We start from the raw sequence: 127,500 nt of genomic DNA, 5'->3' as shown, positions 1-127,500 counted from the left end.
CTGTCTCTAGAGATGTGTGGAGGGAGAGCTGATTAGATTTCTCTGGTATATTTATTAAACACAAATAACATATCTGTAACTTTCAATGTACAATTAGATAGGCCTCACTTGCCTCTGCTATTCAAAGAAAAACTATGTCACCAGATGGCATCAGAGGAGATTCCTGGAAGGCATGAAGCCTTAACTCTTGAACCCTGCGTATTCTCCCATCACAGAAAAGAATTTCAGAACAAGATGCAAATTAAAGTAGGAGACAGACATAATTTATTAATGAAACAAAGCAAAGAAATCTGGGTGTCAGTGGCTCACACTTGTAATCCTAGCTACTCAGCAGGCTGAAATCTGAGGATTGCAGTTCGAAGCCAGCTCAGGTAGGAAAGTCCATGAGACTCTTATCACCAATTAACCATCAAAAAGCCAGAAGTGGAGCTGTGATTCAAGTAGGGTGTAAGCACAAAAGTTCGGGGATGGTGCCTAGGCTCTGAGGGCTTGCCTAGCATGCATGAAGCTCTGGGTTCAATTCCTCTATACCATATAAACAGAAAAAGCCAGAAGTGGTGCTGTGGCTCAAATGGTAGAGTGCTAGCCTTGAGCAAAAGAAGCTCAGGGACAGAGCCCAGGCCTTGGGTTCAAGCCCAAGGACTGGCAAAAAAAAAAGTCTTGGAATGTGGCTTAGTGGTAAAGTGCTTGCCTAGCATGCAGCTCAGGGACAGAGCCCAGGCCTTGGGTTCAAGCCCAAGGACTGGCAAAAAAAAAGTCTTGGAATGTGGCTTAGTGGTAAAGTGCTTGCCTAGCATGCATGAAACCCTGGGTTCAATTCCTCAGTACCATATAAACAGAAAAAGCCAGAAGTGGCACTGTATCTCAAGTGGTAGAGTGTTAGCTTTAAGTAAAAATTTCAGGGACAGTGCCAAGGACCTGAGTTCAAGTGATAGGACTGCCAAAAAAAAAAAGTGTTCTTTCTTAAGACAAATATTTCGCTTTTGCAAGCATTTGTGCTATTAAAAGAGTGATTTACCAAGTACGTTTCCCAAGATAATTGCCTTTCTTAAGATTTGCTTACTTCCGTGGGCCACAATAGTTACCTGAGGTTGGGAGTGAGATTTCACTGTATGATTCAGTTCAGTGAGGTCATGTGGGACTGAAGAGAAAGGCCTGTATGAAAAAGTTTCTTCACCCACTAGGCAATTTGCACATAGTCAGTTTAGAACATGCCATGATGGAGAATACTTCCTTCCCACCATTGCAGGCTTCAGGATGGAGTTCAGTAGGCAAGAGGTGGCACTGGTGTAAGAGAGAGATACCTGCTACCACCTCAAACCCACTTCATCCTCAGCTCCACTTCTGGGTTTTGGATGATTAGTCAAACATAAGAGTTTCATGGACATAGGGGCCTGGGCTGGCTTCATCAAGTAAAACAAAACAAAACAAAGAGACAGTGCTTAGGCCCTGAGGTCAGGCCTTAGTACCAGCACACACACACACACACACACACACACACACACACACACACACACGAGGGGGACAGAGAAAGAGAGATGTGGCTATATAATTTGTCACTTGTAGCTATAAAATTCCATGACAAAGAAAATCTGAGGGGCTGGGAAGGTGGCTCAGTGGTAGAGCGCTTGCCTTGCATGCATGAGGACCTTGGTTCGATTCTTCAGCACCACATAAGCAGAAAAAGCCGGAAGTGGCTCTGTGGCTCCGGTGGTAGAACGCTAGCCTTGAGTTGAAGAGCTGAGGGACAGCGCCCAGGCCCAGAGTTCAGACCCTACAACCAGGGGGAAAAAAAAAAAGAAGCAAAAGAAAAAAGCCAGAAGTGACGCTGTGGCTCAAGTGGTAGAGCACTAGCCTTGAGCTGAAGAGCTGAGGAACAGTACCCAGGCCCAGAGTTCAGGACCCACCTCCCCCCCCCAAAAAAAAAGAAAATCTGAGCAAAGCCATGCATGTCTATAATCCCAGCACTTGGGAAGCTGAAGCAGGATGAGCCTAAATTCAAGGCCAGTCTGGGCTACAGTGTGAGTGAGACTATCTTAACAGCAACAAAACCGAACAAACAAACCTCTCTTTCCCCAAAGAAACCGGCAATGTGTTCTAGAAGAGCTATGAGGACGATGTATCAAGGTGATTCCAGTATATTCCCCAAAGGAATCACCGGAATATAACTAACATGGTCTTACTATTATAACTGTTTAAAAGCCAGGTGGAGTCAGGAAAAAGGGAGACCATAGAATTTGACTTGGGTAGTGTTTCTACAGCTTAGCCAGGAGAAACACTGGATTGTGGCCATTCATTCTTTAGTCACAGCAGTGGTCTTGGTCAAGGTTCCTGGCTCTTCGTGACGTCATAAGAGCGCTCTCAACACTTGGTGGGTCTCTTGCACTTGTTTCTTTTGCTCATGTGACCTTACTTTGACCTTCCACTCCTCTCACATGTGAAGTGGAAGGTACTATACTTAAAAATGTTCTGGTTACTAGAAAAATACAGCACCTATCGCATAAATACATTTGCTGTTAGCATCCTGATTCACAGCTCAGTCTCTTCAGAATTTGCTTAATGTGAAATCAAATTCATGATCATGAAGCTAGAAAGCTTGGCTAAATCGAATTCTACAAGAGTAACCTATCATATCAGGGTAGCGTACCTCTGGATGATCTTGTAGAATCTGCAAGAGATCTTTGTGTTTTCATGGGGGTTTCTTTTGCGTGTTTTTTTAAAGTGAGGCTCAGGAGTCTGTCACAGTTTTTGCCAAATAGAGGATCCACAGAGAAAATGTACCCCCTCCCCAAGTATGTTTTTTCCCCCTGAGAATCTCTCTGTGTTCCTTTTTCCACTTTTTCCAAGTACTTTTTTGTGGGTGGGGGAAGGGGAGGAATGGTCATTGGGCTTGTACTCAGGGCCTGCGAGCTATTCCTGAGTTTTTTCACTTAAGACTAGCAATCTAGAGCTTGAATCACAGCTCCATCCCAGATTTTGTGGTGGTTAATTGGAGATAAGAGTCTCACAGACTATCTGCCTGGGCTGGCTTTGAACTGCAATCCTCAGATCTCAGCCTCCTGAGTAGCTAGGAATACTGATGTGAGCTGCCAGCGCCCTGCTTTTCCCAAGTACTTTTTAAGTCAGGTCAACAGACAAAGCCAAGAGGCTGAGCCTTCAATCAACAATTACCAACCTTGCTGCCTTTGAGCAAAAAAGCTAATCAGAAGGCTCTGAATTCAAGCCCCAATACTGGCATAAAACAAGCAAACAACAACGACAACAAAACCCAGTCAGCAACCTATGTGATCATTCATTCCCTATATCTCTGTAAATGTCATCCTATTTTAAGATCTTTAGTGATAGTCTCATAGACGGTTTCCAAAGAACATTTTTGTACCTTCAAATTCTTCAGCTTCAAAGCCTTATTACCATCCTCCTGAGATATTCAAACTAGACAATGCTGGGATCTCAGGATAGATGACCTGAATTTAAAGAGTATGACTTGTACTTATCATGAGCCACGTTGTAAATACAAGCGTGGCAATGTACCGCTATACACGGTAACCCATACAGCATGTGTTAATTGTAGGCCAGTCTTTTGATGAAATCCAAAATAGAACCGTCTCATAGCTTGGAGGACTTATTGAGCTATGTGTATACATCTGCATTCTCATGGGAACCCTGTTTCCAGAAGCACAGGGGAGACAATTATCCTCACAGATTGTTTACTTATGGTCAAGGATACTCCACCAGTTTAGGCTCTTTCTCAAACTGTCATCAAACTTCTTCCTGGAGCAGATCCTGTCTGACAGTTTTATTTTTTAAATAAATGTTCTGAAACAGAACATTTTCACTTTAATTATTATTATTATTTTTTTTTTGGCCAGTCCTGGGACTTGAACTCAGGGTCTGGACACTCTCCCTGAGCTTCTTTTTGCTTAAGGCTAGCGCTCTACCACTTGAACCACAGCGCCACTTCTGGCTTTTTCTGGTATGTGGTACTGAGGAATTGAACCCAGGGCTTGATGCATGCTAGGCAAATACTTTACCACTAAGCCACATTCCCAGACCCACTTTAATTATTTAATGCTTGAATAGCACTCAATTATAAGAGATTTTGCAATGCTTTACACTAAAAATGATTTCCCTTTAAACAGATTAGGAAGCAGAATCTGAGTTGGCAGAAGTTTATCTCACTATACTAATGGAGAGTACAACCTGAATAACAGATTCCAAATTCCACCAGTAGCTGATAGCACAAGGAATAAAAGCCACATAACCTGAATTTATTAACTTCAGGTAACAATAATTTAAAAGACAGCTAAGGTGTCATATTACAGACATTAACAATTTGACATTTTTGTGTGTGTGCCAGTCCTGGGGCTTGACCTCAGAGATGTTCTTGTTTGGATTTTCTACTCAAGGTTGGTGCTCTTTCCATGTAAGCTACACCTTATTTCAGCTTTTTGGTGATTGAGGATAAGAGTCTCACAGACTTTCTTGCCTGGGTTGGCTTCAAACTGTGATTCTTAGATCTCACTCCTAGGTAGCTAAGATTTCAGGCATGAGACACTAGTGCCTAGAAAAACGGCTTCAATAAATTATGAGGAAAACTGACAAGTAGTCACACAGCCAAGATACAATATAATCAGCAATCAAATGGGGCCAAGGGCCAGTATAAATCATGCATCTTCTTCTATGTAACACACTCACTTTCCCTTCCCAACAAAAGCAGATTAGTCCAAGTTAGTTCTATTAGGTGTGTTTATTCGTTCATATTTTGAATGCTTTTAAATGTAATAAGTAAAATTGAAAGGTTTTTTGGGGGGGAGAGGGGGAAGTCCAGTTGTGGGGTCTGAACTCTGGGCCTGGGCGCTGTCCCTCAGCTCTTCCGCTCAAGGCTAGCACTCTACCACTTGAGCCACAGTGCCACTTCCGGTTTTTTTTCTGCTTATGTGGTGCTGAGGAATTGAACCCAGGGCATCATGCATGCAAGGCAAGCACTCTACCATTGAGCCACCTTCCCAGCCCTAAAGTTGAAAGGTTTTGTGAATCATAGGAACCTAGGAATCCTGCTAAGAAATAAAGACCTTCAACTCCACTATTTGTTTCAAACTTAGCTCAGGAAAACTCTGGGTTGATAGGCAGAGCCTTTTTTCCTTCATGACTGCAGGTAGGTGATACTAGGAGAGGATAATACAGTAATGGTTAGAGCATTAGAAATATTTGGAGCATGTTCTAACAGTCATCATAGTAGCTGGAGAGATTTTAGTTTAAGAGGCCAGAGTACATTGAAGCTATTAATCAGCAACTTGTTTTCTGTTTAATTGTTGCCATCAGCTGATTGCTTTCTGCTCATAGTGCAGAAATGACCTTTAGCACAATATATTACAGGATGGTGACTGTAATTCACTTGTTAAAGGAAACTGTCAGGATTAGAACAGTCTCTCTTTTTTTTTTTTTTTTTAAACAGGCTTTTGCAGAATAAAAGACTCTAAAAATAAATGTGGGACACATTTGACTGGTCTCTTTTAACTATCAATCACTTTTTTTTGGGGGGGGGTCCAGTTGTGGGGCCTGAACTCTGGGCCTGGGCGCTGTCCCTCAGCTCTTCAGCTCAAGGCTAGCGCTCTACCACTTGAGCCACAGTGCTACTTCGGCTTTTTTCTTTTTGTTTATGTGGTGCTGAGGAATCGAACCCAGGGCCTCATGCATGCAAGGCAAGCACTCTACCACTGAGCCACCTTCCCAGCCCCTCAACCACTTATTTTTCTTCATTTTATTTCTTTATCTTTCATCCATTAATTAATTCATTTATTTAGAAATAGAGTTTTGCCATGTATCCCAGGCATACTTAATCATGTTGCCTCCACCTCCTGAGGGTTGGAATTACAGAGCTACACTACCATGCCTGGCCTTTTGCTCTGTTTTTGTTACAGATTGCGATACCTCTAGAAAACTTTTAAAACGCCAGTTTCCAGTTATTACTACTTGTGGAAATCAAGCTGTGTCCTGCTCCAAGTTGATCCATTGTCTGTAAAACAGTAGCTTCCCAGCTGTGTTTTTCTGAGTGACTCCATTTTAGAAAACAGTAATTTGTTCCATTTTGAGTGCAAGTGCTGAGACAGAATGACTCTGCATTTGTGTAGGTGAACAACCATCCATTGTCCTGCACAAACTCTGATATGTAGATAGATACATAACTTATTTAGCAAAAGTTAAAAAAAAGTACCGCCTGTGAAATCATCCAATTAAATCAGGAAGACATAGACACATGGGCACATTAAAACTATCCCTATGGGCTGGGATGTAGTACAGTGGCAAAGTGCTTGCCTAGTAAGTACAACGTCGTGGACTTGATCCTCAGTACCAAAAAAGAAAAGACAAAAAAAATCCAAATCCATGGGCTGGGACCATGCCTTAGTGGTAGAGTATTTAGCATTCATGAAGCCATGGGTTTGATTCCTCAGTACCACAAAAACAGAAAAAGCAGGAAGTGGCACTGTGGCTCAAGTGGTAGACTCCTAGCTCTGAGCAAAAGAAGCTCAGGGACAGGGCCTAGGTCCTGAGTTCAAGCCCCAGGACTGACAAAAAAAAAATCCTTATCAGAAAAACCAGGCCTGTAAGTTTATCAAATACCAGACCAATGAAGGATGTAATCTTCTCATCTGAATCATATGAAAAGAGAAGTACCTAACACTGAGAAACCCCGTGTTTATTATCAGGACAGATAGTTTATAAATCATGGACCTGATGGACTCTAAACTCTTGGCTCAGGGCTTCAACTCTGTGTGATTCACCTGCTTGACATGGTGGACTTGAACTGTTCTTTGGTCTTACTGGCACCTTAAACCCTGTGCTTTGACCTAATGGTGCACTTTGGCAGACCCTGGGCAAGTTTGTAACTAGGTTCATTATATTAGTATCTCATCTAACCAACCCCCTGTCCTCACTTTCAATAAGGTCCCTTTAAAGCCTATGGGTACTTTAATCCTTGGTTAGACATTCTGCAATCTGTATCTAATTATCTGATGTGCTATTCATGATTTGAGTGTGAATACTAATTATTAAGATTAGAATGGGCTGGGTACCAGAGGCTATTTAAGAGTCTAAGATCTGGAGAATCATGGCTTGAGACCAGCCTGAACAGAGAATTCTGTCTCCAGGTAATCAATAAAAAGTTTGTCTGGACTCAAGGACAGGTGGCTCAAGCCTATAATCCCAGCTACTCAGGAGACTGAAATATGAGGATCGTGGTTCAAAGCAAGCTAGACAGGAAAGTCCAAAAGACTTTAAACTCCAATTAACCATGGTTCAAGTGGTAGAATTCCAGCCTTGAGCAAAACAAGCTAAAGGAGAGTACCCAGGCCCTGAGTTCAAGCCCCAGTACTGGCACACCAAAAAATTGGGCTAGAAGCATGGCTTTAGGACCTGAGTTCAATCAATGTTGATAAAATTATGTGGCTTATGAATTTATTGTTATATTAATATATATAGTCAAATTCTATCATCTATGGAAACACACACATGTCTGGCTATCTTACAGACATAGCTTGCTTATATCAACTAGCAAAATACATTATTTGCAGCTGCATTCATTATCTATCTATCTAGCCAGTGCCTACGTTTGAACACAGGGCCTTGCATTCTCACTTGGCTTGCTTCCTCATGGCTGGTGCTCCACTACCTAAACCATGCCTCAAGCCTGACTTTTTTCTTATTAATTGGAGAGTCTCTTGAATTTTTTGGCCTATAATTCTCTTTGAATTGCCCTTCAGATTTCAGCCTCCCAAGTAGCTAGGATTATAGGCACAAATCACAGGTGCTTGGAAGTTGCTTAGAAGTTTTTCCTACCATATCTTCCAGTTTGTCACTGTAAATTTCTTCCCACAGACTTATAAATGATTCGGACAGTTTCTTTGTCATTTTCTAAGACTGATAATATTTTGTAGTCTAAGACCTAGTTTCTAAATTTGGTCTTCATTAGGACTTCATTGGAATATCTATAACTGTCCATATTACTGACAATGTTTTGGTCAGTGCCACTGAGAGTAATCTTTAAGCAGATACAGCCTTTCCCCACAAACTTCTCTTCTCTAGATCTTCACCAGAATTGGCCTTACTGATAACTTTTTCCTTTTTCCTTTCTTTCTTTTTTTCTTTCTTTCTTTCTTCTTCCTTTCTTTCTTTCTTCCTTCTTCCTTCCTTCCTTTCTTGCTTGCTTTCTTTCTTGCTTGCTTGCTTGCTTGCTTTTGCCAGTCCTGAGGTTTGAACTCAAGGCCTGGGTGCTATCCCTGAGCCTCTTTTGGGTTCAAGACTAGTGCTGTACTTCTGGAGCCACAGAGACACTTCTTGCTTTTTCTGAGTGGTTTATTGGGGATAAGAGTTTCAGTGGGGCTGGGAAGGTGTCCCAGTGGTAGAGCACTTTCCTTGCATGCATGAGGCCCTGGGTTCGCTTCCTCAGCACCATATAAGCAAAAAGAAAAAAGCCGGAAGTGGCACTGTGGCTCAAGTGGTAGAGCGCTAGCCTTGAGCTGAAGAGCTGAGGGACAGCACCCAGGCCCAGAGTTCAGACCCCACGACCGGACCCCCCCCCAAAAAAAAAAAGAGTTTCAGGAATGATAATCCTCAGGTCTCAGCATCCTGAATAGCTAGGATTTCAGCCAAGAGCCATCAACACCTGGCTGCTTAACTCTTTTAACAATTAGAAACCTGGAAGGTGACCTGCTCAGTGGTTGGACCCATGATGTGTTGATAGGTTGTGTCTTTTTAACTATTGGGATTTGAAATTTACCTGAAGTTTGGAATATCTGTAGTTTCCATTGAGGTCTGTCCTGCCTTCCTTTTCCTTGCCTATCTGGGACAAGGGGAAGGTGGAATGTTTGGAATGTTTCTAGAGAACAGTCAGTATGTTTCCATCTACTTAGAGCAATCTTTTGAGGAGTCCATTGCCCTGACTGCCTATGCCTGAATATCTGACTAACCTACCTATTCATTACTGCTCTCTGTTCATGGCAATTTAATGTTTTCTATTCTGTCGCTCCAAATTATTCAAATTTCTATCCATTACTCAATTTCAAAGCCTCTTTAGCAGTTGTTAGATAGTCCATACAGTAATAACCTCATTTCTGGCACCAATTTTCTATCTTATACTGATATAATGAGTAGACAGCCTTGATAAGTTATAACAAATAGAAATTTATATGGCTTGCATTTCTGGGAGCTGGGAAGTCCAAGACTAAGGGACCTAACCTGTGTATCTAACATGGTCAACGGAGGGAGAGAAGGAGGCCAAAGTCATACTATTCATCAGGAGCCCATCTCACAATGAGGTATTGGTTTATTTATGAGGGCAGAGAAATCATAACCTCATTACCTCCTAGAGAGCACACTTCACATTGGAGATGAAGTTTCCAAAACATGAACTTGGAGAAATGCATGCAAACCAAAGCATTCCCAAAGAGAAAGGCAAATTAACAAAAGAAAAACAAGCAATTGTATTATGCTACACAGTGTACAATGTGTGGGAGAAAACTCAATGAACAATAGCTTAAAATAGTGGCTTAGAGCTCTGGCTTAAAGAGCAAGTTCCACGAAGGAAGAAAAATCAATAAAGTTTTAAAGAAGCACCATGACACTGGAAAGCTTCTGGTGTACAGGAAACAGAAGGAGGATGAATATATGAGATGTATGGAGGTCAGTTATAGATTTCTTTGGTGCCATATTTGAGCTGGTAAGGGTTATTTTTTTTTTTTTTTGATATAGGGAAGTCTTCTTTCTCAAAGGATTTTTTTTTTCCTGCATAAAGCTTTCTTTTCATTTGGTCCAAGGCTGGGCAGGGCTCCAGGGTGGTTAGTTAGGAGGTTACCCCTTGGCTGGAGGGAGAGGCTGGGGAGGAAACCCTCAGGTCAAGTGATACAGAGATGGTCCTCAGAGCTGCTGGACTCTGGAGTCTAGTCATGCTTGAGGGTGAGACATCTGAAGAGAGACTAGCCCAGCCCGGCCTGAGGGGCCGCAGGTGGTGGTCAAGTGGTCGCCCATCTTCTTGATGAGTTTAAGCTCTTCCTCCAGGAAGCCACAGGGATGGGGTCTGTGGGAGCAGAACCCAAGGCATGAACACCCAAAGTGACTTGGCTCAGGTTCTTCTCCTGGGCCAGGGCGGTTTCCATGGTCTCCATGCTGGAAGCAAGAGAAGGATGAGAAGGTAAGGGTGAGAGGTTGTGAGAGAAGAGGAGACTCAAGGTAGTGATGGTGGAAAGGAGTCAGCATCCCTGCCCCCCTTCCCCACCAGTCTGTTCCATCCAAACACTGGTGAAGCAAGACAAGACCTGCAAGACATTGCACTGCTTTCAAAGGAATGTTACTAGCTTGCTAGAAGAAAGAAGGGAGTATGTGTGAGACAACCCTTCCTGCAACTCCCATTTCTCCAGTGCTTTCAGTGTCAATAAGTATGTCAAATTAGTATTTTCTTCAGGTGACAAGTTCTGATTTACTTGAATAGGTTTATAACTGAGGTACTGGTTTTAAAGTAGCTAAAACTTCCTAAGGAAGAATTTTAACCAACATTTTTTTTTTCTAGTTCTGGGGCTTGAGGGCCTGGGCATTATCCCTGAGCTCTTTTGCTCCAGCTTACCATTAACCACTTTGAGCTACAACACCACTTCTTGTTTCCTGGTGGTTAATTGGAGATGAGTGTCATTGACTTTCCTACCCTAATAGCTTCCAACTGCGATCCTCATATCTCAGCCTCCTGAGTATCTAGGATTACAGGTGTGAGCCACCAGAGCCAGGCCCAACATTTTTACTATCATTCAATTTTATTTTGTCAGCATCTCTTCTTTCAATAAATGCCCACACTTATGGTGAATATTTTGGTCTTAATATTACCCTGAGAATAGAGCTCTTTGCCACAAAACTCCTTACATAATCTTTTTTTTAAAACATAAAGGAGGAGGGGCTGCATATATAGCTCAGTGATAGAGTGCATGTTTAGGAACTGTGAGGAACAGAGTCCAACCCCCAATACAACAAAACCAATGAAACAGAAAGAAAGGGAGAAAGAGACAAAGAAAAGGAACTGTTTTCCTCCTGGAATTCAGTTCTTAGCAGTACTGAAAATCTAAGGCTTTGAAGTGGTGAGATATTGAGATTCCCAACATAACAGTTCTGTTTTACTGAGCTAGCTAGCTCAGTATTCAGATTCAAATGCTTACTGAAAGAGGCTGGACAAGTAATAAAAACAAGAAAGTAGAATGGGGCTAAGGAAAGTTTTGGTGTCCATGTCCTTCTTGGTCTAAGGCTCTTCTACTAGAGAAAGTACATCAATGCCAGAGTGGTGATGCTACTACACCTTGTTACACCTCATGCAGCTTGGTCCCATATATTTATCAGTTGTCCAAATCATTGTATTTGCATGCCCTGAATTCTGTGAGAATCTGCCTGTCAAAAGGAAACAGTGCTGCGAAAGCAAGGTAAAGTTGCTTGACCTTGATTGAAGTGATAATGTGAGAATTTGAAGTTTGTTGAAAGGTGGCATGTCTTTAGGAGGAATTGAGTGGAATTACACAGAACAAACAAGCAAAACAACAACAAAAACTCTGAATCAAGCATCTTTAGTACAGTACTGAACTCTATGTACCCTGAACACTTATATTTTTTCTTTATTAATGGTCTCCTTGGAACTATATACCAAGATATACATACCAAGGATATCAAGATGCTACTTTATATTTTCTTTCTTTTTTCTTTTTTTGCTGGTCTGGAGCTTGAATTCAGGGCCTGGACTCTGTCCCTGAACCTCTCTGTGCTCAAGGCTAGTGCCCTACCATTTGAGCCACAGGGCTATTTCTGGCTTTTTCTGTTTATGTGGTTCTAAGGCTAGGCAAGCACTACCACTAAGCTACATTCCTAGCCTGTATATTTTCTTTCAAGGGTCAATATATGCAGTTTATGATCTTCTGAGGACTTCAAAGCCAGCCCAGGCAGTAAAGTCTGTGAGACTCTTATCTCCAAGACACTACAAACCCCCTCTTCCCCCAAACACAAGAACAATGCCCAGGTCCTGAGCTCAAGCCTCAGGATTGGCCCAAACAACAACAACAACAAAAAGTTTCTGGTTTGACCTGGTGGCTTGATTCTTGTTGATTATTCTGATAAGACAATCTCACTAAGTAAAGAAAGAGAAAGAGGAAATGCTTTGAGATAAGGAAGGATTTTTGAAATAAAAGGCTTTGTACTGGTTGTTCCAAAATGGGAGAGGAATTAAGACATACCTCAAGTAGCTGAGTAAGTTTAAGATTGTGTGTTGTTAATTTTATTTCGAAGTGTGTGTGTGTGTGTGTGTGTGTGTGTGTGTGTGTGTGTGTGTGTGTGGTGTGTGTGCTGGTCCTGGGACTTGAAGTCAGAGCCTGGTCTCTGTCCCTGAATTTCTTTTTGCTCAAGGCTAGTGCTCTACCACTTGAGCCACAGCTTCACTTCCCATGTTTTTGTTAGCTTTGTGGACAGAAAACACTGACAGAATTTCCTGACAGGTCTGGCTTCCAGATAATAATTAGATCTCAGCTTCCTGAGTAGCTAGGATTATAGGCATGAGCCACCAGTGCCAGACTTTCAAAGTCTTTTTTTTTTTTTTTTTTTTTTGCCAATCCTGGGGCTTGAACTCAGGGCCTGGACACTGTCCCTGAGCTTCTTTTGCTCAAGGCTGGCACTTTACCACTTGAACCACAGCACCACTTCGGGCTTTTTCTGTTTATGTGGTACTAAGGAATTGAACCCAGGGCTTCTTCCATGCTAGGCAAGCACTCTACCACTTAGCCACATTTCCAGCTACTTTCAAAGATTGTTTTTTTAATAGTCAGTTTATAGCTAAGTAAGTAAAATTGTATATAGGATGCATCCTACCCTCTTCAAACTAGCCAATAGCAGATTGTGAATCTAGGTTTGGCTAATTGGAGCAGCGGGGGTGGGGCCTGCTGCACTAGGGATAAAAAGGGAGCAGTTTGCCTGCTCTGTGTACTTGCTTGTCAGATTTTTGGCTGATAGTGCACCTTTGCTAGTTTTTCTTCCTACGTGACATTCCACATCCTGAGCCATATGTAACAATGGGACCTTGAGTTCAAGGCCAGCCCTGGAATGCATAGCAATGCACCGTCTCAGTAGACCAGACAGAAGAACAACAAACATTTTTTTGTTCTTATTGTTGTCTTGTAGGGCTTGAACTCTGGGTCTGGGCGCTGTCCCTCAGCTATTCAGCTAGCACTCAGCACCCAGCATTACAAGGTTCAAAAAATATTTTAAAAAGTTTTGTTGGAAGCCAGGTGCCGGTGGCTCACGCCTGTAATCCTAGCTACTCAGGAGGCTGAGATCTAAGGATCACTGTTCAAAGCTAGATAGATCAGGAAAGTCCGTGAGACTCTTTTTTTTTTTTTTTTTTGCTTATGTGGTGCTGAGGAATCGAACCCAGGGCCTCAGGTATGCAGGGCAAGCGCTCTACCACTGAGCCACCTTCCCAGCCCAGTCTGTGAGACTCTTATCTCCAATAAACCACTAGAAAACCCGAAGTGGTGCTATGACTCAAGTGGTAGAATGCTCTCCTTGAGCTGAAGAGCTGAGGGACAGCACTCAGGCCCAGAGTTCAAGCCCCAAGACCGACAAAAAAAAAAAAAAAAAAAACCCTAAAAACCAAAAAACGTTTGGTTGGAAGTTAATGTGGAGTCTAAAATATGGAACCCTAACATTATTACATTAAGTGTAGGGGATTAATCACAGCCTTGTGCATACTAAATATGCTCTACCACCCAGCTCCAGCTGTAATTGTTTTAAATTGTATTTACTAAAAAGATAGTAGATAGTTGAACAAGACACTAAAAGAGGCTTTTCTCTGAAGTTTATCTCCCTAAAAACTTGACCTAGAGGAAGAACACAACTGCCTCTGTCCCCTCCAAGTATTTTCATCCATCAAAGAAGATAACTCATCGGGGAGAAGACATGTAACGCCAGACACCACACACTCAACCCAGAGGAACTTTGTCCTAGGCCAATATTTGTTATTGGAAGTCAGTAAATGAAATCCTCCCCTATGCCTTTTTTTTTTTTTTTTGGTGAGGTGGGAGCATCTGAGATTTTGATCTAAGGGAAAAGTCTGTATTGCTTTGCTCATTCGAGTGCATTAAGATCAGACTGTAGGTTGGGTAAATGGGGAGGGAAAATAAAGTTGTAATATGTATATATGAAATTACAACAGAAGTCCATTGAAGCCTGAGAGAAAAGAAAATGATAGAAGGGGTGAGGTTGATGGGGGCACATTTTATGCATGTATGGAAATGTCACAATGAATGTGTTTGTACAACTTACACACACACACACACACACACACACATGTTGGGAGCCGACAGTAAAGTTTAAAGGTCATCTTGACCCCGGTGCCCACTTGAAGGTGGTCAGTAGCAGTTTCATCAGGCTGCGAGTTCTCTCTGCCGGCCCTTTTAAGTTATTGTTAGATCTTCCAGGTTTCTCATCCCCCCCCCCTACTTCTAGATCCAGAGAGGGTGGAGGAGGTGGCAGTGAAGGGTAGAAAGGGGGGTCAATTTAAAGTGTAAGTAAAAACGAAGGCGCTAGAGAGAAACAGATATTGAAGGGGGTTAGCCAGTCTCCTCTGGGCTCTGGAATCAGGATGAATCTGAGAGGAGAAACATTCCAAGAATTCCAGAATACATACACACAAGCATTGAGACAAAACACATTTACAGCATGCGCGTTGTAGACTGTCAGACAGAAAGTGCCAGACTACAGACGGGCCTAAATGTCTGCACTAGTGGATAGTTTACCCTGATGGGGACCCAGGGGACATCTCCCATGGGCACCGTTGGATTGAGGCTCCAGTCTCTTTGGGGGCTGCAGTCTTGAGCTGCAGACCTCCCAACCCCATCCTTTGTCTTATGTCTTTATTTTTCCACATCCTTGCCCCCTAATTCAGGATTCCCTTTCGTTGCCAGCAGGCTCTGTATATATATGTCAATAAAATGATTTTTTTAATCTGTGTTGGGGGGCTGGGAAGGTAGCTCAGTGGTAGAGTGCTTGCCTTGCATGCATGAGGCCTTGGGTTTGATTCCTCAGCACCACATAAGCAGAAAAAGCCGGAGGTGGCACTGTGGCTCAAGTGGTAGAGCACTAGCCTTGAGTTGAAGAGCTGAGGAACAGCACCCAGGCTCACAGTTCAAGCCCCATGATGGGTAAAAAAATAATATCAGTGTTGGGGTCTGGGAAGGTAGCTCAGTGGTAGAGCACTTGCCTTGCATGTGTGAGGCCCTGGGTTCGATTCCTCAGTACCACATAAACAAAAAGAAAAAAGCCGGAAGTGGCACTGTGGCTCAAGTGGTAGAGCGCTAGCCTTGAGCTGAAGAGCTGAGGGACAGCACCCAGGCTCAGAGTTCAGGCCCCACGACTGTACCCCCCCAAAAAAAATCAGTGTTGGAAGTGAAGGTATGGCTCAAGTGGTAGAGCACCAGCCTTGAGCAAAAAGCCAAGTAACAGCACAAGGCCCTCAAACCCTGGACACACACACACACACACACACACACACACACACACACACACACACACACACACGAGTGCCCAAGGGAACACAATTACTTTCCATCCTAATCTTGAATTTCATTGTCTGTCACAGAAAAGAAGAGTCAGGAATAAAACCACACTGGAAAGACTTTGCCTACAGGGCATTTTCTCCTCTTGACTCAATAAAATTCTAAGGGGAATCTTTTTCAGGATCTTTACTTCATTACTTCCCCCTTCCTTCCTCTGTCCCTACAAAAAAGAGGATGTCTAAAGTATGGAATAATGCTGAGCTAGTGGTAATCACATTTCTAGGACCCCTCTCCCTTCATACCTTCATAAATGTGTATACCTTTCTCTAATCATCATCAGTGTGCGTGTGTGTGTGTGTGTGTGTGTGTGTGTGTGTGTGTGTGTGTGTGTGCAAGTGCATGCGCATGCAGGTATTGGGGTTTGAACTTAAGGACCTGGGTACTGTCCTTTAGTTTTTTTGCTCAACATTTTTTTGCTACCACTTGAGCCACAGTTTCACTTCGGGCTGTTTGGTGGTTAATTAAAGAGAAGAGTCTTTATGGACTTTCCAGTTGGGGCTGGCTTTGAACCTCAGTCCACAGATCTCACCCTCCTGAGTAATTAGGATAATAAGTATGAGCCACCAGCGCCCAGGAATCTTTGTAGGGTGGAGAAATAATGCCTTCACCGTTACAATAGTTTGCAGGTCTTTTCACTCTCTGTAAAAATCATATTCTCTTCCCCTGTAATTGCCTGCCTCCCCACCCCCTTTTGCCTTTGGAGGAAGATATGTAGATGATGCTCTGTGTGCCCTTTTCCCATTAAGATTTTGTCAGTTCATTTCTGATTCAATACCACCCTAACTGAGAGAAGTGAAAGGGCTCTCTTGATCCTCCTAAAGGGCTTTCAGAGACCTAAAGCCCACATCTGAAATATAATTTGCAACTTTTTCTGAATCACTACTGGCTTTGAAGTGAAATTCTGTGCAGTAAGGTAGAATATGGGTATGGAGGAACAGATCAATGATTTAGTTCAGTACTGGGACTTTCACTCACAGCCTCATGCTCTCATTGAGCTTTTTTGCTTATGGCTGATGCCCTACCACATGTTTAGTCTTGGCTTTTTGTTAGTTAATTGGAATTAAGAGTCATAGCTTTGTCTGCCTGGATGGCTTTGAACTGAGATCCTCAGATCTCAGCCTCCTAAGTAGCTAGGATGAAAGGTTTGAGCCACCAGTGCCTGGCTTCTTTTTTTCTCTTATTTTCCATAAGATGAGCAGCTGCCTCTGCCTTGTGCTTCCATGGTAATGTGAATCTTCACTACAGGCCTAAAAACAATGGGCCAACACCATGGACTAAAACCTCTGAAGCTATGCACCCGAATAAGCCTTCCTCCTGTTGATTGTCTCACAATGATTTGTCACAGTGACAGAAAGTGGACTATCACACCAACTCCTTAAATCATTATCTGTCACTTAGCTCCAGTTATGACATCTTATTTGTCATAAACATCTATTCCTGAAACTATCTGGCCATTGTTCAAAGCTGTTTAGTCTGAACTCTTTTCACACTGGCACTGGTCACAGCTATTATAGGAGCTTGAAGAAGATGGAAATAATATAATGAGGTCTCAGGTAAGGACCAGCTCTTGTGGATCAATTCTTTTGGCTTTGGGTTCTCAGAAACATAGATGGGTTCCTAGTACCTTTGCTACTGGTTAAAACAGACTCAGTGTGATCTATAGAACAACATCAGCATCACCAGGGCTCTTGTTAGCATCTCAAGCTCACCCCATCCCTTCTGACTTAGAATCTGCATTACAACAAATACTGAGGGAGTCTTACATATTGAACGTTTTAGACACTGTAGCCCCTCTCTTTCATTCTTTTTCCACTTCCTTTGGTCTAAGGTGTTGACAGTGTGTCTAAATCTATACCTCGTTGGTTAAAGGCAATGACAAATTTCACAGCGGTTTTGTCAAAGAACTTGGTATTTTAGGACTAGAAGATATTAGAAATTGAAATACAAAGCCACGTGCTGGTGGCTCACGCCTATAATAATAGCTATGCTGGAGGCTGAGATCTGAGGATCACAGTTTGAAGCCAGCATAGCCAGGAAAGGCCATTAGATTCTTATCTCTAATTAACTGCTGAAAAACCAGAAATGGAGCTGTGGCTCAAAGTGGTGGAGCACAAATCTTGAGCAAAAGAGCTCAGGGACAGCACCCAGGCTCTGAGTTCAAGCCACAGGACTGACAAAAAAAAAAAAAAAAAAAAAGAATGAAAGAAAGAAATTGAAACACAAGCATCAGGGGAGCTTATGCTACAGTAATTGGTGAAAAAAAAAAACAGGATCTTACACAAATTCCCAGGTAAGTTCTCATCCACACACACCTCAGTTGGACATTCCTTAGTAAGCATTTACTATCAGCTAACTTTTAAGCACATAAGGTCCATTCCCAATAAGTGTTATTACCCCACTTTTACAGAATTGGGTGGCATAATGGGCTGAATTTCACCCATCCAAAAGAGAAGCCCAAACCCTAGCTTCTATAACTTGTGAATTATTTGGGAAAAAAAATGAGCCTTTACTGATTAATTGTAATTAAGTGAAGATCTTGAGATGACGATATCCTTTAGTAGGTTGGGCCTTAAAACTAAAAACTGGAAAAAGGCAAAAACAAAACAAAACAAAAAGCAAAAAACAAAGAAAAACTTAGAGCATTTGGAGGAAATCTGGCCTTGCAGATAGACAGCTTGTATGTGCCCCTATACACGGATTCTAAGGCTTAAACTCAGGGCCTAGGCCCGGTTGCTGAGCTTTTTCGTTTTTTTTGCTCAAGACTAGTAGTGCTCTACCACTTGACTTCCAGAAATTTTGGTTTGATTAATTGGATAAGAGTTTCATAGACTTTCCAGGGCTTGGCTTTGAACTGAGATCCTCAGATCTCAGCTTCTAGAGTAGCTAGGATTACAGGCGTGAGCCGTAAGCACCCAGCACGAATAGATACCCAGGAATAAACACTACTAGTTGTTTATGCTTCACATTAAAGGTAAAAGGAGCCTAGGGGCAGGACAAGTCTGTAATATCTTCCTTATTATTACCTGTGCTTCAGATTTTGGCCCACTGATGTTTTAGATTAGAAGGACTTTAGTGTGAGCAGCTAACTTCCCAACTCTGCCTACAGCTTTGTTGTTTGTACAGCTGCTTCAAAACAGAACTTGGGACCTCTGCTGTTGGCTCATGCCTATAATCCTTGCTATTCGAAGGCTGAGATATGAGGTTGGTGGTTCAAAGCCTGCCCAAGATACTCTTACCTCTAATTAAGCACCAGAAAATGTGAAGTGGAGCTGTGGTTCAAAGTGATAGAGCACTAGGCTTGAGCAGAATAGCTCAGGGACAGTGCCCAAGCCTTGAGTTCAAGCCCCATGATCGACAAGAAACACAAAAAACTCAAAACAATACAAACCAAATTGACACCAAAGCCAGTTCCTGGACTTTAGTTATGAGCAATGAAAATTACTGGAGAGTGTGTGCATTCAGTGTCAGAGTGTGGTTAAGCAGAAAACCAAAGTCACTTGTCTGGTGTCCTTTGCTGGGTGGACTTTAGTACATTCAGTGTTCCTTAGTCATTTTGGCTTGAGAGAATAAAGAAAGGTAAGCATTTCACACGAGTGTTACATGAGTCAATATAATCTATGAGGCTTTGCATTCAGTATGTACTATACATTTTCAGCAGGAACATTGGTAGCTTTCAGCAATTTTTTTTTTATTTCAATGGATACATAGACCTTTCAGTTGGAGAAAACAGACTCCAGAAACGTTTTCATTCATAACTTGCTTACTTCCCCCTCTTAGGGGAGGAGCTTGTGACAGGTACCAGGCAGGAAGTGCAGATTGCAAGCTCTCACATTCTTTGCATAGGAGCTTCTCTTTTCCCTGTCACCTTCCCTACCCCCTACTTCCTCCACACCCTTGGCAAGGGAGAGTTTTCGCTGCAACACCTGCTGTGAACACTTTCAGCTTGACACCTATTACCTGTAAATGCTTCTAATCCAACTAAGCGATGGCTGATTCAGTGTGATCTGGACACAGGAAAGCCAGATTTCCTAATTTACTAGGGTTCTCAATATTTCTGCAGGGCAGTGGAGTAAATACGAGTTCAGAGTTTCGCCCTTCACTGTTCCAGCTGCACCTTAGCAGCACAGATGTGGAACCCTGGGAGGCTCAGGTCAGAGGCTGGCTCCTGGCTGCCATTCCCTGCAGCTTTGAGCTTTGATGGGATCTTAGGGAAGATTTCTCCTTCTCCCTCCTCCTCTCCTATCTCTCCCTTCATCTTCCTTCTTTTAAATTTTGAGAGAAGATTTCCTCTGGTAGCTCAAACTGACCTGGAACTCTCTGTGTAGCCCTGGCTGACCTCGAACTTGCCAATCCAGCTGACTCAGACTTCAGAGTGCTGGGATTACAGGCAAGAGCCACTACTGGCTTCTGCCTTTCTTCTGTGCCCGAAGGCTCGGTGTCAGGGCAGATTAGGCCATTCGGAGCCAGAGCCTTCCACTCCTGATAAGCAAGCTTTATCCTGGCAGCTTAGCTGCGGGCTAGAAAAGCTGGATCTGGTGTGGGAGGGCCAGAAGAGGCGTGTGGCTGCAGCACAATGCTGGGCATTTTCCGCTCCTGGAAAGCCCTTCCCGGGAGGTCGATTTTATACGCGCCCAGCCAGACCCTCCCACGCCAGACCTTCGCCGGCGTCCGAGACGCGCGGTTGTACTCTCTGCGAGGCGCAGGAACCGCTCAGGATCTACAGATTGGAACTCTGGCTGAAACGCTAGGCGGGAGCGCGGCGGGAGGTGGGGGGGGGCGCGGGGTCACTGCAGCGCCCGGGGGACTGGAACCTCCCGGGCTGGGTGGCCGAGGAGGTGGGGCCAAGGCAGCGCACAGAAAAAGGACGCCGGGAACCCAGGAACTACCAGTCACCAGCCTAGCCTCGGGCCCCAGAGCTCACTGGCCGGGATCGCGCTGCAGGAAGGCTTCGGTGAGTCACTGTGGGTTGTCGCAATCGGCGCTCAGAGGAAACCAGGCACGGGGCGGGGCGCGTTCCTGGCTGCGCCCCGGCGCTCTGAGCGCACAGTCCGTGACCCTGCGCTCGCCCCCACTTCTGTCCTCACGCCCGCAGTCTGCGATCGCTCCAGTGGCTTCGGCTCTTCGCCTGGGCCTCTAGTGGAGGCCAACAGGAGCCCAAGGAGGAAGGAAGGATATTGCCATCATTCTGAAAGTTTCCCCCTCTCTTCCTCTCTTCTTTGCTCCGCAGAGGTGAGAGCCGGGAGGGGGCGACGTTGGTGGCACCGGAGTCGCGACTGGACTGCCTGCCTGCCTGCCTGGGGACCGGGACTGCGGTCGCCCACAGCTCTCCTCCGCGGACCTCTCGTCCCCAGTGGGTGCGCGGAGCCATGGAGGGCGCGGACCTGGCGGGGAAGATCTTGTCCACCTGGCTGACGCTGGTGCTCAGCCTCATCCTGTTGCCTTCGGCCTTCGGAGTATCTCTGGGCATCTCTGAACTTTACATGAAGATCCTGGTGAAAACTTTAGAGGTGAGGGACAGAAGGATGAGGCGCCCCCCCTCCCTGCTCTGGAGGGTGGATTTGGGGAGGGGGAGATCGCGGGACATAGTGGACCCGAGATGTATATAGAGTTCGGTTTCTGCGAAGACATCTCTGCTTCTCCCACCTAGATGGAGTGATCTAGGTTGAGACCACTGGATCACCTTAGTGAAATCACTCGGCTCTGGTTCTGTCATCACTGATTTTACTTGTGTATCAGTGGATTTGCATCCATACTTATGAGGCTCAGCCAACTTCATTCTCCCGAGTTTTTACAGCCCTAGGTTTTCATAGGTCCTTTTGTGTACTAAGGCATCCTGTTCAGCCAGGCACAGATTCTAGTTTATGCCCAAGATAAGAAATCAATTGCTCGGTGGCTGAAAAAGAATTGGGATGTTATTTTATTAGAGTCATGGAAATATTATCTAACCAATGAATGGCATTCGAAATGCCATGGCAAAGGTTATTCTTTGACCTCAGCTCTGTTTAGGTTTTGTTGCTAGATTCTGCAAAGGTATTAGGTGTAAGTGAGTGTAGTTGGGAGTAACTGCATCATTCTCTTAGACTAAACTACCGAAGGCATTGGCAGGTAGAGAGGAAAAATAAGGAAACTAAGATTCAGACTTCAGTAGTTTGAATTGAGGATGGGAAAACAGAAGTTTAACTCAGGAAAGGCTCTGAAGACTGAAAGGTTTGCTTTAGTTTGATACCAGAATCCCAGTTGTTTTTCAATATATGACCTTAAGTAAGGTCATCTACTTCTTAACTTCATTTAACTCATCTAAAAAATAATAGCTATTTCCATACTGTTCTCCCCCTCCACTTCCTCCCCCAGTGCTGAGCTTGAAATTACGGTCTTGTTCATGGATGATACTCTACCTCTTGAGCCACACTTCCAGTCTCATACAGTTGTTATAATAAATAAAAACATGTCAAGCTTTTAGAAAGGAACTGTGTATGTTAGGTGCTACATATGTTTGTTACTATGATTACTACTATTTTTCTAAAACATTTTAGCATCTTCTACTATAGGTTGTCATTTTTCTGCTTTTACTTTCTGGCTGTCAATAGAACTTTGCTTTCTCTTCCCTTCTTTCCCAGTAATGGGGTAGCTCACAGATAGACATCTTTAACCCATGGGCTGGCTGCTGGTTTCTACCTGTGATGTCTTATGTTATCCTAGATCCTTGTTGAGCCTTTTTATGGTTATTCCTTTGCCAAGTCCTTGAATATATCCTTTTAAAAAATATATCCTATTTGATTCTTTATTTTCAACTCTCATGCTTTCATTTTATTTTTCATTTTTTACTGGTCTTGGGGCTTGAACTCTGGGCCTGGGCACTGTCACTGAGCCTCTTTTGTGCAAATTGAGTGCTCTACCCCTTGAGCCACAGTGCCACTTCTGGCTTTTTTGAGTAGTTTATTGGAGATAAGAGTCTCATGGACTTTTCTGATCAGGCTGGCTTTGAACCATGATCCTCAGATCTCAGCCTTACTGAGTAGCTAGGATTATAGTCATGAGCTACCAGCACCTGGCTCTCTCATGCTTTTAAAGTTCTGCTGTTTCTCCTTGGTAGATGACCTTAGTGTTGGGCCTTTCTTATAGTTTTTATATTCTGATTGTGGTCACACTGTACAGTGAGTTTTTAGCAGCTTCTTACTCTTAGAGCCATAGCAGTTGATCCTCTTCTGGGCTCCCTCCTTGTTTGAATTCTATAGTGACTGAACTATTTTCCCAAACAACAATGGCTTTTGGAGAATTGACTGAAGGTAAATCAAAATACCCTGACTTACACGGGTGCTCATACCTGTCTAGCATTAGTATTTCAAGTGTTCAGAAGAGGTGTCAAGGTAAAGATACTAGCTAATTGTTCCTAATCTACCAAATTATCATCATTGATAGGGTTATCTCCAATCTAAGGCCAGACCTTTAGTTTGTCTGGGCTCCAATTTCTTTTCTTTTTTTTCGGTCATGGGGCTTGAACTCTGAGTCTGAGTGCTGTCCCTCAGCTCTTCAGCTCAAGGCTAGTGCTCTACCACTTGAGCCACAACATCACTTCCAGTTTTCTGGAGGTTTATTGGAGGTAAGAGTCTCATGGCCTTTCCTGTCTGGGCTGGCTTTGAACTGCAATCTTCAGATCTCAGCCTCTTGAGTAGCTTGGATTACAGGCATGAGCCACCTGTGCCCGGCTTTCTGGGCTCCAATTTTTTTTTTTTTTGGGTCCGGTCGTGGGGCCTGAACGCTGGGCCTGGGCGCTGTCCCTCAGCTCTTCAGCTCAAGGCTGGTGCTCTACCATTTGAGCCACAGCGCCGCTTCTGGCTTTTTTCTTTTTGCTTATGTGGTGCTGAGGAATCGAACCCAGGGCCTCAGGCATGCAAGGCAAGCGCTCTACCACTGAGCCACCTTCCCAGCTCCAGGGCTCCAATTTTTTTGAAAAGACTTTCCAAAATGAACTTAAAAATCAAGACACAGTTTTCTGCCTTTTTTTTTTTTTTTTTTTTTTTTTTTTGTGGGTCGTGGGGCTTGAACTCTGGGCCTGGGCGCTGTCCCTGCACTCTTCAGCTCAAGGCAAGTGCTCTACCACTTGAGCCACAGCACCACTTCCTTCAAGACAGTTTTCTTAAGTTTACTAATTTTATAATTAGTGCGGGAGGTAACACCTTTGGCTTGAAAACCAGTTTAGGTTGTAATGTAATGTAGAATAACTCAAGTTATTCTGTCAGAGAGATGCTTGGCATGTATAGAATTCGAGTAGGGTTTCATTTTGTGAGTCAGCTGATCAGTTGATCATGACCATTTGGAGCTCCTGTGTTTGAGAGTAGGAGAAATCATAGGGATCTCCAGATTTTTCCATCTTTTGACAGTAACCATATTATAAAGACATTCTATTCATCTGGCATGTGTACAGTGGATTGCTTTCCCAACTATAGGGATAATTCTAAAAAGTGTGCCAGTTGTTTAGTTTTAGAACATCTTCTATTCTGGAAAAATGCTGTGTCATTTGCTAGCTTCTGTTTAATACCCAGCCCTTTTATTACTCATTGTTCCTTAGTAAGTTCTCAACTGATTTAGCTTTTTTTTCCCCCCTTTTAGTCCAGTCCTAAGAATATCCTTTGGGTTTCTTGAGATACGGGTATTTCTCAGGTTTCTTTGGTTATAATTTGTGCCATTTAAAGTGATCATTTGTTGTGGGCACTGGTGGCTCACACCAATGGTCCTACCTACCCAGGAAGCTGAGATTTGAGGATCACTGCTGGAAGCCAGTCCAGTCAGTAAAGTCGAAGAGACCTTATCTCCAATCAGCAAAAAGCCAGAAGTGGAGGTGTGGTTCAAGTGCTAGAGTGGTGGCTGTGAGTGAAAATCCAAATGAGAGCATGGGTCCCTGAGTTGAAGCCCCAGTACCGGCACAAACATACAAAAAGGTCATTTGCTTTGTCTATAATGTATTTACTTTTTACAGATTTTATGATCCATAAGTGACCTTTTTTTTGACTACAAACTCAAATTCTAGTTGTTGTATGTGTATGTAGTTACCTTCTGAATAGCTAGCTGACTGGAAATTGTTACTTGTCAAGTGACTCACTATATAAGCTTTTCCTGGGCCTTACTTTATCACTTCATGTGTTAATTACTGATTAGTATCCACTAAATACCTTCTGTATTTCCAGATGTATATGCAAATCCCTACGTATGGCAAGCTACAGCTTGAGCTGTAGGAGCTATGAGGAAAAGACTTTAGTCATTTTATAAACAGTGAATTTTGAAGGGGCATATGTAATATGTTAGACAATACACATATCAGTGTGATAACAATAGTGGAGAAATTGTTTTAGGTATCCAGACTAGGAAAAAAAGAAAGGGGGTGGGAATAAACAGAAAAAGCCAGAAGTGGTGCTGTGACTCAAGTGGTAGAGTGGTAGTAGCTTTGAGCAAAAGAAGCTCAGGGACAATGCCCAGGCCCTGAGTTCAAGCCCCAGGACAGAACAAAAAAAAAAAAAAAAAAAAAAAGAAAGGAAAGAAGAAAGGAACAAGGAAGGAAGGAAAAGAAAGAAAAGAAAAAGCTGGGCACCAGTGGCTCATGCCTGTAATCCTAGCTATTCAGGAGGCTGAGGATCTTGGTTCAAAGCCAGCCCAGGCAGGAAATGAGATTCTTATCTCCAATAAACAATAGAAAACCGGAAGTGGCGTTGTGGCTCAAACAGTAGAGCGAGAGCCTTGAGTCTTGAGCTGAAGAGCGCAGGGACAGCATCCAAGCCCAGAGTTCAAGCCCCACAACCCGGGAAAAAGAAAAGAAAAGAAATGAGAAAAGAAAAGAAAAAGGGAAGGAAAGAAAAATTTCTGGCTGGGCAGAGCTTGAGGGAAAACCACTCTGATGGTAGGATGTTTGTGTCCGAATCTCTGGGAGGGGAGGGTGTGTGTGAGGTTTTTATGTTTAGCCAACAGAAACATTGGATTAAACATTGAAAGGTACAGCTCGAGCCTGGAAGTTAACTGTGGGGATTAATATTTAGGGTGAGAGTAAGGAAGGACTGGTACTCATAACCTAGGGCTCATGAATAGAAACAGATATGACAGACAGGAAGAAAGTAATGATATATAATGTAAATTAATTTAATATAAGCAGATGAATGGGTAAAGAAGATGTGACACACACATAACACACACACACACACACACACACACACACACATACACACCATGGTATAGTATATAACCATAAAGAAAAATGACGTCATTTGCAGGAAAATGGATGCATCATATTAGAGGACATCATAATGAGTGAGACAAGCTATGCTAAAAAAGCCTAGAATATTGTATGTTTTCACTCATGTGGAAGCTAGACCTAAAAGACATACATATTCATGAATTTGAGGATATATACATATCCATATACATAATTATTTGCATGTTAAACAGAACATAAATCAAACTAAAGGACTACTTACAAGAGGAAGAGGAGGGAGAAAAGAAAGAGGAAAATGAATAATACATTGTAAATCTATAAAACTTGTTGGTCAGATGGGGGCGGGTGAGAGAGATAAACTGTATGTGGGAACTACCTGTAGGGGATTGGGTTGTGGTAGAGGTTTAAGAAGGTTAAAAAAGGGCTGGGAAGGTGGCTCAGTGGTAGAGCGCTTGCCTTGCATGCCTGAGGCCCTGGGTTCGATTCCTCAGCACCACATAAGCAAAAAGAAAAAAGTCGGAAGTGGTGCTGTGGCTCAAGTGGTAGAGTGCTAGCCTTGAGCTGAAGAGCTGAGGGACAGTGCCCAGGCCCAGAGTTCATGCCCCATGACTGGACCCCCCCCCCAAAAAAAAAGAAGGTTAAAAAAAAGAAACTGATTAAAACAATAAAGCCTCGTGCCTGTGGCTGATCCTGTACATCTAGTTATTTAGGAGGTGGAGGTCTAAAGACCTTGGTTCAGAGCCAGCCAAGGCAGGAATGTCTCTGAAACTTGTATCCTCAATTCACTAGCAAAAAGCTGGAAGGAGACTTGTGGTTCAAGTGGTAGAGAGTCAGTGTTGAGCAAAAAAAGACAAGCACATGTATGAGGGCCTTAGGGTGGGAATGTGACTTAGTGGTAGAGTGCCTTGCCTATCATGTATAAAGCCCTGGGTTCAATTCCTCAGTACCACATAAACAGAAAAAGCCAGAAGTAGTGCACTGTGGCTCAAGTGGTAGAGTGCTTGAACAAAAGAAGCTCAAGGGATAGTGCCTAGGCCCTGAATTCAAGCCCTAGGACTGGCAAAAAAAGAAAAGAAAAGAAAAAAAATATTATGAGGGCCTTGAGTTCAAACTCTAGTACTGGCACGCACACACACAATCAGAAGTCATTGCCTAGGTGAGTGTCACATGTTTGCAAGCTTTCTGCCTATTCTTTTTTCTTTTTCTTTTCTTTTTTTTCTGCTCCTGGGGCTTGAACTCTGGGCCTGGGCTCTGTACCTGAGCTTTCATGCTTTAGGCTAACACTATACTACTTGAGCCACAGCTCCACTTCTGGCTTTTGGGCGCTTAATTGGAGATAAGAGACTCATAGACTTTCCTGCCCTGGCTGGCTTTGAACTGTGGTCCTCAGATCTCAGCTTCTTGAGTAGCTAGGATTACAGGCATGAGCTACCAGTACCCAGAGTCTCAACTACTCTTTAAAATCAGACTTGAAGCTACTTCCTATTAGTGAATTTTGAACAGCTGCTTTTTTTCCACTAAGAGTTTGGAAATCAAGTGTTCTGAAAGCCTGACTGACTTTCCTTGGGGCATAGAGAATGCGGTGGAAAGTAGGGTTATTAGAAGATGCTTCTGAGTTTAGGACCCTCGTGTCTGCAGAGCTGCCTACTGGCGCTGAGGCAGATGTGTTCCAAGTTAGTGAAGAAGACACTCAAAATCTCTGCTGGATACATTGTATCTGTATGTGGACTTAACCCTATTGTGGGAAATAACTATCCATCAGGAGGGACCCTCAGAGTTTGGGAAGGAACTGGTCATTTCTGGTACCTAGATCAGGTGTGTAGGGTGTGGGGAGGGAGGAGCAAGCCATCATTCTATTTGTGTCCTGCTGTGTGGTGAGTACCTCATGGGCTGGGTCCTTCCATCTTTCCAGTACCCCTGGCATCGTTCCTGCTTTAGCATGGTGACATAGATGCCCCGGGAGGTTCAGTCTCTTGACTGAGATGGCTACAGCCAGGAAATGTAGGATTGAAGTTCTGAGGTACAGCCAGCCAGCTGCAAAGTCCAGGCTTGTTTCCCACCTTCTTTTGTGAGGCAAACCTATAAAGAATGGTTGTCTGTTACAAGTTCCCTTTGGCACACATGTATTTTCTCATGGTCAGGGAGGCTGCATGTTCAAGAGCAAAGTGCCAAAAAGACTTTATTTTCACTCAGTCATTTTTTCACCTGGATGATGGTGGCTCCATGTCTATAATCCTAACCACTCAAGAGGCTGAGGTCTGAGGATTATGATTTGAGGCCAGCTAGAGCAGAAAAGTCCTTAAAACTCTTATCTCCAAGTAACTAGCAAAAAGCTGGAAGGAGATCAGTGGCTCAAATGGTATAGTAATAGCCTTGAGCATAAAAGCTAAGTGAGATTTCAACCTTAAGTATTGGTGCAGGAGCGTGCGCGCGCACGCTCGCGCGCGCGCGCGCGCACACACACACACACACACACACACACATACACACACACACACGAAGACACTATTTCCAATTATAATCACATTTGGAAACACTTGAGGTTGAACTTCAACAACTGAATTTGGGCAGGGGGAAGGCGTACTTAGCTCTTAGCTGCAACTGCAATAAAATACCAATATTCTCCATCCTATGAGGATGGCATCATTGTTCTAGTCTGAAGTAATTAATTAATTCATTAATTATTGTCAGTCCTAGGACTTGAACTCAAGGCCTGGGTACTGTCCCTGAGCTTCTTTTGTTCAAGGCCATTCGTACTCTTCCACTTGAGCCACAGCACCACTTCCAGCTTTTTTTTTTTTTTTTTTTTTTTTAATGTGGGACTGAGAAATCAAACCCAGGGCTTCATGCTCATGCATGCTAGGTGAGAACTCTGCCACTAAGCCAAAGTAACTATATTTATGTAAAATGTCGAATCATCTGCCCACACTAAAAACAAAAAGTAAGTTAAGTGCCATGATTGTTAACAAATTCTATTTTTTTTCATATCTCTGATTTACTTACAAATGATAGTAGATGCCCAACCTTTCTTTGAAAAATGATGGAAATTGTCTTTACTTTAGGTGAGAAAAGATAGGGCTTAGAGTTTGAGAACCCCTGAACCAAATCGACAAGAATATAAGCAGGATGTGGCCAGATTAAGGTCAAGTCTTCTCAGGATTAGTGATTTGACACTTGAGGCTGGCAGCGCAGGTGTCTATTTATAGGAGCTCTCTAAGTGTAATTGAAATGTTCCTACTTGACTCTGGTGCAGGGAAGAGTCCTGACTGACTCTGGCCATGGCACATTCCTTGACTTCTATGTATATTTTTTATGGTATTTAATTTCTTTTCTTTTCTTTTTCCTTCTTCCTTCGGTTGTAGGGCCTGAACTCTGGGTCTGGGCGCTGTTCCTCAGCCCTTCAGCTCAAGGCTAGCACTCTACCACTTGAGCCACAGTGCCACTTCCTGCTTTTTCTGTTTATGTGGTGCTGAGGAATCGAACCCAGGGCCTCATGCATGCAAGGCAATCACTCTACCACTAAGCCACCTTCCCTTTCTCTATTTAAGGCTTTTTTGTGTTTTTTTTTGGTCAGTTATGGGGCTTGAACTCTGGGTTCTGGACACTCTCCCTCAGCTCTTCAGCTCAAGGTGAGCACTCTACTGTTTGAGCCACAATGCCACTCCCTGTTTTCTGAGTGGTTTATTGGAGATAAGAGTCTCATGGACTTTCTTGCCCGAGCTGGCTTTGAACTGCGATCCTCAGATCTCAGCCTCCTGAGTAGTTAGAATTACAGGCATGAGCCACCAGCACCTGGCTTCTGTATGGCTTTTTAACCTTATATTGTTCCTCCTCCTCAACTCAGTCATTGTTAGCTTTTGAATTGTACTTTTTTTTGTTTGTTTTTGTTTGCTTTTTTAACTGTATTTTTAAAGTCTTTTCTTTTTGGTACTGGGGATCGAACCCAGGACATTGAACTTGCTAGGCAAGCACTTTGCCACTGAGCTATATCCCAGCCCTGTACTTTTATTTTTAATTTTCTCAGAGCCTTCAGCTTATTAAACTGGCACTCTACTATTTAAGCCATATTTTCTGTATTGTAATTTTTAGAAGCATAAGCTTCTGAACTCCTCTGGAACTCACTTGAATTAGAATTATCTCAATTTAATTTATTTTGTGGTGCTAAGGATTGAATTCACAGTCTTGAACATACTAGGCAAGTGCTTCTCTGAGGATACCACATTGAAGGTTTATTTGTACTTTTTTCATTGTGATTTCTGGGTTTTGAATTCAAGCCCTGCATTTGTTTGGCTTGCTTGCTTAACTGGTATTCTACAACTTGAGCCACAACTACAGCTCTGCTTTTTGTTCGCTAAATGGAGATGGAGTCTTGAAGACTTTTCTACCCTGGCTGGCTTCCATTCTTTTAGTTGCAGCATTTTGAATAGCAAGTATTATAAGTAGAACCATTTGCACTTTTTTTTTTTTTTTTTTGCCAGTCCTGCTGCTTTGAACTCAGGGCCTGGGCACTGTCCTTGAGCTTCTTTTGCTCAAGGCTAGTTAGTACTCTACCACTTGAGCCATAGCACCACTTACGGGTTTTTCTGTATATGTGGTACTGAGGAATCAAACCCATGGCTTCATGCATGCTAGGCAAGCACTCTCCCTCTAAGCCACATTCTAGCCCCCATTTTATCCTTTTCTTTTTAAAATTATGTTTAGTTATATAAAGTAGTTTCAATTCAGCACATCAGCTTATAATGCATCCTGTACTTTTTAAACTCTGATGTTAAATAGTAAATCATTTTAGAAATGCATAAGAAATAATTAAAATTAAAAAAATCTCATCTTGGTATATTTCTTTGCACACATTCAAAGCAAAATGAGAGTTCTTTTTCTATTTCCTAAATTTTCTCAAGCCTATAGACCTCAAACTTAATAGGTAAGTAGCCAGGTGAGCAGATGGCACCGTAAGTGGTGATTTCATGGAGTCTTTCAAGCTCTTGCATGCCTGTGCTGCTGTTTACTAAAAGCTTCATTCTGAAGCCTCTTTACTGTGTAAAATACTCAAGTGGCTGATTGGCTGGGAGAATAATCACTGTGCTTTGGTCTTTACACATGGTTGTTAGTTTGTTATTTAATCCTGACAGCAAACTGGGGGATAGGGAGAATATTATTTATTATTGTAAGCATTATGCCCACCTTTGGTCCTCAGCTCCACCTAGACCTGAGCTCCTCCCTGCTGGCCAAACAGCTGGCCCCTCCCTCTCTCTGCCCAGACCCTCAGACCCTGCTGCTACCTAGTGTAGAGGTCGCCATGTGCTCTCTCTCCAGGAGAAATATGACTCCTCTAATAAACCTTGTAACAATCTTTCTCCTATGCTTGCCTGCCTCTGCGTGGTCCCCTGGGATGGAATTATGATAATTATTGTTACTACTACTACTACTACTACTACTACTACTTTTTTTTTTTTTTTCTTTTTGCTTATGTGGTGCTGAGGAATTGAACCCAGGGGCTCATGCATGCAAGGCAAACGCTCTACCACTGAGCCACCTTCCCAGCCCACTACTACTACTTTTTGCCCACGGCTTGAACTCAGGGCTTGAGCACTTGAGCTTTTGCTCAAGGCTAGCACTCTACCACTTGAGCCATTATGCCACTTCTGGCTTTTTCTGTTTATGTGGTATACTGAGGAATTGAACCCAGGGCTTCATGCAAGCACTCTACCACTAAGTCACATTCCCAGCCCCATTATTTTTATTTATAATGCAGAAGGATTAAGTTATTTCAGACTCAGATTGCTTTCTTTTGGCTATACTAGGACTTGAATCTGGAGCCTCACACATGATTGGCAAGCATTTTGCCACAAAGCTACATACACAGCCCCAGCTTCAACTGCATGCAGCTTTTTTATCTCCCCCTACTGGGGTTTGAACTCAGGATTTCTCACTTGCTAGGCATGTGGTTCCACAACTTGAGCCATACTCTAGCCTTATATGCATTTAGTTTTTCCTTAGTTGAATCTTAGATTTTTACCTTTGTTGACCTATCCCATTTATGCTTCTAGTGTAACTGGGATTACAGACATGTACCATCATGCTTTGGCTTTTATTGGTTGAGATAGGGGTCTTGCAAAATTTTTACCTAGGCTCACCTCAAACCTCTGTCTTCCCCATATTTATTTTCCAAGTAGCTGGAATTACAAGTATGAGTAGCCACACCAGCTAAATCCAGGCATTCTTTATGCCATAATATGTTCTTTTTTTTTTTTTTTAATTGAACTTTGGGCCTAGCCCCTAAGCTCTTCATATCAAGTGTAGCGCTCTATCACTTGAGCCACAGCACCACTTCCCATTTTCTTGTGGTTAACTGGAGATAAGAGTCTCACAGATTTTTATGCCTGGGTTGGCTTTGAACTGTGATCCTCAAATCTCAGTCTCCTGTGTAGCTAGAATTACAGGCATGAGCCACCAGTACCCGGTTGTAGTCCGTTCTTCAGTCATATACTTCACAGTGTTCTGAGATAGGCATTTAATACGTAGTGAAGTCTGGCTTTGAGATCCTCATACCTTAAGCTCTTAAATGCTGGATTTACAGGTGTGTGCCACTGTACCTGGCCTTCATAGCCTTTTCAGAGAGTTTTTATTTGGGCACAGATTTATGTAAGGCAGTTTAGGTAAGGTGGTTATTGTCATTACTCATTTATTAGGACTTTCTGACTAATATAAGAGCACATCACTTAGGACTTTTAATTCTGCTGCATCAAAGGTTCTTTTTAATTCAAAAGTGCCCTTAGTGATTAATTTCACTTTTCTGTGATCATGGTGTATTTTTGGTCATGTCTGTGGAAGACTTAATTTAAATGACTACCTCTTATTTTTGAACAGTGGGCCACAATACGAATTGAAAAAGGAACCCCAAAAGAATCGGTGCTTAAAAATTCAGCTTCCGTTGGTGAGTTTTCCTTTTCTTTTTGATTGTTAAAATTTTTAAGTTGTATAGATTTACATCTACTCAGTTTGTACCTGAAGTATTGAAAGCAATGCCTTCCATAGGTTTCTGTCCTTAATGCCAAATAGCGGTTGCTGAGTTTGGCTTTTGATTCTTCTTTTTTTTTATTAATAAGTTCTTTTTAATTGTGAAAATACAATGGGTCCACCTGTATCTCTATTTAAACAATTTGTGTTTTCCCTTCCCCTCCCCAAATTATACCAAGGAATTGTATGCCTCCATCAGAAAGAATGACATTGCCCCATTTGTTAGGAAATGGAAAGACTTGGGAAAAAATTAATATAATAAGTGAAGTAAGCCAGGCCCAAAGAAACATAGGTCCCATAGTTTCCCTTATTTGCAATAACTAGTATATGTCTGAGACAAGCAGAGAAGGTCAGAACCCCAAGATGTTTTTTCTTTCTTGTGATTGTTTCTAACATATTTATAAGGTGATTTTTTTTAGTTGCTTTGTATGTCCTTCCCCCATGGTATAACCCCTTCTTTTTTTTTTTTTTTTTTTTTTTTTTTTTTTTTTTGGTGGTGGGGCATGAACTCAGGGCCTTGGAGCTATCCTTGAGCTTTTTTGCTCAAGGCTAGTACTCTATTGAGCTACAGTTCCATTTGTGATTTTCTGGTGGTTAATTGGAGATGAGTCTCACTGGAACTGAGTTTGGCTCAGTTTGGGCTTTTAATCACAAAGTTAGCAATATTTCTTAGTTCTTCCATGTGTTCTTTTAGGTGTTTTATGTTTTAAGGGCATGCATTGAAGATGGTGGCCCTTTTTTTAAAATTTAAATTTTTAATTTTTTGTTATTTTTCTGGCCCTAGGGCTTGAACTCAGGGCCTGGGTGCTATCCCTGAGGCTCTTTGTGCTCAAGGCTAGCACTCTACCACTTGAGCCACAGAGCCACTTTTGGCTTTTTCTGAGTAATTTATCAGAGGTAAGAGTGTCACGGACTTTCCGAGCGTAATCCTCATATTTCAGCCTCCTGAGTAGCAGGATTATAGGCACGAGCCACGAACATCCCACTGGCACATGGAGATGTAATTAATAGTTAAAGAAGTGGGGAAGAGCCGAAATGCTGGTAGCTCCAGCCTATCATCCTAGGTACTCAGGAGGCTGAGATATGAGGACCGCTATTTGAAGCATTCCAGGAAGACAAATCAGAGAGACTCTTTTCTCCAGTTAATTAGCCAGAAAATGGCTCAAATGGTAGTGTGATATAGCCTTGAGTAAAAAAGCTAAAGGAGAGAGAGTGTGGGCCCCTGAGTTCAAATCCCAAGAGTGGCATCAAAAAAAGAAAAAAAGTACAAGAGGCCAGCATTAGGTTTTTGTCACTATAACAAAATACCTGGGGCAGGCTGCTCAGGAGCAACCCACACACCTGGTGACTTCAGGGCCTGACACTGCTGCGTTAGTTCATCTCTGATGAGGAACTCAGGGTGGATGGTGGATCTTGAGGAGGTAGGAGGATTGCATGGCAACACTGGAAGTCTATAGCGTGACTCGGGGGTCATCTTTGGAACATTCTAGTTTAGTCATAACTGCAAGAGCTAGGAGCTGGGAAGGTGGCTTAGTGGTAGAGTGCTTGCTTAGCATGCATGAAGCCCTGGTTCCATTCCTTAGTATCACATACACAGAAAAAGCCAGAAATAGTGCTGTGGCTTAAGTGGTAGAGTGCTAGCCTTGAGCAAAAGAAGCTCAGGGACAGTGCCCAGGCCCTGAATTCAAGCCCCAGCACTGTCAGAATACAAAAAAACCCAAACTCATTAAAAAAACAACTGCAAGGGCTAATTGTGGGGTTGAGCGGAATTGCAGCCCTTAATGACCCAGGACCTCCTCCAATGCCCCACTCAGCACTGCAACACCACCACGCTAAGGACTAAGCCTCCTGATGTGTGAGCTTTTGGGGACTCACCATACCTAAACCATACCAAGGGATACTAACCAGCTAACCCAGGTTTTTGAAATTAGTATCATATTCTAACTGTTAAACTTGGGACTCTCAAAGTATGGTCCTCAAACTATGCTTTACTAGTGAAGGCTAGTTGATTTAAAAAAATGATGGTAGTTCAGTGGAAGAAAGAGTGCTTAGGATATATATGTCCAGGATTCCATCCCAGCCCCAGAAACGCCAAGCAAAGACAACAACAAACTCTTCACCACACACCTTTCCTTCCTTTTGGAAAGTGTTATCACTGTTTTTGTTTGTTTGTTTTGTTTTTGGTTCTGGTCCTGGGGATTGAACTCAGGGCTTGGGAATTGTCCCTGAGCATTTTTGCTCAAGGCTAGCACTCTGTCACTTGAGCCACAACTCTATTTCCTGCTTTTTGGTTAATAGGAGATAAACACTGCAGACTTTTCTTGCCCTGGTAGGGACTGAACCTTGATCCTCAGATCCCAGCCTCCTAAGTAGTTAGTATTACAGGTGTGAGCCACAGGTGCCAGGCCTGGAAAGCACTATTACATAATGGCAAAGGCCCCAAAGACTCCCATAATAAAGAAACAAGTTTAATGTTATTTAATGTCGTGTTTCCTAAACTTGTTTGACCATGATATCCTGGTATCCATTTCATACTTGGTACTAAATCAGCTGACCAAACTAGCCAATCCCGGAGTTCAAGCCCCAGGACTGTCAGAATACAAAAAAACCCAAACTGTTTCTCTTTTGCCTAAAGAAACTCTTTCGCTTGGGGATAGTATTTTTTGGAATTTGTAGGGGAGTAGTATTATATAGGAATAATGACTAAGTAATAAGAAAGAATACGTTGCTAAATTTTTTTTTTTTTTTTTGGTCCGGTCGTGGGGCCTGAACTCTGGGCCTGGGCGCTGTCCCTCAGCTCTTCAGCTCAAGGCTAGCGCTCTACCACTTGAGCCACAGCTCCACTTCCGGCTTTTTTTCTTTTTGCTTATGTGGCGCTGAGGAATCAAACCCAGGGCCTTGAGCATGCAAGGCAAGCGCTCTACCACTGAGCCACCTTCCCAGCCCTACGTTGCTAAATTTAATTAAAAGGCTAAACCTAATTTATGCGTTTCCCCAACATAATGAGAAAAATGCCCATCTGACATAAGATTTAAAAACTGATACACTCTTCAATAGAAGAAGTTTATTTTCTGGAGCTATGTCTAAAAGGAATTGTAGAAAATGTATACTTTTACATGTTGCAAATAACAAAGCAATTGGCAGAAAATATCTGAGTATTTTTGTGTCATTGGATTATTATTCTTAAATGACTGTAGAACTTTGAGGTGTACATTTAAACCCCAAAGTATTATTACCAATAACATTTTTTCCCAACATGGATATTTCTAACTGTGTGATCCTCTTTTAATTGACAGAACCTTCTTTCAGATAAATTTACTAATGTTTTCTTTCTCCAAGCACTTTTTTTTGTTCCAGTCTTGGCTTCAACTTACCCTGGGCATTGTCCCTGAGCATTTTTTTGTTTTAGTTGGTTGTGGGGCCTGAACTCTGGGCCTGGGTGCTGTCCCTCAGCTCTCCAGCTCAAGGCTAGCACTCTACCACTTGAGCCACAGCTTCACTTCCAGCTTTTTCTGCTTATGTGGTGCTGAGGAGTTGAACCCAGAGCCTCATGCAAGCAAGGCAAGCACTCTACCACTGAGCCACCTTCCCAGCCCTGTCTCTGAGCATTTTTTGCTCAAGGATAGAACTCTACCAGTAGCATGAGCCATGGGCACCCAGATTCTGAGTACATTTTAAAAATGGGTGTTCCTATGACTTATGAGTTAATAAACTCGTTAGTGGTTTCCTGTTGTAGTTGGTAAGACTTTGGGCTAGTATTGATCATGATGATCACTGATGACTTTTTTTTTGGGGGGGGGAGTCAGTCATGGGGCTTGAACTCTGGGCCTGGGAGCTGTGTCTGAGCTCTTCAGCTCAAGGCAAGCACTCTAGTATTTGAGCCACAGCGCCACTTCTGGTTTTTTGGTGGTTAATTGGAGATAAGAGTCTCATGGACGTTCCTGCCTGGGCTGGCTTTGAACTGAGATCCCCAGATCTCAGCCTCTTGAGTAGGTAGGATTACTGGCACCTGGCATGATCATGTTTTATTCAGAGTGGCAGCCCTTTTTAACCTGTCAAGTTAGGAAGTGAGCCTCCTAATTATTCCCTGAGCATCTGTGACATCGGAAGTTGATAGAAGGTTCAAAGATGATAAAGAGTTGGGAGCTGGTGGCTCTTCCCTTGTAATCCTAGCTACACAGGAGGCTGAGATCTGAGGATCATGGTTCGAAGCCAGCCAGGGCAGGAAAGTCCATGAGACTCTTATTGCCGATGAAAATAAACTACTCAGAAAAAGTTGGATGTGGAGCTATGGCTCAAGTGGTAGAGTGCTAGCTAGCCTTGAGCCAAAGAGCTCAGGAACAGGACCCACCTCCTCCTTCCCCCCCACCCCCCAAAAAAAGATGGTGGTTGTCAAAAGACAAGCATCCAGCAGGCAACTGCAACAAATGCAGAGGACAATGGAGGATTTGTACTGGACTTTGTGTGGCTATTGATTCCAGAGCTAAGCCCTATGCTCCTTTTCAGATTCTGTGGGAAGCCAGGATGAATGGGTGTGTGCTTTGTTGATACATCCCATGTTGGGGAATCATCTGAGAAGTAATGTCACAATTCTGGGCAGGTGACAGAGGGTGATGAAACACACTGAGCAGCATTTGTGTATTTGGCTGGTGCAATCTTCCATCTCAGGAGGATTATGTTTCTGTCCTGAAGCCAATGATAGCACAAGTCAGTGTTGAGCCAGTCAGTTTAGGCAAGGGTCATGGCAAGCCGGGGCACCAGGAACACAAGTGTAATTCTGTGATGTCTCTGAGTGACATTGCCCTGATCCTGGACTTGGGTGAGCAGAGAGGCAGAGATAGGCTGGACAGAGAAAATAGTTATATTTATTTATTTTTTCACACTCAAATTTCCTTCTGTTTTTTTAAATATAATAAAATACTTATTTAAAAACACTTTTCAAGTCTCTCTCCTCAGTTAATCCCTCTTGCATTATACTTATCCTATCTTCTTATTTAAGAAGACATTTGAAAGCTGAATGTAAGAAAATATCTTTCTTGTTAATTCTTGTGTTCTTAACCATATTCTGTTATGTCCGTTTAATTTTAAACAATTATTTTTGGTAGTTGTACAAAGGAGTTTCAATCTAACATGTCAGTTTTTTTTAGTACAATGCATATTGATCAATATTACCCCTCCCATCATTCTCCCCCATCTTTTTTTTGGGGGGGGGGGTCCGGTCGTGGGGCCTGAACTCTGGGCCTGGGCACTGTCCCTCAGCTGTTCAGCTCAAGGCTAGCACTCTACCACTTGAGCCACAGTACCACTTCTGGCTTTTTTCTTTTTCTGCTTATGTGGTGCTGAGGAATGGAACCCAGGGCCTCATGCATGCACGGCAAGCACTCTACCACTAAGCCACCTTCCCAGCTCCTCCCCCATCTTTCTTAACATCATCCATACATTCAACTTACATGGTTCCATTTTCACTTACATATATTGAATATAATAGCTATATTTGTCCACCCTTGCTTTCCTATTCTAATCTTCCTCTTTTTTCTTTTCTTTTCTTTTTTTTGTTTGGTGCTGATCCTGGGGCTTAAACTCAGGGCCTAGGCACTGTATCTGAGCATTTTTGCTCAAGGCTAGCACTCTACCACTTGAGCCATAGCTCCACATCCGTTTTTTTTTTTTTTGGTGTTTAATTGAAGATGAGTCTCACAGGGTCTTTCCTCCCACAGCTAGCTTCAAGCAGCAATCATCAGATCTCAGCCTTCTGAGTAGCTAGGATTACAGGCGTGAGACACCAGTGCCTGACCCTATCTCCCTCTTGATTTCCCTACTTGAAAAATGTTACAGCGTTCTGGTATTCATTTTGTTAAACTGCTAGTAATGCAGAAGAATTACGCCCTTTGAATCTTCCCTACATAAAACATACTTTAGTCAGTTTGTTTGCATATATATGCATATGGCCCTGTATATGTTTCATTTATATTTTTACTTTAGATCTAACTTTCACATATAAGAGAAAATAAGTGTTTTCTCTCTGCATTTGATTTACTTCACTTAACATAATTTTTCCCAGGTTTATTTATTTTCTTACAAATGACCCAAAACTACTCTTTCTGATAGATGGATAAAATTCCATTGTACATATATACCACGTTTACTTGTTTCATTGTACATATGTACTACATTTTCTTGATCTACTTATCCAAATAGAGCATCTAGGCTATGTCCCATAACTTATCCTATGCTATTGAAAACTGTCTTATTTAGTGGGCTTACTATATATTTGCTGGTCCTGGGGCTTGAACTCAAGGCCTGGGCTCTGTCCATGAGCTTCTGTGCTCAAGACTAGTGCTTTACCACTTGAGCCACAACACCACACTTCCAGCTTTTTCTGTTTATGTGGTACTGAGGAATCAAACTTAGGGCTTCATGCATGTTATCCAAGCACTCTACCACTAAGCCACATTGCCAGGATTTAGGATATACTTATGAGTAAGCTCTGTTATGGTCTTTCTTCAGTGTTGAAGGACTTTTCCTAATGGTTAACATAAAGATGAAGGTAATTCCCTCTTCTCGCCTTCAAGTAACAACTAGACTGAGCGTTAAGCTTCAGTGGAAATGAATTCCCTGCTACCCTGCTTCCCTCATACTATATAAAGCCTGTGAAACCATTTGCTATGCACATATGCTTCTCATTGGTTTCCCACGGTTCTTTGACTTGATTATTTTGTATGGCCCTAAAATGATGTCATAAATACCCAAATGGCCCTTGGCAGGTAAAAGTTTCCACTTTGTGCCACAGTACTGATGGTTAGACAGGGAAAGAATGGTCATAGCTTCTTTTTTTCACTGGGCTGAAACATAAGCCAGGTGTATCTCCTTGAACCCTGAGACCACATCCCACCGAGAGATTTTAGCAACTGTACTGAGGCTTAAACTCATGGTCTGGGCCCTGTCCCTTAGGTTTTTGCTCAAGGCTAGTGCAGTACCACTTCATTTTGACCTTTTGCTGGTTAATAGGAGATAAAAGCCCCACAGACTTACCTGCCTGGGCTAGCTTTGAATAGCAATCCTTAGATCTCAGCCTCCTAAGTAACTAAAATTAAAAGCATGAGCTACCGGTTCGTGGCAGCAATTTTAATTGCAGTTGGTTTTAAAAAGTGCAAGAGACCATTTGCCTTTTAAGAGCTACCAGCTTCATTGTTTGGGTATCTGACTGATTTCCAGAATACTGTTAGGCTTGACTCAATAATTGTGAGTTGGTTGAATTAATGATGTAATTTTAGTGACTCCAGATGAATTCCACTCTAATTGCATTACATACTAGGACATTGGAATAATTACCAGCCAATGTAAACAAGCATTGAAGCAAGGTCCGCCTTGACCTGAAGCATGAGTCATTATACAATGTTGTGCACAGAGCTGTGGCTCAGGCATTCTGGTCTGGCTCCCTGGAGTGTGTTTCTGGCTTGACTTGGCACAATTGGCAATGGTAAATGCACTCAGTCTCTTCCAGCTGGCACTGCAGGTGAAGGTTTTGGGTCTTGTGGCTTACAGTTAAAGTTAGCTTAACCCTGTGCTAAATTCTGTTCTGCCTGTATGTACTTTGTGTCTTTTTCATCCATCCAAACACTCCAAAAGAATAAAACATAAGGGAAAATTTCTTGGACCTGTTCAGGGAGAAATCAGCTTGCCTAACATTTCCCTTTGATTAATTTTTTTTTTTTTTGCGTGGGCTGTGGGGCTTGAACTCAGTACCTAGGTGGTCTCCCTGAGCTCTTTTTGCTTTGTTTATTTTATTTTATTTTTTTATTTTGGGTCCGGTCGTGGGCCTCAACTCTGAGCCTGGGCACTGCCCCTCAGCTCTTCAGCTCAAGGCTAGTGCTCTACCACTTGAGCCACAGAGCCACTTCTGGCTTTTTTTTTTCTTATGGGTGCTGAGGAATCGCACCCAGGGCCTCAAGCATGCAAGGCAAGCACTTTACCACTGAGCCACCTTCCCAGCCAACCTGAGCTAAGGCTAGCACTCTACCACTTTGAGCCCCAGCACCACTTCTGATTTTCTGGTGGTTTATTGGAAGTAAGTGTCTCATGGACTTTGAGCATGAGCTGGCTTCCAACTGGTATCCTCCTGAGTAGCTAGGATTATAGACTTGAGCCAACAATGCCTGGTATGGAATTTATTTATTTACATGTTTATGTATGTATGTATGTATGTATTTTTGTGCTGGTCCTGAATCTTGAACTCAGGATGGTGGGGGCACTATTCCTGCACTGCTCCTTATTTTTTTAAACATTTTTTTTACTGTTAAATTTTTATTGTTATTTTAAAGGTGATTTACAAAGGAATTACAATGACATGAGTCAGGTAATGAGTACATTTCTTTTCTACAGTGTCTTCCCTTCTCTCAGTCTTTTCTATTCTTTAGCTTCTTTTTCCTCAAGGTTAGCACTCTACCACTTGGGCCACTGCTCCACTTCCAGCTCACAGATTTTCTATGTGGGCTGGCTTTGAACCATGATCCTCAGATCTCAGCCTCCCGAGTAGCTAGAATTATAGGCGTGAGCAACTGGCACCTAAAACATGGAAAGTTCTACAGAGGCAGGGTTATAATTTGTGTTTTTAGAACAAAAATTAGTTAAATAAGTGATCCTAAGAAAATGAAGTAGGCTATATACTTTTCTAAAATGTTTCGTGACAGTACTAGGGCCTTTCACTCTTGCTCTGCTTTTTTGCTCATACTGGATACACTCCCATGGAACCACATGTCTACTTTTGGCTTCCTGCTGATTAATTGGAGATGAGTCTCTGAATCATTTGAGAATATCAAGTAAGCTGAAGACTTGAAAACTACACTACAACCTACAATTCAACATGAAGCTTTCAGCTTGGATGTATTAGGTGACATAATACACATGAAAATACAGACACAGGGCTGGGAATATGGCTTATGGTAGAGTGCTTGTCTTGTACGCATGAAGCCCTGGGTTTGATTCCTCAGTACCATATAAACGGAAAAAAGCTGGAAGTAGTGCTGTGCCTCAAGAGGTAGAGTGCTAGCCTTGAGCAAAAGAAACTCAGGGACAGTGATCAGGCTCTGAGTTAAAGCCCCAGGACTAGAAAAAAAAAAGAAAATACACTAATGAATTTTGTACATCAGGAAGGAAGTTAATATGTAAGATGTTTTAAGGGCTGGGAATATGGCTGAGTGGTAAAGCACTTGCCTAGCATGCATGAAGCCCTGGGTTTGATTCCTCAGTACCACATACACAGAAAAAGCCAGAAGTGGTTCTATGGCTCAAGTGGTAGAGTACTAGCCTTGAGCAAAAGGAAACTCAGGGACAGTGCTTAGGCCCTGAATTCAAGCCTCAGGACTGGCAAAAAAAAAGAGAGAGATAGTTTTAAAATATTATACAACAGTCGATAAATATAAAATATTATACAACAGTGATTGGGCTTACAGACTAGAAAACAGACTAGATAAACTTCAATGTTAAAAAGTAACTTTAAATTTACCACCACAGAAGTTGAGTATAGCTCAATAGTAGAACGTTTGCCCAGCATGTGCAAGGTCCTGGGTTCTATCCTAGCAAAACACACATAGACACACACACACACACACACACATACATACACATACACACACAGAGTTAAAATTTACCACCACAAATGGATACTCAATTCTTTTTTTGGGGGGGGGGTCCGGTCTTGGGGCCTGAACTCTGGGCCTGGGCACTGTCCCTCAGCTTTTCACTCAAGGTTAGCACTCTACCACTTGAGCCACAGCGCCACTTCCGGCTTTTTTCTTTTTTGCTTATATGGTGCTGAGGAATCCAACCCAGGACCTCATGCATGCAAGGCAAGCGCTCTACCACTGAGCCACCTTCCCAGCCCCTGGATACTCAATTCTTATGGAAATGATATATAGCATAGTTCAGTGGTTACCTAGAAGGGCGGGGAAGGGAAGAAGTGGTATGGTAGGGATTTAACTATATCTAATGCCTTAAAATTACAATGTCTGAAAGCAGCTAGGCATGTAGACTCACGCCTGGAATCCCAGCTATTTGGAGAGTCAGAGGTCAGGAGTTATGCAGTTTGAGGCCACTGAGGGCATCAAACGCTAGTGACACCTTATCTTAACCAACAAGCTGGTCATGCTGGTATGCATCTATAATCTCAGTTACATAAATGGCACAGGCAGAAGGATCACAATCTGAGGCCCACTCTGGACAAAAACAGGTGATTGTATCCAAAACAATAAAGCAGAATAAGAGCTGGTGTGTGGCTCGTATTTGTAGAGTATCTACCTAGCAAGCTCTCAGCTGAGTACAAGCTATAGTACACCACCCTCACCCCCACACACAGAAGGAAATATGACAGGGACTATCTTTTCTTGTTGTTAAACTCATTTTTTTGTTTTTTGTTTTTTGTTTCAGTCATGGGTCTTGAACTTTGGGCCTTGGCACTGTCCCTGAGCTCTTCAGCTCAAGGCTAGTGCCACTTTTGGTTTTCTGGTGGTTAATTGGAGATAAGAGTCTCATGGACATTCCTACCTGGGCTGGCTTTGAACTGTGATCCTCAGATCTCAACCTTTTGAGTAGCTAGGATTACAGGCGTGAGACACCAGTACCCAGCTAAACTCATTTTTTTTGTTGTTAAACATCTATTTCATAAAAATTGAAAACCCAACCAGATGAAATATAAGCAACCATTCAGACAGTCAGTTGTCTGTTGGTCATCTCATCAGTTGTGGGAGGACTTGAACTCAGGGCCTGGGTGCTGTCCCTAAGCTCTTTTGTTCAAGGCTAGTGCTTTACCACAGTGCCACTTCTGGTTTTCTGGTAGTTAATTGGAGATAAGAGTCTCATGGACTTTCCTGCCTGGTATGGCTTTGAACTATGATCCTCAGATCTTACCCTCCTGAGTAGCTAGGATTGCAGGCATGAGCCATCAGTGTCTGGCTCAGACAGAATCTTTAATCTGACAAATGGAGCCATTTTATATGAGTGAAAAAAATAAGCACCTGTCTGCAGGTGGAGCTGATCTGGTCTGTGCCTTCTGCAAAGTGCGCCTTTAATCAGCCTGTGCAGTCCTGGGAATTTAAACCCAAGGAACAACGGAGTTTTTCATTTTGGTTTCCTGCTTGCCTGCCTGCCTGTCTAATTGCCTGCCTCTCTCTCCCATTTCCTCCTCTCCCTCCATCCTTCCCTTCTTTCCTTTCTTCCTTTTTGAGACAGGTCTCACTGTGTGTATCCTTAGCTAGCCTTGAACTTAGGGTCCGGTTTCAGCTTAGGTTAGTGTTGTAGGCTTGTGCTACCACACATGGCCAAGGAGTTGTTGATAGAAATAGATTGCTTCTGGGAGCTGGGTTTTGCGCCTCCTTACTGCAGACATTTTAGGCTAGGTAGCTCTTGGTTGTAGGAAAAAGTCTTCTACTTTGTAAGGTGTTTATCATCATCCCTGCTCCCTCCCCACTAGATGATAGGCCATAGGCCAGCACCCCTGTTGTAACAGCTAACTTGGTGTGTAAATATTGCCAGTGTTCTCTGGGGGCAACATCTACTTCTGACCTTCCTCTATCCACCTTTCACCTACTTGTAAATTACTGCTCCTGGTGGTTACCAATTGATGAATGCCTTATTCATTGGCATGACTGAATTTTGTTTTTAGTAGAACTTGATTTCTTTTATTTGTGTGTGTGTGTGTGTGTGTGTGTGTGCGTGCGTGCGCGTGCACACATGTATGTGCCTTTGTGTGCAAATACTGGGCTTGAACTCAGGTCCTCAAGCTCTGCAGAGCTTTTTTATTCATAGTTGGTTACTCTACCACCTGAGCTATTCTTCCAGTACTGTTCTGCTGGAAATAAAGTCCCACAGATTTTCCTGTGTGGGCTGGCTTTGAATCATGATCTTCAGATCTCAGCCTTCTGAGTAGCTAGGATGAGCCACTGATATTTGATGTCTTGTGGGGTGGCTGGTTTGGGGAAGGATGGTCAAGTGTGGTGTGCTACAGGGGAACAGACTATGTGGGTAATAGGTTAGCAGGGAACAGGAGGTATGCTCTGTAAAGAAATGGGGAGGTAGGCAAAGAAATCTTCCAACCTGTATAACATAATCCAATGAAAGCATACTGTGTGTATGGTTCATATCCTAGCAAGGCACTTGCTTTATTTTATAATAAAGTCGGATTAGAGATTTGATGGTAACTGAGCTTGTTATGAACTGAAGACCTATGTCTTCCTGAAAAGTGCTGTGTTTGAAATCTGTACTTCCAATATGGTGGTAACATGAGTCCTTTGGGACATAATTCAGTCACTAAGACCTAATGGGCAGGATTAGAGCTCTAATAACACGAGACCCCAGAGTTCTCTAATCCCTTTTCATGGGGACACCATGAGAATGATCAGAAATAAATGTTGTTCAAAGCTACCTCTCCATAATTCTTTGGGATTGTAGCCACAACTAAGACACTATTGTAAACTAACCCCAAATGCAATACTTAGCATTTGCCTCTGATCAATGATGACTAAAAAGGATAGAGTTTGTTCTGCCTGGAAGAAGCAGGGAAGGTGAAAGGTCAGCTGAGATTAATGGTGGTAGTATAGCTGCACTATGAAGGGATAAGTCGAAGAAAGAGAACTGAGCTCTTAGCCAAAGAAGGGAAGGTTCCCATATTAAAAATGAAACAAAACACCACCACCATCACTATCTAATCTCTGAGCATGTGCTCAGAGAAGAAGGTTACTGACTCCAGGAACAGATGATAGTTCTTGCTGGGCAATGGTCAGCTCAAGAGTATACCCCCACGGGGCTAGGAATGTGTCTTAGTAGTAGAGTGCTTATCTAGCATGCATGAGGCCCTGGGTATTATTCCTTAGTACCAGATAAACAGTAAAAGCCAGAAGTGGTACCTGTGGCTCAAGTGGCTTGAGCAAAAGAAGCTCAGAGACAGTGGCCAGGCCCTGAATTCAAGCCCCTGCACTGCCAAAAAAAAGAAAAGAAAAGAAAAGGATGTACCCCTTTATGTAGAGAAGGTCTCTTCACATCTCAGTAGATATCTATGCTGTGGAAAATCCAACTGGACTTTTCTTTTTTATGAGGTTTGAACTCAGGGCCTCCAGTAAGCTTGTTATTTTAGAAGTATTCTTAATCTCCTTCCCCTATCCCTGATGACCACCTTGAACCACAAGCAAAATCTCAAGCAAGACCACACAGCTTTTCCATTTTGCTTTTATTTTATAGTTAAGAACCAGTGTATTGCATAGTCAAAAATTGACGTGTTGAATTGAAACCCCTTTGTGCAACTGAAGATAAGTAAATAAATATGTATAAGAAGAACTAATAATAATAGTCACAATAATAATAACCAGCACTTATTGCTCCTTGACTCTACTGTGTAAAATTGTTCACACAGAACAGGAGTTGTTAGTGTCCTGTTACTGATGAAGAGACTGGGTGAGAAAATTACAATATCTTAAATCCAGATCAAACCATAAATCAAGGGAAGTTCTGAAAAGAAGTCCCAACTGCTAGCTCTACTCTGACATCCTAGCCACTCCTTCCTTGTTCTGTGCTATGCTCTTGCCCTCCCTGTTGGGACCAATTCATTTTCTTTTTTGTTTGTTTGTTTGTTTGGTCGGTGATGGGGCCTGAACTCTAGGCCTGGGCGTTATCCTTCAGCTCTTCAGCTCAAAGTGAGCACTGTACCACTTGAGCCACAGTTGCCACTTCCAGCCCTTTTCTGCTGATGTGGTGCTGAGGAATCGAACCCAGGGCTTCGTGCATGCGAGGTGAGTACTCTACCACTGAGCCACCTTCCTAGCCCTTGTTCTGACCAATTCATAATAATTCTCCCACAGAGGGTTGGGGTGACTCATTTACAAATGGCAGCTCCTGTACTGAGTGTTGGCTTTGTCATTGTGACCTAATAAGAAATAAACTTTTGTCCTCCCCACCCTTTTTCTGGCACTGAATTAGTAAATCCCTTGGAATCTCTGAAGTAGGAGTGTCAGTGTTGGCCAGTGACAAGACTGGTGTCTGGGGGCTCCTGCATAACCTCAGGAGGAGCCTCATTAGCTTTTGTCCCAAGGTTTGGGCCTTCCCTCCCCAGGGGCAAGGACTGAAGGTTGAAACTTACATAAACCCTTAAAGCACAGGTTTCTGAGGGCTTCTAGATTGACCAATCCAGACAGGAGCAGACAGGGAGGCACACCTCATTCCAGGGGGACAGACATGTCTGTGCTTAAGTGAGACCCCCCCCCAACTCCATGCCTGTTATCTAACTCTTCCTTTCTATCCTATTATTGGGGAGAAGGAGAGGGAACTGGTTATTTTGGTTTTTAAAATTTTTTATTTTGGGGCTGGGAAGGTGGCTCAGTGGTAGAGTGCTTGCCTTGCAATGCATGAGGCCCTGGGTTCAATTCCTCAGCACCACATAAGCAAAAAAAAAAAAAAATTTATATATGTGTATATATACATATATACAAGCACATATCTATCTATCTATCTATCTATCTATCTGTCTGTCTGTCTGTCTGTCTGTCTGTCTGTCTGTCTGTCTGTCTGTCTGTCTGTCTGTCTATCTATCTATCCATCCACGGAGAGAGTATAGGTAAAGTACAAGGGGTTAGAGTTACATAAGCCAGGTACTGGGTACATGTTTTTCTTGAACAGTGTCACCTCTTCCCTGATCTTCTCCCAGTTTTTCCTCCTCCCTCCCCTCAGTTGTGTAGTTCATTTTCAACATAATGTCTGGAATGGGTTAATTTGAAGATAATGCTCCTGCTTTATGTGCCGGCTGATCTGAACTGTGACTCTCCCATTTGTGTTTCCCTTTGTCATATGACAGGCATACACCACTGCACCTAGTATGCTTCCTCTTGTATCTTGAATGACAGATGCCTGCCATTGATTGAGAAGGAGTCTTGAGAACTTGAATGCTTGGACTAGCCTCAAACCCAAGCTTGAACCCATATGCCTTAAAATAGCTGATGCCGGTTATCTGCAGTAGCAAATAGTCTACTGAGCCATTCTAGCAGGTTATTGAAGCTTGAAATTATTCTAGCAAGTTATTAAAGCTATTGAAGTTATTAATCTCAACCAAGAGGAGAAGATTGTGGAAATTCCCACAATTTATAACCTGTTGGTTAGAAGTGCCAGACGCCTGGAGTTGAGGGGCAGGCAGACTTGTGGGACTGAGACTTAACCCATGAGATCAGGTAGATAGTGTCAGAACTGGTCTGAGTGGTAGGAATCCCAGTTGGTCCTTGAGAAGTGGACAGTGGGGTAGTAGGAGGAGTCAGATGACATGCCCTGTAGATCTGGGATCACAAGAAATGTTCTCTGTTGTGCTGACAATACAGAAGAAAACAGTTTGACTTTTTTCCCTCCCACCAAATAGTCACTTTCCAAGAATAATATCACAGTTGTCTCAATTCACCAATAACAGTGTGTGTGTATATGTGTGTGTGTGTGTGTGTGTGTGTGTGTGTGTGTATATGCGAGTGTGCACACCAGTCCTAAGGCATGAACTCAGGGGCTTTGTTGGTGTTGCTCAAAGTAAGCACTCTACCACTTGAGCCACAGCTCCACTTCTGGCTTTTGTGGGTAGTTAATTGGAGATAAGAGCCTCACGGACTTTTCTTCCTGGGCTGGCTTTGAACTGCCATCCTCAGATCTTAATCTCTTGACTAGCTAGGATTATAGATGTGAGCCACCAGCCACCAGTGCCTGTCCCAAGAAGAGTTTGAAGAAATGACTCTATTAAGAATAGTTATCAAAGAGATCATACATAAAAGCCAAACCATAGGTCTGACGTCTTAATCAAATCAATAGCCTATTGGTAATGGAGTCTTGTTTAATCAAATTAGTTATGTTCAAATTAACAGTTAATAGGGGCTAACAGCCAAGACATGAGTAAACAGATTGGCTGAGTTGCTCAAATGGAACTCTGCCTTTTAGTCTCAAGGCCTGTTGATTTCTCTGCAGTGTTGACTGACAAGTGATTGCCATCTCTCCTCTTTCATATTGTATTTGTATTAAAATTACTTCTTTTATAATGAGCATTGAATAAATCTTTTGGTGTATATTATAACTAAAAGGAAAGTAGATTTTTTTCTCATCTGTCTACTTCAAGAGAATAAAAGCAAATCTCTAACTTCTAGCTTAGTACTTGTTTTTGTCTATTTGACTGCTATAACAAAGTATTATAATTTGGATGGTTTATGAACAACAAAACCTTGGTTTTCATAGTTTCGGAGTCTGGGCAGCTCAAGGCTTAAGTTAATAGACAATTGCCTTTGTAAGGTACGTAGCAGAAGGTATGAGGGATTTCTGTGAGGTCTCTTCAATAAGGGCACTAATCCCAGGTATTGGGCTGCACACTCTTGACAGTCACTTCCCTCAGACATCACTAGTTGAAGTCTGAACTGAGTTGTGGTCCCAAAACTAAACACAATTCAGCTGACAGCTTCGCAGAAGCATTTCATCTAGACTCATCTAGATTTGGCTTTCCTGATAAGGTTCTTGTTTCAGCCTTGATCTGAAGCCATGATAATAGTTGGGCACACTGTGTACCGGTACACTAACAGAAAGGAGGGAAGGTGCTTGAAGAACTGACTTTTTGGCATGGATTTGGATTGTTGTTGTTATCTTGATGAATTCAACATAATTCAAAGTACAATGTGGTTAATTGCATGCTCTTAATATGGAGGACAGGAACACAATTGGAAGTAATACTTGCAACCGGAGGTGTATTTTAGTAGTAAAGCATATGATTAGCATTTGCATAACATTGTTGTCTCTGGTTTAAGAAAGTCTCCATAAAAAAATTCTAGGATCCTTCCCTTCTCTTAAGAGGTTTTGTGGGTGCACTCTTGGCTCAGAAAGAGAAGACTCCATTGGGCTTGTGCTTAGACTGAGCCCTCCTCTTGTGAAGGGGTGGGAAGAAGTCAGTGATGTTTGGGAGGAGGAAAGCCCAGGGGAGGACCTTCTTCCCCTTCTCTGTTGGCATCTTCTGAGCAGTGTGATGGTGCTGCATTCACTTTTCTAAGGCAGGTATTTTGCTTTCCAGTATGTTTTCCTCAAAGTTCCCTCCTTCTCTCAGACTTGGATTGGCTTAAAGAAGGGCTCAGACTGCTTGGGCTATTCAATTTATAGAAGGTCACTTCAGAGCCAGAGTTAGTAGTCCTTTATGTCTCTTCTTGTTTCTAGGGCCAAATGATGGACAGGATTAGGAGGGAAGAGTAGGGGATTGTCTGGTATTCCCTGGCTTTGAGGCCTGGTGTTTCTGTTTGAGATGCATGGATCGCCTTCAAGCTTCTCTGGTGCTAAGTGCTTAGTTCTGTTCATTTCACCTGGGAAATAGGAATGCATCTTGCAACAGCAGGAGGCAGATGACAGGACAGACTGTGGGTAGGATCCTTTGGCCCTTTCATATTTAAGTATATTATTATATAAGCAAAGGTTTATAATGTATTGGAGGAACTTAAGAACATTGGCTGAGGTCTTTATTGGAAGTTAAGCTAATTTGGAGACAGACCACACACCCTGCTTCAGATTGTTAGCCCAACAGGCAGTGATCAGTGACATTCTCTTGACAGGTCTGAGCATTGAATCCAGGGCCTCAGACATGTTAGGCACTTATTCTACCACTGTGCTACAATTATAGTCTGTGTGTGTAGTCCTGGGGCTTGAACTCAGAGCCTAGCTGCTGTCCCTAAGCTTTTTTCCGTTCAAGGCTACCAATTGAGCCATGACTGATTAATTAGAGATAACAGGCTCATAGACCTTCCTGCCTGCCCTTGCATCCAACCATGATCCTCAGATCTCAGCTTCCTGAGTAGCTAGGGTTGATTATAGGTGTGAGCCACCTGGTGCCAGCCCCCTTCCCCCTTAAAAAATTGTTAATATGTATGCATTTATTTATTTTAGATTTTAAAAAATGCAAGGAGTCTTTATTAGCTGCTCAGTGACAACACCCCACGCATTGGATAGTGAAGCATAGTGACCAAGCTCTCTCACAGCAAGGCTTATAAAGGAAAGAGGCCACATGCAGGTGGCAGTATATGTGACAGAGCCCACACATAGGTGGCATTGTACATGACAGAAACAGTCAAAAATTACAAATAAGTTTCCAGTAAACAAACCAGTAAGTTGGAAGCAAAAATCACATGCCAGATTTTTCCTTTTTAGGGGTTTAACTGATGTTTACCAAAACACATCCCAAGCTTCTTATTTACAAAAAAATACATTTCAAACACATTTCACACATCCTAAGCTTCTTGTTTGCCCAGTCTAAAGCCATACCTCCTTCCAGGTTTCCAGGCTTTTCCTGAATTCTGATATTATTTACCACATTTCAGTAAGTTGATGTTTAACCTGGAGTTTCTCTCTGCAAAGAGGTTCTGCCTTAAATGCTTTGTCCTATTTTTTTCACTTTTTTTTCCTTTTTTTTTTTATTGTGAAAATACTGTACAGAGGGGTTACAATTACATGGGTAAGATAATGAGCACATTTCTTATCAAGCATTGTAGCCTCCTCCTTTGTTTACCCTTCCCATCCCTTCATATCCTCTCTCCTGTCCCCCCACCAAAGTTGTAAAGTTCGTTTTTCAACATAAGGACTTGTTATGTATTTATCCCTTGTCTAAGTATACAGGTAATATTCATAGTGAGTGAAAGGCAAAATAATGAAGCATGACAATTAAAATTTTTCTTTAAAAACAGTAGTAAAGACATGTGATTAAAAAATTCAATGTGTTAATGGATATAAAATGAAAAGTAAGGTATTTATCATCAACACCATCCTGTCATTAACAATTTTATATCCGTCCTTCCAGAAATTTCTATACAGACATATGAGCATAAAACACTAACATCCTTTTCAAACACAAATGGAATCCTGTCCTATTGTTCAGCATGTTATGCTTTTCCCCTTTGAATAATACATATTGTAGCTCGTTCCTGAACAGTACATCTCCATCTTCCTTTTATTTTTGTGTGATTGTTTAATTATTATCTTTAGCTGTACAAAGGGATTTCAACTCAACATGGTAGTTTTTAAAAGTGATTCTAAGGTTTGAACTTGCACTTAATAGTCAAGTACTCCACCATCAAAACCACATTTCCAGACTGGGAGAGAATGAGGGAACAATTGACACTGTACGGGGAAGGAAATATGCTCATTATCTGACTCAGGTAAATGTACATCACCTCTATAATAAAAAAACAACAACCACATTTCCAGCCTCTTCCTGTGAATGAAGGGAAATGGATAATGATTCTAGATATAATCTCTGTGTGAGAGAGAGAGAAGAGAGGGAGCAGAGAGAGTAGGGAGGAGGGAAAGGAAGGAGAATGAGAGTGGAAAAGGGAGGGGGCACAGATAAAGATATTGGCTGTGGGTAATTATTGACATTTACTTAGTTAGTATATAAAATAAAATGTTGGAAAAGTGGAAGTGCTTGTTCCATTTTTCCAAACTTGGTATGCTTCTGGCTTAGTAGGTTGGTATTTACCAGTGTATCATATCCTTTCCTCTTTCTGCCTTTGTAGTGATGTTAGCAGAAATCCAAGCCAACTTCCTCATTTCTGCTTACTCAAATAGCCACATCAGAAGTTAACTGGCCTACATGTGGCCCAGTGTACATGACCCCCAGTCATTGGGGTGTGTTGCTGACAGGTATTGCAAAATCCCAATGTGTGAGGTGGTTAGCTCTAAGCCCTGCTCTCTTCCTGTAATAGGTACATGTCCATGACTGCTAATGGGTAGAGCAGTATGTATATCAAGATTTTTATCCAAGAAGGAAAGAAAAAGGCATTTTATAACTGTTTAAGATTATTAAGCACTAATATCCTTTTAGGCTCATTAATCTTAAAATTAGAGGCCATGGAATGGGAAGCCTGGCCCAAGCACCAGCCATATGTGAAAAAGCCTAATAAGAACTTGAAAACCTGAGTTCAAGCTCCAATACTAGTTAAAAAACCAAGAATGGAAAGGAGGACAAAATAGGACAGTTTTTCAGCTGTCTGATATTTGTTTTGTTAAACTATCTGTTAATTGTTCAAATGGGTTATAACATGGAATTTCATTCCCATTTTTATGTATACATATGGCCTGGTACATATTTTCATATGTTTATGTTGGAGGTATAAGGTCTACACATGAGGGAAAACATGTGCCCTTTGTCTTTCTGATCCTGGTTTGCGTCACTCAATGTGATCCAACCCCCTGCGCACGCTGCCCCCACCCCCCAATCTGTCAATTTCTTTGCAAAGGACAATTTTATTTTCCTGATATATTAATATGTATATTTTGCCTGGGCTACATAACATATCCAGAATATCCAGATCTCTGAATATGCTAGGAAGGTCCTCTACCACACTTATCAACTCAGTCCTATATATTTTTGTTTTTATTTATTTATTTATTTTATTTTATTTTATTTTTGGTCTGGTCGTGGGGCCTTAACTCTGGGCCTGCCCGCTGTCCCTCAGCTCTTCAGCTCAAGCCTAGCACTCTACCACTTGAGCCACAGCACCACTTCTGGCTTTTTTCTTTTTGCTTATGTGATGCTGAGAAATCAAACCCAGGGCCTCAGGCATGCAAGGCAAGCGCTCTACCACTGAGACACCTTCCCAGCCCAGTCCTATATATTTAAAAAAGTTTTTTTTGGGGGGGTCCAGTGGTGGGGCCTGAACTTTAGGCCTAGGTGCTGTCCTTCAGCTCTTCAGCTCAAGGCTAGTGCTCTACCACTTGAGCCACAGCACCACTTCCAGCTTTTTTTTCTGCTTACGTGGTGCTGAGGAATGGAACCCAGGGCCTCATGCATGCAAGGCAAGCGCTCTACCACTGAGCCACCTTCCCAGCCCAGTCCTATATTTTATTTCTATAATTTGGCTGGTTGTGCTACAGATACTCCAGTGTAGTATTGAATAGTAGTAGGAATAACTGGCATTTTATTGGGAACAGTTTCCAGTGCCTTCTGTGTCTTCCTAGTAAAGATTAAGTTGGCTTTGGCCAATTTTTTTCTGTCTCATTCTAGATACTTGCTTTGTTATTATTATTATTATTATTTTGGGTCCGGTCGTGGGTCTGAATGGGCCTGAACTCTGGGCCTGAACTCTGGGCCTGGGCGCTGTCCCTCAGCTCTTCACCTCAAGGCTAGCGCTCTACCACTTGAGCCACAGCGCCACTTCCAGCTTTTTTTCTTTTTGCTTATGTGGTGCTGAGGAATTGAACCCAGGGCCTCATGCATTCAAGGCAAGTGCTCTACCACTGAGCCACCTTCCCAGCCCATGTTATTTTTTTATATCAATACAGAATGTTAAAATTTTCATGCTTTTTAAGCCTCTTAATATCATTATGGTGAATTATAGGACTAGGTTCTTAAGTATTTGAATCACTTTTGCCCTTATATATGAACATTGCCTGATTATAATATGATATTATAATATGCTTTGAATTAATGTATTATTTACTTATATATCTTCCTTCCTTCTCAGTTTGAGTGTTTGATAGAATTCCTTGTAAACAACTCAATGTCTAGTTAGTTGGGGTATGTTGAGTAGGTAAGATTGTTTTTATTATTATGTTATTATTACTTTGGGGATGGTCATGGGGCTTGAATTAAGGGCCTGGGTTCCCTGAGCTCTTTTGCTCAATGCTAGTGCTCTACCACTTTGAGCCATGGCACCACTTCTGGTTCTCTGGTGGTTAATTGGAGATAAGTGTCAAGGACTTTCCTGCTTGGGCTTTGAACTGCAATTCTTAGATCTCAGCCTCCTGAGTATCTAGGATTACAGGTGTGAGCCTCGAGTACTTGGTAAGATTTTTTTTCTCCTACAATATTATTTCAACTGTATCAATGGTTCACTTTAGACTGTTCATCTCTTGGTATTAATTAAGGGTTAAAAATGTTCAAGTAGAAAATTATCCAGTTGCCTAGATTTTTATCACACATATTTTATCACACACATTGTACGGTTGTTTCTTATGAATTTTATAACTTTTATGTTTTTTATTTTATTTTATTTTTTTAGTTATACATTTTTTTTTTTGGCGTGCCAGTCCTGGGGCTTGAACTCGGGGCCTGAAAACTGTCCTTGAGCTTTTGTGTTTGAGGCACAGATCCATTTCTGCCCTTTTTGGTGATTAATTGGAGATAAAATCTTACAGACTTTCTTTTTCTTTTCTTTTTTTTTTTTGCCAGTCCTAGGACATGAACTCAGGGCCTGGGTGCTGTCACTGAGCTTGTTTTGCTCAAGGCTAGCACTCTACCACTTGAGCCACAGCTCCACTTGGGCTTTTTTTTTTTGCATATGTGGTACTGAGGAATCAAACCCATGGCTTCATGCGTGGTAGACAAGTTCTCAACCACTAAGCCACACTCCCAGCCCTTTCTTTTTCCTTTTTTAGGCTGGTTTTGAACTGCAGTCCTCAGATCTCATCCCCCTGAGTAACTAGGATTATAGGTATGAGCCATTGGTGCCTGGCTTACTTACATATTTTTATTTTATATATGGGTTTTCTCTCCTGCTTCCATTTTATTTTTAATTGGAATAAGTTAGTAGGCATATACATGGTAAAAAAAAAACTTTATCCTTTTTAACATGTAAAAACTGTTGGTTGTAAGTCTTAAATGTCTTCAGTGTGCCAACAGGGTTATCTTCACCCAGTGAACAAAAATAGTTTTGTAACTGTAGTAACTTTTACAAATAGGCAATCATGATTGAGCCATCATGCTTGAGTAGCACTTACAAAAACCAAGGGAGGCACAGGAATTGAGCATGTTTTATATATGGAAAAGGTCATCATGGCTGTTTTCTTTTTTCCTTCATTTCTTTTTCTTTCTTTTCTGGGGCTTGAATTCTGAGCTGGGGCACTGTCCTTGCACTCTTCAGCTCAAGGCAAGTACTCTACCACTTGAGCCATAGCGCCACTTCTGGTTTTCTGGTGATTAATTGGAGCTCAGAGTCTCACAGACTTTTCTGCCCGGGCTGGCTTTGAACTGCGATCCTTAGATCTCAGCCTCCTGAGTAGCTAGGATTACAGGTGTGAGCTATGAGCGCCCAGCCTTCCTTTTCTTTTTATGGCTTTAATATAAGATCTATACTAGTTCTAAACTTATGAATCTTTTCTGTTTTTTTTTTTTTCTAGTCCGAGGGCTCAAACTCAGGGCCTACGCACTGTCCCTGAGCTTCTTTTGCTCAAGGCTAGCACTCTACCACTTGAGCCACAGTGCCACTTCCAGCTTTTTCTGTTTATGTGCTACTAAGGAATCAAACCCGGGGCTTCATGCGTTAGGCAAGCACTCTACCACTAAGCCACATTCCCAGGCCTATGAATCTTTTCCGTAGGGATTGTTTTTGGTTTCCTATTTTTATTCATGTGTTTCATTTGTCATCTTCTAATCTTTCCACTTCCAAGAAAAACTTGAAACCTTAAAATGACAACAGAACTACCTAGACAGTGATTCCTTATTAATACAGTGCTCCTCCACCTCTTGGCATGCTGGGAATTAAAATCACAACTTCTCATTTGCTTGGCAACCAGCTATACCATTGAGCTACCCTCCTAGTCCCAGTAGTATATTGCCAATGTGAGATTATTAATCCTTAAAAATTAAGCAGAAGGCTAGCCTTGAGCCAAAGAAGCTCAGGGATAGCCCAGGCCCAGAATTCAAAGCCCAGGACCAGCAAATAAATAAATAGATGAATAAATAAATAAATAAATAAAAAATAAGCAGAAAAGGCCAGGCACCAGTGGCTCATGCCTATAATCCTAGCTACTCAGAAGGCTGAGATCTGAGGATCATGGTTCAAAGCCAGTCCAGGCAGGAAAATCTGTGAGACTCTTATCTCCAATAAACCACTCAGAAAACCACCCATGGTGCTGTGGCTCAAGTGGTAGAGCGCTAGCCTTGAGCTGAAGAGCTGTGGGACAGCACCCAGGCCCAGAGTTCAAGCCCCACAACCGACAAAAAAAAAAAAAAATCAAGCAGAAAGGTATTAATGTATACCTGTGAACTGTGTGTTCTAATGCCTGCTGGTAATATGATTGGTTATATCATGAATTTCTCCATCTAAAAAATGATCCCTGGACTGGGAATGTGGCTTAGTGGTAGGGTGCTTGCCTAGCATGCATGAAGCATGGGTTCACTTCCTCAGTACCACATAAACAGAAAAAGCTAGAAGTGCTCTGTGGCTCAAGTGGTAGAGTGTTAGCCTTGCACAAAAGAAGCTAGGGATAGTGTCCAGGTCCTGAGTTCAAGCCACAGGACTAGCAAAACTCAAACAACAACAAAAAAGATTCCTTTCACTGGATGCTAGTGACTCATTAGCTGCTCAGGAGGTGAAGATCTGAGGATTGCAATTCGAAGCTAGCCTGGGCAGGAAAGTCTGTAAGACTTATTTCCACTAACCTACCCCAAAAGCTGGAAGTAGAGCTGTGTCTCAAATGGTAGAGCTCTAGCTTTGAGTAAAAAGAGGCTCAGGAACAGTTTCCAGGCCCTGAGTTCAAGCCCCTAGATTGGAGTGCGTGCACACACACACACACACACACACACACACACACACACACACACACACACACACGAAGAGAGAGAGAGAAAAATAATTTTTTTCTCAGTAAGAATAAAATAAAATATAAAATACAATAAAAAGGAACTATTTTTAGTGTTAGATGATCAAGTGTACATGAACTCATAACACATACAAATTCAGATTAATGTTAGATGTAGCCCACATTTATATCTTCTTGTATCACTATCATTTGAAGGTCCCTTTCTTCCTTCACTAGAAAAAATTCTAGAGAGAATACTACTCAGGCCTTCTATTTGGAAGGAAGAACTGGGGAAGATGTAGAATTGATTGAAAATCTTTATATGGCTGTATGGGCTTGTCAAGGCAGGCATTGAACAGAGTGATTAGACCTTAAAAGCTTTTTTTTTTTTTTTTTTTTGGGTCCGGTCGTGGGGCCTGAACTCTGGGCCTGGGCGCTGTCCCTCAGCTCTTCAGCTCAAGGCTAGCGCTCTACCACTTTGAGCCACAGCACCACTTCCGGCTTTTTTCTTTTTTGCTTATGTGGTGCTGAGGAATCGAACCCAGGGCCTCAGGCATGCAAGGCAAGCACTCTACCACTGAGCCACCTTCCCAGCCCATAGACCTTAAAAGCTTTGAGATGAGAAGAAACATAAGATCTGGAGTTGTAGACTTGCTCAGTTTCAAATCTTGGCTCTGTCTTTCTCTTTGACCCTAGGCCAAATTACTCAACCTCTCTGAGCCTTACTTTCCTCATGTTTCAAATGGGGGAAAGTAAATGTTATCTCAGGATTACTAAGGATATATTGATGTCAAGGACTGAGTGTGTAACTTGATATCAGGAAACATTCAGTAAATAACAGTTGTTTTCTAGTTTAGGAAGGATGATTTAAAATTATACATGGAAATGATAAGTATGATTGGCGAGAACTAAGGTAAGATAAATTAGGGACCATGAAACATGGGAATCAGAAGCCAGGATTTCCTCCCTTCCTTTCTTCCTCCCTCCCTCCCTTCCTTCCACCCTTCTTTCCCTTTATTCCAGACCTGGGGCTTAACTCAGGGCTTGGGGGCTGTCCTTGAGCTTTTTCACTCAAGGCTAACACTCTACCACTTGAGCTACAGCTCTACTTCTGGCTTTTTGGTAGTTAATTGGAAATAAAAGTTTCATAGACTTTCTTGGCCTGGGCCAAGATCTTTGAACCATGATTTTCAAATCTCAGCTAGGATTACAGCTGTGAGGCACTGGCATGCTCAAAATTCCCACTGTCTAACTGAACTGTATCATGTGATAGAAAACTACTTCTCCTGCAACCTTGCCCAGATAGATGATCAATACATCCCAAGAAGTGAACAAGAAAGATATTTGATACAATGACTGCTTTGAATGTAGAGAAGATTTAATAAAACTGAACAGGACAATGTCTCTGGCCCAGAATAGTAATGTCAAAACATTATAATGAACAGGATGCCAGTGGCTAATGCCTGTAATCCTAGCTTACTTCTGAGGTTGAGATTTGAGGATCGCAGTTCAAAGTTAGCTTGGGCAGGAAAGCGTGTCAGACTCTTCAAGTAACCACCACAAAGCTGGAAGTGGAACCTAGGCTGATCCTCCTTCTCCAGCTACCCAGAGAGCTGGAACTACAGAAACATACTGCCACCCACACCCCCATGCCTGGCTTTCCCTGGGTTCTTGATTTACTTAGCACTGTGGAGTGTTCTTTCTTGCTCAAAGAGATGAACTGAAGAAAGGTTTCAGTGAGAGCATTTAAAAGAATAATTATTTTTATTATATCCTGGATCCAAAAGAGGCTCCAAGACACCTAGTTAAAGGATCTAGGAACTTTATTACCACCGCGCAGGGACTGTTTCCTACCCCCGGGAAAGTAGGAGAACAGCCTTGAACTCAGGGTAGGATGGCTTTTTATAGGGGTAGGTTACACAGAGTTACATAGGTGAGCTATACAAGGCAGGTTTGGCACATTTTCCTTGGTGATAGTTATATGACCTTTAAAGTCATTTGTTCTTTATGGTAAATATCATATGTAATAATTTGCACTCATAGTGGGACCACTCAGTGGTGGTCTTTAATTGATGGGCTTAAGGTCCTGTTACTGAGGCAAGCAAGCAAGGATACAGAAGCAACACATAGCGAAAACATAGCCTTGAGTCCCAGGAACATAAGCAAAACAGAATCTTCACTTGGTCAGCATGACAATACTATCAGAGCTATTGAAACTATTACAGAAATGATTTTTTACTATAAGCTCCTGACTAATACAGCAACTCAGTACAGCTGGTGATAAGCCTCAAGGTTGTCAGTAGCCTTCTGCAAAGCTGCCAGCTTGGTAAACTTGAGTCAGGGAGAGATGTTCTTTTGCTTTTTAGCAAGGATGGAAAAGAGGCAAAGGCTGACTACTGGTCAGCCTTTGTCTGGGGTTTTTCTTTACCAAGAGGGTTTTGGCCCTTTATCAATCATTTTGTTCTGTTTTCTGATTTCACATTTTTGTTCCCATGGATATTCTTTTCCCAGGGAAAAGGGGGTTCAGGGGAGAGAGTACATTTCCAACAGCAGGAGGGACTGAGGCCAGACAATAGGAGGAAATTTCTGGCAGTGAATAGCAACTTAGATATTACAATTTTTACAACTCATTATGTAAAAGGGTTTCAATTCCAGAAGTCAGGTTATGAGTACAATGCAACTTGATCAATGTCACCCCTTCCATTATTCTCCCCCATCTGTCCCCATCCCATCCCTATCCTCAAGTTATGTAGTTCAATTTCTACATAAGTTTCATTGAAAATAACGGCCGTATTCACTCACACTTCTCTCTCTTTTTGTTGCCTTCTCAAACCTGTGAAAATGTCAGCTTTCTTCTACTCATTTTGTTCAATGATATGTTGGTTGTTCAAGGGAACTATGCCATTAGATTTCTCTCCTATATAAACAGCACCATCTTCTACTTATGTTTGTATTTTAGATCTAACTTCCATATATGAGACAAAACATGCCATTTATCTCTGTGAGAGTACTTTTGAACAATAAGCTTCTATTTTTTTTAAACATTGGTAGGTTGAGTCTACTTCTGCAGGAAAGCTGCAGTGTCTTCTTTTAGTCTGTACTGTATCTGATTTCCTGCTTGTTTAAAAAGATTGCTTTTCAACGGGAGGACAGAAAACCCAGTGTGATTTATAAGTGGGCAGTTGTTCCAAGAGTTTACTCTGCAAATTTAGAGTTAATTATGTTTGAAATAGTTTTAACTTTTGCCTCCATTTCTACAGGCCTTTCATAGCTAGTGTTATTTATATGCCAGTGACTTACAGGGCCACAGGGCCGCTTGGGCAATTAGTCTCTTGCATTATTAGATAAAGAGCTAGTTCTAATTTTCTTTTCTCCCTGTATAGTGGTAGTGTATGTCATTTGGTCTAAGGATAAAGTTCAAATGTTTATGGCTTTACTAACTTGTGAAATCAGAGTAAAATTTTCGTAGAATCACTGTTTGCTCAACCGAAGTACAGATTGCTCAGAAGGTTCAGAATTAATTTGTGGAAAAGAACTGAGTTGTCTTAATGGCAAGAAGATCAGTACAAGTATTGAATCTGTGTTACTTGATCTATACCCATGTATATAAATATTTTTGGTGTGTGTGTGTGAGTGTGTGTGAGAGAGAGACAGAGAGAGAGTGTGTGAGCGAGAGAGAGACACTTCTTGGTACTGAAAGAAATGTTTTTCATGTTTTCTTTGTTAGCTTGTTTTATTACCTGATAGTGAGTGTTTTACATTTATGGATTGCTTTGACTATTTTTATTCTTTCAAAAGTTAAGATTAAGTGATTAAGTTTAAGTTTTACCTCTGTTATAGGTCTCAAGGAAGGAAAGTAACATTATGTTTTCAGTAGTCACTGCATTTGATATCCAGCTTAATAATAGTCCTTATTTTTAGATATTGTGTACCTTATATTGTAGAGTTCTTAAGTGGATACCTGCTCTTTTGCAATGCAGATATTTATCTAAGGAACAACTGCCACTTCTGTGACTTTTCATTGTCCTATTTTGGTTATATCACATGTGCATCTATGTAGTTTAACAAATAGAACAAAATCTTGAGGGACAGAAGAATCTTACCATATTTAAGAAAATTAAAGGCTGTAAATATAAGGTGTAATCCTTTATTGAATCTTTGATTTAAAAAAGTATGTGTGAAAATATATTATTGGAACAGGGCTGGGAATGTGGCTTAGTGGTAGAGCGCTTGCCTAGCATGCATGAAACCCTGGATTATTCAGTACTGCATAAACAGAAAAAGCCAGAAGTGGTGCTGTGGCTCAAGAGGTAGAGTGTTGACCTTGAGCAAAAGAAGCTCAAGGACAGTGCCCAGACCCTGAGTTCAAGCCCCAGGACTGGCACAGAGAAAGAAAAAAAAAGAAAGAAAGAAAGAGAGAGAGAGAGAAAATATATTAGTGGGACACGTCAGAAATTGAATAAGGCCTGTGAATTAGATACATGTGATGCATCAGTACCAACTTTGTTGGTTTTGATACTGTAATTAAGTAAATGATTCTCTATGTCCTGAGAAAATGTGCTGAGTATTATGTTTGCAATTTATCTTGTCTTTTTACACGTATGGACGTAGAAAAATAAAGCAAGTGTGGCAGAACAAAGGCAAAGGTGAGTCTTGGTGAGGTGACCTAATGTTGCAACATTTCTGTACATTTGATATTGATTCTTTAAAAAGATCTTCCATAAATCTGGACATTATGACTCATGCCTGTAATCTTAGCTACTCAGAAGGCTAAGATCTGAGGATTGTGGTTCAAAGCTAACCTGCTTAGGCAGAAAAGTCCGTGAGACTTTTGTCTCCAATTAACCACAAAAAAAAAGCCAGAAATGGGAGCTGTGACTCAAATGGTAAAGCAATAACCTTGGGTGAAAAAGCTCAGGGATAGTGTTCAGACCCTGAGTTCAAGCCCCAGGGCTGCCATATATAAAAAGATCTTCCATGAAGTTATCCATAGGAGTGGAATTGCTAAGCCATGACTCTAAATGTCTGTAGATTGACGCCACAGTGTCAAGTCCTTTTCCACTATGGTTGTACTAATTACATCCGCATTGCTTCTTTTTATTTTTTATTTTATTTTATTTTTCTTTGTCGGTTGTGGATTTGTACTCTGGGCCTGGGCGCTGTCCCTCTACAGCTCAAGGCAAGCACTCTACCACTGAGCCACCTTCCCAGCCCCTAAAGCTTACTCTTATGAATTGTTTGCAGCTGGGTGCTGGTGGTTCATGCATGTAATCCTAGCTACTCAGGAGGCTGAGATCTGAAGATCATAGTTCAAAGCCAGCCCAGGCAGAAAAGTCCTTAAGACTCTTATCTCCAATAAAACAGTAGAAAACTGGAAGTGGCGCTGTGGCTCAAGTGATAGAGCACTAGCCTGGGGCTGAAGAACTGAAGGACAGAGCCCAAGCCCAGAGTTCAAGCCCCACGACCGACAAAAACAAAAAAGAAAGAAAGAAAAGAAAGAAAAGAATCATTTGCTGCCAGGTACTAGTGGCACATACTTGTAATCCTAGCTACTCAGAAGACTGAGATCTGAGGATTGTGGTTTAAAGTCAGCCCATGCAGAAAAGTCTGGTTAGATTCTTATCTCCAATTAAACACTGAAAATACCCGAAGTGGTGCTGAGGCTCAACTGATGGAACACTAGCTTTGAGGCTCAGGGACAGAGCCCAACCCTTGAGTTCAATTCCTACAACCACCCCAAAAAATTGTTTGCTGTATGGTTACTTTCTGAGTCCTTTTGTTCTTTTCCCCCCTAATTTTTAAGTAAAGAGAATAGAAAAGTTCATTATAAAAGGATGGCAGAGAAAGAAAGCATATGACACAGACATGCCACAGGAAAATGGCAACTTAGTCTTCCTCTGCTACATTGGGCTGTCTTCATCTGTCTTCTGTCCAGATCTTGGCCTTGGGTTAAATAGTTAGAATCAGATGGACTTCTGATTGGTGAGTTTCCTTTTTATTTCTTCTAAGGTTGTGATGCCAAAGATTCTTACTGTCCCAACCTTATGTTCTCATTCTTTTTGCCCTTTTTAACTTACTCATCCTTTAGTAGCCCCTTTGTCCCCATTTAAGCTTGTCAGACAGGTTTTGGTTTATCATCTTATCCTGCCATCTACAAACTGTAAAAGCCAAAAAATTCCCTGTCTTCTCTACTGACCCTGTATCATATTTTTCCCTGTGAAAAGGAACCCTACCTCCTGTTAGGGAAAGGGTCTACAAAGTTTTTGTATGGTTCAAGATAGCCTGGAAACCCATTAGATGCACTGTAGTTATCCACATACTTTTAAAAGATGCTTGAGTACAATAAAAATTTCATTCACATTTTGGGTTGTACAGAATAAACTAGGTGAGGGGGCAGAGAAAATTTTGCACATCAAGTATATAGGGCTGTGGTGTTAGTTTCTGTCTACATGCCTCCTTTCTCTTGGCTCAGTTATATATGAGGCAAGTTAAAGTTGCATTCTTGTCTTTGACCTCAGGGGGAAAAAAAAAACGTATTTTTAGAAGGTCTATCCTCTATCCCTAGTGTATTTCATTCAGAGATTTGCTGAATTGCTTGCACTTTCCTTCACCTCTAAGTAAATTGCTAAATAGTAAAAGTCTTGCATGGCTAATTCCTGGCCAGTAAGCTGGATTGAAAAATCTTCTCTGAATAGCATTGCAGTGACTATAGAGTAGGCACTCTGCTTCATCCTTTGTTGATTAAAGATGAAAAAAGGTTAAGCCCATTCTGAACTCACACTGGAGGAATTTAACTTAATAGTATTTAAGGACTTTTTGCTGTAATTCTTAAGGTGATTGATAACAGTTTTGCCTCTTCATTGCTCTATTTCTTAAGGTTATAGATAATAATTTTGCCTCTGTGTGTGTTGTTTTTTGCGGCGCTGCCCGCCCCCCACACCCTGAAACTCAAGCCTGAAATCACAAACTGTTAATTCTGTAAACTAACTAAAAAATTCCTATTGCTTCATTATGTAAAAGACACTTGTCATGGAGCTACTGATTGTCCTAAAAAGAACTTGGAAAACTTGACTTTCAATTCCAAATTATCTTTCCTTTCTCCTCCAGTTCATCTTGTTAGCATTCCTTAAAAAAATGAGGACAGAGGGGCTGGGAAGGTGGATCAGTGGTAGAGCTCTTGCCTTGCATGCATGAGGCCCTGGGTTCGATTCCTCAGCACCACATAAGCAAAAAGAAAAAGCCGGAAGTGGCGCTGTGGCTCAAGTGGTAGAGTGCTAGCCTTGAGCTGAAGAGCTGAGGGATGGTGCCCAGGCCCAGAGTTCAGGCCCCACGACTGGACCCCCCCCCCCAAAAAAAAATGAGGACAGAGAAAGAGGGAGAAAGAGAGAGAGAGAGAGAAACATTGTAAGTTTTTCTGTTTATATATTTTTCAGTTTTCCAGGGCCTTGAGAATAAAGTGCTCACTTTATGATTTTTCTGGTAATCTGTGAAGTAAGAAAAATCAAAAGGGGCCTTTTTTTTTTTTTTCAGGGATCTGGCATCTTCTCTACTTCAAAAGCGAAGAATATTTTCTTTGTAGACTAATGTAGGAAGTAAATTCCTTTGTGACACATCCCAGAGGACTAACTGGATAGTCATGTTATTTATGCATTGTCTAAATACCTCCTTTTTATTACCTAGAAATCTTCTTGTTTATTATCCGTATTGAGTAGTTAGAACTGGAAACAGTAGTTATATTTTTCAGTTAAAAGTTATACTATTTTTAAATTTTTGATGTTTTCTTCTTGGTGTTTTCTTATGCATTCTTATTTTATAAAATTAGAGTGTAATGTTAAGAACTTGTCTTTTTCACTTAATATTGGAGTATTTAGTAATGGATGTCTTATATGTCATTATCTGGCTGGATTGATTATCATGAAACATTCTTTCCTACATTTCTATGTCAGTTTCCTAGAGCTAAAATTACTTATCACCAGCAGAACTTTTCATGTCAAACCAGTTTAAAAGCCAGTTGCTAGTTGTTGCACGTTTGTATAGTCACAGAGCTTTATCATGAAAGAGAAGTGTTGTTTTGTAATGAAGGTAGGCCAATTGTTGTATATTTCACATTTCTTTGACTTACTAGTGAAAGAGTTTTGATGTATTCATGAATTATATTGCCTCTATGAATTAGTCACATATTTTGCTGACTTTTTGCTTGCTTCTTAGAAAGTTTTTTTTTTTTTTTTTTTTGTCGTGGGGCTTGAACTCTGGGCCTGGGCCCTGTCCCTGTGCTCTTCAGCTCAAGGCGAGCACTCTACCACTTGAGCCACACCGCCACTTCCGGTTTTCTAGTGGTTTATTGGAGATCAGAGTCTCAGGGACTTTCCTGGCGGGGCTGGCTTTGAACTGCGATCCTCAGATATCAGCCTTCTGAGTAGTTAGGATTATAGGCTTGAGCCACTGGCGCCCGGCTTCTTACAAAGTTTTTTTTTTGGGGGGGGGTCTGGTCATGGGGCCTGAACTCTGGGCCTGGGCGCTGTCCCTCAGCTCTTCAGCTCAAGGCTAGCACTCTACCACTTGAGCCACAGCGCCACTTCTGGCTTTTTTTTTTTCTGCTTACGTGGTGCTGAGGAATCGAACCTAGGGCCTCAAGCATGCAAGGCAAGCACTCTACCACTGAGCCACCTTCCCAGCCCCTTACAAAGTTTTTATATATTAAAACCATCAGAACCTGGTGCTGGTGGCTCATAGCTATAATCCTAGCTGCTCAGAAGGATCTGAGGATGGTGGTTGGAAGCTAGCCTGAGCAGGAAAGTGTGTGAGACTCTTTATCTCCAATAAATTACCACATGTGAGACTCTTATCTCTAATAAACTACCAAAAAACTAGAAGTGGTGCTGTGGCTCAAGTAATAAATAGAGTGCTAGCCTTGATCAAAAGAAACTCTGGGACAGCTCCTAGGCTCTGAGTTCAAGTCCCAGGACTGGCACAAATAACAACACACAAAACCCACATGGCCATTTCTTGTAAATATCTGTTTCTACTTTGCTTGTATTTTGACTTTATGCTTTTTATCAGGAAAACGAAAGTTTTCATTTTTTTTGCATGATTCAAATCTATATCTAAGGACAGTTTGTATCTGTGAATTCTTTAGCTAGTAGTATGTAGGTGGAAATCCAAGAGGAGGGTTTTGCAGAACCAAAGTCCTGCATAATTAATTGCAATCATTAGATTGAAGTCTTGTATAGACATTAATTTCAACCATGTTCCTATTGCAATTGCTGGTCTTTTTATTTCTGATATTTTCAGTCTCATCAGTTTTTTTTTTTTTTATATCCTATGAAGTTGCTCCTTTTATTTGTTGTTTTTCTGTTCTATGGCATTTCCTAATGTTTGGATGCTTTTTCTTTCTTTTTTTTTTTTTTTAAAGGTATTATCCAAAGAGATGAGTCACCCATGGAGAAAGGACTCTCTGGTCTGCGAGGAAGGGACTTTGAGTTATCTGACGTGTTTTATTTTTCCAAGAAGGGATTTGAAGCCATAGTAGAAGATGAAGTGACCCAGAGATTCTCCTCAGAGGAGCTAGTGTCATGGAATCTCCTCACAAGAACCAACGTCAACTTCCAGTACATTAGTCCAAGGCTCACTATGGTGTGGGTGCTGGGTGTCCTAGTACGCTATTGTGTTCTTCTACCCCTGCGGTGAGTCACCTGCCTGATGACTTACAGTATGCATCGTGTATGTAATGGCCACATAAGAGAGCTATGGTCCCAATCAGACCTCTTAAGAAGGAATGTGCTATTTTCCTTTCACACTTTTCTCTAAAAAAAAATGCACACATACAAACAAAATCAGAATTAAATATATATCTAACAATCTTGATCCACTTTAGTATTAGTCATCAATCATTTGAGGATGGATAGAAAAGGAAAGTTAGAAAGAAGAAGAAAGATGATTTATAGTTTCATAGTCATCAGAGTGTCAGCTCTGTTATCAAAGATGATGAGTCCCCTGTTTCTCTTTGTGAATCTGTATGACTTTATAGCTGCCTTGGACAGAAGAAAAAAAGAAATTCCAGAAAATGGTCTTGCAAGGAGAGAGCCATTTAGAAATGTCTTTGCTCTACAATGGTCACTTACTTATTTTGTTTACAAAATTCCCTATTTAGGTGTCCTTCTTCTTCTAGACCTCAGGGTGGACTTCAACCCATTTTCTGAAAGCACATTTTCTATGGCCCATAGGGATGGAAGGCACTGGGGAGTGGGATGAAGTATCTGTACAGCATGCTGTTGCAAGGAGTAGGCAAGAGCACCAGCCGCAGCATTGGGCTGGTGATTGGCTTGCTTCATTTCCCTAGACATGGTCTTGGCATCCTCTCAACAGAGCTTTCCAAGTAGCTGCTACTGGCCAACTGCCATTGCACTGAACATGAATTGAAACCTCTTTACCATCCCTAGGGTGCTTTGTACTTGCCTCATTCAGATTTGTTACAGAGATGGCATTGCATAAGTGTAAGCGGGTGCACATCTCCAGATCCTTTTTTTTAAAAAATGGTTTTCTTTGCTCATATTTACATTGTTCCCAATGTTGGGACATAAGAAGTCTTGGAGCAATCATTTCAGCTGTGCTAACAGCAAAATTCAAGATTTCACATATCTTTATGCTTGGACTTTAAGCCAGTGTTCTTCAAGTGGGGTTTCTGTATTCAGACTTATCCACTGGCATACAGGAAGGAAATGAGCTTTCCTTTACTAGACACTTCTGTTCTTACTATACAGCTTCCAGGTTATTCTTGAAAAGAAACGAAACTATAGCAAAGCTTCATCTATTGCTTGGTTCTTGTGTGCTAGTGTGGTCCATGGGTCAAGCAGCATAACCCAGGTAACCTGAGGTAGGAGTGAGCAAAGTACTTCAGATGCTTTTATTGCTTGATGCACAGGTTTTTCTTTCTTTGTTTGTTTCTTTTTTTTTTTTTTTTACTTTACTACGGAGGGCAGCAAATAGTCTGACTCTGCTCTTTAGATGTAACTGAACTAACATTACAAACTAGATAAGTGACAATGATTTCTGTACAACCCATTAAACATAATCCTAGAACATAAGCATCCAAGGACAAAAAGAAAAAGACAGAATTATAACTCTTATTCTTAGTCCCATCTACAGTGTGAAGAAATGCTTTGTAAGGGATTTTTTAAAAAAGAAACAAGCAGGGTAGGTGAACACTCCTTACACGAAGCCTTCCCCAGCAGTGACCAAGGGAGAAAAGGTAAGGGGGAAAGAGTCAGAATTACTGCAAAGTAAGAGATTGTGGCTCTTATGACTAATTCCTGTAATCCTGGCTACTTACGAGACTGAGATTGGGAGGATTAAGGTTCAAAGCCAGCAAGGGCAGAAAAGTCTATAAGATTCCTTCTCCATAATAACTAGCAGAAGGCTGGGTTGAAGGTGTGTCTCAATATAGAGTTCTAGCCAAACAAACAAGTGTGAGGTCCTGAGTTCAAACCCCCGTACTGGAGGAAAAAGAAAATCACATCTCTGAATATGGAAATCATCATCTGAGGGCAATTTATGAGAAGTTATCTCTGAGATCTTTCATGTTGGCTTACTTTAACTGGGAAACAGAATTTGCTGGCCTGTTAATGCAGCAAATAAAAAGTTTCAACAGTTTCACGCCAATTATTAAACACATAATGTGGTATCTTCTAATTTAATTGTAAAAACAACTGACCCTCAAGAGGACAAGATGTTTATAGAATTATTGAAAAATTTTTGTATAATTGATGGATAAGTGTGAACAAATTGGCTTACATGTAAATAAAGCCCTAAGGACATTAACCTTCAAATTGCTGTGTCAAAAATATGCTAAACATGACTTTTGAAGCCTATTGAAAAAGATTTTTTGTTGTTGTTGTTGTTGTGAGACTTGAACTCTGGGCCTGAGCGCTGTCCCTCAGCTCTTCAGTTCAAGCATTCTACCACTTGAGCCACAGCACCACTTCTTGTTTTCTGGTGGTTAATTGGAGATGAGAGTCGCACAGACTTTCCTGCCCGGGGTTGGCTTTGAATCGTGATCCTTAGATCTCAGCCTCTTGAAAATAGTATACTTTATAGAAAGTGTTTTGAAACATTGCCTTTTTCATGCAAAACGCATCATGGAAAGTTCATACAATCATGTCAGAACATTTTAATAACTACAATATGTCCCATACTGTGGCTGTTGGACACCTTACATACTGTTTCATCATAAAATGAGACTTTGCGTTTCTATTTCAGGGTTACCTTGGCTTTCATTGGAATCAGTTTGCTGGTTATAGGAACGACACTGGTTGGGCAGCTGCCAGATGGCAGGTGAAATGTTTCCTTCTATTTAGCCATAAATAAGTAGGATTGTCCCTTTTCCTAGCTATACAGATGTTTTTATCTTGTATTAAATTTACGGTCTGAATCACTTACTAGAATTCATCTTCATAACCTTCATCTGGTTTTCCATGCTTCCATATACATGGAAACAAGTTGTTTTTTCAAAGGAGAAAGGAAGCGCAGGAAAGAAAACTGTCCAAGGAACCTGTAGATTATGGGCGGGCTTAAAAGGCTTAGAGCAAACAAAGAAGCCCCAGCTCATCTTTGCCAGGCAGTGCCACAGTCTACTAGGCTTTGAGTTAGAGTATTGTTAAACTCTTTTACTTGTTGCCATTTAATCCCAAATGCATTGGTAAGGCTGTAAGAAATAAAACTGTGCTAGCTGAGCAGAACAAACACAGGATGCTGTGTGTGTGAACGAGCACAGTAAAGCTTCTTTGTGTTGTTTCTTGAGAGTGCTCGGAATTGCACAATCAAACAATATTTTTCTCTTCAGCATCAAAAGCTGGCTGAGTGAGCTGGTGCATCTGACTTGCTGCCGCATCTGTGTTCGATCCCTCTCTGGCACCATTCATTATCATAACAAGTGAGTGTCCTGCGCTGGAGGTTACAGGAGTGTGGGTGGTAGGTGGGAGGTAGTAGGTGGAGTGTACTTTTAGTGAATTTACCATGTTTGTTCAGCTACCACAGATATAACAAAAATGTCTGTTTACAGCTAGAATAAGAATAAATGTGCAATAGTGCTTTATCATTGGGCATTAACTATGTGCAGGCCACGCCCTTTCTCTCTTGTAGGTCATTCCTGTCAGAGAGGCACCATTACTCCATGTCACAAATGGAGAGATGGAAGCCTAGGCTTGCTTGTTCAGGATCAATAACAAGGAGTAAGTTTCAAAGCCAGATTTTGAATTGGGTTTGTCTGCCCTGTTGACTCATACCTTGATCCTAGCTACTTAATAGGCTGAGATGTAAAAGTTCTGGGCAGAAAAGTCTTGAAAGACTCCATCTGAAATTGACCAGCAAAATGCCAGACTGGAGGTGTGATTCAAGTGGTGGAGCACCAGGTGAGCAAGCAAGCTGATAGAGCACAGGGCCCTGAGATTTAAACCTTGACATCTCAAAACAGTAATTCTATTGTGGTGATGATGATGATGATGATGATGATGATGATGATGATGATGATGATGATGATGATGATGATGATGATAGTAATAAACTGACAGACCACTGAAGGGGTGAAGTCTGGAGACCTATGTTTCTGTCCATTTTCTCCTTTCTAAAATTTCAAACCTAATCCTTAAAATACTGAATTCTGCTTTTTTTCATCCCTAGACCGAGAGAATAAAGGTAGCTAAGGAAAGTTGCTAAGTGAAAATGACTTTGATTACTTTTGAATTACTTTTTTGTCAGTGCAACTTTATTTTAATTTAAAAATATAATTGCTCTTAAAGTTCTAGAATGAAAGTCCCTTTTTACTGATAGGTCTTTCTCATTTGTGGAAGGAAAATATTTTGTCAGTTGGCTTAACCATGTGTTGCTAATAAAAAAAAAAGGGGCCTTTAAAAAATTTTAATTAGATTTGGAGGTATGGCTCAAGTGATAGAATGCAGGGTGGGAATGAAATAACTGAGCAAAGATTTGAGGACCTGAGTTCAAGTTCTAGTACCAGCACACACACACGCGCACACACGCGCGCACACACACACACACACACACACACATACACACACAAGGAAAAAATAGAATAAAATTAAAATGTTAAGTTAAATGATTTTGTAATTAGACTATGAATTTTGAGGTAAGGAATAGAAGAGTTCTGGTAGAAGTGTGATCAGAGGAGTCATCTTCTGCAGAAAAAGTGCACTAATAAGGCGGAGAGTTTTTTTTTTATTATTGTAAAGGTGATGAACAGGGGTGTTACAATTACGTAAGTAAGGTAATGAGTACATTTCTTTTGAACACTGTTACCCACTCCCTCATTTCTCCCACTTTCCCCTCCCCACTCCCTTCTTCCCAAGTTGTATAGTGCCAAGTGTCTAGCAAATTGTATTAGTTCATCCCGTGTCCTGCTGTTTCTGTGATTCCCTTTCCTTTCCATGGATCAGATAAACTTATGTACAAGACAAAGGGTATAGAAAACTAAAAAATAAGTGCAAGCAGTACATAATAAGAACCTCTTGTTCCAGTTCTTGGAGTTTGTTTTGATATGCTTCATTATATATGATCATATGCACCTGCTATTGAGCTATTGTGATCCTCTGCCAAGAATATCATAGACATATTCTAGTTATTACAAATGAGGGAAATCATGCAACCTATGTTTTGGGCCTGGCTTGCTTTGCTTAATTTTTTTACAGGTTTTTCCACTTGCTTACGAATGGGGCAATGTCATTCTTTCAGATGGAAGCATAGAACTCCATCTGAACTCCTCATCTGAACTCCATAGAACTCCTCATCTTCTTGATCAATTCATCTACTGAGGGGCATCTGGGTTGGTTCCATATCTTAGCTATGGTAGGGAGTGTATAACTCATATAGAAGTAATTCTAGTTTTGAGGAAAATACGATAAAGTCTATTCTCTTAATGAGCCTAAGAAAAATCTTTATTGGTGTCTAGTCCTGATTTATTTCTCAGGCTGAGATACACAAACTAAATTATGGGCCCAAAGGCCAAATCTGGCTTTTTAAAATCAATAAAGTTTTATTGGAACACAGCTATGCTTATTCACTATATACTATCTGTGGCTGTCTTGTGCCACAGTAGAGTGACAACTGGAGGTTGTTTGTTCTGAAATAGTATCAGAATAGTTGAGATTAATTAAGCAACCTTATGAATTATGAAGGAGAAGTTATAGGATCCTTACTCCATTCTTATCCTTATTATAGATTCACCCCTGTACCATGTATCCCCAAGCTTTTCTGTTTAAATATACTTAAAAGAAAAAAATAGCGAGTCTTTCCATATTGATCTACAAATAGTGGACATTTTCTGGTGGTCAGTATGCATCACTGTTCTTCCTGCAGGCAGTACAGACCCCGGAAGGGAGGCATCTGCGTGGCCAACCACACTTCGCCCATAGACGTTTTGATCTTAGCCACAGATGGATGTTATGCTATGGTAAGATCAGCCCATCAGTAACACAAATAATTGTGTGTTTTATGGATTGCTCAAAATTCCAAGTTATTTTGGCAAATTAGAAATTCCATATTAGACATTTGTCTGTGTTATTGTACCTATATGGACTATATGAGAAAAATAATGCAAGAAAAAAAAGCCCATAGTATTTAAGGGAGAAAAAAAATGAACTTACTAGATCTAAAGGGTACCAGAAGGAGGAATAGGACTAATAGAGAAGGTGAATGAGGATGAATATAGTTGAAATACTTTATCTGAATGTTTGAAAACACAACAATGAAAGCTAGACATTGATGGTTCACTTCTATAATCCTAGCTACTCAGAAGGCTGAGATCTGAGGATCACTTGTTCAAAGCCAGCCTGGGCAAGAAAGCCTGTGACATTCTTATCCAATTAACCAGCAAAAATGCCAGAAGTAGAACTATGACTCAAGTGGTACAACATCAGCTTTGAGTGAAAAATGAGAATGTGAGGCCCAGTACTGGCACACTCACACAAAAGAAAAAAAAAAAAGAAGAAAATAGAATAATGAAACCTGTTGAGATTGTTTTAAGAAGTGGGAAGATGGGCAGGGAGATACGGGAGTGATAGAGTTTAATTTGATCAGGTATTCATACAGTGTATGCCTTTATGGAAATGTTAGAATGAAAGTCTCTCATTGTACAACTAATGTATGCTCACAAAAAATTTAAAAAAATTGGCTGGGAAGGTGGCTCAGTGGTAGAGTGCTTGCCTTGCACACATGAAGCCCTGGGTTCGATTCCTCAGCACCACATAAGCAGAAAAAGCTGGACGTGGTGCTATGGCTCAAGTGGTAGAGCACTAGCTGAAGAGCTGAAGGATGGAGCCCAGGCCCAGAGTTCAGTCCCCACAACTGACCAATAAATAAATAAATAAATAAATAAATAAATAAAATTAACTTCCTTGAATGTATACATACTTAAGCTTGATTGGACTTTATAAAGTTGATTCTATTTTGCATTAAAATCCTGCCAAGTTTAATTACACCTTGCAACATTGAAGTCTTCCTCCTTAGAGTTGTATAGATTCCCCAGATAACCAATTAGATTTCTCTCCCCTCAGGGAGGTACATGCAATTAAAAACAAAATCTCTCTTTAGTGATGATCTAGCAAGAAAGGAAAATGTTGGTATGTTTCTTAGATACTGTCCACAGCTTCAAAGAAAGAAAAGAGAGCAAAACCTTGCAACAAAACACAAAACTAAACCTTAGCTGGGTGCTGGGGGCTCATGTCATGCCTCAGGAGGCTGAGATCTAAGCATCATGGTTTGAAGCTAGCTCTAGCAGGAAAGTCTGTGAGACTCTTACCTCAAAAAAGCCAGAAGTGGCACTGTGGCTCAAGTGGTAAAATGTTTGCCTTGAGCAAACGGAAGCTCAGGGACAGCACCAAGCTCAGAGTTCAAACCCCAGGACCAGCAAAAACAAAAAGCAAAAAATCCCCTTGAAATGCCTTTCCATGGGCATGAATAGAAGCACATCCTGGCATTTCCCCAAATATTTGGTCTTTTCTTGACCTTATATAATGATCAAGATTTCTTATATCTTCTCTGTGTCAGGTAGACCATACTGGATGATATCCCTTCCTGCCCAGTGTTAAATGTGTCTTAAGTTGGCATGAACTAGAATAATAGGAGGGGTCTCTGGGGATTTTTCCATAGTCTCTTGGTGACAGGTTTTACTTCAATTATAAACTCTGGTGATTAGCTTTCTTTTTCTTTCTGTATGCTACGTGTGAACAAATGTATTTTAATATATTTATTTATAATATTTATATTAAAATTTTAAATCTGTATCTTTCTCCCTCCTTCTTGATCTCCATGCTTTCCTCCCTTCCCTCCTTCCTTCTTCCCTTTGACTGGTACCAGAACTCAGGGCCTTACATTCTCTCAGCATTTTTGCTCACAGCTGGTACTCTACCACTTGAGCCACATTTCCAATGCAGCTTTTTTGCTGACCAACTGGATATAATTTTGTGGACTTTCCTTCCCTGCCTTGCTTTGAACAATGATCCTTAGGTCTCAGTCTTCTGAGTAGTTAGGATTATAGGCATGAGGTATCAGCACCTGGCCAAATTTATTTTGTTATTTTGCATTAGTTGCCCAAGTTCCATTGTGACATTTCTACAAATGTATATATTTTCTCCTGATTAACGTTTGTTCTTCTAACAATCTCTTGTACCTCTCTTCCCCCAATCCTTGAAACAATTTTAACAGACGTCATTGTTCTATTTTTATACATACAAACAAACCACTTGGACTATATTTACCCTTAGTCATCATCTTCATTAGCCCTCTCTCCTCTTGCTAGTGCCCTTCCCTACATTCCAGCCTGATTTAGTTTCCAGTCATTCATTTTTTTCTGTGTGTGTATATATTAATTGCCCAAAGAGGGTCTCAGTATGTATTATATTGTAATTAGAATGGCTTTCTGTATTGTTTTTCTCTTTTCCTGCCCTCCAATTCCCTACAGATCAGCAGCTTTCATTGAGATTCTTTATGCAGTCTTCAGATGTAGTTGCACTGTATTCCAAAATTATTTCCCCTCTATCTTTTTCTCTCTCTTCTCCCCTCTGCCTCCTTGCCCCCATAGTCCCTGTAACTAATAGTATCGTGCCTATGCTTTCATTTTGTTGAAGCAAATTTTTAGGACAGATTTTTGAAATATTGAAATGCATAATAAATGAATGTGTCATCTTGAGAGTTTTACTTATCTTCCTCTCTGCTTCCTTCAAGTGAGAGGTGAGTGATCCTGTTTCCCATAGCCTTGCATTAGAGCATATCAGCAAGCTGTGAAACCCATGTCAGTATAATGGGTATGAAATGCTATTTCACTGTAGTTTTAATTTGCATTTCTACAATTTTGAAGGACCTCTTATTTTTCTTTTTCCCGTCCTTCCCCCTCCTACTCTCCCTTCTTTCATCCCTTTCTTCTTTTTCCTCTTCCTTCCTTTTTCTCTCATTCCTTCCTTTAACTTCCCTTAACTCCCTCTGTCCTTCCCTCCTTCCTTCTCTCTCTCCCCCTTCCTTTCTTTGTCTTACATTAGTTCTTTGAGGGGAGGTATTTCATTGCTCCATCTCCACACATATTTAAGCTATATTCCAAACAAGTTTGATGGGGAAGGGATGGAATTGATAGGATATCTAACTTTTTTAAAATTAGAGAGGATAGCTACTATTGCAACCTAGCTTAAAATTCAGTGGTACTACCAAATAAAAAGTACTTTCTGCTGCCATCTGGCCTTCTAAGTCCTTTGATCAAACTTAATTTTATTAGTCAGCAGAAGGCAGCCAATCTTATCTCTCAGGAGGAACAGGAATTTATTGGTACTTGGAGGAGGAAAAAAAGCTTTCTTTGAATAACTGTGCCTCTACATTTTTCCTTTTTTTCAGGTTGGCCAGGTTCATGGTGGGTTAATGGGAATTATTCAGAGAGCAATGGTCAAAGCCTGTCCACATGTCTGGTTTGAGCGCTCAGAAATGAAGGATCGACACCTGGTTACTAAGCGGTAAGTAGTGAGATTACCCAATATTCTTGGACAGAAAAGCTGATCATTTGGATTATAAGCCTATACTTTTTTGTGGTTGTTATTATTGTTGTTTTGGTCTTGGGGCTTGAACTTAGTACCTGAACATTGTCCCTGAGTTTTTGTGCTCAAGGCTAGTGTTCTACCACTTGAGCCACAGCTCCACTTCCAGCTATTTTAGTAACAGAGTTTTCTACCCAGGCTGGTTTCAAACCACAATCCTCAGATCTCAGCCTCCCCAGTATCTAGAATTATAGGAGTGAGCCACCTGCACCCAGACTCCATACACTTTTTAAATAAGAAAAAAACTTGAGTTTATTTCCTTTATTTGTTATTTCTTTTGTTAGATAGCAAATATACTCATAATACAAAAGGGAACGCCCATCTCCTTCTTTTTAAAGGTAGATTTGTAATTGCTTATTTTTCTTCACAGATTAAAAGAACATGTTGCTGATAAAAAAAAGTTACCCATATTAATCTTTCCTGAAGGTAAGAGTGGAAGCTGGAGACCAAGCTATGATATATAACAAGAAAAATATCAGAAGTATGAGGAATGCAGTTGGTCTAGAACTGATCTAGAACTTAGCCTTGAGCATCAGCTGTCCTGTAGGAGTGGGTCTCTGCTATGAGCTGTTTGCTTGAGCTATTCTTTGCTCTCCATTGAGATTTGGTGGAAGGCATGAGATGTTCCTTCCTTCCTTCCTTCCTTCCTTCCTTCTTTCCTTCCTTCCTTCCTTCCTTCCTTCCCTTCCTTTCTCTCTCTTTCCTTTTTTTCTCTCTTTTCTTTTCGCTTTCTTTCTTTCTTTCTTTCTTTCTTTCTTTCTTTCTTTCTTTCTTTCTTTCTTTCTTTCTTTCTTTCTTTCTTTCTTCTTTCTTTCTTTCTTCCTTCCTTCCTTCCTTTCTCTCTCTCTTCCGTCCTTCCTTCCCCTTTCTTTCTTTCTTTCTTTCTTTCTTTCTTTCTTTCTTTCTTTCTTTCTTTCTTTCTTTCTTTCTTTCTTTCTTTCTTCCTTCCTTCCTTCCTTTCTCTCTCTCTTCCTTCCTTCCTTTCTCTCTCTCTTTCTTTCTTTCTTTCTTTTCTCTTTTCACAATCCTCAGATCTCAGCTTCCTGAGTAAATAGGATTAAAGTTGTGAATTACTACTGCCCAGTACCTTTTTCATTTCTAAATATCATTTTAGGGCAATGATATTAGAAAGGCATTGTCTATGACTTTTATTTTATTTTTATGCAGGGCCTGAATGCTGTCCCCTGATTTTTTTTTCTTGCTAAGTGCTCTACCATTTTAGCCACAGCTCCACTTCCTGTTTTTTGGTGATTAGTTGGAGATAAGAGTCTCAAAGACTTTCCTGCCCAAGGTAGCTTTGAACCATGATCTTCAGCTTAGCCTCTTGAATACTAGGATTTATTTATTTATTTTTTATGTGTACACTTTGGTAGGTTTTACTCAGGGATACAATTTAGAAACCTTTTCAGCATTCAAAAGTGAAAATCTGTGTCTACTAATAATTATTTTCATTTCTTATTGCCAGGCATAGTCACTGGCTTTCTGTTTTTATCTGTAAATTTGCTTTTCTGGACATTATATACCAATTGAACTATATATGATATGTTATACATGCTGTATTATATTTGCTGTATTATATATTCTGTGTTTTATATACTGTGTTGTATATTCTGTATTATGTTTGAATAGCTAGGATTTATACATGTGTGCCACCAGCACTAAGCCTGTCCATAACTTTTAAAGAATTTAATAGTAAAGTAAAAGTTTGTTATTATGTTGAGTTACATCCCTTTCATACAGCAACTAAAGATAATAAAAAAATAAAGCATCCTTAGATCTATGGGATTATTCCTTAATTACGGGTTGACTTATGAAACCAAGGTTAAATTTCTGTAACTTTGATATTCAAAGTATTTTATGTAAAAGTAGCTTATTTCTAATTGGTTTCCAAAATGACTCCTCCCATTCAGGAACCTGTATCAATAATACTTCCGTCATGATGTTCAAAAAGGGAAGCTTTGAAATTGGAGGAACCATATATCCAGTCGCAATGAAGGTAAAAGATTGGGGAAACCTGAAAAGGGGTATTGGGCTGGCAGCTTTATTTTGTTTTACTTGCAAATCTAAAGTTTGAAAAAAAAATGGAGTACTTACTTTTTCTGCTTGGCTTAGCTTCAAAATCTCTTTCCCTCCGCGCGCGCGTGTGTGTGTGTGTGTGTGTGTGTGTGTGTGTGTGTGTGTGTGTGTGTGTGTGTGTGTGTGTGTGTATGTGTGTGTGTGTGTGTGTATTTACTGGGTCACTGGGTCACTCTGTACCATGGGCTATTCTAACTACTAAGGACATGGTAGTAGGTAGACAGATAATGTCTCCACTTCCATTGACCTTCCAGTGAAGAATGGAGATAAATATTTAATGGTCATATAAATAATGCTTATTTTAGCACTCGACTTAGAAAAGCAGTTAGCTCTAATCAGAGGAGCTAGCTTGCCTCATTCACTTTTTGTGGTCATTTCTGTTGAGGGAAGTGACTTCTCTTGGGGGGTCTGATAGAGCTACTTAATTTACCACCATAAAAACTTGAACATGGGAGAGAAATGGAAGAAGTGACATTGTCCAAACAGAAATAATAATATAATAATATAATAATATAATATATAATAATATATATAATAATATAATAATATAATAAAATAATATAATAATAATAATAATATTTTTTCCTATATATAATATTTTTTTCTATAATAATAATACTGTGGTAATCCTGTTGTTTCCTTATTTCTTCCCTTGTGTTATTTCTTCTGCTTTGCTCATTCTATCTCCCAGCTTACTCCTCCTCCTGCCCTGACCAAGCGCGGCCTTCCGTGTCACACCTTTACACTGCTGCTCCACTGCCGCGCTCCTCTTTCTGCCTCAAGTTCTCTTTCTGTGTTCTCCACACATTCAGTATCTGTTACTTTTCAGATTTATCTCCTATGCAGAGCATTTCCTAGGCTGTCTCCCTTCTCCTATGATTTTGTGCTTTGTTTTACTTGTTCTTTATTTTCTTACTCTTTTTATTTTCTTTCTTTTACTTTTTTCTTTATTTTACTCTTTCTTTCTTTCTTTCTTTCTTTCTTTCTTTCTTTCTTTCTTTCTTTCTTTCTTTCTTTCTTTCTTTCTTTGGTCAGGCCCCACTACTGGACCCCCTCCTCCCCCCCAAAAAAAAAAGATAACTCAGTCCTGAGAAAACAGAGAAACCAAGGTCGTGGGCCTTGAACTCTGGGACTTGGCACTGTCCCTGTGCTCTTCATCTCAAAGCTAGGGTTCTACCACTTGAGCTACAGAGCCACTTCTGGTTTTCTGGTGGTTTATTGGAGATAAGTGTCTCACGGACTTTCCTGCCTGGGCTGGCTTTGAACCGCGATCCTCAGATCTCAGCCTCCTGAGCAGCTAGGATTATAGGCATGAGCCACTTCAACATGGGTCACAGAAGTGACCCATGGGATGTATTTCTTTCTCTTTTCTTTTTCCAGTATAACCCTCAGTTTGGGGATGCCTTTTGGAACAGTAGCAAATACAACATGGTGAGCTACTTGCTTCGTATAATGACCAGCTGGGCCATCGTCTGTGATGTGTGGTACATGCCCTCCATGACCAAAGAGGTACCCCTCAGCTAGCACCTGCTCTTCCTTGCTATGTTGAAGCAGATCAAATCAAGAAACCTTACCTAAAATCTGGTGTCTCCATTTTATACCATATCTTTCTGCTGGTTCAGTAAATGATTTGTTTACTTTTCTTTCTTTCCATTTAAAACATTCACTTACTTGAGTTGTACAGAGAGGGATTTCATTGTTTCACTTTTACACAGTTACAATATATTCCAATCAATCTCACTTTGTCTGTTAACCTTCTTTCCCCTCCAACAAGTTTTCTTACTCAATTTTCTTTTTTTTTAGTTTTTTTAATTTTTAATTTTTTTGTAAGCATCTTTATTAACATAAAGGGAATAAAAGGAGCAAGAGACTGTAAATTAGTAATACTTTATCACAAAGTTCTGAAGGTATGTATAGAAAAAATAAATGTATTCTTTTTTTTCTTTTTTTATTGTGAAAATACAACTGTACAGAGGGGTTACAATTACATGGGCAAGATAATGAGTACATTTCTTATCAAGCATTGTATCCTCCTCCTTTGTTTCCCCTTCCCATCCCTTCCCATCCTCCCCCCGCACCCTTCTCCCCTTCCCCCCCCACGAAAGTTGTAAAGTTCATTTTTCGACATAACGACTTGTACATCTCATTGTTGCAATGGGTCCACCTGTATCCCTATTTAAACGATTTGTTTTTCCCCTTCCCCTCCACAAATTATACCAACATCAAATACAATGAAAGCAGGGGTTATACCTTGGAGGAGTGACATACAAAACAACAAAGAAATAATCTTATAAATGTGTTAGAAACAATCTCATGAAAGAAAAAAAAATCTTACTCAATTTTCATAGATGTTTTATATGTGCATGCCTCTACTAGGGCTTGAGCTCAGGGCCACTCACTCTCATTTGGTGCTTTTGCTCAAGGCTGGCACTTTACCATTTGAGCCATATCGCTACTTAGTCATTTTTGCTGTTTAATTGAAGATAAGAATCTCTCAGACTTTTCTGCCTAGCCTGCCTCCAATGGTGATCCTCAGATGTCAGCCTCCTGAGTAGCTAGGATTACAGGCATGAGATACTAGTACCCAGCTCATTGTTGTTTCTTAATAATATGTTGAATGTTCTCCATATCAGGCCATTTTATACTCAGACTCTTTTCCATAATAATTTTACTGTTGGAGTATTGAATCTACAAATGTTATCAAATACTTCATTTTGGCTAAGACTAGCAAATAATTTATTAAAACTGTACACAGGATAATATAGTACTGTGTTTCTCTTGGTAGAACAAATGATATTTGCTCTGATTGTGAATAAATGTTTTTTTGAGTCAGAATATGAATCATATAATTTAAAACAGTCATAGATGCATACAAGACATTTTTTATTGTGAAAATACTGTACAGAGGGCAAGATAATGAGTACATTGCTTATCAAGCATTGTAGCCTCCTCCTTTGTTTCCCATCCCATCCTCCCCCATCCCCCATCCTTCCCCCCCCCACACACCAAAGTTCATAAAAGGCATTTATAAGGATCAATTAAATAAATACCCAAGATATGCAACTTTCTTATTATTTTTAACCAGGAAGGAGAAGATGCGGTCCAATTTGCTAACAGGGTTAAGTCTGCTATTGCTGTGCAAGGAGGATTGACTGAACTTCCCTGGTAAGAAAGATAATTTTAGAAGTACTGTTTAGTTTTTGTTGTTTTAATTGTGAGGCTTACTAAATGTGGCTGAGTGCTTTAGTCAGGGTGGGCTGCTAGTGGTCTTAGAAATGTTCTTAAAATTCTGGAGACCAATCCCTCCCTCCCGCTCACCCTCCCTTCCTTCCTTCCTTCCTTCCTTCCTTCCTTCCTTCCTTCCTTGCTTCCTCCCTCCCTCCCTCCTTCCTTCCTTCCTCCCCTCTCTCTCCCTCTCCTTCCCTTCTTCCTTTTCTGCCTTCTTTCCTTTTTTAGTACTGAACATGAAATTTCAGGCTTCCTGCCACTTGAACCACGGCCCTTATACTCTTTCCTTTTAGTTAGTTTTTTTTTTTTTTTTTTTTTTTTTTTTTTTTTTTTTGGGTCCGGTCGTGGGGCCTGAACTCTGGGCCTGGGCGCTGTCGCTCAGCTCTTCAGCTCAAGGCTAGCACTCTACCACTTGAGCCACAGCGCCACTTCCGGCTTTTTTCTTTTTGTTTATGTGGTGCTGAGGAATTGAACCCAGGGCCTCAGGCATACAAGGCAAGCACTCTACCACTGAGCCACCTTCCCAGCCCTAGTTTGTTTTTTAGACAGGATCTTTTTAAATTTTTTAATATTTTTTATTGTAAAGATACAGTTCAGAGGGGTTACAGTTACATGAGTAAGGTAATGAGTACTTTTCCTATCGAGCATTGTTACCCCCTCCTTTGTTTTTCCTCTACTACAGGATCTTGCACTAATTTTTCCCAGATCAGCTTTTGACCACAACCCATGAACGGGCATGGGCCACCACCTCCAGCTTATTTTTTTAAATTTTAGTTTATTGTAAAGATGCTGTACAGAGGGGTTACAGTTACATGAGTAAGGTAATTTTTGAGATAAGATTTCACAAACTGCTTTGCTGGGGCTTGCCATGAGCTATGCTCTTTTGTCTCTGCCTCCCAAGTAGCTGGAATTAAAGACATGACTTGCCACATCTGAAAAGACATGTCGCTCCCTAGTGTGTTTCTTTGTAAAAATTATTTTATTGCAAAGGTGAAGAAGTCAAGTCAGGTAAAGAGTATACCTAGTATCTTTTCTAATAAGAACACCTATGCCATTTTGGGGGGCCTTACCCCTTATCTAACCCTCATTATTTACCAAAAGTCAACTCTACATATTATCACATGGGGAGTTAGGGCTTCAACATATGAGCTATGGAGTGGCAAAGCCGTTTCATTTGTAACAGTGAGGGTTAACTCTGACAATCATATAGATCAAATCCTTATGCATATATTAGCATGCTGTCATGATAGTCCAGATCTAAAATCCTCTCAGTTCATAAAATCCTTGTCTTGTTTTCGTGTTTTGGATATCTACAGATGTGTAACTTGAGGTCTTCTTCCTGTTCGTTTGTTCTTTCTTGTCTTGTTTTTAAACTTACCTAGTGTCCCAGCCCTGCTGCTAGCACTCTGAGGTCATGCTAAGTATAGAGTTTGGAATGTAGTCTTAGACTCTTGAGGGAAGAAGAAAGACACTAAAGCCAACTAGCCTTGGAAGTGTAGTGATTGGGTAAAAGATTATCTTAACTGGCCTGTCTAAGATGTTTCTCAGATCTTTTCTTTTTCCTTTTATCAGGCCATAGGGTTTTTTGTGATAAGAGATTATTTTAATTACTTAGTTTGGTAAAGAAAAGAAAGAAAGAATGAATGAAAAGAAAGAAAGAAAGAGGAAGGAAAAGAGGGGAAAAAGAAAAGAAAAAATAGAGATGGGCACAGTGGCTTAGAATTGTAGCTCTCAAGAGGCTGAGATCTGTAGGACAGCTTAGGCAGAAAAGTTCATTAAACTCCATCTCCAAAATAATCAGCAAAACGTTGGGCTGGAGGCATGGCTCAAGTGGTAGAGCAACTAGCCTAGCAAGTAAGTGTCAGTCCCTAAAATTCAAATCCTATTATCACAACCCCCAAAAATATTAAAAAGAAAGAAAAGTCTCTTCCTTTTTTTTTTTTTTTTGGCCCAGTCGTGGGGCCTGAACTCTGGGTCTGGGTGCTGTCCCTCAGCTCTTCAGCTCAAGACTAGCACTCTACCACTTGAGCCACAGCCCCACTTCCGGCTTTTTTCTTTTTGCTTATGTGGTGCTGAGGAATCGAACCCAGGGCCTCATGCATGCAAGGCAAGCGCTCTACCACTGAGCCACCTTCCCAGCCCCAGAAAAGTCTCTTCCTTGCTTTCCTGATATATGTGTCACCTACTTGTTGGGTATGAATGAACATATATGCAACTTTCACAAAGGCTTTTGAAGGAACTAAAATTTGCTGTCATGCAAGAGGAATTGGGTAAAAAATTCTAAGTCTCTAGAGATAACAAGCCACAGCTTTGGGGTTTTTTTTGTTTTGTTTTGTTTTTGTTTTTGTTTTTTTTTGGTACCAGTCTTTGGGCTTGAATTTAGGTCCTAGGTGCTGTCCCTGAGCCTCTTTGATGAAGGCTAGTGAGTGAGCTCTACTTTTGGCTTCTTGGTGATTAATTGGACATAAGACTCTCACTGACTTTCCTGCTTGGGCTGCATTAGAACTGTGATCCTCAGAGCTCAGCCTCCTGAATAGGTAGGATTACAAGTGTGAGCCACTAGCACCCAGCAGAGTTAGAGCCTTTAGAGCTGTGTAAGGTTTACTAGACACTCTGGAAGAACTATATAAAAAATGTCAGGATGCTCAAAGACAAATATTGCTAATTTTAGGGGTTTTTTTTGCCTGTTTTTGGCCTGCCCTTTATAAAAAGAGAAAGGGGTTTCTTTATTTCTCCTTCTTTAAGTTTCACTCTTCAGAATTCATGCAAATACTGTGAGTAATTAGATTCAGCTCATTTATATAAAAGAAGATGATATATACAACTCTGAAGATTTACACACAAGGTATAATCTTTTAGTTTATTAACTAACTCATTGATATGGAGTTTCATGCTTGTGTTTGCTAGGTAGGTATTCTACCATTTGAGCCATCTCCTAGATCCTTTTTGTTTTTTTGAACAGGGTCTTTGACATGGCTGGCGTATATCACAACCCTTCCATGTTTATGCTTCCCAAATAGCTGGGATGATAGGCATATGACACCACATCCAGATTTTTACTAGTTTATATGGAGTCTCACTAACTTTGCCTGTGCTGAACTTGTACCATAATCCTCAATTCCTACAATGCCAGGTCACTGAAATTAAGACGTATGCTACTGTTCTTGGCCCATGTTGTGTAATTATATATCATGGAAACTCCGGTATTGTCCCCTGGGTAATCGTAGGCTGTGGTCCATTTTCAAGATGAGGACTCATGGATAGGTTTGACTCTCTAAGCCTGAACATTGCTTTGGCCTCAGGCAGATGTCCTGTGGAATCTAACTTCTGTCTTCTAGGCTTTGAGTTGTCTGGCTCATTAATCTATGATCATTCATTACCATGCTCACTATCTTTCTGTTCCCAGGGATGGAGGGCTGAAAAGGGCAAAGGTGAAAGATACCTTTAAAGAAGAGCAGCAGAAGAATTACAGCAAGATGATCGTGGGCAATGGATGTCTCAACTCAGAATCGGACTGACACTCCCTGTAGATAAACTCAGCTTCCCAGAACTAGCCCGTGGAAACAGAAGGGTATCCCCCACCCCAGGATTTTGCTTTATTTTATTGTTTATTGTTAATCTTTTCTACATGATGATTGTCTCTACCTCTTTGTACCAGAGGCAGAACTTCCAGGTGCCCTTTTTGGCTTTTGTTGTTAGAGCATCAGCCTCATGAATTACAAGGTAGTTTTCTGAGTTCGAGCTGAGTCTGCCTTTTATGACAGTGTCATTGGTGGTTAAATGAAATGTTTGCATGGGGGAGAAAATGCTTCTCCGGTGTGACTGGAACATATGGACAGGGTCATTGGATCATTTGGGCTCTATTGCCCAAATTCTGTCTTCATAATTTGCTTTCCCTTTCCCTCCCAGTACCTAATGGTGGCACTCTATGTCTATGTGGGGTTTAACATTATGGTGACATTCTGCTGGAAGGTTGAAAAGAAAATTACAAGGTTGTCATGAAGGATAAAGACACCTTGAACACCACCAGATAAGAAAGTGGAAAGGAAATATAAAATATTTTTTTACTAGTGGATTAGAAGAGAAATCAATGATAAGCCTCTCCCAAAAATATTACATGAAAGTAAATGTGTGTGTGTACGAGTGCATGTGTGTGTGTGTGTATGTGTGTGTTTATGTATATTGCAACTCACAACACATTTCAGCAGTATCAATGATAATGAGCTTAGTTTTTCTTGAGTATATATGTTAGTGATCCCTTCCGGTCTACTGATTTTCTTGTCTTGGTAGCCAAACATTTTAAAATAGAAAGAGCCTATTTAAAAAATAAAACATTGAGGGGCTGGGAAGGTGGCTCAGTGGTAGAGTGCTTGGCCTTGCATGCCTGAGGCCCTGGGTTCGATTCCTCAGCACCACATAAGCAAAAAGAAAAAAGCCAGAAGTGGCGCTGTGGTTCAAGAGGTAGAGCGCTAGCCTTGAGCTGAAGAGCTGAGGGACAGCGCCCAGGCCCAGACTTCAGGCCCCACGACTGGACCCAAAAAATAAAAATAATAAAAAATAAAACATTGCAAGCCAGTTGGCCAATGGCTTATGCCTGAAGCCCTAGCTTCTCAGAAGGCTGAGATCTGAGGATCTCAGTCAGCTCTGAGATCAGGATCCTGCCAGTTCAGGCAAAAAAGTCTGTGAGGTTCTTATCTTGAATTAACCACCAAAAAGTGGCAAGTAGAGCTGTGGTTCAAGTGATAGAGTGTCAGCCGTGAGTAGAAAAAACTAAGGGACAGGACCCAGAACCTGAGTTCAAGGTTTGGTATGGGCGCGCGCGCGCACACACACACACACACACACACACACACACAATATCATATTGAGTATCTTTGGTATAAATGAGTGAAATTGTGTGGATGTGCCATCCCTTACCTCTTACCTGCTTGATTTATTCCTGAACTTTCCCAGTTACTTAAGCAGAAAAATAAGTGGTATAATTACCTTTTGGAAACTGAGCCTTAAATTTTTGAAAAGGGGAAACTAAGCATTCCCCTATTCAGCTAGCATAAACACATGTGATAGCAATACGATACTGTTGTAAACTCTTAAGAGTATTATATCTATCTCTTGAGGTAACCCATGTACAGAATGTGAACTAGCCTACCATAAATATAAATAAATTTTATATTTTTAAATGTGTCCTGTGTTAATTTACCCTTTCCCACTCCCTTCTTCCAGCTCTAAGTAAAATTTCTTCCTACTACAAGCAGAATTGTTTATTTTCATTTGTGTGACATATTTATACTTTATTAAACCAGAACTTCTGGGCCACTTGAACATCAACTACTGACCTTTTTTTTCTCCCCAGTCTTCTGCTGTAGCCTACTTATTTGGACTCTGGCTCTGTGGACTCTGCCTTAAACAAATTTCCAGCAGATATTTTGCAGATGACCTCAGGCAATGATACTTAGTTAATAGCTGGGTGGCTCTGGTCCAGCATTATCTGTGTATATTCTTCCCATCCAGCTAGAAGGACTGACACTTGCACAAGGCCTTCCTTACAGTCTCACCTCCTCAGTCCATCTGCCTTCTCCCTTTGTTTTTAAGTTTTGCCCCCTTCCAAAACTCTGTAAGGGGGATCTTGATGGAGACTCAGGAAATCTAAATATATTGAGCTCGCCCTTTGTCTAGTTTGTTTTTTGTCCTCATAACGCTCTCTTTTTACTTTCTATATTTGATATTACTTGAATGAATAAGTCCATTTTATTAGCTCAGCTCCCAGAAAAGCTAATAACACATCTACTAGCTGCTTTGTATGGACATAGATTAAATAATGCCTTTCTAAGAACCATAGGAAAATAATGTTATCATTTATTAGCCAATCTAAGGCTGTCTCAGTCAGAACTTTCCTATGTCTTTGGTTTATACTAGTTTTCAAGTTGTTGAAGGAATTAACATCTTATTGAAAACATGTTTTTGGAAAGCTAATTTCACTGTAATTGCATGCTTATAATCTAGGCTGATAAGTGAAACATGATATCCTAGATAATTTATTTCAATTACCTTTGATGGACAGAAGGATTGTTAGCTTTGTTTTAAGCATGCTTGTGCATGCCTCCTATTGTTTATTCACAAGAACATATCTTCCCTTCCTTTCCTTGGAATGACTACTTCATGTATTTTCTCCTTGCAAATTGGAGATTCATGGTCTCCAATTCATCTAAGACTGATGAAAATTAATCTTCCCATTTGAGACCACTCTTTTTTTTTTAATTTTTTTAATTTTTTATTTTTTTTTAATTTTTTTTAAATTTTTTTTTTAATTTTTATTTTTGAGACCACTCTTTAGTGAGCCTTCTGGTGTTAAATTTTCTCTCTCACGCTCGCTCTCTTAGAAAGTATATTTATATTGTACTAATTCTTGAAAGTTTTTGCTGGATACTAAAGTTGGTGTTCAGATAGCAGTTATTTTCTCTGCACATTAAAATCACATAGTTACTGCTGAGAGTTTACCTGTAGATCTATGCCTGGCTTTTTTTTGAAATCAACATTTCTTTGAGAGTGTATAAGATCATTTGTTTTTGTTATTTTGCCATTTCCTTATGATATGTTTGTTATTTATCTGCTTGGGACTTGGCTTTTCATGTGTGGATTGGTATTTTCTCATGGAGTCTGTAAAGTTCTCAGATGTCAACTTGTCTTTGCTCCATTTTCTCTCTTACCTCTCTAAAGAGGTTTGATGACACCAATTAGACTTTCTAATGCTGTCTAATCATTTTCAATTTCCTACTTCTTTGCTAATCTATTACATCTTTCTGGGAAATTGCTAATTATTTCTCTAATTTTTATTAAAGATACTGTTACATTCTTTTACGGACTTTCTGATTTCAGTTTTGCATTTCTTCTTTCCACAGTATTTTTTTTTTTTTTTTTTTTTTTTGATGGCCGTGTGGCTTGAACTCTGGGCCTGGGAACTGTCTCAGCTCTTCAGCTCAAGGAGAGCACTCTATCACTTGAGCCACAGTGCCACTTCCGGTTTTCTGGTAGTCTCACAGACTCTCCTGCCCCAGCCAGCTTTTAACTATGATCCTCAGATCTCAGCTTCTTGAGTAGTTGGGATTATAGGTGTGAGCTACTGGCGCTCAGCTTCCACAGTATTCTTTTCAAAGGTACATACTCATTGAAGTTTTGAAGTACTTTATGTTCATAATTTTTAAAAATTGTTCCCAACTACTCCAAAACATATCTGTTCATTATCTGAGTCTACTTTTTCTTCTGCTCCTAGCTCATGTCTTTGTGTAGTTAAAGAATTTGCCATGTGAGAGATCTGGTTCACCTGTCCTGCGATTTTATCTTTCTTTTAGAGTGTCAGCAAACTGCGGCCTGCAGGCCAAATACTCTCTTTTTCTTGGTTTTGTAAATAAAATTCTATTTGAAGACAGTCCCACCCATTTGATTATATATTGTCTCAGTCTGCTTTTGTCTTTAATAGCAATGTTGTCTACTTGTTGTGACTATAGGGTCTATCTAGGCTAAAACAGGTACTATATCTAGCTGTTAGCCTGCTCAGGCTCCAGGTAAGTCTCAGCCTAGGATCATTTTATTGGCTTGAGGTTTATTGGGCCATGGAAATGGTGATATTTAAGCTTGTAACCACAAATGAGGATTATCTTCTGGTTTTGAATTCTGTGCATGTATGTACAGACTGGATTTTTTATTTAATTAAGTTTTTTTTGTATATGGCAACAAGGAATTGAGCCCAGGGCCTCATGCATGCTAGGCAAGTACTCTACCATGAAGCCACATTCCTAGTCCAAAGAAGAAAGTTTCTGTGTTTGTTGTTGTTGTTGTAATAATGATCAGTTGTGGGGCTTGAACTCTGGCCTGGGAGATGTCCCTGAGCACTTTTGTTCAAGGCAAGTGCTCTACCACTTTGAGCCAGGGCACCACTTCCTCTCTGCATGTTTTTGAGATGAATACATGTTGTGTTTATAAGCAGTTCTCTCCTTTTAATTACCAAGTGGCTTTAAAATCCTTAGGGGAAAATTATTTTTCGTTGTCACTTAGCACGTAAGTTTAGACAGGCCATTTGTTTTACTCACATCTCACAGCAAAGGATGGCTCATGTCTACCTGACTCTGACACAGAGGGCCTGGCACTTTAAGATCCCACTTTGAACGAAAGGGTTCTAGACTTCTCTAACCACCTTGGGCAGATCACAGATTTAGTCTTTTGTCCCTTATGCCCATAGCGATCGAGAAACCAATACTTATGTCAGTCTAGTGTGGCAGACTCTGAAAGGTAGAAGACATACCTCAGGTCTCTGCTCTGCCTTCCTCTCTGTGAGCCTTGTCCTGCCTCCCTCCTTAGCTCTATATTTAGGAGGATAGATAATTGTTACCAGAATTAAAGATTCTAGAAAGAGGTAACTGTAAACGTAGAGAAGTTTCTCTTTATGGCACGTGTGTGTACATGTGTGTACTGGGTCTTGAACTCAGAACCCTGTGGTCTTAATTTGGCCTTTTCTCTGGAGATGGATGCTCTACACCTCTTTCTGGCTTTTTTTCCTGATTAATTGAAGATAAGAATCTTACAGATTTTCCTGCTGGGCTGGTTTCAAACCACAGTCTTCAGATCTCAGTCTTCTGAGTAGCTAGAATTACAGGCATGAGCCACCAGTGCCTGGCTTTTTTGCATGTTTTAATACAGACTAAAAGCATTATGTTAATGTCAGAGTAAAAAAGTACGGTTTAATTACTGTTTCATTGGATATTAAATGTTATGCTGAAGGACTTTTCCAAAAAGGAAGGGATTTGTGGGAACTGCACAGGGACAGTTGTGAGGGTTGTAGCATTAGAAGAGATGTTAGCACTGGAAAAGCATTGGTAGCGAGAAGGCCACTTGAAGGAAGCTTTAAGGGCCAGTGGCTTTGTTGGCATTAGGGGTAGTGATGAGTCTGGCCTGCCATGTTCAGCCTGGACTAAGGATCCTATCAAGGCCTTTCATGGCTCTTAGTCATAAATCCTTGAGTAAGTGCCCCTGCTGTTGGAAATAGCTTATAACAACTTTAGCTACTTGCCTGGCTTTGCTCTATTCCTAGCCCAGGACAGCACTGAGAATGAAATATCTATGTTCTATTTTGGTGAACTAAAGTCCTTTACCTTCCTTTGAGACTGGCACCCAAAGATTCTAGTCTCCTTTCAAAGTAAAATAAGACATACATTTCTTTTAAAAATGAATTAAAAATCTGTTTTGAAAACTAGGTATAGATGACAGATATAGATAAGGAGAAAGAGAGAGACTTAATTAACACATTTCCTTGCCAATTAGGACAATCAATCAGGAATCAGGACTGAGCAAGTTTTCAAACTACAGTTTCTCTTTTGTATGGTCCTGGGGTAAACCCAGGGCCTTACACATGCTGGGGAGTTGCTCTACTGCTTCAGCTACTTTCCCCTGCCCAAACCATTCTCTACAAACTGCTTTTGTGTCCTTACTATACTGAGCCTAGGGACACAATAATGACAAAGTCAAAGCCCATAAGTAATGGAAAGCCACCGAAAACAGATTAGAAATGAGTAAACTGAAGAGAAACATGTCCGAATGAAACCAGCATAGGAGAAAGTAGCTTTTTAACTTTTCATGTTTATCCCTAGAATCATAAATGCTTGGGAATTCTTTCAGAGCAGTTTCCAGAAAAATATGCTTTCCTGACAGCTAGAGCAGTGTCAATGGATCAACATTGTGACCAGGCTTGGGAAGTGAATTTAATGTCTATAGGATGCTGGCTCTGGTGCTGAGTCACCTGCGGCCTGACCTTGGTGAAAGTCAGTTTATTATAGCAACTGTCTTTTGATTCAAGTATCCTTGACATCTGGTTCTTGCTTAATCTGGCACAAGTGTACTTGGCCAGACTTCCTAACTGGAGGGACATTTCAGCCTTGGTTGCCTGGTAGGTCAAAAATTTCCTTTAGAACAAGAATTTTACTTGGAAGTCTTGTCTTATCTAGTAGATCCCGCAGAAATTTGGTTACTCAAGAAAGAGAGTGATAAATACTTGAGATAATAGAGCTTCACAGTCAGTCCCTTGAGCAAATAGTCTTTGGAAAATACTTTCAGGTAACAGTTGCCCTTCCACACATATTTTAGGCAGTGCATAGGAAGAGCCTGGCCCAGTCAGTCCTAAGACTCTCCTGAGCTAGGCAGAGGTCTGACTTTCAGAGCTTAAGATGTGGAAAAAATGTTCATGCACACAGCCATGGTTAGAAAGGAAGCAGAGTCATCTGGCCCAGGAGCATGCACAGTGGCAGTATAAGAAATGATTCATGAGAAGTGGGGGGATGAAGGGTGAGACTGCACTCACTTGCGCAGAGAGTGGGCGTGTGTTCTCTGTCAAGGGAGAATAGAACAGGTGGGTGGATTCCTTAGCAGCTCCTGAACCTCCACCAACACATACACACAAAACCTAAGTTGGAGTGTTGGATATAACCACAGAACAGTTAGCCTCTAAAGAGTTCCTGTTTCTATTTTTGGAGCCATTCGGTCCTCCTTTGCTACCCCAGGGTAGGCCATTACCATTTCTCACCTGCCTTTTTAAACTAATCTTTCAGACTGCCTTGGGTGCTCATGTGAGTACTACTTCTGGAATGTTGCTGTGCCTGTTCCCTATCTGTCTTAGAGCTAAGCATTTTATGAGTCTATATCTTTTTTGGGGGGGAAGGTCCGGTCGTGGGGCCTGAACTCTGGGCCTGGGTGCTGTCCCTCAGCTCTTCAGCTCAAGGCTAGCACTCTACCACTTGAGCTACAACACCACTTCTGGCTTTTTTCTTTTTTCTTATGTGGTGCTGAGGAATCGAAACCAGGGCCTCATGCATGCAAGGCAAGCGCTCTACCACTGAGCCACCTTCCCAGCCCTGAGTCTATATCTTATATTTATGTTTCCATTAATCTGCTTACCTATTTTCAACATATTTGTTGTAAGGTAAATCATCCCAGAAGCCACATTTTAAAGTATAGAATATTGGAGTCTTTATTAAACAGTTAACAGGCTGCAGGCCGCCAGTTGTTACAAAGGCCTGCAGCACGCAAATACATATAACACAACTAGGAAACATGCTAAAGAGGAAAGAAATAACAAGAACAATACCAACAAGCCAATTCAGCTCCAATGGAGAGCTGAATTAGGACTCCATGATGACTGGAGATGAGCCAGGAGACAGGACAGGACATGATCATGGAGACACATGTGGTATAGAGTCTCCCAGCTAGGCTGGTCCAGGCCTAAATAGGTCGGTGCAGGGGGCAGATCCTCCGAAATTCCCAGTCCCAGGCACTAGACTGACAGAGTCAGTAACCTATCAGCCAAGTGCCTGCCCCTGCCTCCAGGGGTCCGAGCATGCCCATCACCTGGAAGGCAAGTGATGGAGGGGGCGTTCCTTCCCCCAGCATGAAGACAAGATGCCAGACCCTACCATTCACCATGTGGCCAATATGGCACCGGGCAGACCTGACCTCCTTACTTCATAGTTACTTTATATATCAACGATATCACCATTTATCTGTCATCTATAACCTTTATGAGTCTATGGTCATTGTCATCATCATCACCATCATTATCATATTTATCCTTCACCTGTGTCACATCTATCAACAGCTCCATCTCTATGTAACCAACCTTTCTGTCTTCTCTCTTTCTTTCTCTTCTCTCTCTCCTTCCTTCCTTCCCTTCCCCCCTCCCTCTCTCTCTCTCTTCCTCTCTTTCTTTCCCTTCTTCCCTCCCTCCCTCCCCCTTCTCTCTCTTTCTTTCTTTCTTTCTTTCTTTCTTTCTTTCTTTCTTTCTTTCTTTCTTTCTTTCTTTCTTTCTTTCTTTCTTTCTTTCTTTCTTTCTTTCTTTCTTTCTTTCTTTCTTTCTTTCTTTCTTTCTTTCTTTCTTTCTTTCTTTCCTGTGCTAGTCCTAGGGGCTTGGACTCAGGGCTTGGGCACGAATCCTGAGCTTTTGTGCTCATGGCTACCACTCTACCACTTGAGTCACAGCTCCATTTCTGGCTTTTTGGTGGATAATTGGAGATCAGAGTTTTTTGGACTTTCCTGCCCAGGTTGGTTTTGAACCATGATTCTCAGATCTCAGCCTTCTAAGTAGGTAGGATTACTGGCATGAGACACAGGTACCTGGCTGAGATTTGATCTTTTTTTTTTCTTTCCTTTCTTTCTTTCTTTCTTTCTTTCTTTCTTTCTTTCTTTCTTTCTTTCTTTCTTTCTTTCTTTCTTTCTTTCTTTCTTTCTTTCTCTTTCTTTCTTTCTTTCTTTCTCTTTCTTTCTTTCTTTCTTTCTTTCTTTCTTTCTTTCTTTCTTTCTTTCTTTCGTGCTTTCTTTCTTTCTTTCTTTCTTTCTTTCTTTCTTTCTTTCTTTCGTGCTTCCTTTCTTTCTTCCTTTCTTTCTTCCTTTCTTTCTTTCTTCCTTTCTTTCTTCCTTTCTTTCTTCCTTCCTTCCTTCCTTTCTTTCTTTCTTTCTTTCTTTCTTTCTTTCTTTCTTTCTTTCTTTCTTTCTTTCTTTCTTTCTTTCTTTCTTTCTTTCTTTCTTTCTTTCGTGCTTGCTTGCTTGCTTGCTTGCTTGCTTGCTTGCTTGCTTGCTTTTGGGGGGGGGGTCCGGTCATGGGGCCTGAACTCTGGGCCTGGGTGCTGTCCCTCAGCTCTTCAGCTCAAGGCTAGCGCTCTACCACTTGAGCCACAGCACCACTTCCGGCTTTTTTCTTTTTGCTTATGTGGTGCTGAGGAATCGAACCCAGGGCCTCAGGCATGCAAGGCAAGCACTCTACCACTGAGCCACCTTCCCAGCCCATTTCTTCATTTCTTTCTTTCTTTCTTTCTTTCTTTCTTTCTTTCTTTCTTTCTTTCTTTTCTTTCTTTCTTTCTTTCTTTCTTTCTTTCTTTCTTTCTTTCTTTCTTTCTTTCTTTCTTTCTTTCTTTCTTTCTTTCTTTCTTTCTTTCTTTCTTTCTTTCTTTCTTTCTTTCTTTCTTTCTTTCTTTCCTTTCTTGTCCTGGGGCTTAAACTCAAGGCCTGGGCACTGTCCCTGAGTTTCTTTTGCTCAAGGCTAGTACTCTATCATTTAAACTACAGTGCCACTTCCAGCTTTTTCTGTTTATGTGGTACTGAGGAATTGAACCCAGGGCTCCATGCATGCTAGGCAAGCACTTTACTACTAAGCCACATGTAATCTATTTTTCTGTGCTCTGTATCTATTTATCATCTCTATATTATTTGTCTCCATCTATTACCTATATCTAATATCTCTGTCTCCTATACATTAGCTATATCTATTATCTATTTCTATCAAGTGTTTATATTCTTTGTTTTTTTTTTTTTGGTCATGGCTCTTGAACTTTGGGCCTAGGCACTGTTCCTGAACTCTTCAGCTCAAGGCTAGTGCTCTACCACTTGACCCACAATGCCACTTCTGGTTTTCTGGTGATTTATTGGAAAGTCTCATGGACTTTCCTACCCTGGCTAACTTTGAACCTTGATCCTCAGCTCCCAGTCTCCTGAGTAGCTAGGATTACATGTGTGAGCCACCAGTGCCTAGTATTTCTTTATATTCTTATTAATCTCCTTTCTCTCCATGATCCTCCTTCTTCTCTTTCTTCTCTTCCTCTTTTCCTCCTCCCCTGCTTATATCTTTCCTGCCCCAGCTTGCTTTGAGCCATGGATCCTCAAATCTCAGCCTCCTGAGTAGCTAGGATTACTGTCATGAGCCACTAGCACCCAGCCACAGCTTTCTTTTTAGATCATAGTTCCCCCTTTCCCCCTCACCCTCACCCCTAGCCAGTGCAAATGAGATCCTCCAGAGAACTTCAAAATACAGTGTTTTGATTGAATTAAGGATAAGGCTCTAGCCAGGCGCTGGTGGCTCACGCTTGTAATCCTAGCTACTCAGGAGGCTGAGATCTGAGGATCACGGTTCAAAGGCAGCACGGGCAGGAAAGACCGTGAGACTTTTATCTCCAATAAACTACTCAGAAAACTGGAAGTGGTACTGTGGTTCAAGTGGTAGAGCACTAGCCTTGAGCTGAAGAGCTCAGGGACAGCACCCAGGCCCAGAGTTCAAGCCCCACGACCCACAAAAAAAAAAAAAAAAAAAAAAGGATAAGGCTCCCCAGGTCCAGTGCCCATTCTCCTGGCCTTTCTTTGCCTCTCTAGATTCTTTTGAATACCCTATGAAGCCCTAGGGCTCTGCACTACCCTTAGAGCAATAAGTGCACAATTTATGGGAAGGTTTTTCCTCCATTGTATGGCCTCATTTTTCCCTTTTTAAAGATTAGGATGCATTAGTGGTACATTAGCACATACCAGGGGCTTCATTGTGACAAGCCCACGTATGCACATAGTATCTCCTAACCATCCTCAACCCTCCGACCCCCTCCACCCCACTCCCCAGTTCTCACAGCCACCCCAACAGGCTTCATCATTCTGTTTCATTCAGCCTTCTCCCTAACTCTCCTTCATCCGGCTGCTCTCCAACTAGGCCCCCCACCCCCAGCTAGTCTTATCAAAATTAAAACCTCATTTTAATGGTTTAAATACAAAATATGGCAGATTTTCTTGCATGTTTATAGAATCTATCTCTCCTGAGAGTAATATTTTTTTTTTTCAGAGGATACCAACAATTAAGTAAATTGAATGGTAACGCAATAAAACCAGAGTCTAGCTGAAATTGAGCCTAGGAGTTTCCAGACATTTCCTGAGAAACCAGTATGGGTATATTGCTGGATGCTGGAGGCTGCAGTGGGAGCCTCGGTGGTTCAGCAGCTGCATAGCATATGCTTTTTGTCCATGCTAGGCAGACTTCTGGGGAGAGTTCCTGCAAATTTGTAGGGATTGGAGGAAAACTTTTTAGAAAACTTTCTAGAAGTTTCTCTCCCTTCTTCATGGTAGGGGAGGAGAGAAACAGACATCTGGAAGCCCTGAATATTTCTCATTGCTAACCTATAGTGGATTTAACCCCTCATAACCTGAGGAAATCTCATGTTAACCCCAAATTTATTAATTATACAGGGTGGTTATTTCAGCATAGAACACAGCACTCATAAAAGGGATAACTCTCACGAAAGCTCAGAGGCATTCTTGCTACCAGGAATTGGAGGTATCACAATGCTGCAATCCCATTTAAGGATAAGAAGATAAAAATGCTAGCCGTAGATTTCTTCAGTGGATATGTCCCTGTCACTTGAGGGGAATTCTGCTTTATGGAAAAAGATTCCGAATTCTGGTGGTATAAATCATGGTGGTCTGATAAAAACAATGTAAGAAGTAACACGGTTTCCTACTGTGCACTGGAAAAAAAGCATCTTGTTCTGCATTAATGAAAGGCATTTTGGTTGTTTCTTTGACCTTGTTTCTTTCCATTGTCCTTTTGTGTCCATTTATAGTGTGACTCCTTCAGCACAGGTCTGGCTCAGGTTGCTCAAGATGGCTATTTTAAATGCTGTGTGGAGATAGTTTTAGATTAAAGTCATGCCTCTTGGCAGCACAAGTCACCCAGCTAACAAAAGTACAATGATCACGGAAGTGTGTCCAAATTGGATTTTTTTTCCACAGTGTAGATTTTCCAAATAGATCAGGGAATGCATCAGATTTGCTTTGGAACAAGAAATAACTTATTTCCTAGTACTGATTTCATTTCCTCTTACTGTGGTCTCATCAAATAGTAGGCATTATGATTAGAAGAAAATTCAGTGTCATAGACATTTAGCCAACATTTTAGACTAAAAGTTCAATTTTTACTATGAAAGTAAATCATGTCCTATTAGCAATTATAGTGATGAGTTGAAAAACATTGCTTTAGGCACTGGGAAGGTGGCTCAGTGGTAGAGCGCTTGCCTTGCATGCTTGAGGCCCTGGGTTCTATTCCTCAGCACCACATAAGCAGAAAAAAAAGCCGGAAGTGGCGCTGTGGCTCAAGTGGTAGAGCGCTCTCCTTGAGCTGAAGAGCTGAGGGACAGCACCCAGGCCCAGAGTTCAGGCCCCATAACCTGAACCCCCCCCCCAAAAAAAAGAAAACATTGCTACATATATAGACCTTTAAATTTCTTTTTGTCCTCTTCAAAGTTTCTAATGAATTCCTGAGCAGGAGACTTTGTTCTGCTACTGTCATGTTGTATTTATGGATAAAATTGAAAGTGGGCTGGATGCCAGTGGCTCATGCCTGTAATCCTAGCTACTCAGGAGACTGAGATATGAGGATTGTGGTTCAAAGCCAGCCTAGGAAAGGAAAGTGTGAAACTCTTCCATTAATCTCTCTCTTTCTCTCTGTCTCTGTCTGTCTGTCTGTCTGTCTGTCTCTGTCTCTCTCTCACATACATACACACACACACACAAAAGAGAACCGATTCAAACACGTTTTGGATCACCCATTCTCACCCATCTTTTGAAATAAAAGCTGTAGGTTCATTCCTTCATATATGTTGTTCTGTGTGGAGTGTCTCACCTGTCTGGATACCCATCATGAGCAACCTCAGGTTGTCTGCAGATGTGGTCTTGGGCCAGAACATGGTTGCTTGGAGCAATATCTAGTCTTGGGGCTATCTGTCCCAGGGCTTCAGTTTTGGAGAACAGGCCAGGGCTGTGACTGGTACTGAGGTGTTTGAACCCTGGTTCTTGGTGCTTCTTATGAGGAAGTGGATGTAGCCCCTGCCATGTGTGTGTGTGTGTGTGTGTGTGTGTGTGTGTGTGTGTGTGTGTGTGTGTGTGTGTGTGTGTGTGAGAGAGAGAGAGAGAGAGACAGAGAGAGAGAGAGACAGAGACACAGAGACACAGAGACACAGAGAGAGACAGAGAGAGAGAGACAGACAGAGAGAGAGACAGACAGACAGAGCACATGCAAGATAGAGCACACAAATTGGTAAACAGCCAGAAAATTGGTTTCAAGAACTCTGAGTTCAAGTAGGGTGCTGGTGGCTCATAATATAACCCTAGCTACTCAGGAGCCTAAAATCTGAGGATTATAATTCAAAGCCAGCCTGGGCAGGAAAGTCTGTGAGACTCATATCTCCAATTAACCACCAAAAAGTCAGAAGTGGAGCTGTGGCTCAAGTGGTAGAACACTAGCTTTCGGCAGAAAGCGCTTAGGCCCTGAGTTCGAGCAAATTTAAAAAAAAAGTGAATTCATGAAAACGAGGCTGGCTCTTGTTTGCTTACTCCTAAGTATTGGGCTTTCCAGTAAGTCCATAGCTCATGTAAATTTCCTGGCAGGGAAAGGAGCCTCCTGATCTGCAGATTTAACAGTCAACCCCTGAAACTACACAAGTGCGCATGCACCCAACTGCTGTATGCATGCCTTCTTCATTCGAGGTGCAAAATTCAGTGAAATTGCTACTTTACACCGTGTACCAGGAACTCCAACTGGCCCAGATAAGATTCATTACTCTCATTTTCAAATGCGGAAAAAAGGAACTCTACAGAGCCTAGGCGAGGGATGAAGCCACTTTCCTTTACATTGAACTACCTTTTTTGGGGGTCGTTTTAGGGGCCTGAACTCCGGGGCTGGGTACAGTCCTTCAGCTCTTCAGCTCAAGGCTAGTGCTCTACCACTTGAGCCATAGCACCACTTCTAGCTTTTTTCTTTTTGCTTGTGTGGTTCTGAGGAATCGAACCCAGGGCCTCAGGCATGCAAGGCAAGCGCTCTACCACTGAGCCACCTTCCCAGCTCATGGTTTTCTAGTAGTTAGTTGTAGATAAGAGTCTCATGGACTTTCCTTGCCTGGGCTGGCTTTGAACCACGATCCTCAGATCTCAACCTCTTGAATAACTAGGATTACAGGCGTGAGCCACAGGCACTCTGCTTGAAGTACCTTTTATGTTTCGGATTTGTAGCAATTCTCCCTTAACTGTAGCGGTCCATGCAGAGCTCAATTTGTTCCTCCTGTTCTATTGATGCACGGTCTCCTTAGGTCCTGCGTGATCTTCCTGTCAACTTGGGTGGCCACCTTCAAGTCTTGCTCTCTCTCTTGCCCTCTGTACATGAGTGGATTCTTCCACTGGCATTTCTGTCCTATTTTATTCTTCCCTGTCCGTGAGCTTTGCTCAGGTAGCATTTATATGTTCTCAACTCCCCATCTTAGACGTGTCAGCCTATAAGTCTAAATCTGCCACAATTTGGCAAGGCTCCTTGTTAGAGCCAAGGGAAACCCCACCCCTTAGCCTGGATGCAGACGACTGTCACTCTATTTATTGCCTTTCCTATAGGTAGATGTACACATATGGTATTGCTTAAACATCCTAGTTTGTTTATTGTTCCAAATTTACTCTCCTTCTCCTTAGTTACTGAATCCCACTTGCATCCAAGATATCACCAAACCCAGCCTGAGACTGTAAGTGCAGAGTCTGTTTCATCCAGGCATAGCCCTGGACCAAGTTCTTGCCAAAGGGACACAGATCCAAGCCTGGTGTTGGAGTTCTGTCTGGTTGAGGGATATGATGGCTAGAACGCTGGTGGTCAACTTGAACTTGAACTCTGGAGGGAGTCTGTATTCTCAGTGACCTTGTGGGTCTCTTATTGGCTTTGACTTCAGTGTTATTTTAGTTACCATTTTGTTTTGTATTATGAAGCTGGCCTCAAGCCCAATGGATCCGCAGGCCTCCTGGAGGAGATAGCACAGAGATGGTCCTTAAGAGGTGGATAAGGTTTAGATAGGCAGAAAGAGAGACATCACAGGCAAGGGATTAAAGAGAATAAGTAAATGTTAAACAAAGAGAGCTTACATATTGCAGCTATGTAAAGTACACATGTACATATGTAAGTAATTTATGTAAATATGCAAAGCATAGTTTACTTCTTGTAAAGTGCATTGACACATGGCTTTGTTGTTCTTTGTAACAGATGTTAAAGGTAAGTGTGTGTGCACGTGCATACACACACACACAATTCATCTTGTTTTTACCATCATGAAGTGCTGGTACCAGAGCAAAAAGGCTTACAGACAGTGCTCAGGCCCTGAGTTCAAACCCAGGATCCTCCCAAATCCTGCCTCAAATACTCTAATATGTGCTATTTTTGTTACTGAGTTGGTGGTAATTTGCTGTGCAGAAATGGATGAATATATGGTCGCACTCATTGGAGTCATAACACACCCATTCTGTCAGGTCAGGCCTGAGATGAGGTACTGCTCATCGCAAAGCCACACTTCCTCTGGCACAGAATTGCACTGCCACGGAAAGCAGTGGCCCAGCTAGGGCCCACATTTCTGGGTGTTCTTTGCATTTGAATGAACCATTGATGGATTCTCACCAATCAGAAGGGAATGGAGGTCACCCAGGTCTCCTCTTTGCCTGTCTGCTGCTGAAGGCAGAAGGCTCCAAGGACCAAGAGCCTGGTGGAGCCAGGAGACACAGAGCCTGGGCTCTTCAACAGCATCACAAAGGAGACCTACTCCACCAGCAGGTACACCTTCGCCACTTCCACCAGTGAGAATGAAATCTTATTGTGTCAAGCCAATGACTTCCTGGATTTGTTGATTTTTTTAGCAATCCCAGTTTCCTTACTAGGTAATCAACTTTGTTACTTTCTAAAATGGGGAATCAAGTAGTTGTGAATAGTGAAACAGTGCATTTGAAGTATTTATCAAATTGTAAACTATTGCTAGGCTCCCGTGGCTTATGGCCTGAAATCCTTGCTATTCATGAGGTTGAGATCTGAGGACCACAGTTCTAAGCCAGCCCCCATAGGCATGTCTGTGAGCCTCTTATCACCAATTAACCACCCACAAGCCAGAAGTGGTGTGGCTCAAGGCACACTCAAGGTATACCTTGAATGCAAAAGCTAAGGGACAGTGTCCACGCCCCACGTTCAAATCCCAGTATTGGTACGCATGTGCATGACTGCACACACATACACACACACAATTATAAACTATTATCCTAATAGGAGGTGTTAATAGTATCTTCCCAAATACTTGACCATGTGACCAGGGGGTTGTTTCCTCATTTCATATGTGACAACTCATATGTGACTTGTCTACTCACTGTGAATTAGTGACGGTAGAGGCCTAGAATTTTCCACTTCCAGGCTAATTCTCTTCTACAACCTCTTTCAGAATATCACACCAAGGCTTTGGGGAGCAAAGGCAGGGAGTGTTGTGGGAAGACATACGTCTTTAAATGAGAGCAGTTGACTGCTGTGATTTCAGGGTCATGCCTGTAGGGAGGAACCAGTGTCTCCCTCTCGAGACGTGGTATATTTAGCTGTCAGAACATGGAAAAGAAACAGAGCTCCACCTTTCATATGCTTGAGTTCAAGCCACAGACAGAGTGTATTTATTTTGAGGTGATGGTTGGAATAGCTTGCGTGCCATCTCATGGAGCTGGCTCCTTTTGGCAGTGCCCAGGATAGTTTGTCGGGCTATATATGTTGTCAGGGAAACTTCCCACATGCTTTTTACAAACATTTGTCTTCTCCAGATGGACCGTGCAAAAGCCCAGTTGTTCTTCCAGTTAGATTTACACTTGTGACAAATGTGCCATCTCGCTAGGCTATAAGAGAATGGCTTCTTGGAAAAAGACATGATCTCTTACCATTCCAAACAGAGTAGATTATTCCAGTGAGCATGGTAATACACATGTGTAATCCCAGCACTCATGAGGTTGGGGCAGGAGGATTCCAGTTTGAAGCCAGCCTGCGCTCCCCCCTGACCTCTTTTTATGAGACATTTTTCTCACAAACACAGACCCCTGAAAAAACTTCTAACTACAAAGCCAAAAAAAAAAAAACCCACCCAAAATCAGGGCTGGGAAGGTGGCTCAGTGGTAGAGTGCTTGCCGTGCATGCATGATTCCTCAGCACCACATAAACAGAAAAAGCCACAAGCAGTTCTGTAGCTCAAGTGGTAGAGTGCTAGCCTGAGCTGAAGAGCTGAGGGACAGCGCCCAGAGTTCAAGTCTTATGACTGACAAAAGCAAAGCAAAACAAAAAACCATAATCATTTGTATCAAAGATTCTTCTAGGGTTGACACTTGGCAAGATCAAAGTTTAAAGAAATTAATAGATTTTATAAATTGCTTTTATTCCTGCTTTTATTCCCCATAAAATCGATGTAGCTTTGAGTATCCTCCATAAAGAACCCTAGACACAAAGTTCCCCTGAAGAGAGTATCTTTTCTTCCTTCCTTCATTTCCTTCCTTCCTTTATTTCCTTCTTTCCTTCATTTCCTTCCTTCCTTCCTTCTTTTCTTCCCCCCTCTCCTCCCTCCCTCCACCTCCCTCCCACCTTTCTTCCTTCCTTTTTTCTTTCTTTCTTGGACACTCTATATATTTCTTCTTTTTAAATAGATTTTCTTCAGTAATTAATTTTATTATTTTATTAAGTTATCCAAACTCTCTCTCTCTCTCTCTTCTCTCTCTCTTTTTTTTTGTCAGTCATGGGGCTTGAATTCTGGGCCTGGGTGCTATCCTTCAGCTCTTCAGCTCAAGGCCAGCACTCTACCACTAGAGCTACAGCGCCACTTCCAGTTTTCTGGTGATTTATTGGAGATGAATTTCACAGATGTTCCTGCCCGGGGTTGGCTTTGAACCATGATCTCAGCCTCCTGAGTAGCTAGGATTACAGGCGTGAGTCACCAGCGCTCAGCTACAAACACTTATTCTTAAAGACTTAATTACAAACTGTAACTCTCTGTATAGTATCTTTACAATAAAAAATTAAAAAAAAGACTTAATTACAGAAAGAATATTTACTATACACATAAGAAGCAAATAGGTGTAACAAATAAACACGAATTGTTTATAAAAAAATACCCAGCCTGTGGGATTTTTTTCAACAATATATAATGAACTACAATAATCTATGTCTGGCTAATTGAGTGTTGGGAGATCTGTCCCAGGGACAGGGATAGATCTAGAACTTTGTGAAGGCCAGAACTGGTGAAGTCTAGGGGAAGGAGAGGATGTGCTGAAGGAGGCTGGATACCAGAGCCTGGTCTAACAGCTGAGCTCGCTGAGCAAGGCTTCTCTCCCTACCTCCATAAGAGTGGGCTGTAGAAGCTGGAGATGTAGGTGCCTACCATCGGCTATCAGGATCTGTATCATGGCACTAAGGAACTGCACCTGCTTTATAGTCACCGTAGTCAGGAAATCAATGTTCTCTTTTGTTACTTAGTAGCACTCGTTGCTAAATTAAATATATTGGTAGAAAATATAGTTCCTCCCTTATAGAGAGCTATATTTTACAGTTCTATGTATTTCTTCAATGTGTTCCTTATTTGTTTAATATGTTGTAGCTTGTGCCAAGTTGTCAAAGGAGAAATTGCAGGATGTGTTTACAATGTAACACGTGCTGATGTTTTACTGTGGACCATGGCACAAGAAGAACATTTCCCCATAGACTGCAAAACTCTTATCAAAGCAGAAGGAGCCTGGGTTTTACCCAAGACCTTGTTCTTTCATTTTCACAAACTCATCTTAAAACTCAATTCAAAGGTGTAACATATTTTGTGGCTAACTTTACCTGTAGTTAGGTTGTAACTGGGAATTGAAAGCAAGCCCTAAAGGACTTCCCAGGCCTGTTGGCTTATCCAATCTGTGTTAGATACAGGGCTGAGCTGTCAACAAGGAAAACAATTAAAGTATATATAGGGGTATATTTAGGATAAAGGGAAGCTACTCAGGGGAATTTAATAGGTACTTACTAGGGGGTGGAAATCTCAGCTGTCAGAGTATTTTGATAATGGCTAAATTTCCTGACTGCATTCTGGGTCCATCTCTTATTCTAAAAGAAATGACCAAACTACACCTTCTCTTCTCTCCTCCCTTCCCCCTGTGTGTGTGTGTGTGTGTGTGTGTGTGTGTGTGTGTGTGTGTGTGTGTGTATTTGACCATTCACTAAACACCATTACATGCAGGAATGATCTTTTTGGGGGGGAAGTGGGGGGTCGGTCGTGGGACTTGAACTCTGGGTCTTGGCTCTTCTCCCAGCTCTTGGCTAGTGCTCTACCTCTTGAGCCACAGCACCACTTCCGGTTTTCTGGTAATTTATTGGTGATAAGAGTCTCACAGACTTTCCTGCCTACGCTGGCTTTGAACTGTGATCCTCAGATCTCAGCCTCCTGAGGAGTTAAGATAACAGGCGTGAGCCACCGGCAGCTGGCCAGGAATGATCTTTAAAGCAGAGTATGACTACCACAGTTGGATTCCAAGTCTTGAACAGAAGGTTTGTGAAGTCTAGTAAGACCCTCAGATTTCCACTATCACCTTTGAAACAATGATTTTGGTGCCATCTTGTGGCCAGTATTATGAATGCATCCAATCCAACTGTTGAACTTGCCAAATTTGTATTTGATAAGTTTATGAGGGTTTTTGGGCGGTTGGAACTTAAAAATAAAATCAATTCCAAGCAGCTTCAGTAAGAAAAGGGGTTGTATGTTTCTCTAGGAAACAGTCTTGGAGAGCAGATCCAAGCCTCAGTCTGACCAGGACATGTCCCAAATCTTGTCCTCTTCTCTCAAGAGGAGAAAATTCAAAGGGGGCAGAGTTCATATGTTCAACAACCAAAGTGTAGGACCCTTTTACTGTCAGAGTAGTGACTCTTGTTTCAAGGGTCTATTTTTATTAAGAAAAAAATCTTGACCACAAATTCTTTGGCTTCGAATTAATTTATTTGGGTTTACCTAACAGATCCATTTACGTAGAATTGTTTACATTTTCAGGTGATGTTTGTGGAAAAATGAAATCACTGAAGAAAGCTCATTGATACAGAGAATAGACCCTCTAAGACTTAGAGGTATTGATAGGATAACTTTCAAATCAGAAGATATTCATAATAGATTGCCTAAACGTGATGTGAATGTGTTCTCCATCTTTCTTATTTGTCTGGCCTCCTGTTTCAAGTAGAGTTTAGTTTGTACATAGGAGGCTAATTATTCATGAGGGAGAGTATTTGAATTAATTTGCATTATTTACTAGGTGGTTTCAGAGCTCCTCATTGTCCTATTGGCATGTCTAATTCAAAGAAGTTGAATGACTTTTTAAAAAACATACATGTAGCTTAATGATTGGAGGAGAAGGGATTGGATAGTGTGGAAGAGTGTGGCTTTTGGCATGACTTGATCTAGAATTGAGTTCCAGCTTCATGATTATGGATGCAGTGATCTCTAGCAAGTTTCTTAACCTTTGTAGGTCTCAGTTTCCTCATCTGAGTCATGAGGATAGTGTATTGTGAGGTTACTGTGAGGAGTAAATAAGTATGCAAAGCTAATTAGTACATAGTAAGATCTTAATAATTTTGTTTGTTGCTCCTAGGGCTTGAACTCAGAGCTTGGACTCTATCTCTGAGCTTTGTTTTGCTCAAGGCTAGCATTCTTACCATTTTAGCCATAGCTCCATGTCCAGTTTTGGGGTAGTGAATTGGAGATAAAAGCCTCATGGACTTTCTCCTGCCTGGGCTGGCTTTGAACCTTGATCCTCAGATCACAACCTCCCAAGTAGCTAGTTACAGGTGTGCGTCACCAGCACCCAATAGATTTTTTTTTTTTTTTTGCCAGTCTCTGAGCTTGAACTTTGGACCTGGACACTGTCCTTGAGCTTCTTTAGCTCAAGGCTAGAATTCTACCACTTGAGCCACAGTGTTACTTCTGGCCTGTTCTGGTTTTTTTTTTGGGTCCAGTCGTGGGGCCTGAACTCTGGGCCTGGGCGCTGTCCCTCAGCTCTTCAGCTCAAGGCTAGCGCTCTACCACTTGAGCCATAGCACCACTTCCAACTTTTTTCTTTTTGCTTATGTGGTGCTGGGGAATTGAACCCAGGGCTTCATGCACGGTAGGCAAACACTCTACCACTAAGCCACATTCCTAGCCCCAGTCAAATTTGAAATCAAAATTTAAAAAAAACCACCAAACCTTTTTGTGTCTTTTATAGGCAGTTTCTACTTGGCTAGAATCCATTTATTAACATCACAAAGACCATTGATTTAATAGTAATTATCTGTTCACATGATTGATTCGTAGGTCTTAATTGGGGACCAATGTCTGTTGAGTGCGGTGAGTGTGGAAATGAGAAGTTTTGTTTAAAATATTTCTTACATTGCGTATGGTATGGGGGCTTCACCAGCCTGGCAACTCCAGTCTTAGAAGTGTGGTGTGAGATGGCTTGGTAGGGACCTGGGACTACTGGCCTGATTTTTTCCCCCACTACCCAGGCTTTATTTATGTTCAGGGAGCACAGGAGTAGAGCACTTCAGGCCCCTCTTTGCTTCTTTCTGGGAGAGCGTCACTTGGCTGATGCAGATGAGGAAAGAGGCACCGCGGGTGTTTGGCTCAGCGTCTGTCCCTTCCTGTCCCTTCCTGTCCATGGTGAGCCTGCCTTCAGGGATCCCGCCCTACACTCCGACCTATGCTCCCAAGGCTTGCCCTGATTCAGTGTGCTTCTGACTCATTGGCCAACTAATTCAATAGTTAGATTGAATTGCCTAAAGGTATAAACCATATTCTTCAATATTAAGAACGCAATCAACATAATCTCCTATTGCCTTATTCTTTGTTCTCTCTCTCTTTCTCTCCCTCTCTCTCTCTCTCTCTCTCTCTCTCTCTCTCTCTCTCTCTCTCTCTCTCTCTCTCTCTTTCTCTCGCTCTCTCTCTCTGCATTGGTAATGGGGCTTGAGCTCAGGGCCTCAATGTGTTGTCCCTTAGCTTTTGTTGTTCAAGGCTGGCACTCTATCACTTGAACAACAGTTCCATTTCTAGCTTTTGATTGATTAACTGGAGATAAGACTATCTCAGATCTGTCAACCCAAGATGGCATTAAGCCATGATCCTCAGATCTTAGCCTCCTGAGTAGCTAGAATTATTGAGGCACTGGTGCCCTTATTTCTTGTTCTTAATTCTCAATTGCTCTACAACATTTCTGGCAAAGACAGATGTCATTGATGAAACCTGTTGAAACCACAGCAGTCCTCGCTACTTTGGGTGTAAGGCAGAACTTCGTGAGAAGAGTCATCCATGCAGGGCCAAGAAAGCAGGGTATTTGTCTCCAGCTCCTACCTGTTGCTTATCAGATGTGGATTGTGTGGGGGTAAGTTTCATTTGTCCATTTTGTGTCTAGCAAAGATCTTTCCTACATCATCCAGGTGCTTGATAGGAAACCATCAGTGTGCCTAGCACTCTCTATTTTGCTAACAGCAACTCCAGAGTATTGAGGGAATCAGAATGTAGTTCAAATAGCACCTGTTGCCCCTTGTTCTTGCATGTTAGGGGCCATGGTGTAGTTGCACAGCTCTGTTTTTTTTTTTTTAAATCTTTTTCCATTATACAAGTTACAACCTTGCATTGGTTGTATCCTCTTTCCTTTCCCCTTCCTTCCTTCCTTCCTTCCTTCCTTCCTTCCTTCCTTCCTTCCTTCCTTCCTTCCTTTCTTTCTTTCTTTCTTTCTTTCTTTCTTTCTTTCTTTCTTTCTTTCTTTCTTTCTTTCTTTCTTTTCTTTCTTTTTTTCTTTCTCTCTTTCTCTCTCTCTTTCTTCCTTTCTTTCTTTCCCAGTCCTGGGGCTTGCTCAAGGCAAGTGCTTTATCACTTGAACCACAGGACCACTTCTGGCTTTTTTTGGAGTAATTTATTGGAGATAAGAGTTTCACAGACTTTCTTGCTGTCCAGGCTGGCTTCAAACCACAGCCCTCAGATCTCAGCCTTTTGAGTAGTTAAGATTACAGGCATGAGCCACCAGCACTGGTGGTTGTATCTTTTTTCTTACTGTGATGTCTCCAAACATAATTGTCTAGTTAATATTTGTGGAATGACTGTTTTGATCAGGAATAAATAGATGTTTATAATGATATTCTATTTGTGCAATTGTTATGTGAGCAAGTGCTGGTGTTTTATAAGGAAGTACATTTACAACATATAGAACAGCACTCCAAGCCCACTGAACAGATGTGAACTGCTTGAGTTGGACTTGTCTGAAGTTAATGTTGGAATTGAAGAAAACTATTACCTTTCAAGATATCATAAACTATCAAGAAGAAAATATGGAGATTTTATACTTAAAAAGTATTATTATAAAGGGGATGGATAGAGGGGTTATAGTTACATAATTCAGGTAAAGAGTACATTTCCTTTTGGACAATGTCACCCCTTCTCCAAGTTTCATACCTTCTTTTTTAAACAAAAATTGTAAGTGAAGGAGGGATAGATTTTCTACAGATTAATTATAGGAAAGAATTCATTAAATGGGCTGGGGATATGGCTAAGTTATAGAGCATTTTCCTAGCATGAGTGAGGTCCTGGATTCCATACCCAGTATGGTAAAAAAAAGGTTGTATTTGAAATCTTTCTAGTCTGTTCTGTTTGTGAAGTTATTTTGAAAGTTTCTTAGAGGCAGATAGTTTAGTCATTTTCCCTGGATTTCAGTGTAGATTATGGTGGTGTAATATGACAACAGTACCAGTAGGTGGTGCTGTTTTATGAGCTATGAACTCAGTTTATGCCTCAAAATGAATTTCTGAATGATTTTCAGCATCAGATAAGCAATAGGAAATGGGGGGGGGGGAGAGATCTGCCAACCCTTTTATAAGCAAAAAATTCAGAGGAAGATAAGTTTCTGCCATTGAAGCCAATAGTGTGGGGGAAGAAGTATACAAATCAGTGGATAATTCCAAGTTTCTTGTGGGCTCTGGTTGGCCTAGACAGTTCCAGCTTTGTAAAGAAAACTTCTCTGGATAGTAGAAACAATTCAGATGTAATGGATACTGGAAAGTTTTTTCTATGAAGTCAGAGTTGCTTCATTAGACAGGTTGTGTATGTGTGTGTGTGTGTGTGTGTGTGTGTGTGTGTGTGTATGTGTGTGAGTGCATGCACACGCCTATGTACATGTGTGCTAGTTCTGCGGCTCACAGCCTGGGTGCTGTCCTTTTTTTTGTTCAAGGCTAACATTCTACCACATGAGCCTCAGCTTCACATGTGTTCAGCCGAAGCTGGCTTTGAACTATGATCCTCAGATCTCAGCCTCTAAGTAGCTAGGATTATATGTGTGAGCCATCAGTGCCTGGCTGAAGATAGTTTTAAGGTGATCTGGGCATTTCCTATACTAAGCTTTGAGAATGACCACATCTGTTTTGCAATTATTTCACAAATTACTCTCTTTATAAACATCCCAAGGTGACTCTCAGTACGGTGATACTTGTAATTTGACAAATGGCTGGACTTTTCTTGATATTTCTCTTGATTCTAATAAACAACACTCATTGGGGGTTGACATATACAGACCAGGCAGGCTGCCAAGTGCCAGGAATCCACAAGTCATAGAACAGTCCTTCCTTCGATAGGAATCACTACCCTGGTTTTTATTTTAGGCCTCAAGGAGATTCTCTATCACATACCAGGAATTCAGTCCAAGGGCTGTGGCACAGTAAGAGGAGTTGGTCTCATCCTCCATCTTCCCTAATCCATGGCTCTGTCACAGGTTGTTTTTTTTTTAAGTTGGATTTTCTGTTTTTTTAAATGATAACATATCTAAACAAATGTATCGTGCAACCTCTTGCATTCCTATAACTTGAGTCCAACATATAATCCACAGCCATAGTGTAATCCTATGGGTTGCGGCATATACAAGCCCATTATGCATACCAAATATATTCAGTATTTTTTCTGGAACAGTAATTTGTTTGACATAGAAAACTAAAATACAAAACTATCACTCATATTAGTATCAGTTGCTTTGGTGATAAGTTGTTTTATTTATATGTCATCTCACAAAAAGGATTCATTGCATTTCGTTGTTCTTTGGATATAATTGTCTTTCTTCATACTATTTAATATTTCCTCTCATTAAAAATAGTTATTATAAAAATAGTTGTTATTGTAAAGGTGATGTAGAGAGGGGTGATGGTTATGTAAGTCAGATAAAGAGTACATTTCTTTTTGAACAATGCTACCCCTTCCCTTGCTCTCTCCCAGTTTTTCTCTCCTGTCTCCACCCACAAGTTGTATAGTTCATTTCAACAGTGTCTAGTATCACTGCTCCATTTGTTCATCCTTTGTCCCTCCATTTCTGTGCCCTCCTTCGTCCTCCCAAAGACAGATAAATGATCAAGAGAAAAGGAATAAGAAACCCCAGCAACAACAACAAACACCCTCTTGTTTCTACTTCTTAGAGTTCATATTGATAATTATATTTAATATAATCAGATGCACATAGTTATTGGGCCTATGTGATTCTTCCCTTTCCTAAGAATATTCTCCTTTGCTCTTACTCTGTGTTACAAGTGTTTTGCTTCTCATCTGAAGGCTTTATTCAGCCTGGAAGTAATCAAGAAGGAAGCATGGCTAACATTCTGATTATGGCCCCTCTCTTTAACAATTATGTGCCATCTTTTTCCAACTCACAGGAGAGGATGATGGTTATTTTAGATGTTTATCAAAGCCTAGGGTTGAATTTTAAAATGCCATTGTTCATCACCTGATATTTGACAATCATAGCCTTTCCCTGCATGCCTGATATAGGTTCAGAGACACAGTAGCAAGGCTGTGGAATGACAGCATTGGTGCCTAGACATCAATTTTCCCCAGGTTTACCTTTGCTTCTTTATTCATAGATACGCAAGAGGGTAAAACCTTCCCTATGCACCAGCAGAAAGAGCCCAGTTACCTTCCAAAGAGTCAAAAGTGTTAGAAGAAATGAACAGCAAATATTTCAAATGGCATGCTAGAACGAGGAAGTCTTTGGAATACATGGTTCCAGTTTGGATTCTAACTGAGCCACTATCAGTTCTGCAATTTGGCACAAATAACTTCACTCTGTTAACCATTTTCCCCTCCTTAAATACAGGAATTATAATTCCCAGCTCTTAAAATTACTCCAAAGAGGCTGCAATGCTTGGTAAGAAATGTATGCATTATCCTGCCCATGTAATTGTAGCCCCTCTGTACAGTATGTTCTCAAATAAAATAAAATAAAATTAAAAAAAAATTACTCCAAAGCCTCCTGGTGGGGAAAACCATGCTAGTAAGTCTTAGCATGTTAAGCATCTTAGCAAACATCAGGCTGGTTCCTTCTGTCTTTGGAGAGAACATGGTACTTAGTCACCAAGCTAAAATAAGAGTGCTTAGTAACAACTATATCCTTGGCATCAACCTAACAGCTCCTGCAGGCCTGCTGTGAATGTTCCCACTAACTTTGTGCTGACACCTGGGCTTAAACTCAGGGCTCCAGCTCTTGTTTAGCTTTTTCTTGCAAGGCTACCACTTCAGCCACACCTCCACTTCTGGCTTCATGCTGGGACGAATCTCCAGTGTATCTGCCTGGGCTGGCTTTAATGGTGATCCTCAGATCTCAGCCTGCTGAGCAGCAAGGATTACAGGTGTGAGCCATGCGCACCTGTTAAATACCCTTCATTTTGATTGCAAGGTCAATAGAGTATTCCCTAGTAAAGTCAATGAGCTGGAGAACGAATTGTGAAAACCTTCAGAGACAAATCCCTAGCAGGAAGAAGCTATGTATGTTTCTTGCATGTCTCCTTTGATGTGATGTACCAGAAAGCTGGACTTTTCCAAAGAAACACATGGAGTGTCTGGGTACTTCTCAGAGGTCTCAGTGTCTCGTCATCTGCTGGGTGGCCCCAGCCAGCAGGTGCAGGCAAAGCCAGGCACAGTCTCTCTTCACGTGCCAAGGGGAATATGGGAGCACGTATGCTTTGGTTGCTGATGAAAATATTATGGCCTCAGTTCCCTGTAATCAATTTACTGCTTTATGGACCCAAAGTCCTCCAGAGAATTTAATAAATTCACATAATGTTTCTAAGTGCTGCATTGTGCATTTGGAGCGCTGATTTAGCTGACAAATGTGCACAATTCGTGTAGCTAGACAACTCCCTAGTGATTGGATGTGTGTGGGAGCTGGAGGGGGTGTGCTGCTTCAGAGAGGTCAGCAATAACGGAAGCCCACAGTCTCCGTCTTTGATGGGCTTTGATGGCCTCCATATAATCAAAATTGGGCGGGGGGAGGCCTTAACATCTCCAGAGGGGACACACTTCTGATTCTTTTCTTTCTTTTCCTCCCTCTCCTTTGTCCCTTTCTCTCCCTCCCTCCCTTCCTTCCTTCCTTCCTTCCTTCCTTCCTTCCTTCCTTCCTTCCTTCCTTCCTTCCTCCCTCCCTCCCTCCCTCCCTTCCTTCCTTCCTTCCTTCCTTCCTTCCTTCCTTCCTTCCTTCCTTCCTTTGTGTGCTGGTACTAGGGCTTGAACTCAGGGCCTGAGCACTTTCCCTTAGCTTTTTTGCTCAAGGCTGGTGCTCTACCACTTGAGCCACCGCTCCACTTCTGGATTTTCGCTGGTTACTTGGAGATTGGTCCCATGGACTTTCCTACCCAGGCTGGTTTTGAACCTTGATCTTCAGATCTCCATCTCTTGAGTGGCCAATATTACAGGTGTGAACAACCAATGTCCAGCTTGCACTTTTGGTTCTGTGACAGCTTACATTGCTGGTGTGGAATCAGGTGAGAGTTGAGGAGAGGCCCTTGGTTGAGCTCATGCAGTGGCCACTTGACTTCTGGGTATGTGCACTGCAGATGGCAAAGCATTATATGGGATAGAACTCCGGCAGGGTGTTTTGTTTAAAATGAATTTGCTTAAAGTTATCTTGAATTTCTTGGCACATTGTTTACTCCCATTCTAATTTTCTTCTAAATATGACGAGGCCTACCTGGTCATTTTTATGATTGAATTCTTTAAAAAATATTTTATGCCAGTCCTGGGGCTTGAACTCAGGGCCTCGGCACTGCCCCTGAGCTTCTTTTGCTCTACCACTTGAGCCACAGAGCACTTCCAGCTTTTTCTGTGTATGTGGTACTGAGGAATTGAACCCAGGGCTTCCTGCATGTTAGAAAAGCACTCTACCACTAAGCCACATTCCCAGCCCATAAAATACATTTTTATTGTAAAGCTGATCTACAGAGGGATTACAGTTACACAAGTCAGGTAATGAGTACATTTCCTTTTGAACAGTGTCACCTCTTCCCTCATGTTTATTATGCAACCTAATCTTTACTAATGTACATATAAGCCTTTGAATAGTTCTAACTACTCAATTCCATTTATGATTCCGTTTTTCCCCTTTTATTGTTATTTCATAGAAATACAATGTTTTTCTATCCATTGAGATGGTCTGAAAAGCTGTTATTTCATACCAGATTTTTGAAAGTTATTTTTTTATTATTATTATTGTCGGTCGTGGGGCTTGAACTCTGGGCCTAGGCTGCTGTCCCTGAGCTCTTCAGCTTAAGGTGAGCGCTCTACCACTTGAGCCACAGCGCTTCTTCTGGTTTTCTGGTGGTTAATTGGAGATAAAAAGCCTCACAGACTTTCCTGCCTGGGTTGGCTTTGAACCATGATCCTCAGATTTCAGCCTCCTAAGTAGCTAGGATTACAGGTGTGAGCCACTGGCACCCGGCTTTTGAAAGTTATTTTAAAAATTATGGGTATTGTATAGTGTTAGACACTGATGTGGTTCAGAACTTTGTGTGTGTGTGTGTGTGTGTGTGTGTGTATACAAATTTTATTCTTAATTTTTTAGTTTGCAGGTTGATTTGTTTTTTAATTTAAACAAAGATTTAGGATTTAGCTAGAAAAAAATCAGGAAAAATCAATACCAGGCAAACTGGGCCTGGAGATTTCTCAGAACTAATTGAAAACAAACTCACAGTTATCTTCTGCTGCAGGGACCGGGCACCCACTCTGGCCCTCTCCTCTGAGGGGCGCATGTTGAGTAATTGTTGAGTTTCCTGAGAGACCTGTGGAAGGCTGTAGCACTGCAGGGCTCTGGATCTGGCCAGTGTAGACTCGTAGCTGCCTCCTTTATTGGATTTGGATATTGTGACTAACATGGTTTTTCTTTTATTTTTGTTGGTACTGGGTTGAACTCAGGGTTTCTTTGTTGTTGTTGTTGGTTATGGGGCTTAAACTCAGGGCCTGGGTGCTATCCCTGAGCCTCTATGCTCTACCACTTGAGCCACAGCACCACTTCTGGTTTTTGAGTGGATAATAGAAGAGTCTCATGGGGACTTTTCTATCTAGACTGGCTTCGAACTGTGATCCCCAGATCTCAGCCTTCTGAGTAGCTAGGATTTACAGATGTGAGCCACGGGCGCCTGGTGGGGATCTCATTCTTGCTCAGCTACTGCTCTATCACTTGTGCTACGCCTCCTGCCTATCTTTTTGTTGGTTATTTTGGAGATGGAGTCTCATGGACTGTTCTGTCTGGTCTAGACTCAAATTTTGATTCTCCAGATCTCAGTGTCCTGAGCCACCATTTGTTCTTATTTATCGTGCCTAAGACCCCAAAACTAGAATGAACACTCAGTTTCTATGCTAAAATATTTAAGAATCAGATACTTTGCAGTGACTACAATTTTTGGGATACCCAGGTTGAATTTTTTTAAATTTTTAATTAATTTTTAATTTTTTAAAATTAATTTTTATGGGACTTTTTAAATTAAATTGATCTGGATGATGCCACAGTGCAATGCCATTATGTGTCTGGTGTCTAGTTGTGAGAGCGCTCTACCTCCTGGAATTAGCAGTGGATGAGACATGAAAGAGAAGGTAATTTTCAGATGATCCCTTGCTAATGAAGGGGAAATTTGTTAATGGCCATGCTTTGTAGGGTTGAATTTTTCTTCCTGGGAATTAGGACAGTGTGCCAATTCTAACTGTACTATAACCCCCCATCCTGAAGTGGTAAAGCTGAGTTGCCTGTACCAGGAACACAAGAGTCCACGTGGTCATTCCTACTTGCGATTTTATTTCTGCCTCGAGTTTCTTATTGTCCTTCCTGATAAGTATTCTTTACACTTGTCAGGTCAAATTTGACATCAACTGGAACACAGAGAATGCACATCTTCATATGTATACTTTTTTTCCATTTTCTAAAATGAACATCATCAAAAAGACAGCAATGTGACCTCCAAAGGCTGGATACAGACTCTAAATATTGTATAGAAGTTTCATCTTTCTATTAGATTTTCTGTGTATTTTTTTCCTCCCTAGTTGCTGGATAAAATCTATACAAATGAAATACTGGCTCACTCAGTAAATAATAATGAAAAGGTAAATTCATTTTACAGAGAAGCCAGTCCATGTAAGACATCATCTGGAATGACAGTGATTTTTTTGAACAGATCACCGGCTATTAGACTCCCACAAAATGTAAGATCTGGCTTTAGGCACCCCAATTGTGTGTGTGACCTCTCCTTAACCTTTGGCTCTTTAGAAAAGATGATTTAAAAAAAAAAGTGTGCGCAGTATGTTGCTAAAATTACACAGGTGCAGTTTAGTTTACCTCACACTTGCATTTTAAGATAGAAAAATGTACATATCAGGGTCTTTTCTTCCATCCTTCCATTTTATCTTTCCATTGTTGTAACACAATCATGAAGTTCTTTAAAAGCACATAGAAAAGAATACCATTAGAGCTAAACTCTTGTCTCTTAAAAGTTTACCCTGGATCTTGATAACGGCTGTAAATCTGTCAGGCGAGATTCTTTATGTTCTTTGGAAAAGGCTAACTGTGTATGTTTGATATTTTTGCTTTTTTCTATGTTGGGAGGTGAGCCTTAATCAGGCACACATATATCAGAGAGGTACAAATCTGCTTCCTGTATGCCCCAAACCATGGGATCTCTTGGAATATAAGACTTCCCAGTGCCCACTCCAGTCAAGTCATTAGGGAATACAGGATGAGTTGGTCACTCTTGCAGTTGAGTTTTCTTTGGACTTTGTATCAGTGTAGGTTAAAGGTTAAATAACTCAGCAAATGTCTGGTTGAGCACTTGTTATACATAAAGGCCCCCAAGGGCTGATGACAACAAAATTAATCTCCTTACATCAATGAGCTTTCTATCTGGAGTAGTTGATCAGTCAGATACCCATATAGCTGCAGGTCAGCAGACTTATCCCAGGGCTGAAGAAGCACCCGCATAGGTTGTGAAGAAAACCAAGATAGGATAGAGGTAAGTTACACTCACCTTTTTTTCTACACCCTTTTTCTTTTTTTTTTTTTAAATTTAATTTAATTTTATTTGTGAACATACTATACAGAGGAGTTACAATTACGTGGGCAGGATAATGCGTACATTTCTTACCAAGCATTGCAGCCTCCTCCTTTGTTTACCCTTCACATCCCTTCCCAGCCTCCCCCCTTCCCCCAATCCCAATCCTTCTCCTTCCCCCCCCTTCCCCCCCCCCAACCGACGTTGTAAAGCTAGTTTTGGACATGACAACTTGTACTTCTCATTGTTGCAACAGGTCCACCTGTATCCTTAAACAACTGGTTTTTCCCCATCTCCTCCACAAGTTATACTGACATCAAATATAGTGAAAGCAGGGGTTATACTGTGGGGGAGGGATATGCAAAGCAACAAAGAGATAATCTTATAAATGCGTTAGAAACACATGCATGAAAGAAAAAAACATTAAAATACACATCTAAGGGTTCATTTTCCTGACATCACATTATCTGACCTTTTCCGCTTGACTCATACATATACTAGATATTACAAATAAGGGAAACCATGGGACCTATGTTTCTTTGGGCCTGGCTTACTTCACTTAATATAATTTTTTCCAAGTTTTTCCATTTCCTGACAAATGGGGCAATGTCATTCTTTCTGATGGAGGCATAGGATTCCATTGTGTATATATACCACATTTTCTTGATCCATTCATCTACTGAGGGGCATCTGGGTTGGTTCCATATCTTAGCTATGGTACATAATGCTGCAATAAACATAGTTGTGCTGGTAGCTTTAGTGTGGTCTTGTTCGTAAACATTTGGGTAAATGCTCAAAAGTGGGATTGCTGGGTCATAGGGGAGTTCTATGTGAAGTCTTTTGAGGAACCTCCATACTGCTTTCCAAAGTGGTTGAACAAGTTTACATTCCCACCAACAATGAAGTAAGGTTCCTTTCTGTCCACATCCCCTCCAGCATCTGTTGTTGTTAGAGTTCTTGATTTTTGCCGTTCTAACTGGAGTGAGGTCTACACCCTTTTTCTAACTAAAAAAAAATCTTTAAGTTCAGAAGTGCCATTTAAATACAATTATGCAATGTTTAAAAAAGTGTTATTCTGTGAGCAACATGCTGTTAGGGGATGAGTCATGGTATACGTACCACAGAACGTAGTCACACAAACTAGGATGGCTACCATATCACCAGGAAATACCATTGTACGGGACCATGGTCTTATTGGTGATCTAACCTTAACCAAAATGTCTTTATGTGGAATGTGGCCAAAACTCATTGTTTATTGTATATCTAAAAAGGTAAAAATACAAAAAGATCTGGGTGCCGGTGGCTCATGCCTGAAATCCTAGCTATTCAGGAGGCTGAGACCTGAGGATCCTAGGCAGAAAAGTCCATGAAACTCTTTTTTTTTTTAAATTGTGAAAATACCATACAGAGGGGTTACAATTACATGGGCAAGGTAATGAGTGCATTTCTTTTTTTTTTTTTTTTGTCTTTTCTTTTTTGGTACTGGGGATCGAACCCAGGACGTTGCACTTGCTAGGCAAGCGCTTTGCCACTGAGCTACATCCCAGCCCATGAGTGCATTTCTTATCAAGCATTGTTGCCTCCTCCTTTGTTTCCCCTTCCCATCCCTCCACCCCCCCCCCCTTCACCAAAGTTGTAAAGGTTGTTTTTCAACCTAACGTACATCTCTAAACAATTTGTTTTTTTTCCTTCCCCTCCACAAATTATACCAACATCAAATACAATGAAAACAGGGGTTATACCGTGGGGGAGGGACATACAAAGCAACAAAGAAATCATCTTATAAATACGTTAGAAACAATTGCAAGAAAGAAAAAAAAATTGAATACTTATCTTGGGGTTCATTTTGCCTAACATCAACTTATCTGACCCTTTCTGCTTGACTCAGACACATATCAGTTATTGCAAATAAGGGAAACCATGGGGCCTATGTTTCTTTGGGCCTGGCTTACTTCACTTAATATAATTTTTTCCAAGTCTTTCCATTTCTTAACTCTTCAACAAATTACTCAGAAAAAGCTGGAAGTGGTGCTGTGGCTCAAGTGGTAGAGCATTAGCCTTGAGGAAAGGAAAGCTCAGGGACAGAGCTCAGACCCAGACCAGGACTGATGCGTGCTCTCCACCTCTCCTTCCCCCCTCCCCCCACCCCGTGTGTGTGTGTGTGTGTGTGTGTGTGTGTGTGTGTGTGTGTGTGTGTGTGTGTGTGTGTGTGTTTGTGTGTGTGTGTGTGTGTAAGTCCTTTTGCCTGGAAGAGTTGGTCTACAGCCTTCCAGTTAAGTTTGGGCCTCATGGAAAGCTTTGAGGGTGAAAATGAATCAGAGCTATGATATATTCATTTTTGGCACCAAGACTGCCTAAGAAACACACTTGCAGCTTTGGAGAATGCATCTGTGATCAAGTGGCTTTGAATGTGAGGGGAGAGAACAATGACTTGGCCAGATGCAGCCAGCCTGATGACTGATGGCCTTCAGACAGGAGGCCTCCGGCAATTGGAGAGTTGTGCTCTGATTGAATCCCAGATACACAGGTACACAAATACAGTTACTAAAGGAAGGGGAGTACATAGCAGAACACACAGCAACTGCCCTAGTTTATGTCATGAAAGTGAAGACAATCCAATTGGCAAAGAGTAGACATAAAGGGAAGGGTCAGGCTTAGATTGATCTTTGGTTCCCATTGTTTTTAGTGGGGTTACCTGGGGGCATCTACTTAATCCTTCTAAACCTCTGTTTTCTCTTTTTTAAAATTTTATTGTAAAGATGCTGTACAGAGGGGTTACAGTTACATGAATATAGTAATGAGTACATTTCTTGTCCAACATTGTTGCCCCTCCTCTGTTTTCTAAATTCCTTCAATACAGTTTAGTCATTAGATTAAATGAGATACTGTATAAACAATTTAATACAACACCTGGCAACCCAGTACTCAACACACAATGGCTCTGAACACTCTCCTTACTTAGCCATTTTCATGCTGTAGTGGTGATAGATTAATGTGAGTGAGTTCTATCTTGTTAACTTCTGCAATCATTTTCTCCCTGAATTAAAGCCATCCTTTAATGAATAACTATTATAATTATAAAAACGGTGTCCTAGCTGATGCACAGATTTAAAGCATAACACATCCATTTTGGATAAAGCTCTTAGGCTTAAAATTTGGTCTGGATTAATAAAAGCTGATCTAGGACTTTTTCATAAGTAATAAGTTTTCTTTCTGGAGGGGGCCTGGGTTTCCTCTAGGATATAGTTTATCTTCTCCTGTAGAGACATCTGTGTAGGTGAGATCTGTTGAGAACCTGAAGGGAACGTAAGAGACCTGCTCACTCTGCCTGGGAGCAGGACACAGAGAGCTGTAAACAGAGTATGCAAGTGTGGCCCGCTTCGCCTGATTGCTCTGCTTGTCTCCTTCTCTGCTGCTGCTCTGCCAGCTTTTCCACCCTGGTTAAAATTGCCTTGACATCCTGGGTTGATCTCCTTCAAGTGCTCTGGCAGTAATGAGAGGACAAGGCAGACAAAACTAAGGTGAGATTTGTGCTCAAGGAGGATTCAAGTACCTGTCCCGGGCAGCCGAGCAAAATTGTCAGGCCTTTCTTAAAGGGAAATATGGGCATTTCACACAGCCTGGATGGGAGAGATGTTGAATTCATCTTCACCTGATTAAATTCTGCTAATCAGGCTATTCTCTCAATTTCAAATGGAACTAGAGCCGTTCATGCTTTAAAGAATTATCCAGACGAGGCTGACTTAGACTTTAAGCCATGCAGGAATCAGCTGTCTGTAGCAGGGGTCCCAAAAGCCTGGCAAATACTATTTGCATAAAGTACTGGGGAGTCTTATGGAAAAGGACTCACCATAAGTGTAGTGGGAACCAGGCTTCATGAGCCCAATTTCAATGCCAGAGAAGGAGTTAGCATGAATATCATTTAAACATTTGATACCTCAAACTTGTGAATGGGTAAGCCCAACAAAATGAGACAAAGAGCTAGAAAATGACCTGATAGAGGTGCTATACCAATCGAACTCCACATAGCCCCTATTGCTGAACCAAGAAGCAAGCCTGAGGGAGGGCTTGGGGCATGGCTCTCAGGTAGAGTACCACAAAACTGCATGAAAGAGGGAGGAAGGAGGAGAGAGAAAGAAGGTGGTTGAACTCATCTCTTAAAAAGGATACACCTCTCTTAGCTGGGTACCCATGGCTTGTGCTAGTTATCTTGGTTACTCAGGAAGCTGAGATCTAAGGATCAGTGTTTGTAGCTATCCTGGGCAGTAAAGTGTGAGTTTCTTATCTTCAATCGCCTATCAAAAAAGCTGGTTGTGGAGCTGTGGCTTAAGTGTTAGAGTACTATCCTTAAGTAAAAAAGTTCAAGGACAGAGCTCAGGCCTTGAGTTCCGTTCTAGGACTGGCATATATGTATGCATACACACACACACACACACACACACACACACACACACACACACACACACACACACACACACATACACACACAGAATACCATTCTCCAGATAACTAACCCACTCCCAAGATAATGGCATTCACTAATTAGAATCACCTCTTAACATTCATGCTTCTCAATATTGTTTCATTGGGAACTGAATTTCTACTGTATAAACTTGGGGCATATGCTCAAATCATAGCACCTGGGAAGTGGATTCGATACCTGAGATAAACAGGCAGGAAACTTAGAGTGTGCTTTGAGGTGTAACGAATCTGGGGAAGGATTAGGAGGAAGGAAAAGTGGGGCTTGGGGCACTAGGCAGTTGGTACAGCCTTTTGGAGATGTTGGCAGTAGAGGCTCAGAGGCTGGATTTCTCTATTTCTCCATCAATGAGGCATTGGATATAAGTTCACCCTGACATAGAATAAGACTCAGTAAAAGCTGAGGGTAGTTTCTAAAGGGCTTAGAGCTGAGGATTGTTGGAGGGCAGAACCCCCCAAAGCCATGGGTTAGATAAGTTCTTCAGCCCTGGACTAGGAATCCAACCAGGTGCAAAGGAACTCATTTTTTGAAGAAACCAGTGGAATGTGCCAAACTACTCCTGATTTGTTGAGAGAAAAATTAACCTAGACTTTCAAGACAAACTTATAAAGTCCCACATATTTGAGAACCAGGGACTGGTTCAACACTTAAACTGAGCCAGACTCAAATGAATAAGCTATAATATGCTGTCCCTGAGCTCTCTTGCTGAAAGCTAGCCCTCTACCACTTTAAGCCACAGCTCCACTTCTGGTTTTCTGGTGATTAATTGGAGCTAAAAGTTCCTTGGATTTGTTTTCCCAGGCTGGTTCCAAACAGATATCTTCAGATCTCAGCCTCCGGAGTAGCTAGGAATACAGGCGTGAGTCACCAGCACCCAGCTGCTATAATACTTTCCTTTAGAAGAATATACCTTGAGGAATTTTTCTCACACTCTAGTGAATAGTATATTATACATACCGTGGTATGCCTTACATACTTATAATGTTATGCTGCGCTAGAGTATTTTTATGTGTGTGCTGGTACTAGTTCTGCATACTCTGCTGTTCACTCACATTTAAATCTTCTCCCCCACAGAGGGAATGGTCCTCTGGCAAGCAATAGTGTCTTTAAGATGCTCAAAAATTTGAGTTATTGAGCCAGTGGCCCATGACTATAATGCTAGCTACTCAGGAGGTTGACATCTGAGGATTGTGGTTTGTAGCCAGCCAGCGAAGAAAAGTCCTCATGAGACTCTTATCTCCAATTAACCACTTAAAAACTGGAAGTGGCACTGTGGCTCAAGTGGTAGAGTACTAGCTTTGAACATCAAAGAGGCCCCGAATTCAAGCCCCACAAGTGACCAAAAAACCCAACCTAACCAACCAACCAAACAAACAAAACCCAAAAAACGGAGTCATTGAACAACTGAATGAATGTACTGGAAAAAATTATTTTTAGTGTAAGGGTGAGAACCTGAGCAATTTATTTGCTCTCTTTCTGTTCCAGATTAAATTTTATTTTAATCTTATAGAAAGGAATGTTGTCTCCTGGGTTTTGTGCATATCATGTGTGCATCTAGAGTGATAGCTTTAGTTCTCGACAAACAAAAACTATTATTATTGCTATTAGAGTTATTTTTCAGAAGATGATGACTGGCTTAAAAGGTGCACATAATTAACTTTCCCACTGTCAGTCTGCTTCGGAAGGAGTGATAACATTTTCTTTAGTATTCTGTCTTCAAAGTAAGTGTGGCATCCTAGATTTTGATGTTTTTTTTTTCAAGGATTGCTTCTTTAAACAAGACACTTTGTATTAAAGTAAAAACTGGATTTCCTCCTCGCCCTGAGCCCCACCCAACCCTCTTCCAATATTTTCAAAGCACGTCTTGTTTTTTATTACCCATGCATTAACTCGTCTACTTCAAGGAGCTTACCATGACCCAGGAAATGGAGGCAGACTAAAAATGGAGGGGAGAGGACAGGAGACATAAAAGGAATTTTATGTTCTTTTTAAGGACTCATTAAAGTAGCATAAAAAACTTAAAATACCATACAACATCTTATTTAGGTAAGACTCAAAGAGACTTTTTGGAGGCAGCTTGTTTTTAGGTCAGAGTGTGGAGATTTCCCCCATCAGCTGTGCATGAGGAATCCTTCCTATTCTTTCATGGGGAAGGAGACAGGGCAGAGTGTCGGCAGGACCCACTAGCAGCTACCAACAGTATAGTTACTGCCTGCAAAGGACTTATGTAGATCTTGGAAAAACAGCAAGTCACAGGGGTGGTTGTGGATCTCAGGGTCACATTAGCCGTGACTATGGCAGAGAAGCACTTTCTTCACCACTAGCTCAGAAATATGTCACCTTGGGTCACAATCTAGGGGTCCTGAAGTTGGGTCTGGAGTCAGGATCTGCTTGCTTAACCTGTATCAGCCAAATGAGCATCTCCTTTCCCTGTTGACACGGGCTACCACTGAAGTACATCTTGAAATGAGTCAGGGCCCGTGTGGCTTTTGCCTGTGCTGCTTATGCATTGAAGGAAAGTGTGATAGGAAAGTGGAGTGGACACTGTCTGTTGCTACCATAGAGCTTCACACAGGGAACCTGGGACAATACAAGGCTTTTGATTGCTCTGCTTCTTCTGTATGTGTGTGTGCAGAAATAATGGGAAACATGCATAAGCCACACATGCGACTCAGCTGGATCTTGTGGGTATTTTGATAGCTTTCTAGAACTTGGGTTATTTGGACTTTTGTGAACAGCAGGTACACTAAGAGAGAAAAGATGATTTGACTTGTAAGTTGGAATATCATTGGAAAATATAATCATTGTCTTTTAAGACTATTTAGAAAACCAATACCCAATAATGCCTCAGTAAGAAATGGATAATGATTCTGCTTCTCATCTTCAGATGGCATATTTAATAATGATGGTTTAATGGGGCTGTTTGTTTTGTAATGTACTTGGAAAACCAGCACTTCTCTGGGTCTATGGTGAAATAAGTATCCAAGTTTTTTAGACTATGGGATGGCTGTTGGATGCTGGAGTCAAAAATCTAGCCTTTTCAACAGCCTAGAGAATGGCAAGTGTGAAATCTGTTTGACTAATGCATCAACCTGCAGTCTTTTTGAGGTTGAATATCACATCTTAACTATATGTACATATATATGTGTACATATATTATTTTAAAGGTCATGTATGGAGGGGTTACAGTCATATAAGTCAGGTAATGAGCACATTTCTTTTTAAAGTGTCACTCCCTCCCTCCCTATCTCCTAGTTTTTCCTTCTCATCTCCACCTACAAGCTGTTTAGTTCACTTTCAACGTAGTGTCTAGTGAGTATCACTGTTGTATTTGTTCATCCTTTGTCCCATCCTTTCTATGCCTACGTGTACCCTCTCAAAGACAGATAAACTTACAGATGAGACAAAAGGCACAGAAAAAGCCAGCAACAAAGACAGAAAGAAAAAAGAAAAAGCCTGCCAACATCACATCTTTCAACTACCTCCCATCCGTGCCATCATTATTGCTGCTTCTTCAGCACCATGGACAAGGTCAGGGTGCACCAAACATTTGTTGATCATTTTTAAAATGAATTAAAAAATGCATGAAAGAGAGCCAGGTGCTGGTGACTCACTACCTAGGAGGCTGAGATCTGAGGATCGCAGTTCAAAGCCAGCCCGGGCAGGAAAGTCGGTGAGACTCTTATTTCCAATAAACCAATAGAAAACTGGAAGTGGCGTTGTGGCTCAAGTGGTAGAGCACTCACTTTGAGCTGAAGAGCGGAGGGACAGTGCCCAAGCCCAGAGTTCAAGCCCCACAACTGACCAAAAAAAAATGCATGAAAGAATAATTGCTAAATTGATCACTCTTTCCCTCCTTCCCTCCCGCTTTTCCATTCCCTTCATTTCCATTCCCTTCCCTTCCTTTCCCTTTCCTTTCTTTCTGTACCGAGCTTTTTTGGAGCTTGAATTCATGACCTCACATCTTGCTTTTTCACTCATGGCTGATGCTCTACCACTTGAGTCATGCTTTTTCTTATGACTTTTTGCTAGCTAATTAGAGGTTAAGAGTCCTTTGGATTTGTTTTTTCAGGCTAGTTCCAAACAGAGATCTTCTGAAGTAGCTAGGATTACAAGCTCGGGCCTCTGGTGCCTGGCTTCATCTGTAAATTATAAATGGCAAATTATTTTTCCTAGCAAGCTTGCAATAAATGACCTAGAACAGTATGTCATGTTTGAAATTTACAGGCTGAATAATTATCATAAAATCAAGCAGGGTTCTTTATTGAAAAAGAAAGAAAGAAGAAAGACTTGAGTTTTAAGCAATCTGTTCTCATCAAGGTATGTAATTTGTGTGCCTGAAGGAATGTGACAATTCATTAGGTAAAAGACCTAAGATTATATTTCCTCACTGAACCCTTTCTCAATTATTTTTGACTTGTCATATCATAGGAATTGCTTCAGTTGCTGGAAATAAAATAAAATAGGCAAAAATCTTTGTCCTTGCAGAACTTATATTGTGGAAAGGACATTATTTAAGTGTATACTTCTAATAAAGTCCAGTTTTGGTCATTAGAATGAAGAAAAATAAATCACAAGGAAACGAGGGCTGACATTTAATCCAACAGTGATGTGGAGAGAAAAGGATATTCTAGTGCTGTTGTCCTTAACAACAGCAAGAAGGGGCATGCTTAGTGTCAGAAGTAGAAGTCTTTGTTAACCCAAGCTAAGGAGTTCAGGCTTTATTCTGGGAGCAATGGGAAGTTACCAGAACATTGCTAGCAAAGGACCAATATGATCTCATTTCTATTTCAAAGTATCTTTCTGCTCCTGTATGGAGAATAGACTCAGGAGGGTGATGTAGGAGTAGGAGCACAATTGTAGTTACTTCAGCTATCCGGGTGCTTGGACAGAAAGGTTGGCAGCAGGTTTCTATTGAGAATAATGCCCATCTAGTTTCCGTTCTGACTATGCTGTGGGCATTATAGAAGAAACAGGCTCAAGTGGCAGTAGAGGAATTTAGTTTAAGCGTGGCGGAGACACATTCTAGATTGGGAAGATGGAGCTAATATGGAACACTTTCTCTGAGATATTTCAGTAAAAGGAAGCATTAAAGATTTAAAGAAAGGAAGCATTGTAAATGAGAGAAGCCCAATGTTCTCCTGTGTTGAAAAAATTCTGAGCAACAACATGAGTTTTCTTTCTTTCCTTCCTTCCTTCCTTCCTTCCTTCCTTCCTTCCTTCCTTCCTTCCTTCCTTCCTTCCTTCCTTCCTTCCTCTCTCCCTTCCTCTCTCCCTTCCTCCCTCCCTCCATTCCTCTCTCTCTTTCTCTTTCTTCTTTCTTTTTTCTTCTTTCTCTTTCCTTTCTTTCTTTCCTTCCTTCCTTCCTTCCTTCCTTCCTTCCTTCCTTCCTTCCTTCCTTCCTTCCCTTCTTTCTTTCTTTCTTTCTTTCTTTCTTTCTTTCTTTCTTTCTTTCTTTCTTTCTTTCTTTCTTTCTTTCTTTCTTTCTTTCTTTCTTTCTTTCTTTCTTTCTTTCTTTCTTTCTTTCTTTCTTTCTTTCTTTCTTTCTTGTGCTAGTCCTAGGGGCTTGGACTCAGGGCTTGGGCACGAATCCTGAGCTTTTGTGCTCATGGCTACCACTCTACCACTTGAGTCACAGCTCCATTTCTGGTTTTTGGTGGCTAATTGGAGATCAGAGTTTCTTGGACTTTCCTGCCCAGGTTGGTTTTGAACCATGATTCTCAGATCTCAGCCTTCTAAGTAGGTAGGATTACTGGCATGAGACACAGGTACCTGGCTGACATTTGATCTTTCTTTCTTTCTTTCTTTCTTTCTTTCTTTCTTTCTTTCTTTCTTTCTTTCTTTCTTTCTTTCTTTCTTTCTTTCTTTCTTTCTTTCTTTCTTTCTTTCTTTCTTTCTTTCTTTCTTTGCTTGCTTGCTTGCTTGCTTGCTTGCTTGCTTGCTTGCTTGCTTGCTTGCACTCTGAGGCTTGGCACTTTCTCTCAGCTCTTTTTTTTTTTTTCCACTGGCCATGCTGCTTTTCTATTTAAAGAATATTAGCCTTACTTACAAAAATCATACACACAAACCAGTGTGAAAGAAAACCTGGCATTTGAATTAGCAAATGTCAAAATCCCTGTTCATCCAGATTTATGTGACATTGCATCCACATATTTTACTGGTGACAAATTAGAAGTTGCCTCTGCTAAGTACGATAATATTTTTTTTTTGTTTTGTTTGTGTCTTTTTTTTAAATTTAATTTTATTTTATTTGA

The 127,500-nt window shown here is 41.3% G+C and overlaps 1 protein-coding gene across 1 annotated transcript; it reads left to right on the top strand.

Annotated features, from left to right (window-relative positions):
- Positions 1 to 20,474: 20,474 nt before the first annotated feature.
- On the top strand, positions 20,475 to 86,962 carry Gpat3 (glycerol-3-phosphate acyltransferase 3). The gene is made up of 13 exons (XM_070013189.1): positions 20,475 to 20,577; positions 20,854 to 21,133; positions 32,695 to 32,761; positions 66,806 to 67,076; positions 69,649 to 69,723; positions 70,232 to 70,321; positions 72,760 to 72,853; positions 76,282 to 76,397; positions 76,849 to 76,904; positions 78,389 to 78,474; positions 79,935 to 80,063; positions 81,640 to 81,719; positions 85,189 to 86,962. The coding sequence occupies exons 2-13, from the start codon at positions 20,993 to 20,995 to the stop codon at positions 85,298 to 85,300; spliced, it is 1,317 nt and encodes a 438-aa protein (XP_069869290.1). The 5' UTR covers positions 20,475 to 20,577; positions 20,854 to 20,992; the 3' UTR covers positions 85,301 to 86,962.
- The last annotated feature ends 40,538 nt before the right edge of the window (positions 86,963 to 127,500 follow it).

This window comes from Dipodomys merriami, unplaced genomic scaffold (assembly GCF_024711535.1).
Source record: "Dipodomys merriami isolate MVZ:Mamm:240054 unplaced genomic scaffold, mDipMer1.0.p SCAF_9, whole genome shotgun sequence".
Classification (NCBI taxonomy): domain Eukaryota; kingdom Metazoa; phylum Chordata; class Mammalia; order Rodentia; family Heteromyidae; genus Dipodomys; species Dipodomys merriami.
Note: the sequence above shows the minus strand (reverse complement) of the source record. Positions and strands in the feature narration are given on the sequence as shown.

Excerpts from the sequence above, each read along its gene's own strand:
- Gpat3 (XM_070013189.1), top strand. The coding sequence starts at position 20,993 with ATGGAGGGCGCGGACCTGGCGGGGAAGATCTTGTCCACCTGGCTGACG. Across the intron at positions 72,854-76,281 it reads CAGATGGATGTTATGCTATG|GTTGGCCAGGTTCATGGTGG; the intron begins GTAAGATCAGCC and ends CCTTTTTTTCAG. Across the intron at positions 81,720-85,188 it reads GGATTGACTGAACTTCCCTG|GGATGGAGGGCTGAAAAGGG; the intron begins GTAAGAAAGATA and ends TTCTGTTCCCAG.